Source organism: Lynx rufus, unplaced genomic scaffold (genome assembly GCF_022079265.1).
Source record: "Lynx rufus isolate CCGP_SWC_20201006 ecotype Redwood Valley unplaced genomic scaffold, mLynRuf1.p SCAF_24, whole genome shotgun sequence".
NCBI classification, from domain to species: Eukaryota; Metazoa; Chordata; class Mammalia; order Carnivora; family Felidae; genus Lynx; species Lynx rufus.
Genome location: NW_025814839.1, coordinates 15,811,470 through 15,934,754, shown reverse-complemented (window position 1 = coordinate 15,934,754; position 123,285 = coordinate 15,811,470). Strand labels below are relative to the sequence as shown.

At 40.2% G+C, this 123,285-nt stretch overlaps 2 protein-coding genes across 4 annotated transcripts; both read left to right on the top strand.

Annotated features, from left to right (window-relative positions):
• The first annotated feature begins 32,013 nt into the window (after positions 1–32,013).
• On the top strand, positions 32,014–105,168 carry SLC5A1 (solute carrier family 5 member 1). Of its 3 annotated transcripts, XM_047088198.1 has the most exons (16): positions 32,014–32,145; positions 39,531–39,602; positions 57,896–58,000; positions 59,005–59,064; positions 59,684–59,788; positions 69,750–69,855; positions 72,150–72,230; positions 73,623–73,843; positions 74,085–74,220; positions 75,607–75,714; positions 80,761–80,911; positions 83,156–83,324; positions 89,639–89,854; positions 91,548–91,653; positions 92,606–92,611; positions 104,951–105,168. In XM_047088198.1, the coding sequence occupies exons 1-16, from the start codon at positions 32,014–32,016 to the stop codon at positions 105,166–105,168; spliced, it is 1,992 nt and encodes a 663-aa protein (XP_046944154.1). The 3 variants fall into 3 exon arrangements, with proteins under 3 accessions (XP_046944154.1, XP_046944153.1, XP_046944152.1); XM_047088197.1 differs by lacking the exon at positions 92,606–92,611 and having other exon boundaries at positions 91,548–91,651; positions 104,943–105,168; XM_047088196.1 differs by lacking the exon at positions 92,606–92,611.
• LOC124518285 (non-histone chromosomal protein HMG-14-like) lies at positions 70,676–71,018 on the top strand. The gene has a single exon (XM_047088199.1). The coding sequence runs from the start codon at positions 70,676–70,678 to the stop codon at positions 70,967–70,969; it is 294 nt and encodes a 97-aa protein (XP_046944155.1). The 3' UTR covers positions 70,970–71,018.
• Positions 105,169–123,285: the final 18,117 nt, after the last annotated feature.

The window sequence follows — 123,285 nt, the reverse complement described above, 5'->3', positions numbered from 1 at the left end:
TAATAAATCTCAGCTTATAGGATTTTCGTGAAAATTAAACTAACCAATATATTGAAAAATGCCTAGCTCAGTGTCTAGCACATAGTAGCCATCATAATAGTAGCATGGTAGTGTTAGTATTATCATTATTATTTTTTAAATTTTTATTTATTTATTTAATTTATTTATATATATATATATTTTTTTTTCAACGTGTATTTATTTTTTGGGACAGAGAGAGACAGAGCATGAACGGGGGAGGGGCAGAGAGAGAGGGAGACACAGTATCAGAAACAGGCTCCAGGCTCTGAGCCATCAGCCCAGAGCCCGACGCGGGGCTCGAACTCACGGACCGCGAGATCGTGACCTGGCTAAAGTCTGACGCTTAACCGACTGCGCCACCCAGGCGCCCCAATTTATTTTTATATTTTATTTAACACACAGTGCAATATTGGTTTCAGAAGTAGAATTCAGTGACTCATCATTTACATACAACACCCACTGCTCATCACAAGTGCCCTCGTTAATACCCATTACCCATCTAGCCCATCTTCCACACTCTTCCCTCCATCAACCCTCAGTTTGTTCTCTATCGTTAAGAGTCTTGTGTGATTTGTTTCCCTTTTTTCTCTTCCTCCCTCCCTGTTCATCTGTTTTCTTTCTTAAACTCTACATATGAGTGAAATCATAAGATAGTTGTTTTTATCTGCCTGACTTATTTCACTTAGCATATAATACATTCTAGCTGTATCCACATCATTGCAAATGGCATGATTTCATGTTTTGATGGCTGAATGATATTCCATTGTATGTATATACCACTCTTCTTTTATGGAAATTATTTTTATTATTAATTATTTATTTATTTAAAAATTTAAACTCAAGTTAGTTAACATACAGTGTAGTATTGGTTTCAGGAGGAGAACCCAGTGATTCATCACTTACATATAACATCCAGTGCTCATCCCAACAAGTGCCTTCCTTAATGCCCATTACCCATTTAGCCCATCCCCCCACCCACCTTCCCTCTAGCAACCCACGGTTTGTTCTCTGTATTTAAGAGTCTCTTATGGTTTGCCTCCTCTCTGCTTTTATCTTATTTTTCCTTTCCTTCCCCTATATTCATCTGTTGTGTTTCTTAAATTCCACATATGGGTGACATCATATGACATTTGTCTTTGTCTTATTTCACTTAGCATAATACACTCTAGTTGCATCCATGTTGTTGCAAATGGCAAGGTTTCATTCTTTTTGGTCTCTGAGTACTATTCCATTGTGTGTGTGTGTGTGTGTATGCCACATCTTCTCTATCCATTCATCAGTGGATGGACATTTGGGCTCTCTTCATAGTTTGGCTATGACTGATAATATTGTTGATAACACTGCTATGAACTTTGGGGTGCATGTACCCCTTCGATTTTGTATTTTTGCATCCTTTGGGTAAATACCTAATAGTGCAATTGCTGGCTTGTAGGGTAGTTCTATTTTTAATTTTTTGAGGAACCTCTATACTGTTCTCTAGAGTGGCTGCACCAGTTTGCATTCCCACCAGCAGTGCAAGAGGGTTACCCTTTCTCTACATCCTTGCCAACACCTGTTGGTTCTTGTGTTGTTAATTTTAGCTTTTCTTACAGGTGTGAGGTGGTATCTCATTGTGGTTTTGATTTGTATTTCCCTGATGATAAGTGATGTTGAGCATCTTTTCATGTGTCTGTTAGCCATCTGGATGTCTTCTTTGGAAAAGTGTCTATTCATGTCTTCTGCCCATTTCCTAACTGGGTTGTTTGTTTTTTGTTTTCTAGAATGCAGTTCTAGAAGCCAGGAAAGGCAAGCAGACAGATTCTCTTTAAGTTCTTCATAGATTTTGGATACTAACCCTTTATCAGATATATTGTTTGCAAATATCTTCTCCCATTCTGTTGGTTGCCTTTTAGTTTTGTTGATTGTTTTTACCACTGGGCAGAAGCTTTTTTATCTTGATGAAGTCCCAACAGTTCATGTTTGCTTTATTGAAGAGGACACAAAGAAGTGGAAAACATTCCATGTTCATGGATTGGAAGAACAAACATTGTAAAAATGTTGGGGTGTTTGGGTGGCTTAGTCAGTTAAGCATCTGATTTCAGCTCAGGTCATGATCTCACGGCTTGAGAGTTCGAACCCTGCATCAGGCTCTGTGCTGACAGCTCGGAGCCTGGAGCCTGCTTCAGATTCTGTGTCTCCCTCTCTCTCTGGCTCTTCCCCTCTCGAGCTCTGTCTCTCTCTCTCTCTCTCTCAAAAATAAATAAACATTAAAAAATTGTAAAAATGTTTATACTCCTCATATTATTATTATTATTAATTATTATTATTATTATTTAATTGTATTTTTAATTTTTTAAAAATTTACATCCAAATTAGTTAGCATATAGTGCAACAATGATTTCAGGAGTAGATTCCTTAGTGCCCCTTACCCATTTACCCAATCCCCCCTCCCACAACCCCTCGAGTAACCCTCTGTTTGTTTTCCATATTTATGAGTCTCTTCTGTTTTGTCCCCCTCCCTGTTTTTATATTATTTTTGTTTCCCTTCCCTTATGTTCATCTGTTTTGTCTCTTAAAGTCCTCATATGAGTGAAGTCATATGATTTTTGTCTTTTTCTGACTCAGTAATTTCACTTAGCATAATAGCCTCCAGTTCCATCCACGTAGTTGCAAATGGCAAGATTTCATTCTTTTTGATTGCCGAGTAATACTCCATTGTATACATATACCACATCTTCTTTATCCGTTCATCCATTGATGGACATTTGGGCTCTTTCCATACTTCGGCTATTGTTGATAGTGCTGCTGTAAACGTGGGGGTGAATGTATCCCTTCAAAACAGCACACCTGTATCCCTTGGATAAATGCCTAGTAGTGCAATTGCTGGGTTGTAGGGTAGTTCTATTTTTAGTTTTTTGAGGAACTTCCATACTGTTTTCCAAAGTGGCTGCACCAGCTTGTATTCCCATCCTCATATTATTATTAAAGGGCAGGGCATTCTGAGCAGGAGTCAAGCTTTTGAGGAAGGAACAGTAAGTTATGTAAGGGACATTTCTCCAGTGAGTTTGAGGACCATATCTGACTCATCTTTGGCTTACCCAGTGCTGAGCTATGTGCCAACAACTTTTGTTCAGGACAGGCTGGTGAGAGTCAGAAATGGGGTAGTCAAGGGAAGAGTGTTCTACCAGATGAGTAGTATCTAAAATCATGAAGAGTGGGCTTCATGGGTAGTGTTCAGCTGGTGCTATGAGGAGGCCTAGGAGGAAAATGGAACCTTTGTTAGGGCTGAGGGCACAGCAAAGTGTACCAGACTCTGAGACTCCCCTTGGTGTGTTTCTGTTTTAAATACATACTGGGAGGCTTTGCTGGGGGGAAGTTTATTTAAATACTAAGCCACAAGATTATATGGTGGCTAAGGGTTTCCTTTTCAACTCATGATTTTCCACAAGACTGTGGAGTCTGGTCCAGCATCTGGTTTGGCTGCCTCCTTCTGGCTATGCCTGTGTGAGACAGTTCTCCTACTATCATCTGCTGGTAGCTTCTCTGCCATAGGAGGCTGAACAATGGCCCCCAAATATATTAACATTTGAATCCCCAAAATATGTGAATATTACCTTATATGGGACTTTGAAGATGTGATTAAGGATTTTGAGATGGGGAGATTATCCTGGATTATCCAAATGGGCCCAGTGTAAGAAAGAGACAGAGGGAGATTTGACCCAGAAGAAGGCAATGTGATCACTGAAGCAAGATACTTCAAAATTGTTGGCTTTGAAGTTGGGAAAAGGGGCCATGAGCTTCAAGGAATGCAGTTCTAGAAGCCAGAAAAGGCAGGCAAACAGATTCTCTTCTAGAGCCACTAGAGGAAGTGCAGTCCTGTTGATAGCTTGATTTCACCCCAGTGAAAATGATTTTAGACTCACTGTAAGAGAACAGATGTGTGTGTGTGTTTCATTTACAGATATAATTTAATAACAAGAAAGCTTTTCTTTTAAAAAAATTTTAATGTTTATTTTTGAGAGAGAGAGAGACAAAAAGCATGAGTGGGGGAGGGACAGAGAGAGAGGGGAGACACAGAATCTGAAGCAGGCTCCCGGCTCTGAGCTGTCAGCCCAGAGCCCAATGGGGAACTCGAACCCATGAACTATGAGAGCTCATGACCTGAGCTGAAGTTGGCCACTTAACCTACTCAGCCTTACAGGTACCCCAGACAAATTTCATTAAAAAATTCTGAGTAACAAAAGCAGGCTATGAAATTATATGTACACAGTTTGATCCCCAAATAATTATGATTATGTATGCCTGTGTGTGTGTGTGTGTGTATGTGTGTGTGTGTGTGTGTGTATGTATGTTGCAAGGGGTGTTATATGTGCATATAATAACATAAATAAAACCTGTAAGGAAAATGGTTAGAGAGTTTGTCTCTGGATGCTGGATGACTTAAAAATACTTTTCAATAGCAATCATGTTCCATACCATATGGAAATGCTCAGTTACAGTTTGATAGTCAACATAGAACAAAAAAAGATAAGATACACAGTTAGAACAAGGAATTTTTTTTTTTAAGAAGAAAGGAATCTTGATATCATTTGGGTTTCTGTATCCAGTCATATATAAATCTAACTCCCCATTTGGCCCTTCCCGTGATTATGTTGAATATACAAATATGTTACTCTCACGTTGTTTTCTGCTTGTTTTGTTTTGCCTTATATAGGATTTTAAAAATTATTTATTTATTTATTAAAACAATTTTTTCATGTTTATCTATTTATTTTGAGAGAGAGAGAGACAGAGAGACAGAGCCTGAGCAGGGGAGGGCAGACAGAGAGGGAGAGAGAGAATCCCAAGCAGGCTCTGTACTGCCAGTGCAGAGCTTGATGTGGGGCTTGAGCCATGAGATCATGACCTGAGTTGAAATCTGGAGGTGGACATTTAACTGACTGAGCCACCCAGGTGCCCCTGCCTTGTTTAGGTTTAACCTGGGTTTTATCACTTGAATCAAATTTGTGTGTTGTTTTAGTTTACCAAGTTTGTGGTAATTTGTTACAGCAGCTATAGGAAACTATACAGGTGCCCACCCCTACTTTCACCCCTCTTCCTTCTTGGGGCAGTTGGATATTCAAGATGCTACTCTTGCATTTGTCAAGCATAAGGTGAGCTGTGGTTGAGATCTGATCTATCACTCCTTCTCTAGGACTACATGTAATACTGAACCGGTTAATAAATGGAAAGAATAAACCAGATTTTTTGGGTTATATGATGCAAATAATTCAGATGGAGTTTTTCACCAAACACAAAGGCCTTTTTTTCTAAGTAGCTAATTTAATACTGAATAGAACTATAGTTAACAATACTGTATTATATACTTGAGAGTTGCTAAGAGAGTAGATCTTAAATCTACTTTTGTTCTCTGCACAGTACAAATGGTAATTATGAGTGATGGAGGTGTTAACCAACCTTATTATGGTTATCATTTTGCAATATATACATGTATCAAACCATCATGTTGTATATCTTAAACTTATGCAATGTTATATGTCAATTATATCTCAATAAACTGGAAAAAATACTGAATTGATAAAGTTGACTAGTTTATATAAATTAATACTTTTCCTTCAAAATTATTGTATTAAAATATAATTTATTTACTTCTCACCAGCTTAATCAAATTTACACTCACTGAAGTTGTTTATTTTTTGCCTTGAATTCAATGATTGACCCTGTTCCACTTCTGGTGTTCTGTGGATAGACTCTGAGGCCAAGTAGCTCCCTAAAATATCTGGGCTCCCCCCCACCCCCAGCTGTGAAAAGGAAAATTTCCCAGAAAGAGGGTGTGACAGTGCTCATAAGGTGATTAGTGTTTGTTGTTTCAGAGACAGGTGTGGCCTGAAGAGGGTGGTGCCAGCCTCTTAGGTCAAACTCTTCCTGAATTGAGCAGGTTAAAAACATGCCCCTGCCTGACTCAGCTGGAGGAATGAAAGAGTACCATCCCAAAACATAGTGTTTCTTTCCAAATCTCAGCATCTTGGAACTGGGGCTGCCTTATGGATCATGTGACAACAGTGAGCTCAGGGCAGAAGCGAGACTTACCCAAGTTCATATGCCATGACAAGGGCAGAGAATCCCAGGGCTCTGCCCTTGATCCCAGGCTGCCTCTTATTTGGTAAATTCTTATTGAGCACCAGCTGTGTGCAGGATGCAGTGGTGCTCCAACTTGCCTCTATGCTCCTAGTCTCATTCTGTGTCTTCTTTCTGTCTAGCCCAGTTAGCTCCTTTCCCCTGGATCATTATCACTGATCTTTTGTGACATTGCTCACATCTTGGGGAGTTTTCTCTGACCCCCTGCCTCTGAGGACACAGCCTTCATTCAATGCCTTATCTGAAATCTCTAGAGCACCACGTGGGTGTTTTTGTCATAGCACTTATGACTTATCAAACTGGCTGAAGGATAAAATGAAGGCAAGTATCAAGGTAGCAGGATGGGGGCAGAAGGCTTGAGTTCTGGTTTCAGCTGAGCCAGGAGGCCTCACTGGGCCTCAGTGTTCCATCTGTGAAAGGTGGAGAATGGATTATGCCATCTCTAGTGAACTTTTCAGGGCCCACATTCAAGCTATCTAATTTCCAGGTCTTCCAAAGGAGCTTAGCAAGTTGCAGCTGAGGAGAGCAGATTTAGAAATGCAGACCAGTTGGCTTTCTGGGTGCAGTGAGCTGGCTTCACCAAGTCTTTAGCTCTGGTCTCCTTAGTGAGGTAGCTGAGGAGCCATGATGGCTTTGTTATATGTGATATAACACATATAAATACTGTGATAACAGTATTTGAGACTCTGCTCCTGTTAAACATTTTTGCAGTAGAGGTATGTTGGCATGACTTAGGTTATCGTGTAAATTGTGTACCTTCTGAGGGGGAGTGTGTGGTTTATTGGCCTCCGAAAGTACTAGCCTCATTATGCGATAAGGCTCAAGTTATGAGCCTTGCTAAAGGATGCAGGGAAAGAGCCAAGGGTCCTGAGCTGAGCAGAGCTCCCTGGAGTCTCCTCTCCAATGCTCAACCCATAGGCCATCAAGACTTTGGACCTCTGTCAGAACCTGAGTCTGGCACAGCTGGAAATGTGGGAAAAGGCATGCTAGCATGATGTTGGGATCTCTGAGAAGATGAAGGAGGCCAAAGGGCCCAGGAGGCAGGAAGATGCTGGTGGAACTGGGTTGCTGAGAATCTCATGGTTTCACAGAGGACCTGTAGGTCAGAGAGGAGAAGAGATTTGTTGGGATGATGTGGTGAATGAGGAGTGGAGCAGGGACTGGAAGCTGACATTCTGAGTTCCTGCTGAGGTTTTTTTTTTTTTCCTTCTTCCCAGGACACCCTCTCTGGGCACCTTTTAATTTTCCTTTTATATAGGTATATTATATAGGTATAATTGACAAATACAATTATATGTATATATATTTTAATTTATTTTTTACAATGGCATATATTAAAGGGTACATTGCAATGATTTGATATATGTGTGCTTTGTGAGCACATTTTTAATGTGTGGTTAAGAGTAATGGATTTAAATTCTAGTTCTGTCCTTCATGAGTTACTTAATCTAATTTTCGGTGTTCTTATCTACAAATTGAGGATGATAGCACCTATCATATAGGAGTGTTGTAAGGATTAAAGAGGAAGATAATGTTTGTAAAGCACTTGTTATAGTAGTCAATAAATGATAGCAAGCCATTGCTAAATGACACTTCTTTTGTTATTATTCTAACAATGGTCTCCAGAGAATCATTACCTGGGTCTACGAGAGTGGGGGTTTGGTGCAAGGCTTTGAACTTCACCCTTTTTTCCGGTCATGTTCCCTGGCCTGAACACTTTATTTCCTTTCTCCTACAGATTAGGACTTGTCCTGGCTGTGATGATCCCCTAACATGCACACATATGATGTCAGAAATCTTGAGGGCTTCAGGCCACCTCAGGTCATGTAAGCATTGTTTGTAGGTAGTTTCCAAAGATGGTCTCTCTCATACTCTCTGAGTCCTGCACTCTGGCCTTGAGGAGGGCCTCCAAAGTGAGGCATATCCATGTTACCTCTTCCTTCCAACTTTTAGGGCAATGGACTTCCTCATTTAATACCTTTTAAAAAGGTATTAAATTAATTAAATTTAAGGGGTCCCACTTCTGCCTTCCTTTGAGCCTCCCCTGAAGATGGGATGTAATGCCTGTGGAAACTGAATCCCAGAGAGTTGAAGTCACTAGCTCAAGGTCAAAAAGCAAATTAGAAGCAGACTCAGTACTTGAATCTAGGAATCTTGATTCCTAGTCCAGTGCTCTTGCCTTATGTTAAATTCCTGGAAGAATTCCTGCTACTGGATTAAGTGGCATCCAAGGCCTTTAATAACATAGTCCTGAGTCTGTCTCTCAAACTTTCATTCTTATTCTCTTCATGCTCACCTTTCAGGGGCCTTGCATTTTCTCTTTACCTGGGAGGGCCTTCTCCCAGGCATCACATGGCTTAGTCCCTCATTCCTTCTATGTGGTTGGTAAGGGGTCCTACTTGATCACCCTGCCTTTTTCTGACCATCTTTATCTCCATATTCTGCTTTATTTTCCTTTGCAGCACTTATCATTGCCTGATATATTATATGCACTATTTGCTTGTTTTTTTTTAAAATTTATCTTCCACAACTAGAATGTGAATAAGGATAGTGGTACCTCCAATGCCCAGAGCAGTGTGTGTGGCACATAGAAAGTATTCAATAACAAATTTATTAATTTATATGAACAGATACAGAAAGTTTCCCTCCAAACTGGCTATTCCTGTTCCCTAGCTTTTGCCCATGCAGTTCCCTGTAATGCTGGACAAGATTTATACATTAAATAGGTATTTTTACATTAGATAAGTTTCTTTCTTTCTTCCTTTTTTACTGAGGTATAAGTGGCATATAACATTATGCTAGTTTCAGGTGTATAATGTAATAATTTTATATATGTATATATTACAAAATGATCATCACAATAAGTCTAGTTAACATATATCACCATATATACTTAGAATTTTTTTCCTTGTGATGAGAACTTTTAAGAAATACTCTCTTAGCAACTTTCAACTATATAATACAGTATTATTAACTATAGTCCCAAGGTTGTTTATTACATCCCCAGGACTTATTAATTTTATAACTGGAATTTTGTATCTTTTGACCACCCTTACTCATTTTGACCACCCCCCTCACTCCTGCCTCTTGCAACTACCAGTCTGTTCTCTGTATCTATAGAGTCTTCTTTTTACATTCCACATATAAATGAGATCATATGGTATTTGTCTTTCTCTGTCTGACTTTTAAATAGGTATTTTTATGTTGCCTTCTCTGTAAAGCCTTTCTTGATTCCTCAAAGATACTAATAGATCTGTGTTAAACATAGAATTGAAAATCACCTGCTAGGATCATCTTTTGCCACACCTGTACTTATGTAGACATACTTATGTTAAACCTTTCTCTATATAAGGCATTATAAAAAAGAGGTGAGAAAGTGCTCTGTAAATAGGAAAGAGTGATATACATATACATATAAGGGCTTGTTTTTCCCTTTTTTAATTAATTAACTCTTTTAAGGTACAATTTACATACAATGAAATACACAGATTTTAAGTATACAAATTTGATGAATTTAGAAAATATATAATTTTTATCTAAATATAATTAACACAATGTTATATTAGTTTCAGGTGTATAATACATTGAGTCAACAATTCTATACATTACTTAATGCTTACCATGCTAAGTGTAGTCATCATCTGTAACCATAGTTTGGTGAATTTTGACAAATGTTTATACCCATGTAACTACCATCTCAATCAAGTTATGGAACATTGACAGTACCCCCAAAAGTTCTCTCATACCCCTCTGCAGCCGTTCATCCCTTTCCTGTCCCAGACAGCTATGTACTATTTTCTTTTTTTTTAATGATTAGCTTTAAAATGTTTTATTTATTTTTGAGAGAGAGAGAGAGAGAGAGAGAGAGAAGAGATGAAGTAGTCTCCAGGCTCCTGCTCAAGCCCGACGCAGGGCTTGAACTCATGAACTGTGAGAACGTGACCTGAGCTGAAGTCAGTTGCTTAACTGACTGAGCCACCCAAGTGCCCCTGTTCTATTTTCTATCACCGTAAAGCATGTTCTAGAACTATGTACAAATGGAATAATACAATAGGTAATTTTATGTTCGCCCTCTTTTCTCAATTCATTGTCTATGAGATTCATCTATGATGCTCTCTGGATTGGTAGTTTGTTTCTTTTTATTGATGAGTAGCATTTCATTGAATAAATATACCACAAATTGTTTATCCGTTTACCTCTTTTTTAAAGTTAAAAGATTTTTTTTAATGTTTATTTTTTTTTGAGAGAGACAGCAGAGTGCAAGCAGGGGAGGGGAAGAGAGAGAGGGAGACAGAATCTGAAGCAGACTCCAGGCTCTGAGTTGTCAGCACAGAGCCTGATGCGGGGCTCAAACTCACAAACCATGATATCACGACCTGAGCCAAGGTCAGTTGCTCAACTAACTGAGCCACCCAGGCACCCCTCTGTTTTAAAGTTTTTTTTTAAAGTTTATTTATTTGTTTTGAGAGAGACAGAGATAGCACAAATGGGGGAGGGGCAGAGAAAGAGAGAGAGAGAGACAGAGACAGAGACAGAGACAGAGAGAAAGAGAAAAAGAGAAAGAGAAACAGAAAGAGAAAGAGAAAAAGAATCCCAAGCAGGCTCCACACTGCCAACGCAGAGCCTGGTGCTGGGCTCAAATTCATGAAACTGCGAGATCATGACCTGAGCTGAAATCAAGAGTCAGACGCTTAACTGACTGAGCCACCCAGGTGCTGCCATTTACCTTTTAATGGATTTTTGGGTTGTTTCTACTTTCTGGCTATTATAGATAAAGCTGCTGTGAACATTCATATACTAGACTTCTTGTGGATATATGTTGCCTTAGTTGGACCAGGCTGCTATAACACAACACCACTGATGTTGTAGCTTATAAACAGCAGAAATTTATTTCTCATGGTTTCAGAGATGAGAATGTTCAACATCAAAGAGCCAGCATGGTCAAGTTTTGGCGAGTGCCCTCATCTGGGTTCATAGCTCATGACTTCTCACTGTGTCTTCACCTGGTAGAAGGGGCTAGAGAGCTCTTTGGGGCCTCTTTTTTAGGGCAATAATCTCATTTGTGAGGCTCCACCCTCATGACCTAATCACCTCCCAAAGACTCCACTTTCAATACTATTGCCTTTGGGTTTTAGGAGTCAACATATGAACTTTGGTGGGGACACATTCAGAGCATAGCATATGCTTTCACTTCTCTTGAATAAATATTTAAAAGTGAAATTACAAGGTATGGCTTTAACTTTATAAGAAATTATACGTTTGTTTTGAACAATGTTTCTGGAGAAGACAGAGCATTGGATTAGGAATTCAGAGACCATGCTGTGGCTTTGGACAAGTAACCTTCCTCTTTGGGTCTCAATTTCCACTATAGAATGAGGGGGTCAGTTGAATGCTCTTAACTCTTTTCAGTCAAAGAGTCTATCATTTAAATTGAAAACCTGACACATGACTGATTAAGGCATTAAAAAACTGGCTCTTCAGGCTACTCACCAGCAGCATCCTATGCTCCAGAAGGCACAAAGAGTCTTCCCATATCAGGGTTATGTGGGTGTAATCATGTTAATGACAGTTGTATTCAAAGAGGTCTTTGTCCCAAAGAGCTCACAGCTCTTCCACATGGGGCCATGACTTTGGTGAATACTTAAGGAAGCCCTCCCAGCCCAGGTGCTTTCCCAAGGAGTGGAAGTGGGAAACAAGTAGGGTGTGACTCAGAATGAGTCAAAGTAAGACACTGACACTGGGACCTGGAATGACAACTACTTGCCAGAGAGCAGCGCAAATGGACTTTATAGTGGCTCTCCATTAAAAATGAGGCCCCGTGCTTGGGTCCACAGCCTACATTAGGATATTCAGTGATCCTAGTGTAGTATTTATTCTCCTCCTCTCTCTCGTCTTCCTTCCCTCCCTTCCTTCCTCCTGCTATCTATTGATTTAGTAAACAATACATTTCCATGGTTCATAAAGTACATAAGTGTATATAGAGAAAGCTTCCCTGCCATTGAAATTTTCTTCCTGAAGCCAACCAATTTTGCCAGTTTCCTGTGTATACAAGAGATTTTTTTTTAAAAAGTTTGTTTGTTTGTTTGTTTGTTTGTTTTCGAGGGGGGCAGAGAGCCAGAGGGAGAGAGAGAAAAACCAAAGCAGGCTCCACATTGTCAGTGCAGGGCCTTCCTTGGGGCTCAAACTCATGAACTGTGAGATCATGACCTGAGCCAAAGTCAAACACTCAACTGACTGAACCACCTAGGCACCCCCAAGAGATTTTTAATGTACACATAAGCAGACCTGTGTGTATATTCTTTTCCTACCCCCCATTTTACACTAATGGTAGCATACTATATATTGTTCTGCACATTTTGATTTTTTTCACAGTTTATTTATTTTTTTTTCAACGTTTTTTTTTTTTTTTAATTTATTTTTGGGACAGAGAGAGACAGAGCATGAACGGGGGAGGGGCAGAGAGAGAGGGAGACACAGAATCGGAAACAGGCTCCAGGCTCTGAGCCGTCAGCCCAGAGCCTGACGCGGGGCTCGAACTCCCGGACCGCGAGATCGTGACCTGGCTGAAGTCGGACGCTTAACCGACTGCGCCACCCAGGCGCCCCACAGTTTATTTATTTTTGAAAAAGAGAGTGAAGGAGGGGCAGAGAGAGAGGGAGAGGAAGAGAATCTCAAGCAGGCTCTGCACTATCAGTGCGGAGCCCAATGCAGGGCTCATACTCTCGAACTGTGAGATCATGACCTGAGCCAAAACCAAGAGTCTGATGCTTAAATTGAGCCACCCAGGTGTCCCACTTTGATTTTTTAACCTAACAAAATCACCTTGAGATCAACCCATATTTATACTCAAGAGTTTTCTTTTCTTTTTTTTTTAATGGCTGCATTAAGTGGATAAAACATAATATATTTAACCAGTTGTTTATGAATGGGCTTTTAGGTTGCTTCTAGTCTTTTTCTATTATAAATAGTGCTGCAGTAAATAACTTTGAACATAGATCATTTACCTTTATGTAAGTCTATCTGTAGCATAAATCCTTAGAAGTAAAATTATTGGGTCAAAAGTTATAATGTGTATAACTTTATATATATATTATATATTTATGTGTATTTGGACTGTTTATATTTTTTGTTCATTTTTCTGTTGGGGTTGGCTCCTACAGTGGTTATTAATGGTGAGATTATGGATGAGCAAATCCTGTAGGCCAGTTCAGAGCAGTGTTAGGTTACAGAAAAACTGAATAGATTTCCCATATTACCACCCACTACCCCTATTCTCATCCTCTGTCACCATCAATATCCTCCACCAGAGTGGTACGTTTGTTATAATTGATGGATATACCTCATTATCATCCAAAGTCTATAATTTACATTAGGGTTCACTCTTGGTGTTGTACGTTCTATGAGTTTTGACCAATGTATAATGGACACAAATATATCCATCATTATAATATCATACAGAATAATTTCACTACTCTAAACATTCTCTGTGTTCATGTATTCATCTCCTTTTCCTCTCTAACTCCTGGCAACCATGAATCATTTTACTGCTTCCATAGTTTTGCCTTTTATGAAATGTCATATAGTTAGAACTATACAGTATATAGCTTTTTCAGATTGGCTTTTTTCACTTACTAATGTCCCTTTAACGTTCCTCCATGTCTTTTCATGACTTGATAGCTTACTTCCTTTCATCATCAAATAATATTCCATTTTCTGCATGTACACAGTTTATTTATTCATTCACCTACCGGTGGATATCTTGGTTGCTTCCAAGTTTTGGCAATTATGAATAAAGCTGCTATAGACATCTGTATGCATGTTTTTGTGCAAACATGCTTTCAACTCCTTTGAGTAAATACTATAGAACACAACTGCTGGATCATATGGTAGGAAGGAATATGTTTAGTTTCATAAGAAACTGCCTGTCTTCCAAAGTGGCTGTACTTTTTGTTTGCATCGGCAATGAATGGGAGTCCCTATTGTTCCACATCCTTGCCAGCATTTGGTGTTGTCAGTGCTTTGGATTTTGGTTATTCTAATAGGTATGTAGTGACATCTTGTTGTTGTTTTAATTTGTAATTCTCTAATGGCATATGATGTGGAATATCTTTTCATATGCTTATTTGCATATCTTTTGCATATCAAAAGATATCTGTATGTCTTTGATGAGGTGTCCAGATCTTGTGCCTACTTTTTAGTTGGATTACTCATTTTCTTATTGTTGAGTTTTAAGAGTTCTTTGATAGTTTGGTTAACAGTCCTTTATCAGATTTGTCTTTTGTAAGTATTTTCTCTCATTCTGCAGCTTGTCTTCTCATTCTCTTGATATAAATTTGATGGATGTTCTCAAATTACTCTCTTAGAGGTGGTACCAATTTATGCTTCCACCAGTAATGTGTGAGTACTTGTTTTCTCTTATAACATGATATATTATCAATTTGTGATCTTTTCCAGTCTGATAGGTAAAAAAATAGTATCTCACTGTAGTTTTGCGTTTGCCATATTAGAGAGAGATTGGACATCTTTTAATATGTTTATATGTCATTAGTATTTCCTTTTATATAGACTGTTTATAATAATTATACTTATATATATTTGGACTATCTATATATTTTTTGTTCACTTTTTTCTTGGGGTTGTTTCTTACAGTTGCCATGGATGGTGAGATCATGGATGAGCAAATCCTGTGGGCCAGTTCAGAGCAGAGCTCAATATCTTCAAAATCTCCTCTCTCTGTACCTTTCATTTATACACATTTCTTTGGCATTTGAATCTGTTTGCTGCCAGTATCTTTTGGCTCAAGGTCCTGAATTTTTGGTGACTCTGATTTTGCTGTTTTGACTCATGTTATGCTTGTTTCATATTTGATACTAAATGTGATTTTTTACCCAGCTGGAATCACTACCTTTCTTCTCAGGGTTACCACTCTGGGAAACCCCATTCTTCATAGTCAGTAACACCTTTAAATCTAGTACATAATCCTTTTACTGACGCATTACAACTGTGATCATGAATTAGCACAGAGTTACTCATCTTTATGAATATTTTGAAATTCCCGTTAATACTGCTGCCATTGTTACAATGGGCATAAGTGTTACTTCATAGTATCCCTGATGTCTGGTGTGTCATGTAGATGGGAAATGTCATAGTTAGGACAGTAAACAGATCTCCTGACTCTCAGTTCAGGTGTTCTAATGTATCTATCTATCCATCCACCCATCCATCCATCCATCATTATCCATTCATCCACTCACCCATCCTGTGACTACTCTTATTTCAAAAAGGACTAAGAAAATACGTACACATCATGTTCATAACAGCATTATTCACAATGGCTAAAAGGTGGAAGCAATCTAAGTGTCCATCACTGAGTGAATGAATGAACAAAATATGATATACAAAGTGGAATTGTTTAGCCTTAAAAAGGAAATTATAAGACATGTTACAACATGGATGAACTTTGAGGACATTATGCTAAGTGAAATAAGCCAGTCACAAAAGGACACCGATTCTATGATTCCACTTATATTAGGTACCTGGAGTAGTCAATGTCATAGGGACAGAAAGTAGAATGATGGTTGCCAGGGGCTGAGGAGTTATTATTTAATGGGTATAAAGAGTTTTAGTTTTGCAAGGTGAAAGGAATTCTGTGGATGGATGGGGGTGATGGCTGTACCACAATGTGAATGTATTTAATGCCACTAAACCACACACTTAAAAATAGTTAAGATGGTAAATTTTATATTATGTTTATATTATATATTATATATTGTTTTACCACAGTTAAAAAAACACCTACAGTTAGATTTACTTAGTCAACAGATATTTATTGAGCTATCTATGTTCCAGGCCATGTATGATAGGCACTGGAGATAGAACCTTGAACAAGACAAACTCCCTGCTCTGTCAGAGGAGAAATAGGCAGTAAGCAAGTAGCAAAGAAATTAACAAGATACTTACATTTTGTTATAACTACTATGAAAGTCAGTAAACTGGGGTGGGGGTACGGGGGCTGTTTTAGTTAGGGTGGTCAGGGAAGGTGGTGGTTCTTAAACTTTTTTGGAGTCATGGATCTTTCCGAGAATCTGATGAAAACTGAAATCACAAATCTGACCACAATTGTACATACAATTTTAGAATCCTTGGATGTTCAAAACCCACCTCTGAGGGGCCTATGAGTCTAAGGTCAGGAACCCCTGTTTACTGGCTTTCCAGTGTTCTATGGGATGAATTCCAGGATGCTTAGTATGTCACACAAGATCTCCTGTGGGCTAATTTCTGCCCACATCTCTGGTCTTATCTCCTGCTGTTCCGTCCAGTCATGCAGACCACAACCACTGTCTCTGAATATGCATACTGTGTGCTCTCATATCTCAAAAGCTCATCTCAGCTGTGTTACCTCAGGAACTTGTATTATCCCTAAAGATTCAGTGCAAATATCCCCTCTTAATGATTATTTCTTTTGCCCCTCTCTCTATATTCCTCAGAGAGACGAAGTAAGGCATGTTTTGTCTCATCTTCCCTCACTGTTAGAGCATCTATCACATCATAATTGTTTGTGTTCATTATTTAAATTTTTTAAAATGTATATTTTAGAGAGAGAGAGAGAGAGAGACAGAGCATGAACAGGGGAGGGGTAGAAAGAGAGACACACACAAAATCCGAAACAGACTCCAGGCTCTGAGCTGTCAGCATGGGGCCTGAACTCACGAACCACGAGATCATTACCTGAGCTGAAGTCGGATGCTTAACGAACTGAGCCACCCACGCGTCCCTGTGTTCATTATTTTGATTCATTTATGCACCCATATAATATTTATTGAGCATCTACTATATGCCAGCCACAGTACTAGGCATAGTGATGGCCAAGAGACACTGGCACTTCTCTCATGATGCTTATAGTCCAGTGGGGTCCATAGGCATTAAATATAACTATGCAACTAAATGTGAATTAAAAAACGAGACAGGAAAGATGAGAATAGGGCTTGTCTAGGAGTAGGGTGCAGTTCAGAAATCTTCTTGGAAAAAATTAAGTTGACAGGATTATGATAGTTATCCAGGCAAAGAGCAGGGGAGAAAGTGTCCTTGCATAGGGAACAGCACGTGCATATCAGATGTAAACTTGCCTCGATGAACTGGAAGGGCCCCAAGGCAGAGAATGTGTCTTTTTTTTTGGCTAGTGTGTATTTTATTCTTTCCTCCCCTTTTGCTTTATTGATATGTAATTGACAAAATTACATGTATTTAAGGTATATAATGTGATGATTATATATATATATTTAATATATATGATATATATTAAAATGACTACTACAGTCAAGTTAATACATTCATCAATTCACATAGTTACCATTTTTTAATATCCAAAAAATATAAGGAACTCATACAATATATGAAAAGTCAACAGATACACAAAGAGTGATTGACATCACTAATCATTGTGGAAATCAAAAGAACACAATGAAATATCATCTCATGCTTTTTAAAATGGCTATTATCACAAAGACAAGAGATAAGTGTTGGTGAGGATATGAAAAAAAAGGAACCTTGGGAACTGTTGGTGGGAATGTAAATTGGTGCAACCACTATGAAAGACATGGAGTTTCCTCAAAAAATTAAGAATAGATTACACACACACACACACACACACACACACACAGGAAGAATAGATTCCACACATGAGTGAAATAATATAGTATTTATCCTTCTCAGTTTGACTTATTTCACTTAGCATAATACTCTCTAGGTCCATCCATGTTGCAAATGGCAAGATCTCATCCTTTTTTATGGCTGTGTAATATTCCTCTCTCTCTCTCTCTCTCTCTCTCTCTCTCTCTGTCTCAGTGTGTGTGTGTGTGTGTGTGTGCGCGCGTGCGTGTACGTGCGTACCACATATTCCTTATCTATTTGTCTATCTATGGGCATTTAGGTTGTTTCCATATCTAAGAAACAAAACAAATGAATAAATAAACAAACAAAAAGCAGAATCAGATCTATAAATACAGAGAACAAACTGATGGTTGCCAGGGGGAAGGAGGGTGGGAAGGTGGCAAAATGAGTGATGAAGAGTTGGAGGTACAGGCTTCCAGTTATGGAACGAGTAAGTCACAAGAATAAAAATCACAGCATAGGGTATACAGTCAATAATATTGTAACATATCAGGACAGATGATAGCTACACTGTGGTAAGCATAGCATAAGGAATAGAGATACTGAATCACTATGTTGTACACCTGAAACTGTGTTAACTATACCCAAATGGAAGTATTTTTAAAAAGATAAAAAATAATAAAAGTAGAACTATATGATCTGGCAATCCCACTTTTGAGTATATATACCAGGGAATTGAAATCTTGAAGTATCTTGAAGAGATAGCTGCACTTTTATATTCATTGCAAAGATTGTGTCTTATTCAAGTTTGTAACCCCAGTACCTGGTGTAGAATGGATACTCTAAATGAATGAACGAGTGACATTTCTTAATATAGAATTATCAGGACCAGCCATTACATGGGAGAAGATATTCTTTTGATGGTGAAACAAATTCACCTTTTCATTCTCTTCAAATGATTAGTTGAACAAATGAATGAAACTCATGAAATTTTAAGATCAGTCAACAAGTTGGGAAGAAATCATCTGGGTGAGAATTAAATTTTTATTGTCTCCAGGCCTGATGCCTTATGCATGGTTATGGTTTTTATTTTTTATTTTTTTAATTGAGGTGAAATTCACATAATATAAATTAATCATTTTAAAGTGAACAATTTCGTGGGATTAAGTGCATGCAACTGTTACTTCTATTTAGTTCCAAAACATTGTCATCATCCCAAAAGGAAACCCCATACCCATTAAGCACATGCATGAGTTTTAGCTTCCTCAAAGAAAGGGGCTACATTTATCTTGTTCACTTTGTACCCCTAAAGCCTTGACAGATGCACAACTGATATTTGTTGAATATATGAATGACTTGCCATTCCCACTGTTACCTTCATGGGTTTTTCAGTTGCCCAAGGATTTTTGAGCTTGGTTTTCTCAGTGTGGGTTGATGGATTGGTGGCATTGGCTGTGTGGGGTTAAGATTCACAGGTGAGAGCTCTGATGAGTTCCTTAGCCAATCCCAGCAGGCCTCTGGCTACTTCCTGTCAGGAGCTGCTTCTCTGTCTCATCTCACAGAGGGAGTTAGAACACATGGGGTGACAGTTACAATGTCAGGACTTGAGTGACAGTTAACTCTGCTACTTCACCTACTCTAATCCTGAGCTGTGGGTTATCAAAAAACCAGGGTGTTGGGCAGAAGATAGTAATGCTGCTGACTCTTGCCTGCATCTGTTATAATTAGTGACTCAGTGAAATGTCTCACACCTACAGGTAGCTGGGGCCAAATGCCAACCCAGGGATGAGGCAGGGGAGGAATACAGGGATGCTGGCTGGGGAGTAGGCTTAGAATCAGGGCTAGAGCTTCACTCTTCCTTCATCTCACCTTCTCTCCATACCCTCTTTTCCAGTAGTTAAAATACAGGCTTTGGTATTATACATGCATGACTTTGAGTGCCAGCATGGCCATTTACCAGTTTGGACAAGTTACTTAACCACTGTTTCAGTGATCCATCCATAAAATGGAAAAACAATAGGACCATTGTGAAGATTAAAGTTGTACCATTTGTCTCAACACACAGTATAGGTTTTCTTTTTCATATCTGTCTTCTGCTCTTTGAGGGCAGGGCCCCAGGCCCCATGACTTTGAGTCTAGATAGGAGATGAAGATGAAGATTAAAGTTAACATTTTATTGAAAACTGAATATGTGCTTGGCAGTGTGCTGAAGTGTTTTACATATGAGGCACAATTCCAACCAGGTCTGCTTCCCACACTGCTTTAGAGCTGCCGAGCTCATTGGGTGAGGACTGTGTAGGGAGGGTCATAGTCACCCTTTCTAATTTTAGAAATGGTGGTGAGCAGTAGAAAATGTGAGCCCTGGGGCCAGCAGACATAGTGAGGGGTGAGATTTAGGATGAAGTGGAATTGACATGCTTGTGACATGCAACTGTCCAGGGCTTAATGTCCCCAGTTTATAAATGAGAGATAGAGGATCAGGGAAATTCAGGGACCTGATTAGAGTCATAGAATTGGTACCAGCATCTTTCTTAAGGGACCAGTTGGTCAAATTCTGCCAATTTGGTAGGTGAGAAAACAGTATTAAAAGGGAAAAGTGACTTATCTAAGGCCACTTGGCAGAGTAACCAGTACCTTAACTCAGGTCTCTTGATTCTGGGCCATCCATCATTCATGTGTTATTCCTATTGCCCCAGCCTAAGGCCTGGGGCTGAGGCAATACCCTGTGAAGAGCTCTAGGGGAGGTAGGCTAAGACATCTTGCAGCATCTCACCCTGCAGCTTCTTCCTGAAGCCTGTCTGGGATTTGGAATGTAGAGGAAAGAGCTACAGCCTACCATTAAGCAACCTGGGTTTTGGTCCCAGCCCAAAACTGATATGCATGGTGGGTACTCAGCAAGCCTTTGTTAGTTCAAATTCAATCCCCACTGTAGAGGTGGTTCTCAGTGAACATAAGGGGCTTGCCCAAGGTGACCCAGCATGACAGAGGCCTAGCTAGGGTTCAGATGATTGCATAGAGACCACCAAGGGTCAACTACTATTGACTTCAGCTTTAGAGGGAGGGCCAGGAGCATTTTGTTCTTCTTAGCTTTCTGTCCTTTCCTTTACTCCTTTCATGCCCAGATACCAGCTTTGGGCTTGGGGAGGAAGGGCAGGCAGCCTGGGGCCAACTCATTGTTTCCCTCTCCTGGCCCTTCTCACTTATTGTCACTTCCTCTTTGCCTGGAAACTTTTGGGCGTTTACCCCTCTGGGCCTAGACTCACCCCATCCAGCAGTGTCTTCTTCCCCACTCCACCTTTCCCAAAGCGGCTCCAATCCTGATTCTTCCAACAAATCCTTCCATATTCGGACTCCTTCACCATCACTGCAGTAGCTGAATAATGGCCATCTGATATCAGGTCCTAATTGTTGGAACCTGTAAGTGCTACCTTATTTAGAAGAAGGGTCTTTGCACATGTTATTAAGTTAAGGATCTTAAGACGAGGATAGATGATCCTGGATTCTCCTGGTGGACCCTAAATACCATCACAAATGTCCTTAGTGACAGAGGAAGATTTGACAGACAGAAGAGAAAGCATTGTGAAGACAGAGTAGATTGTATGATTCCTCTTGGCTAAAGGTACCTAGAATAGTCAAATTCATAGAGATGGAAAGCTGAATGATGGTTTCCAGGGGAACATAAGAAGTTAGGATTTTTCTTGTTTCTTGAGATAGGCCTGGATTGCAATGTATTTTCCTCTCAGGACTGCCTTCGCTGCGTCCCAAAGCGTTTGGATTGTTGTATTTTCATTTTCGTTTGTTTCCATATATTTCTTTAATTTCTTCTCTAATTGCCTGGTTGACCCACTCATTCGTTAGTAGGGTGTTCTTTAACCTCCATGCTTTTGGAGGTTTTCCAGACTTTTCCCTGTGGTTGATTTCAAGCTTCATAGCATTGTGGTCTGAAAGTATGCATGGTATAATTTCAATTCTTGTAAACTTATGAAGGGCTGTTTTGTGACCCAGTATATGATCTATCTTGGAGAATGTTCCATGTGCACTCGAGAAGAAAGTATATTCTGTTGCTTTGGGATGCAGAGTTCTAAATATATCTGTCAAGTCCATCTGATCCAATGTCTCATTCAGGGCCCTTGTTTCTTTATTGACCGTGTGTCTAGATGATCTATCCATTTCTGTAAGTGGGGTGTTAAAGTCCCCTGCAATGACCACATTCTTATCAATAAGGTTGCTTCTGTTTATGAGTAATTGTTTTATATACTTGGGGGCTCCGGTATTCGGTGCATAGACATTTATAATTGTTAGCTCTTCCTGATGGATAGACCCTGTAACTATTATATAATGTCCTTCTTCATCTCTTGTTACAGCCTTTAATTTAAAGTCTAGTTTGTCTGATATAAGTATGGCTACTCCAGCTTTCTTTTGGCTTCCAGTAGCATGATAAATAGTTCTCCATCCCCTCACTCTCAATCTAAAGGTGTCCTCAGGTCTAAAATGAGTCTCTTGTAGACAGCAAATAGATGGGTCTTGTTTTTTTATCCATTCTGATACCCTATGTCTTTTGGTTGGCGCATTTAATCCATTTGCATTCAGTGTTATTATAGAAAGATACGGGTTTAGAGTCATTGTGATGTCTGTATGTTTTATGCTTGTAGTGATGTCTCTGGTACTTTGTCTCACAGGGTCCCCCTTAGGATCTCTTGTAGGGCTGGTTTAGTGGTGACAAATTCCTTCAGTTTTTGTTTGTTTGGGAAGACCTTTATCTCTCCTTCTATTCTAAATGACAGACTTGCTGGATAAAGGATTCTCGGCTGCATATTTTTTCTGTCTAGCACACTGAAAATCTCGTGCCAATTCTTTCTGGCCTGCCAAGTTTCAAAAGAGAGATCAGTCACGAGTCTTATAGGTCTCCCTTTATATGTGAGGGCACGTTTACCCCTTGCTGCTTTCAGAATTTTCTCTTTATCCTTGTATTTTGCCAGTTTCACTATGATATGCCGTGCAGAAGATCGATTCAAGTTACGTCTGAAGGGAGTTCTCTGTGCCTCTTGGATTTCAATGCCTTTTTCCTTCCCCAGTTCAGGGAAGTTCTCAGCTATTATTTCTTCAAGTACCCCTTCAGCACCTTTCCCTTTCTCTTCCTCCTCTGGGATACCAATTATGCGTATATTATTTCTTTTTAGTGTATCACTTAGTTCTCTAATTTTCCCCTCATACTCCTGGATTTTTTTTATCTCTCTTTTTCTCAGCTTCCTCTTTTTCCATAACTTTATATTCTAGTTCACCTATTCTCTCCTCTGCAAATACAAAATCTAACAGCACACCTAAAGGAAATAGAAGCAGAACAGCAAAGGCAGCCTAAACCCAGCAGAAGAAGAGAAATAATAAAGATCAGAGCAGAAATAAACAATATAGAATCTAAAAAAACTGTAGAGCAGATCAACGAAACCAAGAGTTGGTTTTTTGAAAAAATAAACAAAATTGACAAACCTCTAGCCAGGCTTCTCAAAAAGAAAAGGGAGATGACCCAAATAGATAAAATCATGAATGAAAATGGAATTATTACAACCAATCCCTCAGAGATACAAACAATTATCAGGGAATACTATGAAAAATTATATGCCAACAAATTGGACAACCTGGAAGAAATGGACAAATTCCTGAACACCCACACTCTTCCAAAACTCAATCAGGAGGAAATAGAAAGCTTGAACAGACCCATAACCAGCGAAGAAATTGAATCAGTTATCAAAAATCTCCCAACAAATAAGAGTCCAGGACCAGATGGCTTCCCAGGGGAGTTCTACCAGACGTTTAAAGCAGAGATAATACCTATCCTTCTCAAGCTATTCCAAGAAATAGAAAGGGAAGGAAAACTTCCAGACTCATTCTATGAAGCCAGTATTACTTTGATTCCTAAACCAGACAGAGACCCAGTAAAAAAAGAGAACTACAGGCCAATATCCCTGATGAATATGGATGCAAAAATTCTCAATAAGATACTAGCAAATCGAATTCAACAGCATATAAAAAGAATTATTCACCATGATCAAGTGGGATTCATTCCTGGGATGCAGGGCTGGTTCAACATTCGCAAATCAATCAACGTGATACATTCACATTAACAAAAAAAAAGAGAAGAACCATATGATCCTGTCAATCGATGCAGAAAAGGCCTTTGACAAAATCCAGCACCCTTTCTTAATAAAAACCCTTGAGAAAGTCGGGATAGAAGGAACATACTTAAAGATCATAAAAGCCATTTATGAAAAGCCCACAGCTAACATCATCCTCAACGGGGAAAAACTGAGAGCTTTGTCCCTGAGATCAGGAACACGACAGGGATGCCCACTCTCACCGTTGTTGTTTAACATAGTGCTGGAAGTTCTAGCATCAGCAATCAGACAACAAAAGGAAATCAAAGGCATCAAAATTGGCAAAGATGAAGTCAAGCTTTCGCTTTTTGCAGATGACATGATATTATACATGGAAAATCCGATAGACTCCACCAAAAGTCTGCTAGAACTGATACATGAATTCAGCAAAGTTGCAGGATACAAAATCAATGTACAGAAATCAGTTGCATTCTTATACACTAACAACGAAGCAACAGAAAGACAAATAAAGAAACTGATCCCATTCACAATTGCACCAAGAAGCATAAAATACCTAGGAATCAATCTAACCAAAGATGTAAAGGATCTGTATGCTGAAAACTATAGAAAGCTTATGAAGGTAATTGAAGAAGATTTAAAGAAATGGAAAGACATTCCCTGCTCATGGATTGGAAAAATAAATATTGTCAAAATGTCAATACTACCCAAAGCTATCTACACATTCAATGCAATCCCAATCAAAATTGCACCAGCATTCTTCTCAAAACTAGAACAAGCAATCCTAAAATTCATATGGACTCACAAAAGGCCCCGAATAACCAAAGGAATTTTGAAGAAGAAGACCAAAGCAGGAGGCATCACAATCCCAGACTTTAGCCTCTACTACAAAGCTGTCATCATCAAGACAGCATGGTATTGGCACAAAAACAGACACACAGACCAATGGAATAGAATAGAAACCCCAGAACTAGACCCACAAACATATGGCCAACTCATCTTTGACAAAGCAGGAAAGAACATCCAATGGAAAAAAGACAGCCTCTTTAACAAATGGTGCTGGGAGAACTGGACAGCAACATGCAGAAGGTTGAAACTAGACCACTTTCTCACACCATTTACAAAAATAAACTCAAAATGGATAAAGGACCTAAATGTGAGACAGGAAACCATCAGAACCTTAGAGGAGAAAGCAGGAAAAGACCTCTCTGACCTCAGCCGTAGCAATCTCTTACTCGACACATCCCCAAAGGCAAGGGAATTAAAAGCAAAAGTGAATTACTGGGACCTTATGAAGATAAAAAGCTTCTGCACAGCAAAGGAAACAACCAACAAAACTAAAAGGCAACCAACGGAATGGGAAAAGATATTTGCAAATGACATATCGGACAAAGGGCTAGTATCTAAAATCTATAAAGAGCTCACCAAACTCCACACACGAAAAACAAATAACCCAGTGAAGAAATGGGCAGAAAACATGAATAGACACTTCTCTAAAGAAGACATCCAGATGGCCAACAGGCACATGAAAAGATGTTCAGCGTCGCTCCTTATCAGGGAAATACAAATCAAAACCACACTCAGGTATCACCTCACGCCAGTCAGAGTGGCCAAAATGAACACATCAGGAGACTATAGATGCTGGAGAGGATGTGGAGAAACGGGAACCCTCTTGCACTGTTGGTGGGAATGCAAATTGGTGCAGCCGCTCTGGAAAGCAGTGTGGAGGTTCCTCAGAAAATTAAAAATAGACCTACCCTATGACCCAGCAATAGCACTGCTAGGAATCTACCCAAGGGATACAGGAGTACTGATGCATAGGGGCACTTGTACCCCAATGTTCATAGCAGCACTCTCAACAATAGCCAAATTATGGAAAGAGCCTAAATGTCCATCAACTGATGAATGGATAAAGAAATTGTGGTTTATATACACAATGGAATACTACGTGGCAATGAGAAAAAATGAAATATGGCCTTTTGTAGCAACGTGGATGGAACTGGAGAGTGTGATGCTAAGTGAAATAAGCCATACAGAGAAAGACAGATACCATATGGTTTCACTCTTATGTGGATCCTGAGAAACTTAACAGGAACCCATGGGGGAGGGGAAGGAAAAAAAAAAAAAAAAAAGGACGTTAGAGTGGGAGAGAGCCAAAGCATAAGAGACTGTTAAAAACTGAGAACAAACTGAGGGTTGATGGGGGGTGGGAGGGAGGGGCGGGTGGGTGATGGGTATTGAGGAGGGCACCTTTTGGGATGAGCACTGGGTGTTGTATGGAAACCAATTTGTCAATAAACTTCATATAAAAAAAAAAAAGAAAAAAAAAGGACGTTAGAGTGGGAGGGAGCCAAAGCATAAGAGACTGTTAAAAACTGAGAACAAACTGAGGGTTGATGGGGGGTGGGAGGGAGGGGCGGGTGGGTGATGGGTATTGAGGAGGGCACCTTTTGGGATGAGCACTGGGTGTTGTATGGAAACCAATTTGTCAATAAACTTCATATAAAAAAAAAACCGAGAACAAACTGAGGGTTGATGGGGGGTGGGAGGGAGGGGAGGGTAGGTGATGGGTATTGAGGAGGGCACCTTTTGGGATGAGCACTGGGTGTTGTATGGAAACCAATTTGTCAATAAATTTCATATATATAAAAAAAAAGAAGTTAGTGTTTCAGGGATAGAGAGTGTGTGGGATGATGAAAAAGTCTTGGGATATAGATAGTAGTGATGGTAGCACAATATTGTGAATATATTAATGCCACTGAATTGTGCACTTAAAAATAATTAAGATGGGAAGTTTTATGTTATGTATATTTTACCACACACACACACAAAGATTGAGGCAGAGATTGGAGTGATGTGACCACAAGCCAAGGACTGTTGGCACCACCAGAAGCTGGAAGAGGCAGGGAAGGATCCTGCTTAAAACTGGAGCAATGCAGCCCTGCTGAAACCTGGATTTCAGCCCATTGAAACCAATTTTGGACTTCTGCCTTCCAGAACCACGAGAGGATACATTTATGTTCTTTTGAGTTGTCAAATTTGTGATAATTTGTTAACAGCACCCTCAGGAAACAAATACACTGATCAACAGTCTGCTTCCCACAACTGAGCTTGCAACAAGGGAAAGGAAAAAAGAGAAAATCATAGCAGTACCTCACCTTTGCCTTTTTTATTGTCAGTGAGGCTCCTTTGCATTTTCATCTCATTTGGACCTCACAGGTTCACAAGACAGTCTATGCCATTTTACAGATGTTCAAGTGGAGGATCACGGATGTCAAATGAACTATCCACGGTTTGCTGCTGGATGATGGCTGTGCTATGATTCAAACTAGTTATGTGGTTTCCCCTCCCCAGGCAACTTCCCAAACTCACAGCCTCTGCACCTAGGCTGTTTATTTCACGGTGTGACAAGAGTTTAGGAGCACAGTTTGGCCAGTAAGAGGTGGACACTGCACATTCGAGGCCTGCTGGGGAAGAGCTCCTGGGCTGGTAGAAGCAGGTAGGACTCCTGTGGGACCTAGACACCTGAGTAGTGTGGAAGGAAGGCAGAGAAGAGGCAACAGGAGAATTCCCACATAGTGGTGAGGCATTACACTCCAAATCTGGGTTCCTCCCCTGCCATCTGTAGATATTAGCTTAGTGGCTTCAGAGTTATTTGAATAGTATTCTCTCAACAGTCAGGTTTAGCTGTGAATCTGTGGGCATCTGGTTTTTCAAACTTAGGACCCCAATCTGACCTGAGATTGTGAACTCAGATGGGGTCTGCTTCTTGCTTTTATGTCTGTCTTTCCTCATCAGCCCCATCTTCCCCCTGGTCTGGCTGTTTGGGCAGCTTTTTTATTTCCCTTGGGGTTCTGGTAAGAAGGTTCTTTTTTGTGACCAGAGCCTGATTTTGGTTGGCACCAGGGAGGGCAGGAGAGAGGCCAACAGGATCTTTACCAATGAGCAGTGGTCCAGCAGCTCTGGCCAGCTGTGGGGGGCAGGTGGTGTATCATACTGTGTTTCCTGGAAGCATCTGTGTAGAGAAAATAATTCTTTTTTTAAAAAACCTGGGTTGTACAGCATGATTTTTTAAAAGGTGTACAATGTGATGATTTAATTAATATATGCATACAGTGGGATAGAATTACCACAATTGAGTTAACTAACACGTCCAGCACCCAGCACCTTACATAGTTACCATTGTGTGTGTGTTTGTGTGTTTGTGGTGAGAACACTTAAAATCTAATCTCTTAGCAACTTTCAAGTATAAATACAATGTTGTTTACTATAGTCATTATACACTGCATTAGATCTAGTCATCATACACTGCATCTTATAACTTGAAGTTTGTAACCTTTGCCCAACATCTCCCCATTTCTCCCACCCCCTCCCTAGCCCTTGGCAATCATCATTCTGTTTTCTGGTTCTATGAGTTTGGCTTTTTTATTTTTTTATTTTTAATTTTCTAAAATTTACATCCAAATTAGTTAGCATATAGTGCAACAATGATTTCAGGAATATATTTTTTAGTGCCCCTTACCCATTAGCCCATCCTCCCTCCCACAACCCCTCCAGCAACCCTCAGTTTGTTCTCCATATTTATGTGTCTCTTATGTTTTGTCCCCCTCCCTGTTTTTATATTATTTTTGTTTCCCTTCCCTTATGTTCATCTGTTTTGTCTCTTAAAGTCCTCATATGAGTGAGGTCATATGATTTTTCTCTTTCTCTGACTCACTAATTTCACTTAGCATAATAGCCTCCAGTTCCATCCACATAATTGCAAATGGCAAGATTTCATTCTTTTTGATTGCCAACTAATACTCCATTGTATATATATATACCACATCTTCTTTATCCATTCATCCATTGATGGACATTTGGGCTCCTTCCATACTTTGGCTATTGTTGATAGTGCTGCTATAAACATGGGGGTGCATATGTCCCTTCGAAATAGCACCCCTGTATCCCATGGACAAATGCCTAGTAGTTCAATTGCTGGGTCGTAGGGTAGTTCTATTTTTAGTTTTTTGAGGAACCTCCATACTGTTTTCCAGAGTGGCTGCACCAGCTTGCATTCCCACCAACAATGCAAAAGTGTTCCTCTTTCTCCACATCCTCACCAACATCTGTTGTTGCCTGAGTTGTTAATGTTAGCCATTCTGACTGGTGTGAGGTGGTATCTCATTGTGGTTTTGATTTGTATTTCCCTGATGATGAGTAAAGTTGAGAATTTTTTCATGTGTCAGTTGGCCATCTGGATGTCTTCTTTGGAGAAGTGTCTATTCATGTCTTTTGCTCATTTCTTCACTGGATTATTTGTTTTTCGGGTGTTGAGTTTGATAAGTTCTTTATAGATTTTGGATACTAACCCTTTATCTGATATGTCATTTGCAAATATCTTCTCCCATTCTGTTGGTTGTCTTTTAGTTTTGCTGATTGTTTCCTTCACTGTGCAGAAGATTTTTATTTTGATGAGGTCCCAGTAATTCATTTTGAGTTTGACTTTTTTAGACTGTGCATATAGATGAGATCAAACAGTATTTGTCTTTATCTGTCTGCATAATGTCCTTTAGATTCATCCATGGTGGTGCAAAGGGCAGGATTTCCTTTTTTTATGGCTGAATAATACTCCATCACATAGACATATACATAAATGTGGTATGTATATATATATACCACATTTCCTTTATCCATTCATCTGCTCATGGACACTTTAAACTGTTTCCAACTTGGATATTGTGAATAATGCTTTAATGAGCATGGGAGTGCTGATATCTCTTCAAGATACTGATTTCATTGTCTTTGGATATATAATCCAGAAATGGGATTCTTGGATCACAGAGTAATTCTATTTTTAATTTTTTGAGGAATCTCTGTGCTGTTTTCTTGGGTATAAATTGTCCTTTTAGAGGAGACCAGTGAGGAACAGAAATTGCAAAAGGGCCTCAGGTATCCTGGACTCCCCCTGCCACCCTGCCATGGTAGGGGGATACTTGGTACTGACATGTTTTTTAATTTATTTTTTATTTTTAGCCCCAGCTTGCCCTCTCCTGCTACATCCCTCACTCCCATCTTACCTTGCTCGTTCTTCTTTTAAGGTCCTGTTCAAACCGGACCTTCCGAGGCCTTCCCCCAGCTTTACCTCATCTCCATGTTAAAATCCTTGCTACACATTTGGAGCATTACTATGTCTCTTTCAAAGCACATATCACAATGCTAATTTTATAGGTATTTGTCTTATTTTTGATGATGGTCTATCTCTCCCACTGGGCTGGAAGCCTTGTGAGGGCAAGAACCCTGTGAATCTCGTGTACAGCTATATCCCCAGGGTTGGCACACATGACCTGGCACATAGAAGTAGTTCTTGTGTTGCAAGAACGAATGAATGTATAATGAATGAATGAATGAATGAATGAATGCATTTTCTGGTCTCTTCCAGGCTGCCATCCTTTCCTTCTCTAGCCATCCATGTTTTGCTATCTGAGAAAGATCAAAGAATGGTTTATTCCCTCCCTTGAGGTCCTATAGTACTTCAGGTCCTTCCTCCTGCTCACTTTTCGGATTTGCTCATTGCCAGACTTCACTTTTGGAAATTGGCACAGGCTGGATGCCTGCAGCTGGGGGTTCAGGGCTGAACTTTTGCTGTGGATGAGCTCATTTCCAGATCAGACTGGAAGTTTCCTGAGGGCAGGGGCTCTGCTTGGGCGGAGCCAGGTGAAAATGCTCTGCTGAATTCGGGAACAGATGGATATAGATGAAAGGTCAATTGCTCCAAGCTGTGGCTGATGGCTCAGCTTGAAATTTTGGAGGACATCCATGTTGAAGATCCCCTGCTTCTGGGTTCCCCAGAAGAGGAATTCCTGTTCCTGGTGGCCAGGCATTATGTTGGGCCCTGGGTATAACCTTACTCAGTTTAGGGGAGTGGGTGGGGGGGGAATGGGGAAGACCTACATGGATGCAGTCCAAATAATGATTCTTTGACTGCAGCCTCAGTAGGAAGAGCAAGTGCTGATGAGGGAGGATGGGAGTGGACCTCAGAGACAGTGAGGTGCAAAGAAATCAGTTGTTGGCATTTAGGCAGTGGATGGTTGTCTGGTGGTGGGCAGGGAGGACCTGAGGCAGAACAGAGTCCGGGCAGGGTTTATGTGGTCCTTCCCCCTCCCTGTACCTCATCACTCCAGCAAAGCTCCCTAGTGCTAGCACCTGAGAGCGTCTCCAACCTTCCTCTGAACTAGGCCTACCCTGGTCTAGGTTGTAGGACCAGCTCTGTCACTAGCTCACTGTGTGACCTTGGGTGAGTCATGCCTCTTTTCTCAATCATCTCTGTGCTGAGCCCTGACTTTCAACTTAGACATGTGTCTCCAGATGGGCAGGCTGAATCCCCAGGAAGGGTCAACATATGATGAGCTCCATGGAAGGGATTCTCTAGTATCCTCACTTCTATCTGCCCCAGAAGGGCCCCAGATCAATTACTGGGTGAGGCACAGGGCAAAGAAAAACTCCCAGTGGGATCCCTTCTCCTAGTCTCTCTTTTTTCCTCCTTACAGTGGCAGTAACAGTGCCTCTGGGGGCTGCAGGGGCGCCAGAAATGTAGGTAGGTGGGTGGCTGTCCCCATGGCCAAGAAATTGTTCTGAATTTCTTGCCAGCAATACCCAACAAGTGGTCTTCCCCAGAATTTTCTCCACAGAGACCAAGAACTTGGCTGAATCCTGGGAACAGTCTTGTACCCATTTTACACATGGAGAACCGGAGTCTGCAGAAGCCTCAGTACTGGTCCAAGGGCAGGTGGCAGGCGACCTGAAGCCTCTAGGCCCCTGGCCTCAGGCAGCCTGGTTCCTCAATGGAGCCTCACCCTCTCTGCCCCTGGCAGAGCAGGTGAGGCTACCCTGCCGGGAACACAGCCGGCCTTTGTGCCGGGCGGGCACCACCCCCTGGATGGCCCCTCCCCACTCACGGAACAGCCCTTACCTGCCAGCCTGCCACCCTTTCTGCCAACAGCTCCACCTGCTCCTCCTTCAGCGCTCTCTGCGTCCAAAGCTGCTCCCCGACGGTGCAGCGCAGGAGCCGCACCGCGCGACTTCGCGGGCGCCCTCCCTCGGGGCTGATTATTAACCCGGAGGCGGTATAAGGAGCGAGTGGCCTGGGCGGGAGGGACGCATCGCCACCGCCGCCATGGACACTACCACCTGGAGCCCCACGACCGACACTACCTCACCCCTTGCGCCACATGAGCGCATCCGCAATGCGGCCGACATCTCTGTCATCGTTGTCTACTTTGTGGTGGTGATGGCCGTCGGGCTGTGGGTATGTGAGGGCTCTGAGACGTGGGCTGAGGGGGCAAGAGCCACCAGCAGGGACAAGGGGGGCGGGGCTGCACAGGGGAGCCACTGCATCCGTGAGCTGTGAGGAGGAAAGGGTGGGTTTAAAGGTCTGTGGAGCCGAATGGAAATAACTTGGAAGCCCTTGAGAGGAATTCAGGGGGGCACAGTGTGAAGTGAGGGGGGCAAGCAAGGATGAGCAGAAGGGAGGGGGGTTCTGAGGGGAGCTGGCCAGGAAGGTCCAAGGAGAATACACCTAGCCTGTGAGCAGAGAAGGAGGCAGAGATTGGAGAGGCTGGGGGCTAGTGTGAGGGGCAGGAGAGGGACAGCTTAGGGCTTCAGGGAAGATCTCTGGGCTTGGAAGATAAGCCCCAAGGAGGCTAGAACTGTCCTGTTTCTTCTTAGTCATACAGTTTTGTATGGAAAAGAAACAATTTAGAGCAGGAAGGACACAAAGCCTCTGCCAGGTGCAGGGGCTGTGGGGCAGCCCCAAATGGAGGGGTGCTGCTGGTGTCCCCCTGGGAAAGGCTGACCTGCAAGCCCAGGGACTGGAATGAGTGAGAGTTGGCAAAGCTTGGGTGGAGGAGGAGGAGGAGGAAGCCTTGGAGGGTGGCCTGGTGCTGGGGAAATGCACGTGGCTCCCCTTGGGGACTGGGGACACACCAAACCAGAGAAACTTGTTCTTCGCAGCCTTGGAACTTGGAACTTGGAAATTTCACTATGACAGACTCTGGCACACCCAGCAACTAGAAGATGAGGTGTTTTAAATGTGCACATATTGCAGACATTCTCAAAAGCTTTGGTTGTGGGTAGGGTTGGGCCAGGAGGCTGTGATGGCAGCAGGTGGTTGAACTCTTTCTTGATTTAGAGGGGAGTGTGGGGAGGCAGGGTGGATATTAACCCTTCCATGGCCACAGTTTCTTATTTTGTTTTGTTTTGTTTTTTAGGGATAGAAGGAAGCATTTTTTTTTTTTTTTGGTTTGTTAAGTAATTATAGAAACTAGATATGACTGAAAGCTTTTCCAAGTGTCACAAGGGGTCAGTGTTACTAACTCTTCCCCAATATGCTCACCTTCCCAGAAGTGTCCAACCAGGGGCCAGGATTCTCAGGTTTACTACTGGCTTTGACATGGTTCTAGCTATGCAACCTCAGGCAACCTATCTCAGCTTCAGTTTACTCAAGTGTGCATAGGTACAATCTTACCTATTCTTATGACTCCCAAAGATTGTTGTGAGGATCTGCAGACATGAATCTGAAAATTCTTTATGGAGTCTAGGAGTCTTTTTAAATAATATCGTCATTTGCCCTCCAAGGTATGAGCCATGCCCTGAATTGTTTTTGTCCTTTTAAGTAAAATGGGCAAACGCGGTCAACTGGATAGGGCATCTTCACAAAATGCCTCAACATAAGGAGGGCAGGAATACTAATCCCTATTTTACAGAAAAGGAAACTGAAGCCCCATGTTGTTGTGGTCTACCTAAGGTTGCAGTACATGAAATTTTCCTGGAACTCAGATCTTTTGACTCTTGGTTTTCCAGAGTACCAGGGGCTTTGCCACTTTGCCTGCCTTCCTCCCCACACCCTTCCCCAGCTTCTAAGTGCCTAGCACTTGGATGTGAATTCATCATTTGCTAGCTATGCCATACTGCTTATTTCCCAGAAAATCACCGATAATCTCTGTTCCCCTAACCAATCTTATTTTAGCCCCTGCCAGTCCTGCTGATTATGGTGTTTATGCTTTTCAAATATCTGTGAATCAGTATCACTTGTCCTGTTAAATGCTACTTAATGAGCCTGCTAATATTTGTCTACATTTAATTTTCCCCATTAGTCAGTGCCTCTGGACCCTGATTATTTAACGTGCTGGATTTCTTCCAGTTTACATTCCTTTTTTTTCTACTGGAGCATCAAGAGTGGCTTGGTTTGGGGATAGGCATCCTGACTCCTGAGTGATCTCTGGGCTGCACAGACAGAGTGATCCTGGCTTACGGTGCTTCTTCATCTTAGAAAAGACACCCATAGCCAATGTCCCTCTATCACCATCCACATCTCTTCCAACATTATTTTGTTCTGTTTTACCCTCTTCCAATCATATTTGGGTTTGAGCTTATTCTTCACTGTATATTTCCATTTTTCTTTCACCACCTCTCTGTTTCTTGGGGGATTTTGTATCATTTTAGGCTAAATCTCTAACTTTATTTTTTCTGGAAGATTTCATTTAAGCTATCCTGAACCCCCTTATGCTAGGGGTTGTTAAACTATAGTTCACAGGGCAAATCTGGCCCACCGCCTGTTTTTGTATGGCCCACAAGTTACAAATGTGTTTTTACACTTTTAAGGAGTTGTAAAAAATAAAAGAGGAAGAGTGTCCAGTGGAGATCATGTGTGTTCCACAAAACCTAAATAACTTATGATCTGGACATTTTTCTTTACAGGAAAAATTTACTGCCTTATGCAATCATTTGCACTAATAGCATCATTGGATGCCTGAGTAGCAATTGCCCCTGGGGAAGCTCAGCCTTTCAATTTTACAGGTGAGGATCAGATGGTGACAAGAAGTCAGTCAGATGAATCTGTGCCAGAGCTGGGATTAGATACCAAAGGCATGTTTTTTCTACTGTCTCACCTTCCCTTCCCTAAGACAGCATCCTTTCTGGCAATACTCTCTCCATGATCCTTACCACCATTTGCATTGCTGTGACAGTGTCCTGGTGGTGTGGAATTCCTTCTTTCCTGACATATTTTCATAAAGTGAAGGCCTAAAGTTTATTCAGTTTTAACCCTCTTGATCCTGTGCTAGAGTCTATTCTTAAACCACTTGACCAAAATATCTTGAACAATTGTCCACCCTTCACTTGAATATTTCTGGCCAAGACTCTCCCCAGTGGCACCACTTCCATCTCTACACAGCTCTGATAGTGAGGAAAATCTTCCTGGTATGGAGCCCAGATCTGATGTCCTGGAGCTTCTCCATTGTATTTGGTTGTGCCTTATGCAGACCACGCTGTCTCGCTTTACCTCAGAAGATGGTAGGCCACACTGGAGTCTTCTCTACTCCAGGCCCAACATCCCCAGTTTCTTAAGCTTTAAGCAAAGGTCTGAAGCGCCTTCCTTTTGTTCAGTGATATTTTTAATCCATTAAGAAAAAAAAATATGGGTCAGTAGTTGTGTTTCTTTTGCTCCTCTGGCTTGCACTTGTGAAATCATTCTCTTCTAGTTGCAGGGTGGACAGGCAAATTTAATGCCATGTTTTACAAAGTGGTGTTGGAACCTTAGAGCTTTCCTTTGAGCATCCTTTGCTCATGGAGACAGTGTCTTTCCATTGTAGGGAATAAACAGCAGGGAAGAAGAAGGCAGGGTACACAAGTTATAGTAATAACACCTACTGGTAGCACCTACTGAATGTTGCTGGCAGTCTGCAAAATGCCTGCCTGGAAGGGCGTTGCTCATTTCCAGAAGGAGTGTTCGGGGGTGGGATATGGGGGAAGAGTGGAGGCAGAAGGCACTGCGAAACCCCTTTATCCAACATTTTATTGAATGTGTACCACGCACTAGGCATTATACTAAGCATTACAGGGGATTAAAAACTTGTAAAATGGTTACCACAATCAAGTTAATTAACATACCCATTATCTCACACAGTTACAATGCTTTTTGTGTGTGGTGAGAGCACTTAAGGTCTACTTTTTCAGCAAACAACTATACAATACAGTATTATGGACTATGGTCACCATGATGTAAATTAGATCTCCAGAAATCATCTTATAATTTTACCTTTGTACCTTTTGATCAGCATCTCTCCATTTCTCCCACCAGGCAGCCCTTGGCAATGAATATGTATTTCTTTTTTTTTTTTTCAACGTTTATTTATTTTTGGGACAGAGAGAGACAGAGCATGAACGGGGGAGGGGCAGAGAGAGAGGGAGACACAGAATGGGAAACAGGCTCCAGGCTCTGAGCCATCAGCCCAGAGCCCGACGCGGGGCTCGAACTCACGGACCGCGAGATCGTGACCTGGCTGAAGTCGGACGCTTAACCGACTGCGCCACCCAGGCGCCCCAATGAATATGTATTTCAAAATATCACATTGTATCCCTTAAATATAAACAATTTTTAATTTGTCCATATACCTCAATAAAGCTGGAAAAAATTATAATATGGCAACATAAAGGAAAAAAGTGTAAGGGCTGTGAATGAGGTATAGAAACATAGAACATCTATAGAAAATCTCTAGATGTTCACAGGAGAGAGAGATTATTTTTTGTTTGTGAAGGGGAGAGGCCATAGTAGAGGAGGAAGTTTCTGTGGTGGAGTGTCAGGTAAAGTTTCATGGGGAAAATAACATTTGAGGAGCCTTGAAGGATGGGTCTGCTGGGTCTGGGCTTGTGGAGATGAGGGGATAAACATTCCAGAGAAGAGAAGGCCTGGTGTAGATACACCTGTCCTTGCCTTTTATCCATCCCCAACATCTTTCCTGAATTACCCAGTTCCCCACTCTAGTCTTGACTGTCACATCCTTCCTCTAAGCTCTTCGTTTCTGAGACCAACTTGGAAATGTTGTATCTGGGCCCCAAACCCACTTTTTGTGTCCCTCCAATACCAACTGGAGCATATCAACCTGCTTTGACATCAGAATCACTTTCAGAATGGCCTTTCCCTGGAAAACTACTAGAATCTGAGTCCTTGGACCATATTTTTGTTCAACCCTGGCTACCTTCTTTGTCCCTTGTGTTTGTTAGTCCTCTTGCTATTCCTAGAAAAAACACCACAGAATCCCTAAGAGTATGTCCTATGGGAGGGAGGACCCTGCCACGAGTCCAGAAAGATCTGAGCTGTGCTCTCCCTGGAACTGCCTGGCACACAACAATCAATTTATGTTGATTGTTGGATGTATGAATGACGCTGATTCCTAAAGGACTGAGTCTGGTCAATCTCTGGAATCTGAGCACTTAGCAATATGCTATCAATAGTAGGCATGTTTGCTGAATAAACTGAATTTCTAAGCGTCTGAAATGTCACCATCTGAGGTTAATTCCTTTGCACCAGTGATGCTCTTAAGCCTCAGGGGTCACGATGCAACCAGCTTTAACAGGGCTCAGTCATTATCAGTTATTAGTCTTTTCAGAGACATTAGCAAGCCATCAGCTAAGGGAAGGCCATTGACATAGAGGGAGGGAGGAGGAGAACACTAGCAGAGATACTGTCCCAGTTTTGACCTGGAAAACTGGGCCTGGGCCTGAGCTGGACCAGGAATTAGCTGAAGGTTCAGAGGCAACATTCCAAGGGTTCTGTAAGAAGGAAGGTCTGGTGGGGGCGCCTGGGTGGCGCAGTCGGTTAAGCGTCCGACTTCAGCCAGGTCACGATCTCGCGGTCCGTGAGTTCGAGCTCCGCGTCGGGCTCTGGGCTGATGGCTCGGGGCTTGGAGCCTGTTTCCGATTCTGTGTCTCCCTCTCTCTCTGCCCCTCCCCCGTTCATGCTCTGTCTCTCTCTGTCCCAAAAATAAATAAACGTTGAAAAAAAAAATTAAAAAAAAAAAAAAGAAGGAGGGTCTGGTGGTCATTTACTGAAAATGCGCTCATAAACCTTCAGTGGCTCCCTACTGCCTATGGAATAAAGCCTATATTTTTTAGCTTGGCATTTGATGGTCTGCAGTCTGTTCCCACTTCTCACCATTCTCCTCATTCATATGCCTCAGCCAGGTTCTCCAGGTAATGCTATTCACCGTTCCCTTCCTCCCCACACTGTAGTTCTATCTCTGGGTTATTGCTCATGTTGTTCCCACAGTCTGAAATGTCCTTTCCTTCTTTTCTTTCACTAATAAATCCCACTCTATCTTCAAGACTTGCTGAAGTGCTGCTCCCTCTGTGAAGCCTTTCCTGACACCCCAGTCAGAAGGAATCTCCTCCTTCTGTATTCATAACAATAATCATTCTGCAGTACTCATAATATGTTGAAAAGTAATGTTTCCAGCAAGCTTCTACCTACATCTCAGAAAGTTTTGAACTGAGTTTGAATGGTCCATCTTTAACGTATTTAATAAGAACACCATGCATTCCTCTAGCATTTTTTATTTCTTTGTTTTGATAATAACATTACTGAAATATAATTCAAATACTGTATAGTGCTTATTATGTATGTATATTTGTATGTATGTTTGTATGTATATATTTACTTATTTTAATTTACATCCAAGTTAGTTAGCATATAGTGCAATAATGATTTCAGGAATAGAATCCAGTGATTCATCTCCTACATAGAACACCCAGTGCTCATCCCAACAAGTGTCCTCCTTAATGCCCCTTGTATAGTGCTTTCATTTATTTAGTAAATTTTTTTTGAGTTTATTATTTATTTATTTATTTATTTATTTATTTATAGCACAAGCAGAGGAGGGGCAGAGAGAAGGAGAGACAGAATCCGAAGTAGGCTCCGCACCATTAGCGCAGAGCCCAATGTGGGGCTCGAACTTACCAACTGCAAGGTCATGACCTGAGCTGAGATTAAGAGTCTGACTCTTGGGGCGCCTGGGTGGCTCAGTTGGTTAAGCATTCGGCTCAGGTCATGATCTCATGGTTCGTGAGTTCCAACCCTGCGTCAGGCTGTGTGCTGACAGCTCAGAGCCTGGAGCCTGCTTCTGATTCTGTGTATCCTCTCTCTCTGCCCCTCCCCAGCTTGCTCTCTCTTTCTCTCTCTCAAAAATAAGTAAATATTAAAAAAAAAAAAGAGTCTGACACTTAATAAACTGAGTCACCCAGGTGCACTACTGTATAATGCTTTTAAAAAGAATATTTCTTAAAAATTTTTTAAGTTTATTTACTTATTTGAAGAGAGAAAGAGCGAGCACGTGCGCAGGGGAGGAGCACAGAGAGAATCCTGAGCAGGCTCTGTGCTGTCAGCACACAGACTGGTGCAGGGCTTGAATTCACGAACTGTGAGATCATGACCTGAGCTGAAACCAAGAGCTAGATGCTTATCCTACTGATCCAGCCAGGCATCCCAAAAAGAATGATATTTCATTAGGCACCTTGAGTATGCTTGTAAAAATGGCATGAAAAGTTCCATTTTCCTTATTTAACAAACATTCAGGTGGAGTGACTTGCTTGAAGCCACACTGCGAACTCATTGCAGAGCTGCACCAGGGAAAGGTTTTTAAACCTGAGCTTCAGTCTTCTTGTCTGTCATATGTAGGTCCCTGCCTCCTTCATCTAAGTACAGTGGAGTTCTAGGGGAGTAAGGAATGTGGAAGTGCTTCAGAAATAAAGACAGTAAAAGAAAGTACAAGTATATGGGAGTGGGAGAGGTATGTCCTTTTGGCAGGCAAAGTTGCTCTGTTCTAGTTTTGTACTAAATTTTTGACCTTTCCTCTTCAGGCTATGTTTTCCACTAATCGTGGGACTGTTGGAGGCTTCTTCCTGGCAGGACGAAGTATGGTGTGGTGGCCGGTAAGTTTTCTCTGAAAACTATTTGCTTAACTACAAAATTCCCCATAGAAGGCCCTATTCTTCTTGGCTTTGGGTGGCAGTGATTCTTCCTTCCTGCCTTAAATCCCTGATAATGCGTCTTCTGCTCACCAGGTCTTAATCTGGATGAACTTAATCTCTTGTGGTAAGGGAATAGCCTTTAAATAAATGTGCTTGGAATCCTTTACTGTATAAGTAGAGGAAGAGACTACACGAGCAGACGGTGTGGAGAAGCAGAAAGAACACACAGACTGAAGTGATCTTGGGAAAACCTGAACTTCCACCTTTGTATCTATAAATTGGGGATGATAGTATTTATCTTCCAGGAGTGTTATGAGAAATGGGTACCTCTTATGGGGTGGAAGCTCAATAAATAATAACTCTTTTACTACCTTTTTGTTATGTTAAGTCCCATGAAAGAGAGACTTTATTTGTCTTACCTTGGGAGCTGAAAGCAATGCCTGATACACAAAGGAACCTCAATAAGTACTCATAGAACAGATGGAGAGGAGCCCCTACTGTTCCTACAGTTTTTTTCAACTCTTGGAGGATTTTGTATGTTGTATATTTGTTGTATATTTGAGAGGTATTTTTCCTGATATTCGTACATGGGTGGAACTATCCCAGTTAAAGGACACGTGTGTGGATGGAAGAGAAACTAGGAGGCCCCTTCCATCCTATCAGCACAGGGCTCTGGCTGGCTTACCAGTTAAGTCCAATGACCATCTCAACCCAGAGTTCTCACCAAAATGACTGGTTGACTAAATTAGCCAAGTTGTGCATTTTTTTTTTGGACTAAAGATATAAGCAAGACTAGCTGGTGAAAGAGGTGGCTAATGAAGCATAGAAACAATGAAAAGAAAGTGACAGCACTGAGTTGATTGGAGGAAGAGAAACAAGAAAGTAAAGATTGTCACTGTCATATGCAGAGCATAAGAGAAATTGCAAGGAAATCACATCACACCCTGAAGTTGGCCTTTGATCAGCTGTTTTGGGATGGATTTTAATAACTGGCATCTTCACAGTTGCTTGGGCTATCCCTGAAGTCATTTCTGCCTTACCCCTAAGGTGGCTAAAAATATTGGGCAGATGCTGATTTCTGTGGTGGCCCCATCATGGTGCTCCCTCCTGACATATTTTATCTTCTCGAGCATTGTACTTTCGTACTTTCCTAAAAGCGGGTGTTGAATAGGCAGCTCTGATCACAAAGTTCAAGATGAGGCTGGGTCAGTCCCTCTAGAACTGCACTGCCTAGTATGGTAGCCACTAATCATGTGGGCTATTTTTAATTTTTATTTATTTTTGTTTTTTTATTGTTTATTATCTTTGAGAGAGAGAGAGAGAGACAGAGAGCAAGCAGGGAAGGGGCAGAGAGAGAGGGAGACACAGAAACAGAAGCAGGCTCCAGGCTCTGAGCACTCAGGACAGAGCCTGACATGGGGCTCAAACTCACAGACCGCAAGATCATGACCTGAGCTGTTGTTGGCCGCCCAACTGACTGAGCCACCCAGGCACACTCACATGGGCTATTTAAATTGAAATTAAAGCTAGATAAAATTTAAAAATTAAAAATTTCTTCCCACACTAGCCATATTCCAAGTGCTTAATAGCTACATGTGGATAGTGTCTGCGATATTACATAGTATAGATCTAGAATGTTTCCCCCATTGTAGAAAGTTCTATTGGACAGTGTGCTGTACAGATTTCAGAGCCAAGGCTGGATGAAATCTTAGTGGACTTGAGATTTGTTGAGTTAGAGAGCTGAACAGGAGGTTTATTTATTTTGGAAGCAGTGCACCTTGCACCCCATCTAATGCTTCACTGCTCCCTACAGTATGCCTGCCAAGTGCTTATTTGCCTTCGGTTTGCATCCAGACCTCCTCCCCCTACTATGATAGGAAACTCTCATACCTCTTCATGTAAAATTTCTAGGGCTGCTTTATTGGGGATAAGACCTCAACTTCTAATCTCTGGGTCATGGAGAAGCCAATGAGAGTAGTGAGGGGGTGGTTTGGAGCAGAACCATTCTTAGGAGATATGCATTTTGGGCTAGGCCTGGGAACACATCACATCTTAACTAGCAATGATGTCTTTCTTCCTGATAGCACCTGGGAGTGGGTCTGGGCTGAGATTTAGTTGGTAAAAGGATTTAGCCCACCCAAAACATGTAGGGTTCAATGGTTCATGTGGAGTTTCCTGTGGGTATTGTTTACCTTACTCATGTCTCAGTGTTGGTTTATTCTAACCAGTGGAGAAGCATGGCATCATTCTTCTTTTGTGCAGAAGTCACTACTTCCTTGATGGGGCTGATATTCAACTTCTTCTCCCAACAATGGTTTCTACCTAAGACTTTGTGAGATTATATTAATGGTTTGTAAACTTGCTTCATCAGAATCACCTGGATATGCTTTCCAAACATACAGATTTCTAGGCCTCATTCAAGACCTCTTAAAGAAAAAAAACCTTGGAAGAGAGTCCCAGGAACTTGCTTTTTATTTATTTTTATTTTTATTTTTATTTTGAGAGAGAGAGAGAGAGAGAGAGAGAGAGAGAGAGAGGCAGGGAGAGGGGCGGAGGGAGAAAGAATCTCAAGCAGACTCCACACTCAGCACAGAGCCTGATGTGGGCCTTGATCCCACGACCCTGGAATCATGGCCTGAGCTGAAATCGAGAGTCAGATGCTCAACTGACTGAGCCAGTCAGGTGCTCCAGGAATTCGCATTTATAAAAAGCTTCCCAGATGCTTTTGATTATCAGGCAGGTTTGATAATTACTGGTTTGGATAGGTGCTTATCTATCTGGTCAGATATACTGAAACTATCACTATCTGTTAGGGATGCTAGAGAAGGAGATTCTTGAATGGAGGAGCAATGACTTCTAAGTCCCTTTCAACTTTGAGAATGCTTTTATGCTAGAACATTCTAGCTTTGAATCAGCATATCTGATCTGCCACATTTACTAATTGTGTGACTTTGGTCAAGTCACTGAACCTCCCAGAGCTTCAATTTCTACCTCTATAAAGTTGGAGAATAGTACCTGCTTTGGAGTGTTCTTGTCAGGATTCAATGAGATAATTCATGTACTGCACTCAGCACTTGGGAAGTACTCAGTAAATGAAAATATTAAGAAGTATAAGGAAGATAGGAATGACAAGGCAACCCCCCAGTTGACACTTGTCTGGGGCATAGGACTTAGTAGCGCCTAGTAAATGAAAACTAATATTTATGTGAAGCTAGTACTGCCACTTCACTTAAATTTAACTTTCAGATCAACCATGTGAATAAATGAACATGGCTTATATGTATATTTATTTATACTGCTATAAATCATCAATGATTTATAGGACCACAATGACCACATTTTAACAACTCTGAGATTGGCTTATGTGTTATAATCAATCAGTGGCATGCCACAGTTTAAATGCTAATGTTTTTTCTTTCTTTGTGCTACATGGTATGTCTTACAGTAGTTGGTGTCTTAGATTCAATAAAGTATGGTTATATTCTAAAATAGTGAGTTTTAAAAATTTGTTGACTGTAGGAGCACCTGGGTGGCTCAGTCAGTTAAGTGTCCAACTTCAGCTCAAGCCATGATCTTACTGCTTGTGGGTTAGAGCCCCATGTCAGGCTCTGTGCTGAGAGAATCCCAAGCAGGCTCCATACTGTCAGTGTGCAGAGCCTGATGTAGGGCTCTATCTTATGAACTGTGAGATCATGACCTGAACCGAAATCAAGAGTCGGACGCTTAACTGACTGTCACCCAGGTGCCCTTAAAATGGTTTTAAAGCACTATTGCAATACACACTTGAAAGAGTAAAGGAAAATATAGCATGTGAGAAAATGCATATCTAAGTATTTTTCCTCCAAAACTGAAAAAGAGTTTAAACTATATTAAACCTATACATCTAAATTTCTCTTTGTATTAAATTACAAAGTCAATTTAATCCTGTCTGTCGGGCCTGGAAGTTCATAATTGGAATATCAATTCTCAAATGTGCAGGCCCAAGGAGAACATCACAGGGCTACAGTCTTTCTGGAGCTCACATCTCTGTCAGAAACCCCCTAATGGGACACTTTTCCCTCTCCATCTGCCTTTAGCCCTGTCGCTTTGTGCTGTAGGAGGAGTGAGCAACAAGAGAAGCTCTGGGAAAGAGTCCTAGGGTATTTTAGGAGGAAGGACCTTGGGTCAATACATCAGAGACTTGGGGGACTTGAGTATTCACCATCAAAAAAAAAAAAAATAGGAGGAAACTGGATCTTGAAAAGTCCAAAAGGAGATTGAACTGAGAGGCCAGTTGGGAACATTCCTGGGTCTTAGGGGACTTTGAAAGGAGCAGTTATGACCTGTAACAGGTGAAAATTTAGGAGCCCTGGTAAACGACTCCATTCCTAAAAAGTTAATGAGGCTGAGAGAGAGAGAGAAATCATATGCACCTTGGCCTGGGTGTAGAAGTGAGAGATAATTAAAAAGGAAGAGCAAGGATTCCAGGGCTGGGTTACAGAGGAGACAGATTACACAGGGAGCCAGGCAGGGAGGCCCCCAGAAGTCTGAGTCATGGGTGAGCAAGCCAAGCCAACTGAGTAACATGAAACCATGATATTACCTTTTGTAACTGTGGGTTGGTTCGTGGCTCAGGATTCCCTTCTGTAGTTGGAAGCTTTAACAAACAGCTGTGTGCTACGTTGTAATGGTTATGTGGGTATGTGGGAGATGGGAAAGCAGGAATGTGAGCATTGAAGGGGAAATTCCCCACTCCTTGTCTATTGGTAGCAGAAATTACTCAGATAGGCTGGGCCCCAGATACACAGCCCAGTGGAGAATTCTTTTTTGGAGGAGAGTTTGGTCATACTTATCGGAGTCAGCTCCAAGGAAATGGGTGGGGTACAATGGGGTTGAGTCAACCCTTTGAAAACCCCCTTAAATGAAGAAGTAAACATTCCAGAGGGAATAGGAACCTCACAAAGAACCAAAGGACTTGGGTTGTCCCAGCTTTGTGACATTGGGCAAATCGTTAACTTCTCTGGCTTTCAGTCTCCTCTGTAATGAGGAACAGTCAGACTGAGCATCTCAAAGGTCTCCCAGGACTAAAATTTCTTCCACAGAGGAGGAAACAAGAATGGGTGTGGGCATGCTAGCCAGTCTATTGCCAACGAGGGTCTTGAAAATTGAATGGCTGTGTGTCTCTCAATAGCCACAGTTCCTTTCCTTCTTTTATTATTAGAGAATCATCAGAGAGGTGTATGTCACAGTGACTTAGGGCAAGGGTTGACAAACTTTCTCTTTACAGGGCAAGATAGCAAATATTTTTGCTTTGTAGGCTATATGATCTCTGTCACAACTACTCAACTCTGCTGTTGTATCATGAAATCAGCCATGGGCAGTACATAAATGGATGGGCCTGGCTGTATTCCAATAAAACTTTATTTACTAAAAGAGGCTGAGGACCAGATTTGGTTTATAGGTCCTAGTTCGTTGACACCTTGTTCAGGTCTAGGCTCTAGAGTCAGGCTGCTTGGGTTCAAATCCAGCTTCTGCCCATTACTAGCTGTGTGAGTTACTAAACATCTCTGTGTCTTACATTTGTTATCTCTATAATGGGGATAACAGTACTTCCTTGAGATTGTTGTGTGGACATATGCACAGTCTCAGAACAGTGCCTGGCACTCAGCAAATTCTCAGGTTTAGCTCTTGTTTTTCTTTTTTCAGCTGAAAACTTTTGAAGGACTATTATATCCTGTATTTGATTGAATCCTTAGTGATTCAGCAAGAATGGAGATTAACCCCATGGGTTGCCCAACCAAGTTCACACAAGATAATGACAGAGTTAGGACTCTATTTTTCTGTTATTCAGGTCTCTTTCTTCTTATCTTTTGAGATGGAAATTTGTGAGATCAATAGATGTAGTCTAGAGGGTTACCTGAAAACCAAGAAATTCTTTCAGTTAGGGCTAACCAGAGACCCCTCTGAATATTTTCCCCAAGGAAAGAAGATAGCTCTTCATACTTACTAAACTTTGTTGAGTAAAATATATCTGATTTGATATTTAAGTCTGTAAATCCCAATGATCAAATCAAAGTTCATCCACTTAGGATACTACTGGGGTGCATCCTGGAAGAGTCTGGTAGATCTAAGACCTGGGAACATAAGACCTGAGAGAGAAAGAGCATGAACTAGGGGAATGGACACAGGAGAGGTAGAAAGGTCACCAAGGGAACAAAGCTCAGGAAAATGTGAGATGAAGGACCAACAAGTACTTGACTTTCATAAGGTTGAGTGGAAGTGACTGCCAAGTCCAGTTGACACTTTCTTCCTGCTGGTTGTCTTCTACTTGCATATGGCTATGTGTGCTTTCATTTATCCCAGGGCAGAGCTTATGTTTTTCTTAATCTTTTTTTTTCTTCCAATACCTAGTCCAGGACCTTGCATCTACTGGGCATTTGAGAAATACATGCTAAATTAAAGAAAAGGGAGGGAGGAAAGGGACATGTCCTCAGACTCTCATGCTGGATCCCCTTGTTGATGTCACCTAAGACCTCAGCCTGCATTCTGCTCTCTGGAGCAGTGGCCACAGAGTGTAGGCAGTGGTAAGAATTCAGGAGGTTAGGAAGGTACTGGGTCCAAGTCAAAGCCTTTCTCTAGCAGTGTTCCACATTTCTGTTTCTATGTACAGAGAACTTTTTTTTCCTTTAAACTTCTTTTTTTTAAGGTTCATGGTAGCAAAACTGGAAAAGCAATCCTGGCCCCAATCAGAGTGCCTGATTTTAGCCCTCATTGGATCCCTTGGGGAAAAAAAGGCTGGTGTGACTATGCTTCCTTACTATCTAAAACATTTTTTTTTAAGGCTGAGACAAGATTTTGCAAAACTTGGCTATTCCCATAGATATGTATCTCTTTTGTGGTGAGAGTTTTTTGCTTAACATGCCAGTTGCTGCCTTGCTCTTGAATGGCCTCTCCTCTCTCTTCTCCTTTTCCTCTTCCTCTATCACCACCTCCTCCTTCCCCTATTTCTTCTCTTCCTTCCCTCACCCTCTCTCCCTTGTCCTTCTTGCCCTCTCTCTTTTTGTCAGGGCTATTTCCCTGCCACTCTTCATGGCTTAGTCTCCTCTGAAGAGTTTCACTGATTAATGCACAGCCACTCACCACCCCATGTATTCTTTGTGTTCTTAGGCATCAGTTGATGGGTGTGTAGCCAATTTCCTGTCATATACTTGGTGTATAAGCTCCTGCTTTCTTCTTTCACTCTGGATACCTTCCCAATATTTTCTAACATGTTAGCGCTTCCCCAGACAGAGAAAGGAAAAAGTACACTATAATCAACATTTCTAGTTGGTTGAAGTCAGAAGAATGCTGAAACTATCAGCTAGGATGAAGTCTTTGGATTATTCATGTTAGAAATGTATCTGGGTTGGGGCACCTGGGTGGCATCTGACTTCGGCTCAGGTCATGATCTCACGGTATGTGGGTTCGAGCTCTGCATTGGGCTCTGTGCTGACAGCTCAGAGCCTGGAATCTGCTTCAGATTCTGTGTCATCTTCTCTCTCTGTCCCTCCCCAACTTGCACTCTGTCTGTCTCTCTCTCAAAAATAAATAAGCATTACCAAAAAAACTCTAAAAAAATAAATGTGTCTGGGCTTTTCCTTTGTACCATTTGCGTGGCACATTTTGAGTCACTGAGACCTATATGTTTTACTCTGGGTAAATTTTATATTAGGGAGGTGATTTAGAGTTAGGGTTAAGACCAGAGACTCTGAAGTCACTCTGCCTTGTTTAGAACCCCAGGTCCCCCTTCCTAGCTTTGTGGCCTTGGGTGAGTTATTCAACCTTTCTGTGTTTCAGTTTCCTCAACTGAAAAATAGAGATCATAGCCCCTATCTTTTTTAAATTTTGTTTTATTTATTTTTGACAGAGACAGAGTGCGAGCATGAGCTGGGAAGGGGCAGAGAGAGAGGGAGACACAGAATCCGAAGCAGGCTCCAGGCTCCAAGCTGTCAGCACAGAGCCTGACATGGGGCTCAAACTCACAAACCATGAGATCATGACCTGGGCGGAAGTTGGCCGCTTAACTGACTGAGCCACCCAGGCGTCCCCATAGCACCTATCTTAGAGAGTTGTTTTGAGGATTCAATTAGATAAATATGTAAATCATTTACAATAGTATGTAATTAGTCCTACCCAAACTGGCTATTCTTAATATCATTATCTTCATCATCATCACTTTTTTATTAAAGTAATCTCTACACTCAATGTAGGGCTCAAACTCATGACCCTGTGGTCAAGAGTCTTATGCTCTACTGAGTCAGCCAGGTGCTCCCATCATCATCATTATTATTGTACCTCATCTTTAGCTCCTCCTTCTTAAACTGTGAATTCAATCATTTATCCATTGATGCATTACTATTACTTTATTCTACATTTACATGTTGATTACTTATTATATGCCACATTCTGTGTTAGGTGCTGGCATATATTAGTGTGTGTGTATGTGTGTGAGAGAGAGAGACACACACACATTCTTACAAAATTATATAATCCAAAATTATATATATATCCAAAATTACAAGTAGTGGTCTTAAGAAAGTGTATTTGAGTCAAGGGTGGGAGGGAAGAAAAGGGGTGTTTCTCAAAATACATAAGAGAATCAGGAAAGATCTTTCTGAGAATTGAGCATTTAGGCTGAGATGTGAGGAATCAGAAGGAGGCAGCCATTTGAAGATTGGGGGAAGAGCAATCCAAGCAGAAGGGACAGAATAGTCAAAGGCCTGAGGAGGGAAGGATCTTGGGATATTTGAGGAACTGAAAGGAGGCCAGTGTAGGGGTAGATAATGCATTTCAGTCAGGCCCGCTGAGTGAGGGACTGCAAGTTGATGATCCCAAGGATGAACCTATCTGAATTGGTGAGAGGGTTGGTTGGTCTCTAGCCTCCTTGACCTATAAATGCCAAGAGAAGACCTCACCTGTGTTTTGTGCCAACAACCTGTGGGAAAATGCCAGCCTTGGCAGTGGTTTCCTGATTTCCTGCCCTTTTGGCTCTTAGAACAAGGAGAGAGATTTGTGAAGATAATGAGTGAAAGGCCACCATTGTTTATGGAGTGCATGAGTTAATGTAAACAGAGATTATGATGGCTCTGGAGCAAGACCTGTGTCTAAACATTTACCAGAATCTCAGAAATAAAATGGTCTGAATATATGAGTCCCACCTTCTCTTCTGTCCCAGTCCAGGAATTGTGATCTTCAAGAGATGGCAAAAGTCAAAGGTTAAATCTCTCCAAATCTCCCCTATGAAAAGATATCTTACGAATGAAATCAAAATAGTAATTCAGGTTAAAGACCAGTTCCTCAGAGGATGAGGGAAGAATCTGAAATACAAGCATGATGCAGATATATACATGCTGTTCCTAAATTTACAATGAAATGGGTAGGGAGGCCTGACCCGACTGTGCCCCTTCAGGGAAGTTGAGAAAGAAATGTCTGGGGAAGGAGGAAGAAAGTCAGAGTGGCACTGTGGCCTCCCTTTCTGTCCCTTGGACATTGGTCATGTTAGACTGTAGGACTGTGGGCAAATCACTGCTCTGGTCTTCAGTCTTCTTACCTGTAAAATGAATATGAGAATAATCCCTACCTCACAGACTGTAGTAAGCACGATGTAAGATGAAGTGAATGAAGTGCCTGTCCCGACACTTGGCCAACAGGAGGCATTGTAAAAGTCATCCCCTCTCCCTTTCTTATTTTCCCAGGACAGGCCTCTCAAAGTGTACCCACCCCAGCAGCACCAGCAAGACCTGGGCTCTAGTTAGAAAGGCAAAATTTCCAGCCTCAACCCAAACATATTGAATCAGAAAGTTGAAGGAATGCGGTTCAAACATCTGTGGTTTAACAAATCTAGGTGATTGTAATTAGTGTTGCCAGATTCAGCAAATAAAAATAAAGGATGGCCAGTTAAATCTGAATTTCAGACAAACAATGAATACTTTTGTAGTGTTTGTATGTTTCATGCAATATTTGAACATAATTTTATTAAAACTGAATGTGTTTATCATTCAGATTTTGCTGGTTTTTGTGTATTTTTACTGTAGATTCTGATGCATGCTATAGTTTGAGAACCATTGTCTGAGGAAGACATACACAGGTAGTTGTCCACTGCCTTAGGCAATTCTTGACTCTTGGGTTAATGGTTCAGAGTGTACGCATACTATTTTACTTTCCTAAGGGTGTGGAAGTAAAGATAGAATTAATGCATAAATTTGAATCACTTTCTTCCTTTGGGCTATAATTTTGTTTTCATTTGAAAATGACAAGGTCAACCTTAATCATTTCCAAGTTAATTCTAGCTCCAATATGAGATGACTGGATATTGGTAAATAAACAGGCTGTACCATACATTTCCTATTTCCTTTTTCCTGTCACACAAAACATAATTTTTAGGTAGCATTCAATGACATTTCATGTCTTTTTCTATATTGCCCCCAACAAACACATGACTTCCTTACATACTTTGTTCTTAGGTTCTGCAAGTGAATCTGAGACAGCTCTGGAATGATTTCCCTTTATTGTTAAAGGTTTTGATGAATTGTGTTCTGCTTATAAAGTTACACAAATTCATTGTGGGAATATTGGAAAAGTATGAAAACATGCTCATTGTTTTCTCTTTCAAAGATAACCACTGTTAAATTTGCAGATATAACTCTATGTCTCTGTCTCTGTCTCTGTCTCTGTCTATGTCTATGACTATGTCTATGTCTATAAAAAACTGTATATTCTTTTTTTATTTGGGATTTTATCACTATCACCTTCCCACCATAACATATTCTTCAAAGCTATGATTTTAATGGCTGCATAATATTCGATCACAAATATGTACCTTAATTTATCCAGTTGTCTTCCTGTGGTTGGGCATTTATGTTGATTCCAACTTTCCTGTATTGTAAATAACATGACAATGAACATACTAATGAAACTCATGTATAAGACTTTCTCTGCATTTCTTTAAAAAAATTTTTTTAACGTTTATTTATTTTTGAGACAGAGAGAGACAGAACATGAACGGGGGAGGGTCAGAGAGAGAGGGAGACACAGAATGTGAAACAGGCTCCAGGCTCTGAGCAGTCAGCACAGAGCCCGACGCAGGGCTTGAACTCACAGACCGCAAGATCATGACCTGAGCTGAAGTCGGACGCTTAACCGACTGAGTCACTCAGGCGCCCCGTCTGCATTTCTGATAATTTTCTTAAGGTACTAAAAAGTAGGATCATATGGTGGAAGGAGATGAGATTTTGATATGTACCAACAACTGCTTTCCAGAATTGCATTTCTATCAGAAATACATGGGAGAACGTGTTTACTTGCCTGATGGACTAACCCAGGAGGTCAGATTCCACTTGAGGTCTTGTTCTTACTAACACTGATCTTATAGGTCACCATATTAACATCTCAGAGTAGTGCATAATCCTAGCACACCCCATTATTCTTCTGGGCCCCATCTAGGCCTAGCAGGCCAAGTTTATTGCCTCTTCCTCAAGAGAGAGCCATCCTTGACATGTCCCTGGGAAGAGTCTTAACTCTATGTAACCAGTGGAAATAAGTATAGCTCTAAGGCATTCAGTTGCTGCCATCCAAGGATTTGATACACCAGTCCACTCACTCACTCAGCAGACTTTTACTGCATGCTTGTCATGTGCAAGAAAGGTCCTATGCTCAGCAGAAGCAGAAATCCTCTTTGAGGGCTAGAAGGTTTGTGGGGAATAATACTTGGACAGAAGCAGTGTCATGCCCCTGGAGAGTACAACAGATGAGGATTGGAGGTGAGAGACCAGAGGGGTAAGAGATCAGCTCTGAATGGTGTCAGTGGAGAGATGAGACTGGGATTCCTTTTGAAGACTGGGTCAGTGTTTTAGGGGCATAAGAGTTGATGGAGAGGAGGTTGAAGCAGAGGGAAATGGCATAAATAAATTCAGAAGGCAGGAATGCCCAGAGCATATCTAGGAGACTGAGTTAGTATAATTTAGCTGGAGTGCAGGGGATGTGAAAGGGTATGGAGAGGCTGCTGGGAGTGGAGAAAGAGGAGGGGGCTGTATTGCAGAAAGTCTTGAAAGCCTGTAATTCCTCTTCCCAGTGTCATATCATGGCAGAGGAGTCTTCCAATCAGCAATGTTTGTTGCTTCTGGTGGTGGAGATTACCCTCTGGGAATTCTTATAACCCAATCTCTTGAGGAGAAAAATTGTAGGATTTCCCACAAAGCCTTTGAGTGGTATCTGTGGATTTCCATTTGAAATGTCTTGATAATTTTGCTGCAGTGTGAGGATATTCTGGAAGTCTTTATTTGACTGAACCAGCCAGTTCTGAAGTTTTACCTGTGAGATTGGTCAAAAATTCTTTCAGTCCACATGCTTGTGTTGGCATGTGGTTGAAGAGACAGTGTCTCCCACTGGGAAGCATGAGTACCATGGTAACAGACCTTTGAAACTCTGGAGGTTAAGTAGAGAATTTTGGAGAAAGTCCCTTTCACCCCAAAGTTTTTGTCCTTCACACCTTAGCATCCTAATTTTGTAGTTAGTCCCTGTGCTCTTGTTCCTGAAGAGAGGTCAAACAAGTTTGTGGAGATAACAGTGACATTTAGTACAGTGTAGGTAGGTTTCTCAAACTTTATTGTACATGAGAAACACTTGAAGAGCTTACTACTCTGATTCAATAGGTCTGGAGTGGGGGCAGAGGATTTGTCGTTCTCTTAAGCTCACAGGTGAAGCTGATGCTCCCGGCCTGTGGAACATTCTGTGAGTAGCATGGGTTCAGGAAGTCCATTTGTAGGGCTGTGATAAGAACTGAAGAAGTGATCATTGAAGAGACTAATGTCTGCCTTTTTTCGAGGAATAGATGCAATCCCTGCTAGCTTCCAACTTCTGACATTAATAGTTGGTAGGGAGAAATTAATTTGGCTAGATTATTTTCCTTTGTAGTTTAAGTGGTTTTCTCTTTAGGTAAGGCTTATGGGAGAGTATCATATTTGTGCCAAACCCTGGAAGAATCGAAGTGAAAAAATTTTAAGTGTTAGAGCCACTGTATTGTTGAGGTAAACCAAATTGGTATTATCAGGAATCTAAACTGCAATGAGAGGGAATCTGTTCTTGTTAAATGGTCCAAATAATTTAGAGGCAGATTTTCTGACAGTGATGAGAATTAGAGGGACTGGCTTAGTCCTTACTGCCACCAGGCACTCATGGCTGAGTGACAGATTTAAAAGAGGATTTGAAGCCATATAATGTTAAAACTGTATGGGAAGTCAGGAAGGGCAGCCTGTTTCACTCTGGATGGCCCATGTCTAAAGTGGTTCATTTGGGCCTGAGGCCCATCTGTGGACACTGTTAAAACTGAGGGCAGCAGATAGTAACACAGATGGTGAGATTCAATTCCATGGCCAGTGAGGAGCAGACACATGAGAAGAGGAAGCTTAGCCTGGAGAAGATTTGAGGGTGGGCACAATCCCTTTCCTTAGACCTTGGAAGAGCTAGCTTGTGGGAGAGAGATTTGACTTGTTCTGTATCACTCCAGAAGGCAGAAGTAGACAAATGGGTAGATTTCAGCTCAAGGTAAAGAAGGACTTTTTAACTATTAGAATTGTTCCTCTATGGATTCAGCTGCCTTGTAAATTGGGCAAGTTCTCTGTCACTAGAAGCATGGCATCCAGAAACCAACCATCACTTGGGGGGGGGGGGTATTGCAGAAGGGATTCAAACTGTGACATTTGTGGGTCCATATAACTCTTTAAGACTCTGTGATTCTATAATTTCTTCAAGTATTTCCCATCCTGCCAACTTTCTAGGGTAAGAAGTTTAGGTAGTAAAGTGTGATTATGAATTCCTCCAAATTCAAAGGAAAATGTAGTGGTTTTTTTTTCCCATTTGTGATGTCACATTATGTTATTTCCCTGATTACCATGCTATCAAACCTGTTGGGTGTTGTCTGACCCAGCTCATCTTGCACAGTTACAGTAAAGCCATCTAAATACTTATAATAGCTTCCTGAGCCCCATCAGGGGATGAGGAAGGCTTGGAAAGAAGTTAGTCAAAAGCAAGGTCAAGCTGGGGAAATTTTAGATGAAGTCTAAAACCCTGAACTCAGAGGCAATGTGGGAGGAGATTACAGAGAAGGACATGATGATTCATGTCACTGGATCACTCCCTGGATGGGGCATGATTCCCAAATGGGCATGAATGTGGGTGAGGGGTAGACAGAGGGAGTTTTTGGGAAATTAGAATGATGAAAGCGTTGTTAATGAGCTTCAGTGAGAGGAAGGGCAGAATGAAAACCTGGCAGGGGAATGGAGGTGATAAAGCAATGGTGTCTGTATTAGCTTGCTTGGGCTTCCATAACACAATACCATAGACTGGGAGCCTTAAACAAGAGAGATTTATTTTTTCACAGCTCTGGAGGCTGGAAGCTCAAGATTAAGGTGCTGTCAGGGTTGGTTTCTGGTGAGACCTCTCTTTCTGGATTGTAGATGACTGCCTTTTGTCTGTGCATTCACATGGTCTCTTTTCTGAGTAAAAAATGAGAGTGAGAGAGAGAGAATGAGAGAGAATGAGAGAGACGATGTCTTTTTCTTTTTCTTATAAGGACCAGTCCTATCAAATAGATTAGGGCCCCACCCTTATGACCTAATTTAACCTTAATTACCTCCCTAAATACCCTATCTCCAAATAAGGTCACATTAGGAAGTTAGGACTACCACACATGAATTTTGGGGGAACACAATTCAGACTCCAACTGTGTCCATTGTAGCTCTTGTGAATTGTCTTTGAGGATGAAGTGATTATCCTCTTGGAGGAGAGAAAGGACTCTGTTTGAGGGTCAGTAAAATGTCAGTCATTACTGATTCATAATCTCATTTGACTTCTGAACAACTGTCATGAGAGAAGATTGAGGCTCACAGATGTTATGATCACCCAGATAGTAAGAGGTTAAGAAAGTATTCAAACTCTAATTTTTATTTTCATACTTCCTTCTCACTGGAGGGGACTCTAACCTGAAATCTTTCTGAATTCTTAGGACTATGTCTTTAAACCTGGAACTTCCAGGAAGACTACTTGGCAGGCCCATTTGGATGTTGAGGAGGTTCTCTGAATAGGGAAGTGGCTTGATCAGAGTTGTGCTTTGGGGAACTGGCCATGTGTGTAGGGGGAGACTGGAAATTATCTAGAAGCCTGTTGAGAGATAATCACAGCCTGTACAAGGGCAGTATAAGAAGTGCTAGATGCCTTTGACATTGTGGAGGCAGAGTCAGGGTTTTGGTAAATGATTGAGTGAAGGCCATGGGGTGAAGGGAGGGAGTCCAGAATGAGGCCAAGGCAAATGACTTGGAGAAGAGTAGTGACTATGACAGAAATTAAGTAAATCTGTGCAAGGCAAAGCTCTCCTGGCCCCTATTCCATCATACAGTAAGGGGGTACCTCAGGAAAGCCACCAACTTCTAAAAGTTCAAGTTTCCCTTTGGAGGGATGTTGGAGAGGACTTCTTGAACTTAAGGTTAATCTAATGCAGTTAATCATTACTGGTAATTATGCCCTTAATAGTACAACATTAGGCTTAATAATTTATCAAGTGAGAGATGATAAATGAAAAGATAATGGATCATGGAAGGCAGGCTACATGACAAAGGTAATTCTGATTAAAAGTGGACTGTTATCTCCATCCAACTTTGAGGAGAAAGAGGTGAATATCTCTGAACAGCCTGCTTTCCTCCAAATTTCCCCTTCTTTTTTTAAAATTTAAGTATAATTAACATACAATGTTATATTAATTTTAGGTGTACAATATGATTCAACAATTATGTACAATTCTCAGTGCTCATCAGGATAAGTGTACTCTTAATCCCTTTTATCTATTTCACACCCCCCTGCAACCTCCCCTCTGGTGATCACCAGTTTATTCTCTGCATTTAAGAGATTTTTTTTATCTCTTTTTTCTTTGTTTTGTTTTGTTACTTAAATTCCACATATGAGTGATATTATATGGTATTTGTCTTTCTCTGATTGACCTACTTCACTTAGCATCATACCCTCTAGGTCTATTGTTGTTGCAAATGGCAAGATTTCATTCTTTTGTATGGCTAAGTAATATATGCCATTGTATATATATTACTGCATCTTCTTTATCCACCCATCTTTGGATCCATTTTCCCCTTTTTAATAAATGGAATCCACCTACTCAAGTCCTGAGTCTAGGAGTTACCCTTGATTACTCTTTCTCTCATTTCCCACACCTGATCCTTCAAGGGTAACTCTTAGATTCAGGACTCCTGTCAACTTGCTTCTAAAACACACTCCAATCTCTACACTTGCCCTTGTCTTGACTGCTACCACCAGAGACCGAGCCACTGTCTTCTTATGTAGATACAGCAATAGCCTCCTCTACATTTTTATGTTTTCTCCCTTGCCCCCAACACTATCTTCTCCATGTACTTGAGAACAATCTTTAAAAAGCAAATTAAGTCCTTTCTCTCCACTGATTAACTGCCCCCCACTCCCACCAGTGTTTTCCCACACTTAGAATAAAATTCAAACCTCCTATCCTCCTTGCCTGCTAGGACCTTCCTGATATATCCCTGTCCAGCTTCCCAGCCTCATCTCATACCACCTTCCTCCTTGCCTACAACACTCCAGCCAGTCTGCCCTTCTTTTTGCTTCTTAACTACAACTACTTTTCTTCTGATTTGACACATTGGACTTCTTTTATCACTTCAATCTTAACGTAGAGGGCATCTACACAGAGGGAACTTTCTTGACTCTCCAATTGGAACTAGTCACTCTATCACACCCTCTCTGTTCTCTTTACAGCACTGACCATTCTCTGATCTCTCTTTAAAAAAATTTTATTTATGTTTATTTATGTTGGTTAGAATATAAGATTCTGGAGAGTAGGGATTTTGTCTGTGCTATTCACATTGGAGTCCCCAGGGTCTAGAATAGTGCATGTTACATTGAGTTGATGCTAAATTAATATTCACTGAGTGAATGAATGAGTGTACTTTTATATCATTATTGCATCATTCCAGAGACTTTCTGACCTGGCCTTCAGGGAACGCCCTCCTCTCTGACTTAACTATTTGGTACTAAGCAACCATTACCTTATATTGGAGGTAGGGACTGATGTAGCTAGGACAGTTTCTTGGAGTAATTTGTCTTTTGTGAAATACTGCTCTTTGTTTTGTTCCAGATCTGGACCATCTTAGGGATAATAGACAAATAACTACCAGCTTTCCCCCATTGCTAAGCAATAATGGGGATAATTATACTAGTTTGATAATTATCAAATGGTTCTATGCCTCTCCTCCTGGGTACAGAAGGACTCTAAAACTTCCTGGGGTTCTCTTGGAGCTTAGATGCAATTGAGTTGACGGCACAGTATTATGATTAGTTAGTGCAAGATCCTTCTCTTGTTTTATCTGATGTTTTTTCTTCCATCTCCCATTCACAATCTCATTCTCCTTTTTCCTTCCAGGCTTTCAATCTTGGATTTTTAATATATATCCTTCCAATCTGTCTTCTACCTATGTATTTAGACATATGTATGTCCTTGAAAAATACATGTGTTTTGTGTATGTGTCCATGGGGTCTATGAGACCTTTGTAAAAAATAAAAAATAAAAATACTATATTGATTTAGGGAGTTATTATTAGTAGCATCTCATGTTTCTTGGGAGCACATGGGATCATAGAATTTAATAGTTAAGAATCATTGGGAAGTATAGGCTCTACCCCCTGACTTCTCTGGTAAGTGAGAGGGCTGATGCCCAGAGGCTTCCTTTAAATGATTTCTTTTATCAAAACTGCATTTACTGAGAGCCAGTATTGGTCAAGGTCCTTGGTCAAGGTATTGGTCAACTCTTGGAAGACACAGGGATGAATGGCACAGGCCCTGCTTTTCAGCTGACAGCCTTTTGGACGACTTATAAGGGAGGCTCAGTGAACTGTGGGGTTGCCCATATTTTCTTCATTCTTTGGCATTGGGCTGACAAAAAACCCCACAGGTTTGTATCAGATTTGATCTGATTTGGGGATACACATTGCCTTTTCTTCCATCCTCTCCTTTTCATCTTCACTATTACCCAAGACCCCACATCCATCTTGTGAACCTGTGGTCCCAACGAACACACAGTCAAGTTCCCAGCCTGCCTCTTCTATTTCTTGTCCTTCTCTTGGGTGACATGTCTCTTCTCTCTTTGGTCTACCTCTGAGTGTCCTGGACCATAGAGTCCTTACCAGATTTTCTCTTTGTGTTTCCAGGTTGGAGCATCTCTCTTTGCCAGTAACATTGGAAGTGGCCACTTTGTGGGGCTGGCGGGGACAGGAGCTGCAGCAGGCATCGCCACTGGGGGCTTTGAATGGAATGTGAGTAACATCAGAGACACTGTCCTGGAGCTGGAAGGAGTTTTAGCAGTCAGCCAGTCAGCCACTTCAGTCTATGTTTAGAGATGCTCTGAGTGTTAGGGAACCAACCAGGGACACCCTTGGATGCAGATAGAAGAGGGGCACAGCTTCAGGAGCCCCAGGGTCCTGCTGCTCTTCTACCAGAGTAACATGAGAAAACTACAGATATGATGGCAATAGTGTTTTTTTCTTTAAAAATCCAAGCCCTCCTATTAGGCTAAGCAAAATTAGTCAGAGAAAGGCAAATATCATATGACTTCACTCATATGAGGAATTTAAGATACTAAACAGATGAACATAAGGAAAGGGAAGCAAAAAGAATATAAAAACAGGGAGGGGGACAAAACAAAAGAGACTCTTAAATATAGAGAACAAAGAGAGGGTTGCTGGAGGGGTTGTAGGAGGGGGGATGGGCTAAAGGGGTAAGAGGCATTAAGGAATCTACTCCTGAAATCATTGTTGTACTATATGCTAACTAACTTGGATGTAAATTAAACAATAAATAAATTTAAAAAAATTGTTTAAAAATTAAAAAAAAATCCAAGCCCTCCTGTACCCTTTTGGCCATATTGGAGGTTTGGAAATTCTTACCACCAGATTCCCATTATTTATTATTATTATTATTATTATTATTAATTATTACTTAAAAGTTCTCTAAATGGTATTTTACTCCTTGTAATCAGAGAAGAGGCAAGAGGAGCTGGGATGTCTGTGGGCAGCCCCCTGGTGTCTCCTCCACTAATGCCCTACTGCTGTTCCCATGGGCCAACTGAGCAGCAAAAGCCTCTTTCAGTTTCTGATGGCCACTTAAGGGAGTTGTCCCCAGAACCCCAGGAGAAAATGCTTGCTGATTGTCCTATAGTAGTTGAGGGCCCTGCAGGCAGCAGGGTGAGCTAAGGTTCCTCCTGGTTTGACTTTACGTGCTTTTTTTTTTTTTTTTTTTTTTTTTTTTTTGTCTGTTTCAGGCCCTGATTTGGGTGGTTGTCTTAGGCTGGGTGTTTGTTCCCATTTACATTAAGGCTGGGGTAAGTATCTGCTCTGTTATTCCATGTCTTGCTGATAATGTATATTTATATATGTTTACATATGTATATACATATATGCACACACACACATATATAATATGAGCTCCATCCTCCTGAAAGCAGAGGAGGCTTTATGGAATAAGTGGCAGAGAATGACTTGTGTTTTGGCTTTCTTTTCCAGGTTATAAACTTTTGACTACTTTTTAAAAAAAATTTTGACTACCTAAAAGCAATTTTTTTAATGTTTATTTATTTTGTTATAGTGTCTTGTTCATAGTAGGCATGTTGTATAGGGATATATATCTATCACTTCCTCTTCCAGGGCAAAGATCTGCTTTCTTGGTTATGTACAGTCACGTGTTCATTTAAAAAAGTATTTATTGGGCACCTTAAATGTTCTGGGACAATACCCAGCTACCCCTGCAGTGGTAGGGCATGTGGGAAAGAGATGAGCAAATGGCTGGAGAATAGGGGCCATCTGGCTACATCACAGACCTCTCTTACCCACGAGGGTTAACTTTTGAGCATATATCTGATGCCATGTGGATGCCACTGCTCTGCTTGCTCTGGATCTTCTGGTCACTCTGACTGATGGCGACCTCCATTACATCCCATGCAGGTGGTGACGATGCCAGAGTACCTGAGGAAGCGATTTGGAGGCAAGAGGATCCAGATCTACCTCTCTATTCTGTCCCTGTTACTCTACATTTTCACCAAGATCTCGGTGAGTCTACTGCCCCGGGGACGGGCATTGGCTATCTTAGAACCTGCCCGCTCCCTCTTCTTAGTACATCCTGGCCCACCAAGGAACAACAATATTTGTTTCTATTAACTTGGTCCCTTAGTCTTCTTATTCTAAGGAGTAAAGTCCTATTTCATGCATCAAAGAGCCAACACATGAAATTCCTTACCCTTCACCATGTGGAAGGTTAAAAACATAAACAGATTCAAGAAGTTTCAGTGAAAACTGTTCTTAATAGAAGACTGAAAGGAACTTCAGAATATCTAAGGGCTAGTTCTAACCTTAGAGTTAGCTGTGAGTCTTTGTGCCTGGAGGGATCAGAATTTGGCTCTAGGTGATGTTTCTAATACACTTAAACATGGGCAGTCAGTGGCAACTCTTGAAGTGACCTCAGAAATTCTCCCTCTTCTTTTATGGACAGGGAAGTGAAAACTGGGATTAGAGAAAACTTGCTCAGGATCCTGAATCAAAAGTAGAACCCAGACCTCTGGCTCCATCTCACTGTTCTTTTCATTGCATGAGGCTTCTTGTCTGTTTTTTTAGATCTGTTTTTTCTTATGTTGCTCATATTTTTGTGTCATTTCTAAGAATCCATTGCTAAATCCGGAGGTAGAGAGAGAAGTGGCATTTTCTGAGACCACATAGGGAGTGGCTGTAGCTTTTCCTGTTGGTCAGCAGTTACAAAGTGCTCACTGCTCTATCAGAGGAGTTTTCTCATTGGGTATGATCAGTTTTCCTCCTTTTTCTTGTCCTTCCCTATCCAGCACCAAAGGTAAGATTAGACCAATCTCAGCATCTTGCAAAAGATTTGTTGAAATTTGAGTCAGGTTGCATCTGAAATAAGCCTTCTGCTCTAGCTAGGTGGGGTGCTAAAAAAATAGCTGCTAGAGCTTTTATTTTCCTGGTTTCTTAAAGCCAAGATGACTACAATATTAAATCACATTTGTAATTTTTTTTTTATTTTGGAAAATTTCAAACATACATACCCAGAGAAAGAATAGTACAATGAGCATTTGTGGAACTAAATCTCATCACTGTGCTTTAACAATGATAATAATTTTGCCATTCTTGTTCACCTATCTCTTCTAACTTTTTTTTCCAGAAGTATTTTAAGTCAAATCCTAGATATTATGTCATTTAACTGTGAATTCTTCAGAATATACCTTTGACTGGGGCGCCTGGGTGGCGCAGTCGGTTGAGCGTCGGACTTCAGCCAGGTCACGATCTCGCGGTCCGGGAGTTCGAGCCCCGCGTCGGGCTCTGGGCTGATGGCTCAGAGCCTGAGGCCTGTTTCCGATTCTGTGTCTCCCTCTCTCTGCCCCTCCCCCGTTCATGCTCTGTCTCTCTCTGTCCCAAAAATAAATAAACGTTTAAAAAAAAAAAAAGAATATACCTTTGACTTTAAAAAATGTATTTATTTATTTATTTGTTTTTGAGACACGCACAGAGAAACAGAGAGAGAGAGGGAGGAGAGAGAGAGAGAGAGAGAGAGAGAGAGAGAATCCCAAGCAGGCTCTATTCTGTCAGCGTAGAGCCTGACTCAGGGCTTAAATTTACGAACTGTGAGATCATGACCTGAACTGAAATCAAGAGTGGGAGGCTTAACTGATTGAGCAACCCAGGTGGCTCATCTTTGACTTAAAACAGACAAACAAACAAACAAAAACATAACCCTTGTGCTATTATCACACAAAAAATCCATAGGAATTTCTTAATTTAGGTAGTTTAATACCTGTCCATATTCAGATTTTCCTGATTATATAAAAATTTTCTTCTTACAGTTGATTTGTTTGAATCAGAATCCAAATGAAGTCTATACATTGTATTTGACTATACTTTCTTTAAAGGAAATACCTATATCTATATCTTCAGCTTACTGTAATTATTTTTCAGTTTTATATCATTACCCTCCAGCCCTAGTCCTGGCCTACATGAACACACTTTTTTAAAAAAATTGGATTGTTTGTCTTTTTCTTTTGTTGAGTTGAAAGAGTTCTTTAGAGGTTCTAGACCTTTATCAGATATAGGATTTGCAAATATCCCCCTTTCTGTAGGTTGTCTTTTCCTTTTCTTGATAATGTCCTTTGAGGCACAAAAGTTTTAAATCTTGATGAAGTTCAGTTTATCTATTTTTAGTTTATTTATTTGCTTATGCTTTTGCTGTAATTTCTAAGAATCCATTGTCAAATCCAAGATCATGAAGATTGATCCCTATGTTTTCTCTGAAGGATTTTATATTTTTAGCTCTTACATTAAGGTTTTTGATCCATTTTGAGTTATTTTTTTGTATATGATGTGAGGTGGGGGTTCAGCTTCACTCTTCTGCATGTGTATGTCCAAATCTTTCAGCACCATTTGTTGTAGAGACTATTATTTCCTAATTGAATGGTCTTGCACATACATTTTTATACAACTCAATGAAAACATGCTGTTGCCTATAGGGCTGATAGGGCTTTGTCTTGGAGTTAAGACTGATGCCCAGAACACTGTTCTTTCCCTGCCCAGCTTCCTGGCTCAAACTGCTATTGCCTTTGACTGGTCTCTTTGTGTTTTGCCACCATTGTGATGATTTCACCACCTTCACATTCTCCTCCTCTCCTCAGGGTTAGTTTTTAGTTATAAGATGAAGACCCTGGGCTTTTCAATCCTACATCATTAGATATCAGTGCAGAGCCTAGACTGGAAATGCTGGGAGGGGTGGAGAAATCAGGCTTCCTGAGGGAGGGAAGAGCAGATATAGGAGGAGAAAAAGGAATGTAAGCAGGGAGGGAAAGGAGGTCACCCTGGAGCTGGGGGCGGGGTTGACAAAGGAACTGCTCCTTAGTTTAGCTTGTGAGGTGGCACCTGTCTAATGAGCATTGAGAGGAGGGCACTGGGATTCTCCGTCTTGGAACCAAACCTTCAAGTCCACAGTTCAAGTGGGTAAAAGTCTGTTGACTGTAGTTGCCATGGAAAGGGTACTCTTTGCCCTTGGAGCTGGTGTGGGGTAGTCATATAAATAAACTAGATGCCCAACCTCTCTCCTTGCCTTCCAAACACTTACTGTTCAGGTTACTGATTAAACTCTTTTGACTTGGGAGCCCCCAGGTAGCTGAGGGGCAGTCTAACCCAGCTCAAGTCCTGATGGAACCTATTCCCCAGCAGTCAGCTTTTTCTGATTTTTGCTTTTGAATAGTACTTGGTATAGGCTGCTCCCTCTCTGTATGATTTCTGGGGCTTCTTGCTGGAGGCCTTGCCCAACATCCTACCTGCTCCTCCTGCTGCCCAGAGGCAGTAATTCCTTGAATAATATGTAGGAAGGATGAGGGTTGCCCTTTATTTAGTGTCAGTCTCTTGCTTAGATTCCAATAGGGGCTTTACTTATTCCATCTCCAGTTCACATAACAGTGCTGCATGGGTAAGGATTTCTGTTTTATTTTCCACTTTGTAGGAGTGATAACCGAGTTTCAGAGAAGTTAGGTAATTTATCCCAAATCACATAGGAAGTGTATGGCAAAACCAAGATTGGCACCCAGGTCTCTCTAGTTTCAGAGTCTGTGTTCTCACAGTTCTACTCTGTGCTGGGATGGAATGAAAGCATAGTGTGATGGAATGGGATAGATCATCTAGTTCTATGTCCTATGCTCTCATTTTATAGATGGGGAAACAGTTCTCAAGAAGGGAAGGGACTCTGTGGAGTTAAAAAGTAGCAGAATTTTAGGATGAGCAGTAGGATCCCTGTTATTGAATCCAAACCTTTGGCATTATGTAGTCCCTGCCTTTTTTTGTTTTTTAAGTTTATTTATTTATTTTGAGAGAGAGAGAGAGAGAGAGACAGAATCCCAAGCAGACTCTGCTGACAGTGCAGAGCCCAATGTAGGGCTCTGTCTCACGACTGTGAGCCAAAATCAAGAGTTGGATGCTTAACTGACTGAGCCACCCAGGCACCCCTGGTCCCTGCCTTCTAAGTCTTTCATTTCTTCTGTACAGAGTCAGTTAAAATTCAAAACCTTGGGAAAAATTAAGATAGCCTGTTAAATAACTATGAACAAGTTTCCAAGAGTAGGATTTCAGAGGACTATGAGGAGAGAACATTGACTACACACTGGTATGAAGGGTCTGAAGGAAGGACATTTAGGCAGAGTGGAGGGGCGGGGAAGGGTCAGACAGATGAGACTTTGTCTCTATACATTTGGCTGACTTCAGGTTCACCATGAATCATAGAACATGAAATCATTAAAATAATTATGCTGATGTTGAATGTACCTTCTAGGAGTTCACATTAAGATACACATGAGTTTCAAGTTCATGGACAAAAGAAAAGAATTGTTAGTTAATAAAGTAAGATAGGTGTTTATTTACATTACACACAAAGATTAATCAATGTTGTTGTGTGTGTGTAGAGGCATTGTGTGTGATGGGTGAGAAGAGAAGGGGTCTTGTGAGATCCAAGTCCACATAGAGAACAACTAGGGACATGCCAGGAAGGCTTGGGGAGGACATAGGGATCCAGTGAGTATGTAATTGATAGGAGAGAAAAAGCATTTCAGGTGCAGGGTCCAGTTGTGATCCAGGCCACTGAGTAGCAGTAGTGTGAAATCTTGACTATGGCTACTGTCTTGTGGCCAGATTTTGGGCTTTGAGACCCGGATTTGATTATTCCTCCATGCACTCCACTGAATTGTATTGGCTCTCCGCTGTCCCCCTCCCGAGCACCCTGACTTATCAAGTTCTGAGAAGTGTTCTGCTCTGTAAAATTTCCTAGTATCACATACCTTATTCACGTGTGCGCAATCATTTGAGATAAGCCTCAGACTTTATGCATTACATATGATGACTGAATGTCCCTATTTATGTTTCCTGGGGCTATTAACATGACTGCAGTAAACTTTTACAGCAACTCCACTGGCCATTTTGGATCCTTGAGTGAAAATAAGAGCTTTGGCTTTTGCTTAAAGTTTGAATACTTATTACCTGAGCCATTCACTTTCACAAATGAAAAGAGAAATTTGAGCAATGGGGCTTTTGATCTCAAATGTCGTTGCCAGGCAGGATTTATTGGGGGCTCAGATACAACTCGGACCAGAATGGGCAGCAAAAGCACACATATAGAATCACAGGATCTCAAAGCATCTGAGCTGAGATGAAGTAATCTGCCCAAGGCTCATGGTCAGAGACTCATAGGTTTTCCTATGAAAAAACTCCTATGAAAAAAACTCAAGAGGTTTTCCCAACTGAATCTGTAATTTTATTATTCCCCATGAATCCCATGGACGTGGTTCAGTCAAATTTTCAAAGCGACAGGAACAAAGCTTTTGAGCTGAATCTAACTCCTTGTTTTTGTAACTATAGTTTTATTGGATCATGGCCAATATTGTGTTGTCCATAGCTGCTTTCATGCTTTGACTGCAGAGTTGAGCAGGTTAGACAGATACTGTATGGCCTACAAAACATGAAACACTTATTACCTGATCCTTTACAGAGAAAGTTTGCTGACCCCTGGTCTAGAGTGTGATAGTTTTTTATTTTACTTCAATTTGGTTTTGCTTAGCAGCATTGGGGAAATTTGCTTTTTTCCTTCCTTTCTTCTATTTTCTCCCCCCCTTTATTAAGGGCTAAGAGTAGTTTAGAGAAGGAGCAATCTGGGAATAGCTGAGAAACAAATGATCCCATAGGATTACAGGAGAGTTCTTTTCTATTAGTGCTGGTGGTATATTTACCTATTCATTCCCCTACTTTTATAAATTAAAAAAGTATGTTTGAAATACTTCAAACATACAAAAAAGTAAAAAGAATAATATAGCAAAGACCACCACTCAGATTCTATAGATCTCAAAAAATCAGTCATTTTTACAGAAAAGAAATAAAACACAGATATTATGGAAGTCTTATCTCTATCTTTCTTGACCCTGTTTTCTTCCTTCTGAAAAGTTGTACATGTTTTAAACTTGGTATGTTTTCTTCTGGTCTGTTTTAATATTTTTACCACATATATATGTACATTTATATATCCCATAAAGAATATAATGTGTTTTTAAATTTCTGCTCCCCCTACTTTTGAACTGTAAGAAAAATGAAACAATGGTATTTAAGAAAATCTGGAGGAGAAAGCACCCATAATCCCATGGCTGTAATACAGATATTTCATATTGTGGCCTCACCCATATGTGTGCTATCCTTTACAGAATTGCAGTTGGAATGTGCATAGCATTTTGTCATCTTTCTTCTCCATCTTATTATCAAACTGTATACATTTTTCATGTTTCAATCCTCATAATTATTATTAAAATTTTTTAACGTTTATTTATTTTTGAGACAGAGAGAGACAGAGCATGAACGGGGGAGGGTCAGAGAGAGGGAGACACAGAATCTGAAACAGGCTCCAAGCTCTGAGCTGTCAGCACAGAGCCCCACGCAGGGCTTGAACTCACGGACCATGAAATCATGATCCGAGCCGAAGCCGGCCACCTAACCGACTGAGCCACCCAGGTGCCCCATTCATAATTATTATTTTGGGGACTGTGGAACATAACTGTTGACATATAGTTTTCAGCAAGCTATTTGGAAATCCTCTGGTGGACTAAAAGTTCTTGACAGTGGTCACCTTTGGTCCAAATCATGGAAGTAGGGACATTTTTACTTTTTCAGTGTATAGCTTTCTGTGCTGTTTTTTCCCAACCATACCCATAAATTATTTTACCTTAAAAGTAGGTAAAACAATTTTTTTAAATGATAAAATATCTTGCTCTCTGCAGAAAATAATCTAGAAAAAAGAGCTCTTACCTTTTTTTTTTAAATTTTTTTTTCAACGTTTATTTATTTTTGGGACAGAGAGAGACAGAGCATGAACGGGGGAGGGGCAGAGAGAGAGGGAGACACAGAATCGGAAACAGGCTCCAGGCTCTGAGCCATCAGCCCAGAGCCCGACGCGGGGCTCGAACTCACGGACCGCGAGATCGTGACCTGGCTGAAGTCGGACGCTTAACCGACTGCGCCACCCAGGCGCCCCAAGAGCTCTTACCTTTTAATGTGTGGCAAAGTCACTGAACTTGGAGACAGAAAACTGGATTTTAGCTCTTGAGCATGTCATAAATTTGGTCTCTCTTATCTATAAAGTGGAGCCAATATATTGTCCTATTACCTTGTTTTGGAGATTAAAACAATGAATCTATCTGAAAGCACTTGGTAAACTATAAAATTCCCTAGATATGGAGAAAAAAAAAACCCTAGTAAAGCACATAAAATTTGGGTACCTAGGATTCAAAGACTAATGTCAGAGTGCCTGGACTAACGTGAGCTCAGGTATGGCATGACATCTGGAGGCACTCCTGCTGGCTTTCAGGGTTCAAAGGGCAGAATTCATTTCTGAAATTAGGAGTGACTCATGGGAGATAGAATTTGTCTTAGGTTTCTTCAATTCATGAGGAATGTGTTCTTGGAATTCTTTATCTGCCCTGTTAGCTGGAAATAGAGTATCATAAAGACAAGATTTCCATTAGCCTAACACTTCCCATAAGTCTTTGTAGACTTTAGTTATAGCATTATCTTAGGAGTTGTGTGTTACTTATTTGTGACTGAAGATAGGAAGGCACATATTAATGAGGGTAACACAGTCTTCTATGGCATGTTGTCATAAAGCATTACAAATGAACTACTCTGAAAAACAAACCAACCAAAGGCATTTTTAAGGCAGTAACAGCCTTGGAATCTTTTTATTGCTCACGTATGCTTATTAGCTAATCCACCAAACAAAAATATATGCACTTACTAGCACTCTTATGTAATCAATGAATGGGGCCCCTTCAACTGGTATAACTTTGTGTAATGATATAGAGGCATGGGAGGGGAGGGTCCAGCATTATGAATACTCATCATAATTCCAGTGGGTTAATGTGCAGTGTCAGGAAGAAGTGGCCGTTTCACCTTTAGCTAGGCTGACGTGCAGCCAGGGGCTCTTTCTTCCTCTTTGGCATTAGAGGACCGGGTGGAACAGGTCCAGGACCTGGGAGGGGAATGCTTTCTTTGGTTGCAGGACTTTCCCACTTCCAGCCACTGTGAATCATAAACCTTCAGAGTCAGAGCTTACTTTAAAAATGAGAACGCAGAGACATGGAGAGGTGAAATGTTTTATCCAAAGTCACTCAGGCCTACAATGGCAGCACTGGTGTTAAAACCCAGGTCCTCTGACCACCAGCCTTTGTTTATGTGGGATTTCTGACTCTACTTCTCCTCATCCACCAGGAATGACAATGATATTAGGTCCCCTGGGGCTAGAGAATCTGCAGGGGAGCTAAGGCACCAGTACTCAGGAGACCCATCTTGGGAGGGAGAGTTGCACATAAGCTTGGAGTTGGTGTGAGACAAGCTCTCTGCCAAGTAATAGAGGCAGGGACTAGGAGATTTGCTTGGCAGGGAGATGAACCGCTGGAGCTGTAAGGAGGTGGAAGTGGGGAAACCAAGAATGGAGAGGAGACGCAAGGGCACCATTTCCAGGGTTGTGACTGGGTGGCCCTTTACACACCCTGAAATACATTAGGTTTTATGCAATGAAACAGCTCATGCATTGCTTCTAAGGGAGGTCTAATTTCATTCACACCGAGGGATTTGAAAAAAAGGTTCACTAAGAAATCCCTTAATCCTACCCTTCCTGGTAGTATTTTGGAGCTGCCATGAAAAATTCATTTTGGGTGACTCCAGTGCTCTCTGTTGGTTAAAATTAGGAATTGCACCATACAGCCAGGTAGAAGATTCTTTATGGGGCTAAATGAGGCAGGGAGGAGAAAGAGAACAGCATCAAGAACATAACTGGTGGATTTGGGGGTGAAGAGGGAACACTTTTCCCTAAAGCTACATGAGATAATCTAGATAAAACCACCTAGAAACAAGCCTGCCATGCAAGAGATTCTTGGTGATGTTCTGGTTGTGTTTGAGTCAAGATGGACTCCATCTGGGCTGAGAAGATAAAATTATGATATTGCTAAAGTTTCTCTCTGCTCCAGAGTGTGGGTGGGGTTTCCCTTTCATGGACTCTCTAGCACTCAAACTTGCTTTTGGGAATAGATTTGATAAGCCTTTGCACACTGAGGTGTAAATGATGGATAATAGCTTAGAGCAGCAGTCCACAGGTGGGTTGGGCGAACCTCAAGGTGTTAATAGTTATTCCTTGGCAAACAGAGTTCCATAGTTAATTAAGTTTGTGAAGGGTCATTTCCCATGGTCCTCTCCTGGCGATTCACAGTACATGCTGTATTTTAAAGGCTTAGAGAAATTGTGTAGTAAAGAAACCGCCTTAATTTGTTTAATCCAGCATTTCATAGACTTTTTTGACCAGGGAATCTTTTCTTCCCATGGGATATCTACTATCATCTTGAATAAAGCTTGTCGAGAAACCTAGAAATATAGTATGATCCTGAAGTGTTAATATTTTTTTATTTTTTATTTTGTTGTGTTAAGAACACTTAACATGCCATCTATCTTTTTGACAAATTTTAAGTGTAAAATACATTATTGTTGACTATAGGGACAATGTTGTATGGCAGATCTCTAGAACTTATTCATCTTACTTAACTGAAACTTTGTGCCCGTTGATTAATAACTCCCCATTTCCCTGTCCCCCAACCTCCCTTCGTGGTAATCACTATTCTAGTCTTTGATTTTATAAATTTGCATATTTTAGATATCATATATATGTGGAAATGTGCAGTACTTGTCTTTTATATTCTGAACCAGGGATAAAAACATGAACCTCTAATTGGGGGATTTTAGCCAAAGGGCAAGGGATGTCTGGTCTAACATTGGGCTGCAGAAATCACAAGCATTGACATTACTAAGGAAACACTTTCTGCTACCCCTTTCAAGTTTGCCTCTCCGTCCCTGCAGCTGAAGTGCCTCAGTCAGACCCTGGGTGCAACTTGCGGCCAGCTGGCTTCCCTCATTCCTAACTCTGTCTCTCCTCTCCTTCCAGGCAGACATCTTCTCTGGGGCCATATTCATCAACATGGCCTTGGGTCTGGATCTGTATTTGGCCATCTTTCTTTTATTGGCAATCACTGGTCTTTATACGATCACAGGTGAGTCCTACAAATGACTCAACTGAAGCCCAGGAAAGGAGGAGGACCTGGGAGACATAGCTTCTTCTCTCAATAAAGAGAGATACACCCAGGAAACAGTTTTAGGATGGAGTGTTTGCTTAGTCCCCACTCTCAGGCCCTAACAAGTTATACGGGGCCCCCAGAAAACTCCAGTGTTGGGTGGAATAGTCAGGACAGCTTCTTCTAGGAAGTGGGGCAGGGCCTGGCCTTCCAGGTTGTGGATAGAAGTTGGGAGAATTAGAGAGGGAGTGCCAGGTGCAGGGATAGGGGAGAGCAGGGAATGGAGTCAAGAATGGGCATGGCATGGGTTTGGGCCAGTGTGAGCAAGTAGATGTGTTTGGCTGGAGATGGGTGGTCAATGGGAGGTACCTGGGGTATGTGTGTGGGTGATAAGTCCTGATAGTTCAAATGAGGCCACAGTGCAAGGGTCCTGGAAGCCAGAAGGAGGCTTTGGGTTTGATGTGACAGCCACTGGGAGGCACTGTAGGCAGGAAGGGAGGGAGTGACACATACAGAGATTTTAGAAGAAGACTCAAGAGATGAATGGAGAAGCTAGTGACAGGAAGAGCAATTGGGGACACATTTTCGGAAGTGTTACTCTGTTCTAGGTTGGGGAGGGGGCTGGGTCAGTAATGAAGTTTGCTGTGTAGCTGGAGTCCCACAGCTTTTGGGACAAGAAATTACTTAGAGCAGCTCGGGCGTCGGGAGGAGTGGTAGCAGCCAGGCAGCCCAGCTTCGCGAAGGCTCTCGGTGCGCGGCGGCCCCCAGGCAGCCGGCACGTGCCCGCCCCGCCGCTATGATGCCCAAGAGGAAGGTCAGCTCCGCCGAGGGGGCGGCGAAGAAGGAGCCCAAGAGGAGGTCAGCTAAACCTGCTCTTGCAAAAGTGGAAACGAAGCCAAAAAAGGCGGCGGGAAAGGAGGAATCTTCAGACAAAAGAGTGCAAACAAAGGGGAAAAGGGGAGCAAAGGGAAAACAGGCTGAAGTGGCTAACCAAGAAACAAAAGAAGACTTACCTGCAAAAAACAGAGAAACTAAAAACGAGGAGAGTCCAGCTTCTGATGAAGTAGGAGAGAAAGAAGCCAAGTCTGATTAGTATCATATCCCATGTCTTACCAGTGGTCCCTGTCTCCCTTCTTGTACAATCCAGACATTTTAAATTACTTCTATTCCCACGTTGTTTATGCTAGAATTGTTTCCTAAAGAAAACCACTCCTTGATCTTGCTTGGCTCTCCCTGTCAGAATTTTGTGCATTCTGTAACATGTTGGTTGTGGTAGTCCAGTTTCCTAGTAACCTTGTTAATGTCTTGTGCAAGATTGAAAATTTGAGTATGTAGTGTATATGACATTAAATTGTGAATTAATGGGACTTAACAGTGTAACAGCATATCAACATTTGAAGATACCAGTACTTGATATACTGTTAAGGGAAATTTGCCTCCAATTTTAAGCTGGAAGTTCACTGTAATAACTTTGAGAAAAGAACCACAGCTACATGGTTTTTTTTAGGTTTTCAGTACGTACGTTAAGAATTGTGTACAAATTGAATTGTCTGTACTGATCCTCAGAACAACAAATAAAAACTCAATTATGAAAGAAAAAAAAAAGTTACTTAGATGGTCTGAGTAAAGAGAGAGCAGACATGCTAGTGGCCCTTTGAAATGTGTTGATTCAGTAAAGTCCCCAGACACCTTGTAGAGATGTCTACTCCTTGCTCTTCCCTGTCTTCGTTTGTGGAAGACATGTTTTTTTAATGTTTATTTATTTTTGAGAGACAGAGAGAGCACGAGGGGGGGATGGGCAGAGAGAGAGGGAGACACAGAATCCAAAGCAGGCTCCAGGCTCTGAGCTGTCACCACAGAGCCCGATACAGGGTCTGAACTCAGGAGTGGTGAGATCATGACCTGAGCTGAAGTCAGACACTTAATGGACTGAGCCACCCAGGCGCCCCTGTGGAAGACGCTTCTTACCATAACCATCTCCTTTGAGCCATCTCCTACCTTCAAATGGTTGCATCAAACTCTTCCTCCTCAAGCAGGGAGAAATATTCAATTTCCAAGGCCTTCCCAGCGTTGTGAAAAGTGGAGGTGTGGGAACATGCTGGGTAGCAGACTACTGTAAAAGAACAAGAGAGGGAAGGAAATTTAGGCAGGTGACTGAGGGGTGTGCTCAGAGGGTGTGCAGAGGGAGAGGGGCAGGCAGTGGGCAAAGGAGGTAGGCTGACAGGTTGTCCTCCTATATGAGGTCAGACATATTGTCTCCTTTGCCTGCTTAGGGGGCCTGGCAGCTGTGATTTACACGGACACCTTGCAGACAGTGATCATGCTGGTGGGGTCTTTTATCTTGACCGGGTTTGGTAAGTGGGGCTGGGGCAGACTGGGGAGGTGGGGTGGCAGGGTAAGAGGCCCAGGGAAAGAAAAGCAAGCCTAGCCTCCCTGCCTGTTGCTGGTCTGGGAAGTAAGCCCAGTACCCTCTGCCCTCTCTAGGGGAGTGGTCCAGCCTAGATTGGCCATCACTGTGGGTGTACAGAGGGCACCTTCCTCAGCCCTGGAGATCTCAGACTAGGCCTGGCCCAGACAATACCTGGATTCCCTACTGCTCTCTCTAGATGGACTGAGCCAGTGGTTCCCAATGTGGGCCTCTGATGTCATGGTCTGCTCTCCACAGAAAAACTGGACAAAAAAAAAAAAAAAAGGATAAGGCTAAATATCCAGCAGGCTAAATATATTCAAATGTTAAATATCCTTTCTTTTATGAATTAATGACAATAAGTGATCATTTTCTTGTTTATGTCCTTATTTGATAAAATTTTAAAAATTAGCCATTGTGTGTTGTCCCCTGACTCCAATTTTGAAATTTTATTTGTCTGTGAAATCCTAAAGACAAAACTGGAGACCCTAGATATAGAGGTACTTGTTATGGGAGAATATAAATGCATTTTGTTTTTAAGAGGGCCTGTACTCTCTGTGTGTCCTGTGAAGCCTCTTATCCACTCTCTGTTCTCTTCTTTCCAAGAGCTTCTATTTGGTTTCCCCCCCAGTGGTCCATGGGGTTCAGCAGGGCAGAGGCTGGAATACCTTATTCAAGGACACACAGCCAAGAGGTGGTAGGGCTCCTTACCCTTTCTCCTTACTCCTTACCCTTTCTCTGTCTGTCTTACCACATTGCTGTGACCAGGAGTGATATGATTGAGTCTGTGTGTCTCTAGGTCTCTGTGCAGGATTTTAAAGGCTGCTGCTGACAGCAAAAGGGAGGGGAAAAGAGGCCTTGAATCTTCAAAACCAAGGTCTTTCTTTTAATAATTCAAGTATTTCCCTTTTTTAATTAAAAATTTTTAATATTTATTTATTTATATTTGAGAGACAGAGAGAGAGAGAGGCAGAGAAAGAGGTAGACAGAGAATTCCAGGCAGGCTCTGCACTAGCAAAACTCATGAGCCATGAGATCATGACCTGAGCCGAAATTAAGAGTCAGACGTTCAACCCAGGTGCCCCAAATCCTTTCTCTTTTTAAAAAGGTTTATGGTTGAAATACTTTTACAGGTTATTGTTTTGGACCCTCAGAGTAGCCCCGCAAGGAGGTTGGGCAGGGTTAATAATCCCATTCTGTGGATGAGAAGGTTGAGGCCCAGGTTGGGAAAATGACTTGCCCAAGACCACACTGCGAGGGTGATTTCTCAGGCATTCACAGGAAGAAGCTTGAATTAAGAGTTGAGAGTTTCAGGATGTTTGTTGCTGATGTTTTCCAGCTTTTCACGAAGTGGGAGGGTATGATACCTTCATGATAAAGTACATGAAAGCCATTCCAACTGTGATTTCTGATGGAAACATCACCATCAAGAAAGAATGTTATACACCGAGAGCTGACTCTTTCCACATCTTCCGAGACCCCCTCACTGGAGACCTGCCATGGCCTGGGCTCACCTTTGGGTTGTCCATCCTTGCCCTGTGGTACTGGTGCACAGATCAGGTACCTATGCTGGATGTGTGGAGTGGACAGGGTGTTCCCAGGTCTCTACAGGGACTTCTGTCTGTGGCTTGTGGTAGTGGGTAAGGTAGAACAGGGCTCATGTGGTCTGGGGTCACTGAGCCTTACTGACAAGGAGGTGCCAGGCCAAGGGCCGATGACATGTAGGAGTGTTGCTAGGAGTAGCCAGAGGGCATTGAGGGGTCTCTGGCCTGCACCCCACTCTCACTGCTTTCTCTGTCAGGTCATTGTGCAACGCTGCCTCTCAGCCAAAAACATGTCTCACGTGAAGGCCGGCTGTGTCATGTGTGGGTACCTGAAGCTGCTGCCTATGTTCCTCATGGTGATGCCGGGAATGATCAGCCGCATCCTGTACACAGGTGATGCCTTTTGCTAGACTCAGCAGCCACTCTCTTCCATTTTCCAGGCTCTGTGTAACTTCTAAAGCCCTGTAGCTCTCTGCTCTTTCTTTTCTGCCATCTTCTGTTTTTTCTTGCCACAATTACCAGGTATTATTATTCCCCCTTTAGATAGCAAACAACTTAAGGTCACAGAGCCTGTGGGGTTGTCTTTCTGGTTCCTTACATTGACAATTACTTTCTTCCCTTTTCCAAATTCTCTGAAGTCATGATACACCTCTAGCTGTAGCTTCTTCCAGCTAATGTTTGCTAACTTTTTGCTCAGTCTTACTCAGGCCATGGTGGTGTGTCTTTATTGGCAAAGAACCCTGCCCAGTCTCTAATTGCTTGGTGCTCAGAGCCCTGTTTCTTGGACCATTTCCTTGAAGAGCCCCGAGTCTTGTACTTTGCTATCTAGGGTGATAGAGTCTTTCTTGGCCCTTTTGAGGCTTCTCCAGATTTCCATTTGCTTTTTTGGGTCAGCCATAATAGGTCAAAACTGTTTCCTGGAATATGAAATAATGGCAAAAAAGAGAGCACCATGGAGCGAAACTTTGGTAAGCTCTCTCCAAAATGAAGACAGGACAGTCTGGGGGTACTTGCTGCCATTGGCTGTTAATCATGCTCCTAATAGTGATCTCATACTCCTATACTAGCTCACCTGTCATGAGAGTAATATTCTTAACTGAATAATTTATGATATAATAGATATAACACACTTAATATTTGAGGCAGTGCTATAATGAATCAGTGCTCTACGGAACAGCACTAAAGGATATACCTATAGTAGGTACATAATAAATGTTTGTTGTTTTAATTCTAAAGAAGTTACTAAAATTTTCCCCAAGCCTCTAAATCATGTCCCCTTCCCTTTCCAGACTACCTCCTGTCTCTCTCCACTCCAGATTTTTCACATCTTAGAAGTACTACCCAACAGCATTCCTAGTGGGGAATTCCCTCAGTCATCTGGTGTTCAATCCTACTTGTAAAAGCTACTTCAAATAAACTTCAAAATTAGGAGCCACAGTTTCATTGTGATTTTCAGGAGAAACAAGACAATAGTTACTGCTAAGCTGTAGAGAGTTCCAAGCTAAAGATTGTGCCCCCTCCCTTCCTACTCTGAGCATTGCTTTGCTTCCCCCTTCCTCTGCCTAAGAACTTTTTCTCCCCAGTAAGATCTTAGAGACAGTCATACCAGCGGGGCAGGGGCATGGCATAGAAGGGCTCAATTTGGAGCTGCACTCTCTGTGGAACCAATTCAGGACCATGGGCAGGAATGTCTTGTTTGAAGCCTTGTTTTAAGAAAGCGAATCTTGGAAGTATTTCCCCAATGTCTACTTACTGACCTGGCTTTTCATCTTTCTCCAGAAAAAGTTGCCTGCACCGTCCCCTCGGAATGTAAGAAATATTGTGGCACTGAAGTTGGCTGTACCAACATGGCTTACCCGACCTTGGTGGTGGAGCTCATGCCCAATGGTGAGAGTCACCTTGCTGGCAGGGTCTTTCTTTGGAGGCTGGTTGGACTTATACTTTATGTAGATTTCTGCAGCCCTCTGGGGAAAAGCCATTTCTGAGCCTTGGGACCGAGTAGGGAAAACCTCCCTCTGGGTGTCCTCAGGTTTTGAACATGTCTTCCCTCAGTGGAAGTCAGTTTATGACTTGGTTGAGCTCTATGAGACCTGGCATGTGTCCATCAGTCAATCTTGGAAAAGAGGTGACCTGAAAATGGGCTAGCGAAAATCACGACTTTTCCATGCTATCTAGAAGGTCTTTCTAGCTCTCCAACAGACATTAACATGAAAGCTTGAACTAAGTGGAGTTTTTCCTGTGGAATGAATTGATGTTCTAAGAAAAAACCTGGAAAGAAATGCAGAGTGATTTTTAGCTTTAAATGAGGAAGTTGGAGGCAGTAGATGGATGGGCCACCAGGGGGCTTCTCACTACAGAGAAATGTGTTATACTAAAAGATTGAGTACTTGGAGTCCAGAATAGTTAGAGTTTTGGTGTAGACCTGTAGGACTACTGTTCATGTTTCATGTTAAGAAAAATATATTTCTGGCTCAAGGGGTGCAAATCTTGTTAGGTTAGCGGGTTTCAGGAGACCAGAAATTCAAACGTATTGATCAGGTTTTAGAAGAAACTTAAAAATTTTGTTACTGAGAGGAAACCTAGAGACTATTTAGTCAAACCTTTTCATTTTATAGTTGAGGAAACTGAGGCCTACAGAAGGAAAATGATTTTTTCCAAGGCCACACAGCAACTTAGTGTCTGGCTTGCTTAACTCTGCTCAAGGCTGGAATTGAATAATTTTTTTAAATCACATACTGGATGTATGATTGGGTAAACCATTTGCATTAAAATTATAAAAAAATGGGGGTAATCATTAACTATTCAACTGAGCCAGGCTGCTTATTAATTAAGGTTGCAATTAGAAGAGTCACACGGCTGGCTCTTTTAGAGTTCTGATTTGGATTACATTGGCCTATGTGGGGGGTGTTTATGTTATTTCTTTTCTTTTTTTTAAGGCTAAAAAACTTTTTTTTAAAAGTAATCTCTACACCCAATGTGCTTGAACTCCCAACCCTGAGATCAAGAGTCACATGTTCCACCAACAGAGACAGCCAGGCACCCGTGTTTATGTTATTTCTTTAGATTGGCAGATCCTTGGTGAGGACTGTAGGTATTTCTGAACACTGTGTTCGAGTGAATTGTACATGACAGAAAGATGCATGGCATGCAAGACAACAAAATGCTGTGTTTACATGTATCATTGCCATTCCTTCACCTTCAGCTGGAATCTGGCTTCTGTAAACACCGAAATCGACAATGACCTCCCTGTACTAGATTAAACAGATATTTTTCATTCTTTATCTTATTTGACCCCTCAGTAGCATTCAGCATTATTGATCACTCATCTTTCTTATGTTATTCTCTTCTCTTGGATGCCATAATACTATGTTCTCCTATTTGTCTTTTTACCCCTATCCTTTAGGCTGCAACTTTTTGTCTCATTTGAAGATTCAGTCTCCTCCACTTGGCCAGTAAATGTTGTCCCACCAGTCTGTCACTAAATTCTGTCCATTTTGCTGCCTAAATATCTCTTATATTCATCTATCTCTTTCCAGTGTAGTATCACCCTACACTGATATGCCATTATTTCATGCCCGGACCACTGTAAAATTATGTTCAACAAATATTTATTGAGTGAAAAAGAGTTTGATAAGAGTACAAAGGGGAGAGCTCTATCCCAGCTTAACAATTAACTGGTGAAGAAACCCTGAACAAATGGCAGAACTAGGCTTGAAGCCCTACCTACTAACTCCTTGAAAGGGACCTTTGTTTAAACGTTTTTACTTATGTCTTTTGAGAGACACTGAGAGAGAACACGTGTGTGCACATGTGCATGCAAACGGGGGAAGAGCAGAGAGAGAGGGAGAGAGAATCCCAAGCAGACTTCACGCTGTCAGCATGGAGCCTGATGTGAGGCTCCATCCCACAAACTGTAAAATCATGACCTGAGCTGAAATTAAGCATCAGATGCTTAACTGACTAGGCCACCCAGGTGCCCCTAAATGCACTTTTGTTTTACCAACTGAAAAGTGAGGGAATTAGACTAGAGGATCTTTATAACTCCTTCTATAGCTCCAGTAGTCTGTGGTCTATGTGGTACAAACTCAGGAAGGACGATTAAAAAATTCCCAACAAATGACAAAATAATTGAAGGAGACAGCCTTTATTTTTCTTCTTGCAAGGCTGTTGATAAAAACAACTATAAAATTATTTATAGATGTAAGTCTAGAGGAATGATAGAATCATTTCCAAAAAGATCTCAAGAGGCAGGGATGTTGACTCAAATGTAATAAGCTAAAGTTTAATAGAGGTAATATGTCAAGTTCTGTATATTTGGGTCCCCCAAAACCAATTATAAAGAGTATTAGAAGAAACTGAGGATCTTTAGTGTGGAGAAGAGAGAGTTTAAGAAAACACGAGTTATCTTTGAATATATGAAAGATGGTGAAGTGGATGAAAGATAAGACCTCTCTGGTTGGGTAGCATAAGGACTGTGTCTAAGGCCACAAAGAGGCAGATAACAGCCTGGTTAGGACTGCCCAAGAGGGAGCAGACTCCCTGTGGGGTAGTAGATCTCCTAATGCTAGAGAGTTTGGGCAGATAGAATGTAGAAGGGATTCTACCAATGGATGATAGGCCTAGGTGACCTCTAAGGTTACTTTTACTTCTAAGACTGTAGTCTCTATGATGGGCTCTCAGCATGACCTGGCCTTCCAACCTAGCAGGGACAACTTTATGCTCTCCTTGGTATGGAAGTAGTAATAGAGATTATAGCCAACCATGCTTGCCATGACTGGGAAAAATTTAAGAACAATATCTTATTCTGATTTGGGCAAGTGTAGTATTATCCCCATTTAACATATTAGGAGATGAGGCCTAGAGGTTGGCATAACTTGCTTGGGGTCAGAGTTGGAAACACACCCTTGTCTTTTTTTTTTTGATGACAGTTTTACTGAATTATAATTCACATACCACATAATTAACCACTTAAGGTATACAATTCAGTGGTTTTTTTAGTATATTCACAGAGTTGTACAACCATCACCACAATTACAGACAATTTTTATCATCTCCAAAAGAAATCCTGTACCTATTAGCAATCATCCCATATTTCACCCCAAACTCCTTAGCCCTAGGCAATCACTGGTATACTCCCTGTCTCTATGAATTTGCTTACTCTGAGCATTTCATATAAGTGGGATTATACAATAGTTGTCCTTTTTGTCTTGCTTCTGTCACTTAGCATAATGTTTTCAAGGTTCATTCATGTCATAGCATGTGTAAATACTTCATTCCTTTTTATTGATAAATAATATTCCATTGCATGGACATATCACATTTTGTTTATCCATTTATCAGTTGATGGACATTGTATTGTTTCTACTTGGCTATTATAAATAATACCACTATGAACATTCATGTTCAAGTTTTTATGTGGACATATGTTTTTATTTCTTTTGGGCAGACACCTAGGAGTGAAATTAATGAGTCATATGGTAACTGCATGTTTATTTTGAGAAACTGCAAGATTATTTGCACAGTGGCTATGCCCTTTTATCTTACTGCCAACAATGTATGAGGCTCCTATTTCTTCACATCTCCACCCATACTTGTTATTATCTGTCCTTTTTAAAAATTATTATTACAGCCACCCTAGTGGATACAGAGTAGTATCTTATTGTGGTTTTGATTTGAACTTCCCTGATGTTGAGCATCTTTTCATGTGATTATTAGCTACTTGTTTATCTTCTTTGGAGAAATTTCTTTCTTTTTTTAAAATATCATTTATTGTCAAATTGGCTAACATACAGTGTATACAGTGTGCTCTTGGTTTGGGGGGTAGATTCCCATGATTCATCGCTTACATACAACACCCAGTGTTCATCCCAACAAGTGCCCTCCTCAATGCCCATCACCCATTTCCCCCCTCTTTCCCACCCCCCTCCCCATCAACCCTCTGTTTGTTCTCTGTATTTAGGAGTCTCTTATGGTTTGCCTCCCTCTCTGTTTGAAACTATTTTTTCCCCTTCCCTTCTCCCATGGTCTTCTGTTAAGTTTCTCAAGTTCCACATATGAGTGAAAACATATGATATCTGTCTTTCTCTGACTGACTTATTTCACTTTGCATAATACCCTTCAGTTCCATCCACATTGCTGCAAATGGCCAGATTTCATTCTTTCTTGTTGCCAAGTAGTATTCCATTGTATATATAAACCACATCTTCTTTATCCATTCAGCAGTTGGTGGACATTTAGGCTCTTTCCGTAATTTGGCTATTGTTGAAAGTGCTGTTATAAACATTGGGGTACATGTGTCCCTATGAATCAGCACTCCTGTATCCTTTGGATAAATTCCTAGTAGTGCTATTGCTGGTCATAAGATAGTTCTATTTTTAATTTTTTGAGAAACTCTTTGGAGAAATTTCTATTCAAGTCCTTTGCCCATTTTAATTGTATTTTTTGTCTTTTTATTATTCAGTTACACATTTTATGCATATATTCTGCATACTAGACCCTTATTAGATATATGAATTGCAATATTTCCTTCTATTCTACATGCTTTTCACTTTCTCAAAAACCTCATTTTTGGAATCCTAGTTTGAATCTTTCTGCCATGCCATGAATTTTTTGAGTAAAAGACCTTATAAAAGTCCTCTTAGATGGAAACACACACACATACCATCATCATCATCACCATTAACCACTATCATCATCATTCATTTGCAAACTACCTCATATATATTTTGCCCCTATCTCTTTGTTGATTGCTTTGGGCTAACAATATAATTTAAAGCCATTGTCCATTCCTTAAAATGTCTAGCCTTTCTGGAGAGATAAATCAAAGAATATGGCATGGTTTCAGAAGGCAAACAAATCTTGAGTCCTCACAATTTCCAAGTACAAAAGAGCTGAGGTACTGTGTGTACCACTCAGAACCTCCTTCTCTTCCAGGACTGCGAGGCCTGATGCTGTCAGTCATGTTGGCTTCTCTCATGAGCTCCCTAACTTCCATCTTCAATAGTGCCAGCACCCTCTTTACCATGGACATCTACACCAAGATCCGAAAACGAGCGTCTGAAAAAGAACTCATGATTGCAGGAAGGTAAGTGTAGCTTCTTCTTGTCACCCACCATGAAAGCTTGAATGTATCCGCCTCCCGCCTCCCATGCTAGGGAAGATTGGTAGATATCTGGGTAGAATGAGAGTAACCTCTGTAGCTAGTTATATTTGCATGTCAGTGGGATTTAATTTTAAATTGAAGATCATCAAACAATGCCTGTTTTGAGTAAGATGTGGCATCACAAATCATCTAGTCTAACCCTCAGTTTATCAACAAAAAAAACGAGGCTCATCTTGCCTAAATCCAGGCAGTCTGGACAGTGGCAGAGCCAGGATTGGAACTCAGACCAACTGAGTCCTTGTCCAAGGCTCATTATCCGTTCCCATGTGACCCCCCTCAGTCCTACACTATAGCTTTTCATATGGGCCATCTCTGAGGCCCAGATGCCTCTGATGCCTTGACCCTTTGCTGCAACATTTTGCTAGACCATTATGAAGGTCAAGTGATAGTATGCTTGAGAACATGCTCTGTAAAGTCTAAAGCACAATACTCTGTGTACATTTGTTATTGCCAAATGGGATAATGGACACAATAGGATACTGAAAGCCAGGAGAGTTGGTATATGGGTCGGAGGTGCTCATAATTCATAGAGTGGATGCTCTGGATAGAGTACTAACCAAAGCTCTGCAATGCCTCTTTGTGGGGCTATGGCAGGTCAACTTCTTCAGATCAGGAGGATCAAGTCTGTGTGATATCAATCAAGGGAAAGTTTCACAGTGAGTGCAGAAGGGGTATGGGCTGCCACCTCATAGGTCTCATCAGTAAGATTAGGGCAAAGGAAGGAAAGGAAAAATGACAGGCCACTCTCAGGTGATGAAATACCTGGCACCCAGGGGAGATCTGACCAGGCCAGAGTCTACTACTTTGCTTCACAGAAGGCAGCACCATCACCCTGAATGGTTTTTCCCTTAGAAACGACTTCATAATTTTTTTCCTGTTATCTATAAGGCTCAAGATGAACATGGAAAGAGAACCTTTTTTTTTTTTTGTTTTGTTTTGGGTTTGCTCAGGGCTGGCCTGCTTGGCTCTGAGATTGTTGGAGCTCACATTTTTGTGTATTCTATGACTGCTGCCCTGGGGCTTATCCTTGCCCTAGACTGGCTTACAGGAAACAATCCCAAACTTTGCTATGGGGACTGTAAAAGCAATCAAGAGCTCAGAGAAGCGAGAGGTAAGCATGGCATGCAGTACTTGAGGAAATCTCCTGGAGGAGGGAGACCTGAACTAAGTCCAAAATGGTGGGTAGTGGGTAAATGGGGGGCAGTGGAAGGACATTCCAGAGGGAGAAATATATGAGTGAAAACACTGCTTTACGAAGGTTAGTTTAAGACTCTTGCCTTAAATTCATATAAGTAAGGGAAGGGAATCATAGCCCTCTTTCTAATTAAATCAAGAGCACAAGTAAGAGGAGCTTTTAAGGGAATCCTCCAATCTCTTCAAGACTTGAAGTGAAACTCAAGGAGAGGAGAATCGGAAATACTTGGTAGTGTCCATTCCTTTATAAACTCTTTTTGGCTTGTGGTTTTCACTTTATTACAAAGAAGAGGAGGAAAAGGAGAAGGAGGAGAAGAAGAAAATAAAAATTATAGTCTTTACTATTTATTGAGTGGTTACTGTTTGCTAGGTGTTTTACTATAGTTGATCCTTATTCCAAAATAGCAAGGTCAGTCATATTATTCCAAATTCACAAATGGAGAAATTGAGACTCAGAGAGGTTAAGCAAGGTGTCCTTTGTTGCAGAGAGAAAAACATGTGACTCCAGGATTGTCTGGCTCCAAAATCCATACATTTATTCCTATACACTACTACTTGTCGAAGTGTGATTCTTTTATGTCAGTGACTGGTTTAGGTTACTATTGAAAGTCAAGTGCATTTCAGTTATTCATAGGCACAGATGACTTTCCCAAGGAGGCAGCATACAGAGGAAAAAAGCCTCAAGAATGAATTTGCTAATTATTTTTCCTTGCCATGGTCATGTTACACACACACACACACACACACACACACACACACACACACCATGTATATATGATATATAATAAATGAAATTACATATACACATATATAAATATATACATTTATCTATCTATCTATCTATCTATCTCCCTATATATCTGTGTATACACACACACACACACACACACACACACACCTGATACATAGAGATATATATTTATTCACACAGAGCCATTTATTGACATTCTGTTGTGGGGGCTTTGATTTCAGGTTGTTCATCTTGGTGCTGACTGGCATCAGCATTGCCTGGGTGCCCATTGTGCAGTCAGCGCAAAGTGGGCAGCTCTTTGATTACATCCAGTCCATTACCAGTTACTTGGGACCGCCCATTGCAGCTGTCTTCCTGCTTGCTATTTTCTGCAAGAGAGTTAATGAACAGGTAGGTATCATTTATGCATGCCCCAAAAAACCACTCTGACACAGAAATTCCCACCCAGATCGATATATTCTCTGTTAGAGGGATTCTATTTCCCACAGATCTCAAGCAGGAAGATGTGCTGCTGAGGGTTTGTATGGGAAAGGCTTCAGGGACTCTCCTAGGTTCACATTCTTTTGGACTCCCACTCCTCCTTGCTGCAGCTTCCAAACTCATTCCCAACTAATGATGTACATTTTCCATGTAATCTTGGTGATTTTGACCTGACAACATGACACTCCGTAGGAAGTTTGTAGCCCCTGGGTAAGCAGCTCAGGAGCAAGTCTTAACATAGGCTACCTTCAGTGGTTCTTCAGTGAGCTTGGCTTTCCAGCTGGTAATTCTCAGGGCCCAGTGAAGGATGAAGTCCTGGTGCTCAAGCAGTTTATATGCAAAATAGCATAAGGTAGATAGTAATTGAGGGATAAAATATGGCATAGAACATAAGAAAGGATTCTCAGGCTATATCAACATGAACTGAAACTGAGAGGGAAGAGAGGGCATTCAAAGCAGAGAGAACAGCACCTTCCTGAGGCTCAGAGGTGGAAGTGCAAAGGTAAGGGGGAGGGTCAGGGGCTTGAAAGGAATCTCACCTGGCTTGAGAGAAAGTTTGTGTGTATGGATAATGGAAGACATGCTAGAAAGACAGGTTAGAGTTAAATTAGGAATGGCTCCTTTGAGGACCCAAATAAATTCACAAATGAAAGAGGAGAGATCACAACCAACACCATAGAAATACAAGCAGTTATAAGAGAATATTATGAAAAATTATATGCCAGCAAACTGGGCAATCTGGAAAAAATGGACAAATTCCTAGAAACATACAAACTACCAAAACTGAAACAGGAAGAAATAGAAAATTGAACAGACCCATAACCAGCAAAGAAATGAATCAGTAATTAAAAGTCTCCAACAAACAAAAGTCCAGGGTCAGATGGCTTCCTAAGGGAATTTGACCAGACATTTAAGGAAGAGTTAATACCTATTCTTCTCAAACTGTTCCAAAAAAAATAGAAACGGAAGGAAAACCTCCAGACTTATTCTATGAGGCCAACATCACCTTGATTCCAAAGCCAGGCAAAGTCCCACTAAAATGGAAAATTATAAGCCAATATCCCTGATGAACATGGATGCAAAAATTCTTAACAGGATACTAGCAAATCGAATCCAAAAGTACATTATTCACCATGATCAAGTGGGATTTATTCTTGGGCTGCAGGGGTGGTTCAATATTTGCAAATCAGTCAACATGATATACCACATTAATAAAACAAAGGGTAAGAACCATATGATCCTCTCAATAGATGCAGAAAAGGATTTGACAAAAATTAAAATTATTGATAAAACCCTCAACAAAGTAGGGATAGATGGAACATACCTCAACATCATTAGGGCCATATATGAAAGACCCACAGCTAATATAATCCTCAATGGGGGAAAACTGAGAGCTTTTCCTTTATGATCAGGAACCAGACAGGGATGCCCACTCTCACTATTACTATTTAACAGTGTTGGAAGTCCTAGCTTCAGCAATCAGACAACAAAAAGAAATAAAAGATATCCAAATTGGTAAGGAAGAAGTCAAACTTTCATTATTTGCAAATGACATGATACTCTATGTAGAAAATTGTAAAGACCCCCACCAAAAAATTGCTAGAACTAATACATGAATTCAGAAAAATCACAAGATATAGCATCAATGTACAGAAATCTGTTGAATTTCTATACACCAATAATGAAGCAGCAGAAAATAGAAATCAATAAATCAATCCCACTTACAATTGCACCACAAACAGTAAGATACCTAGGAATAAACCTAACCAAAGAGGTAAAAGATCTGTACTCTGAAAACTATAGAACACTTATGAAAGAAATTGAAGAAGACACACACAAAAAAATGGGAAAAAATTCCATGCTCATGCACTGGAAGAACAAATGTTAAAATGTTTAAACTACCCAAATAAATCTACATATTCAATACAATACCTATCAAAATGCCACCAGCATTTTTCACAGAGCTAGAACAAACAATCCTAAAATTTGTATGGAACCACAATAGCCAAAGTAATGTTGAAAAAGTTCAATGCTAGAGGCGTCACAATTCTGGACTTCAAGCTATATTACAGATCTGTAGTCATCAAGACAGTATGGTACTGGCACAAAAACAGACACACAGATCAATGGAACAAAACAGAAAACCCATAAATGGACCCACAACTATATGGTAAACTAATCTCTGAAAAGCAGGAAAGAATATGCAATGGGAAAAAGACAGTCCTTTCAACAAATGGTTTTGGGAAAACTGGACAGCAACATGGAGAATGAACATGGACCACTTTCTTGCACCATACACAAAAATAAATTCAAAATGGATGAAAGATCTAAATGTGAAACAGGAAACCATCAAAATCCTACAGGAGAAAAAAGCAGCAACCTCTTTGACCTCGGCTGCAGCAACTTCTTACTAGACATGTTGCCAGAGACAAGGGAAATGAAAGCAAAAATGAACTTCTGGGACTTCATCAAGATAAAAAGCTTATGCACAAAACTGAAGGTAGCCTGTGGAATGGGAGAAGATATTTGCAAATGACATATCTGATAAAGAGTTAGTATCCAAAATCTACAAATAACTTATCAGACTCAACACTCAAAAACCAAACAACCCAGTTAAGAAAAGGGGCAAAAGACATGAATAGTCACTTTTCCAAAGAAGACATCCAGATAGCTAACAGACACATGAAAAGATGCTCAACATCATACATCATTAGGAAATACAAATAAAAACCATGATGAGATTCTACTGCATACCTGTCAGAATGGCTAAAATTAACAACACAAGAAACAACAGTTGTTGGTGAGGATGTGGAGAAATGGGAACCTTCCTACACTGTTGATGGGAATGAAACTAGTTGCAAACACTCTAGAAAACAGTATGGAGGTTCCTCAAAAAGCCCAACATAGAAATTCCCTGTGCAATTCCCTCAGCAATTACATTACTAGGTATTTACCCAAAGGATACAAAAATACAGATATGAAGGAGTACATGTAACCAAATGTTTATAACAGCATTATCAACAATATCCAAACTATAAAAAGAGCAGAGCCCAGGTGTCCATTGACTGATGAATATATATATATATAGTATATATACACACACAATGAAATATTAGTTAGCTATAAAAAATAATGAAATCTTGCCATTTGTAACAATGTGGATGGAGCTAGAGTGTATTATGCTAAATGAAATAAGTCAATCAGATAAAGACAAATACCATATAATTTCACTCATGTGGAATTTAGGAAACAAAACAGATGAACATATGGGAAGGAAAAAAAGAGGGAAGCAAACCATAACAGATGCTTAATGATAGAGAACAAACTGAGGGTTGATGGAGGCAGGTGAGTGGGGATGGGCTAGGTGATGAGTATTAAGGAGGGCACTTGTTATGAGCACTGGGTGTTGTATGTAAGTGATGAATCACTGAATTCTATTCCTGAAACCAATATTATACTATATGTTAACTAACTAGAATTTAAATAAAAATTTGGGGGGTGCCTGGGTGGCTCAGTTGGTTAAACATTCAATTCTTGGTTTCAGTTCAGGTCATGATCTCATAATTTGAGCCCTGTGTCAGGCTCTGTGCTGGACAGCATGGAGCCTGCTTGGGATTCGCTCTCTCTCTCTCTCTCTCTCTGCCCCTTCCCTGCTCAAACACGCACGCGCACACACACACACACACACACACTCTCTCTCTCTCTCTCTCTCTCTCTCTCTCTCTCTCAAAAAAAAAAAAAAAGAACAACCTTTAAATAAAAGTTTTTGGGGAAAAAAGGAATGGCTCCTTTGAAAGCCAGGCTAGAGTTTGGATTTTCAGTGGAGTGCTGTCACAGGTATTGAACCATGAAAAGGATGTCTTTGGATATGCCTTCTGACTGAAGTGTTGCTCAGCTCTCTCTGTATCAAACCACCTACATGTCTGAGGAAGGCTGGGATGGAATGGGGTGTTGACTGTGTAGCTTATTGTCTGAAGCAGTATAAATGATAATATATTTTTGGTTAGAGATAAGTTCTTTCTCCCAATAGGACAGAAACAAGTACCTCACTGGAGTGACCCAGATTTGAAGTATAAAATTACCACATGTGCCTCTCTTCCCTCAACATTTGCTATTAGGAACATAGTCCAGATTTGCTGGTATCACAAAACTGCATGCACAGATAAACACCCTTGAAAAATAAGAAAAAAACCCTGCAAGTTATGGCAGGTTAGAAAAATGGGTACAATCTTAGGATATATTTCAATAGATATTGGCAGAAGCTGAGAGATTTCTAAAATGTAAGTTAGTAAAGTATGGCTAAAAGCCCAGTTGGGTATTGCCACGAACCAAAAACAGATTCAATTCAACAAAGGACTGGGGCATTCAAAAAATAAGGCTAAGAATTGGGATACAGTGTAATGGTTCTCAACTGGGGGTGATTTTGCCCTTTCCCCAGGGGATATTTGGCGATGTCTGGTAACAGTTTTGATTGCTATGATTTGGGTTGCTGTTTAGTGAGTGGAGGCCAGGGATGCCACTAAACTTTCTACAGTGCACAAGACAGCTTCTCCCATGCTCACCTCCCACCCCCAAAAGAATTTTCAAGCCCAAATGTCACAGTGCTGAGGGTGAAAAACCCTTGCCTAGAGTCTCTGGAGAGTAACATGTAGAGACTGCAAAGTGATTCTCAGGACAGGTCAGAGATTGTGTTTGATGAGGGTGACTCTAAATCTTGAGGAAAATGTCAAAGATTTCCCAGATTTTTCAAGGGCCTCTTGCAAATAAGACTAAAAGAACAGGAACAGGCTAACTGCCAAGAGAGAAGGAAAGTTCTAGAGCAGATTTTATCAATATTATTTATACAAACTAAAGTAAAAACATATTTTTTGAATGAATAAGTGTATGGGGGTTAATGGGGAATGTCTTTTTCTTTTTCCTTATCATCTATCTATCATCTATTTATCATCTATCTATCTATCTATCTATCTATCAGATACTTCCAGATGCCAGACATAGAAATAGGCACTAGCAACACAAAGGGAATAAGGAATAAGTTCTGTTTCCTTCTCTGGGCAACTTCCCAGTTCAGATGGGGAGCAAGAGAAGTAAGTGAATGAATGATTCCATAGCAGTGGGATCAGCGTTGGCATGGAGGTGTGCCTACAGTGCAGTCACAGCAAGGAGGATGGGCCTGCCCAATTCTGTCGTGGGAGGGCGAGAGGGGACATTTAAGTGAGAACAAGGTTACTAGGAAGGGAAGAGCCTGTGCTTTCCCAGATATAATGACCTGTGCAAAGACCCAGGACATAAATACTCATGACATGATAATGCAGAACATCTGGGATATAAAGTGCAGGGGTACCTGTGGCTAGCAGAGTTCAAGAATCAACATTTGACATGAAGGCTCTTTCTTCCCACCCTTCTATGAATTCACTCTACTTTGTCACTGCTCCTTTTAAAATGTGGGACTCTAGATTCAGACCTGGTTCTCTAGGTGAGGACTGACCAAAAAAAGGGGGAGAGGGTAGAGGGAAGGAAGGAAGATAAGAGAGAAGGAAGGAAGGAAGGGTGGAAAGGGTTAAAAAAAACCCTGAGAAATTGTCCCCCAATAATTCTAGTCTCTTAAAGCTTTCCATATTTCTAATATGAAAACCCAAAGCTTAATGTAAAAACACATAGTATAGTTTTATGTTCTCAAATTAAAAACAGTGACTTTGGATCTTAAAAGAGGTTAATGAAGAAAGTAGTATTTATATCTTGATGGAAACATTCCTTTCTCTTCCATCTCCAAAAGACCCAATTTTTTTTTCAGTTTGTTCAAGGAATACATATTACTTCACAAGTAATTACATTGCATCTGAACATGGCTAAATCTGGAAGCTGATGGTGGTAGTAGCTACAGGGAGAGAGATTCAAATTACTTTTAAAATTAAAGGGAATTTTTGGAATTAAATCTTTGGATTGACATTCAACACCAGTTATTAGACACTGTACCCCATTATATTATGAATCCTCATTTTAAGACCCAGGTAAAATCACATCACTGAAACATGATAAACACACCTGCTGAAGGCTTAGGCCTGACATCACACTCCTAGCCGTATTCTGAACTCCAGTGTTCTGGCTTCAGATGGCCTGAAGATATCATTTGTTTCATTTTTGTTCCTTTGCCTCTGTCCCCCTAGGAATGCCCAGCTGTTTTGTGTGTTCGGTATTGGCTAACCCAGGGTTTTCTTTCACAGGGAGCCTTTTGGGGACTGATCATAGGATTTCTGATTGGGGTGTCCCGTATGGTGGCTGAATTTTCCTATGGAACTGGGAGCTGCATGAAGCCCAGCAACTGTCCCAAAATTATCTGTGGTGTGCACTACTTGTATTTTGCCATCATCCTTTTTGTCATTTCTATCATCATCATTGTGGTTGTGTCTCTCTTCACCAAGCCCATTCCAGATGTGCATGTGAGTATCCATTTTGGGGAGGTGTCCTGCCCTTGTTTCATGTTCATGCTGCAACACCCACCTTGGTTGCCCTTTTCTCAATTAGACATTTGCACTCATATGACTAAAATAGCCCATGCTTGCAATTTGTTTTACGTAGAAAGACACAGAACAGAAAACATGGTGTGCCAGCAAAGCAGTATCAAGCATGTGTCTTTGGCAGAAGTTTTCATAGTAGTTCAAATTTCAGTTGAAAGGGTATTCTCTGGATCCTTCACCCTGAGTGACAGCACAACACAAGGGCATGAGATCACATGGGTGAGCACAGGGGCTACCCTGGCTGAGATGCTCATATCTCAAATAGGAACTTAGATTTTTTCTAATAGTCCCATGGCATGACTTCCAGGGGTCCCAGCAAGGGATATACTTAGTTACAAAAATCACCACACTCAGGGAAATTTGAAGTATGATATTCCCTTAATTTTTGTCCAATTAAGCTTCCAAACAATTACCCGTATAGTTTGAGAAATTTCAAACAATATCAAAGTCCAATTGATTCAAGACTCCAAAAATAGTAAATACTCTCCTTTAACTCTAGATGTCACCCTTGGTTTAAGATTTATTCACAGCCCTCCCAATGCAGATGAAGATTTCCCATTATGGGTCATTTTTACCATAAGCAGTATAGTCTGGTGGCTCAGTACAGCTGACATTTTACCTTTTTAAGGTTTCTTAGGAACAGAGCTAGAGAGTTAGCCAAGGTCATTTTTGCCCATAGAGAAAGAGAAAGTGACTTTTTAGTCACAGGGACTTATGGAATCCCTAAGAGACCTTCAACCTCATTATGAATTTTTCAAAGCTGTGACCAATCTTGATGTAAAACAAAGACTGCTTTTATAGCAGAAGAACCGCCATTATGTTTTTTTGCTGAATCTGTCAACTGGCTTTCTTTGTGTTGTTTTTAATGCTTCCTGATGTCTCAGTGTTTGCAAATATTGCAGCCCCAAGCACATTTAGCTCCATGATTCCTCTTGAAGTAGAGAAAGGAAGGTAGTCACCAAAAGAGGTCATGGGTAGAATGAACACATTAAATTGATTTTCAGACTTCTACGAGTTTCTGGTTTCATGTCCATAGAAGCTGTGTCTCCAGCTCTACTCTATTCTAATATGGCTCATAATTCTACAGATTATGTCCTTATAAGGTAACAAACACATAGTATAAAACTCTACTCTTATACTGTTGGTCTAGACAAATAAGTGTAAAGGAACAAATTTGGTTATCATATGTGAGAAGAGTTCATTCATTCAACAAAAATTTCTTTATTCAAGGCAGTCTCTTAGTCTCTGAATATAATATCACACAATGTGAATTCATGTGTATAATTCACATTGAAGTATCCATATTTAGAAATAATGTTGTAGATGGAACTGTTAATCTATGTTTTTGTTGGTACTGAGAGACTACGATACCTCTTTTTTTGTTGTTGTTTTCATTTTTTATTGAGTTTCATTGAGCAAACACTGGCAAAGTGAATGTCTCACTGGGAGTGCCTCCAATGCCCACTGTATTCTAGAGCAATGGCTAGCTATCTACTGACACCTTTCAGGAAGTGATGTACCTTTTCCTTTCTTGAGCACATATCTTTGTTCTCCAACTTCTTGACCCAAGACACTATTTGGATCTTTCTGCTAACCTGTTTTGCTTTCTCCATAGCTCTATCGTCTGTGTTGGAGCCTGCGCAACAGCAAAGAGGAACGTATTGACTTGGATGCAGGAGAGGAGGACATCCAAGAAACCCCAGAGGAGACCATTGAAATAGGTGATTTGTGATTCAGAACCTAGTTCCAAGCCCTAAAAAGTTACTCCTCCAATAGCAAGGCCACTGTACTGAAGCATTTATGAAATGTCTTCATCAAAGCTCAGATCTCTCTTCTGGAAGGGAGTAGGGAGTGAGGTGGGGAATGAGATGGAATGGATGGGAAATTCACTCTGAGGCCTGGTCAAGGGGAAGAGAGAGGTGCAGAACAATCCTAGCCTCATTATGTCTCATAGTTCACAGTGTGAACTATGTAAGTATGAGTTGGGTATTTGCCACCCTGACTTGATTTGAGGCATGGCCAAGGACAAGGGAAGAATCAGAGCTTGTGAACTGAAAGCAGTTGGAACCTAAGCTATGGTTAGTTCTAGTGACATCAGGAAGATGGGTGAGAGGCTCTTGGGGTCTTATGTCTCATCAGCTTACCACATCAGATTTAGAAAATCAAATTTCCCTGAAGTCCAGTAAGATAATGCATAGTCAGTGTTTAGAGACTTATCCTGATCATGGGGAAATGCTTTCCTCAGCTTTTATATTGGAGCTTTTTCTCCCTACTTGGGAGTGGTGCACACATTTAGGATGGTTGTGGAGATGTATTGTATGTAGAGGTGTGGGAGTGCAAGATCATATGTGCTTTATCTGGTGCTGGACTGGAAGTCACATCACTCCATCTGAAGGGGAGCACAGATGCAGCAGAATAAGTTCTGAATATGCATCAGAAATATATAACCCTAGTTCTGGAAAGGGCTCTAGATATCATTTGGTCTTATGGCCTTATTTTATGGACATGTGAATTGAGAGTCAGGAAGGAAGTGGCTTTACCTATTATCCCAGCTCTGATACAATCTTCTCTTGGTCTCTAAAGACCTTTTAGTTTTCTTAACAGAAACCCATGGGGGAGGGGAAGGAAAAAAGAAAAAAAAGAGGTTAGAGTGGGAGAGAGCCAAAGCATAAGAGACTGGTAAAAACTGAGAACAAACTGAGGGTTGATGGGGGGTGGGAGGGAGGGGAGGGTGGGTGATGGGTATTGAGGAGGGCACCTTTTGGGATGAGCACTGGGTGTTGTATGGAAACCAATTTGACAATAAATTTCATATATTGGAAAATTAAATTAAATTAAATTAAATTAAATTAAATTAAATTAAAAAAAAAGAAAAAAAAAGACCTTTTAGTTTTGAAACCTGTGATTCTGCATGTACTGGAAAGAATCTAGAGCCACAAGCAGTTGACCATGTTGTTGAAAAAGGTAGACATTTTCTGCTTCCTTGGAGCAGGGAGACATGGACATGCTACCTGCTTCTCCCACTTCCAAAAATGTCTCCACACTGAGTGAGAATATCATAGATTTAAAAGGGACATGGATGAGAAGTCTTTTGCATGTTTTAATGTAGAAGAAGAGGTTAGTTATGTACCAGAGGGCAAATTTAAGACTGATGAGTGGAATCTTATTTTATTTTATTTTTATTTTTATTTTTTATATGATTATCCAGTTGCCCTAGCACCATTTTATTTTTATTTTTTATTTTAATCCCAGTGTGGTTAGCATACAGTGTTACATTAGTTTCATGTGTATAATATAGTGATTTAACAATTCTATACTTTATTCAGTGCTCCTTAAGGTAAGTGTGATCTTAATCCCCTTCACCTGATTTATTATCACCCCACCTCTCCTCTGGTAACCATCAGTGTATTCTATATAGTTAAGAGTCTTTTTTTGTCTGTTTGTTTTGTTGCTTAAATTCCACATATGAGTGAAATCATACGGTATTTGTCTTTCTCTGACCGACTTATTCACTTAGAAGTACCTCTAGGTCCATCCCTGTTGTTGCAAATGGCAAGATTTCATTCTTTTTTATGGCTAAGTAATATTCTATTGTATCTATATACCACATCTTCTTTTTTTTTTTTTTTTTTTTTGGAGGATCGAGAAGTATTTATTTATTTATTTATTTATTTTTTGATTTCAACTGCATTCTATTTTTTTTTTATATGAAGTTTATTGACAAATTGGTTTCCATACAACACCCAGTGCTCATCCCAAAAGGTGCCCTCCTCAGTACCCATCACCCACCCGCCCCTCCCTCCCACCCCCCATCAACCCTCAGTTTGTTCTCAGTTTTTAACAGTCTCTTATGCTTTGGCTCTCTCCCACTCTAACGTCCTTTTTTTTTTTTTTTTTTTTTTTTTTTTTCCTTTCCCTCCCCCATGGGTTCCTGCTAAGTTTCTCAGGATCCACATAAGAGTGAAACCATATGGTATCTGTCTTTCTCTGTATGGCTTATTTCACTTAGCATCACACTCTCCAGTTCCATCCACGTTGCTACAAAAGGCCATATTTCATTTTTTCTCATTGCCACGTAGTATTCCATTGTGTATATAAACCACAATTTCTTTATCCATTCATCAGTTGATGGACATTTAGGCTCTTTCCATAATTTGGCTATTGTTGAGAGTGCTGCTATGAACATTGGGGTACAAGTGCCCCTATGCATCAGTACTCCTGTATCCCTTGGGTAGATTCCTAGCAGTGCTATTGCTGGGTCGTAGGGTAGGTCTATTTTTAATTTTCTGAGGAACCTCCACACTGCTTTCCAGAGCGGCTGCACCAATTTGCATTCCCACCAACAGTGCAAGAGGGTTCCCGTTTCTCCACATCCTCTCCAGCATCTATAGTCTCCTGATGTGTTCATTTTGGCCACTCTGACTGGCGTGAGGTGATACCTGAGTGTGGTTTTGATTTGTATTTCCCTGATAAGGAGCGACGCTGAACATCTTTTCATGTGCCTGTTGGCCATCTGGATGTCTTCTTTAGAGAAGTGTCTATTCATGTTTTCTGCCCATTTCTTCACTGGGTTATTTGTTTTTCGGGTGTGGAGTTTGGTGAGCTCTTTATAGATTTTAGATACTAGCCCTTTGTCCGATATGTCATTTGCAAATATCTTTTCCCATTCCGTTGGTTGCCTTTTAGTTTTGTTGGTTGTTTCCTTTGCTGTGCAGAAGCTTTTTATCTTCATAAGGTCCCAGTAATTCACTTTTGCTTTTAATTCCCTTGCCTTTGGGGATGTGTCGAGTAAGAGATTGCTACGGCTGAGGTCAGAGAGGTCTTTTCCTGCTTTCTCCTCTAAGGTTCTGATGGTTTCCTGTCTCACATTTAGGTCCTTTATCCATTTTGAGTTTATTTTTGTACATGGTGTGAGAAAGTGGTCTAGTTTCAACCTTCTGCATGTTGCTGTCCAGTTCTCCCAGCACCATTTGTTAAAGAGGCTGTCTTTTTTCCATTGGATGTTCTTTCCTGCTTTGTCAAAGATGAGTTGGCCATATGTTTGTGGGTCTAGTTCTGGGGTTTCTATTCTATTCCATTGGTCTGTGTGTCTGTTTTTGTGCCAATACCATGCTGTCTTGATGATGACAGCTTTGTAGTAGAGGCTGAAGTCTGGGATTGTGATGCCTCCTGCTTTGGTCTTCTTCTTCAAAATTCCTTTGGCTATTCGGGGCCTTTTGTGGTTCCATATGAATTTTAGGATTGCTTGTTCTAGTTTCGAGAAGAATGCTGGTGCAATTTTGATTGGGATTGCATTGAATGTGTAGATAGCTTTGGGTAGTATTGACATTTTGACAATATTTATTTTTCCAATCCATGAGCAGGGAATGTCTTTCCATTTCTTTAAATCTTCTTCAATTACCTTCATAAGCTTTCTATAGTTTTCAGCATACAGATCCTTTACATCTTTGGTTAGATTTATTCCTAGGTATTTTATGCTTCTTGGTGCAATTGTGAATGGGATCAGTTTCTTTATTTGTCTTTCTGTTGCTTCATTGTTAGTGTATAAGAATGCAACTGATTTCTGTACATTGATTTTGTATCCTGCAACTTTGCTGAATTCATGTATCAGTTCTAGCAGACTTTTGGTGGAGTCTATCGGATTTTCCATGTATAATATCATGTCATCTGCAAAAAGCGAAAGCTTGACTTCATCTTTGCCAATTTTGATGCCTTTGATTTCCTTTTGTTGTCTGATTGCTGATGCTAGCACTTCCAGCACTATGTTAAACAACAACGGTGAGAGTGGGCATCCCTGTCGTGTTCCTGATCTCAGGGAAAAAGCTCTCAGTTTTTCCCCGTTGAGGATGATGTTAGCTGTATACCACATCTTCTTTATCCATTCATCTATTGATGGACACTTGGGCTACTTCAATAAATTGGCTATTGTAAGTAATGCTGCAATAAACATAAGGGTCATATATCTTTATGAATGTGTTTTCTTTCTTAAAATTTTTAAATGTTTATTTATTTTTGAGAGATAGAGACAGAGTGTGTGCAGGGGAGGGGCAGAGAAAGAGGGAGACACAGAATCCAAAGCAGGCTCCAGGCTCTGAGCTGTCAGCACAGAGCCTAATGTGAGGCCTGAGCCCATGACACATGAGATCATGACATGAGCTGAAGTCGGATGCCTAGCTGACTGAGCTACCCAGGTACCCCTATGAATTAGTGTTTTCATATTTTGGGGTAGATACCCAGTAGTGTGATTACTGTATCATATGTAATTTGATTTTTAATTTTTTGAGGAGCCTCTGTACTGTTTTTCACAGTGGCTGCACCAGGTTGCATTCCCACCAACAGTGCACAAGAGTTCCTTTTTTTTCCACATCCTCACCAATGCTATTTGTTTCTTGTGTTTTTGATTTTAGCCACTGTTACAAGTGTTAAGTAGTCATTGTAGTTTTGATATGCATTTCCCTGACGACGAATGATATTGAACATCTTCTCATGTCTGTTGGCCATCTGGATGTCTTCTTTGGAGAAATGTCTGTTCATGTCTTCTGTTTTTAAACTGGATTATTTGGGTTTTTTTTTGTGTGTGTTCAGTTGTATAAATTTTTAATATATTCTGGATACTAACCCTTTATCAGATATGTCATTTGCAAATATCTTCTCCCATTCCATAGGTTGCCTTTTAGTTTCATTGATTGTTTCCTTTGCTGTGCAGAAGTTTTTATTTTGATGAAGTCCCAATAGTTTATTTTTGCTTTTGTTTTCCTTGTCTCAGGAGACGTAATCTAGAAAAATATTGGTATGGCTGATGTCAGAGAAATGACTGCCTGTACTTTCCTAGGATTTTTATAGGTCTCACAGTTAGGTCCTTAATCCGTTTTGAGTTTATTTTTGTGTATGGTGTAAGAAAGTAATCTAGTTTCATTCTTTTGCTCAGTTTTCCCAACACCATTTTTTGAAAAGACTCTTTCCCATTGCATATTCTTGTATTTTTGTGTCAATACCATGTTTTGATTACGACAGCTTTGTAGTATATCTTAAAATATGGGGTTGTGATGCCTTCAGTTTTATTCTTTTTCAAAATTGCTTTGGCTATTTGAGGTCTTTTGTGGTTCCATACAAATTTTATGATTATTTTTTCTAGTTCTGTGAAACATGCTGTTGGTATTTTTGATAGGGATTGCATTAAATCTGTGGATTGCTTTAGGTAGTATGGATGAGTTTAGACTATCTTTACATTTCTTTGTGTTGTCTTCAATTTCTTTCATCAATGTTTTATAGTTTTCAGAGTACAGGTCTTCCACCTCCTTGGTTAGGTTTATTCCTAGGTATTTTATTATTTTTGGTGAAATTGAAATGTTTTCTTGATTTCTCTTTTTGCTACTTCATTATTAGTGTATAGAAATGCAATGGATTTCTGTATATTGATTTTACATCCCACAACTTTACTGAATTCATTTATCAGTTCTAGTAGTTTTTTGGTGGAGTCTTTTAGGGTTTTCTGTATATAGTACCATGTAATCTGTGAATAGTAAAAGTTTTACTTCTTCCTTACCAATTTGGATGCCTTTTAAATCTTTTCATGATCTAATTTCTGTGACTAGGACTTCCTGTACCATGTTGAATAAAAGTGGTGAGAGTGGACATCCTGTCTTGTTCCTGACCTTAGGGGGAAAGGTCTCAGTTTTTCCCCACTGAGTGTGATGTCCACTGTGGGGGTTTTTCATATATGGCTTTTATTCTGTTGAGGTATGTTCCCTCTAAACCTACTTTATTGAGGTTTTTTTGTTGTTGTTTTTTGTTTTTTTTTAATTCAAGAATGGATGCTGTACTTTGTCAAATGCTTTTTCTGTATCTATTGATATATTGAAATGATCATATGGTTTTTGTGTTTTCTCTTATTGATATGATGTATTATGTTGATTGATTTGTGAATAATGAACCACCCTTGCACCCCAGGAATAAATCCCACTTGATTGTGTTGAATGCTTTTTTTCATGTATTGTTGGATTTGGTTTGCCAATATTTTGTTGAGAATTTTTGCATCTATGTTCATCAGGGATATTGCCCTGTAGTTCTCTTTTTTTTTTTTTTTGTATTTTTTTTAATGTTTTTGGTGTCAGGATGAGTGGTCTCATAGAATGAGTTTGGAAGCTTTCCTTCCTCTTTTATATATTTGGGAATAGTTTGAGAAGAATAGGTATTAACTCTTTAAATGTTTGGTAGAATTCATCTGTGAAGAAATAAGTTCCTCAACTTTTGTTTGTTGGCAGTTTTTTTCTTTTTTCTTTTTTTTAAATTTTATTTTTTCTTTTTAAATTTTACATCCAAATTAGTTAGCATATAGTGCAACAATGATTTCAGGAGTAGATTCCTTAGTGCCCCTTACCCATTTTGCCCACCCCCCCTCCCACAACCCCTCCAGTAACCTTCAGTTTGTTCTCCATATTTATGAGTCTCTTCTGTTTTGTCCCCCTCCCTGTTTTTACATTATTTTTGTTTCCCTTCCCTTAAGTTCATCTGTTTTGTCTCTTAAAGTCCTCATATGAGTGAAGTCATATGATTTTTGTCTTTCTCTGACTAATTTCACTTAGCATAATACCCTCCAGTTCCATCCACCTAGTTGCAAATGGCAAGATTTCATTCTTTTTGATTGCCAACTAATACTCCATTGTATATATATGCCACATCTTCTTTATCCATTCATTCATCATTGGACATTTGGGCTCTTTCCATACTTTGGCCATTGTTGATAGTGCTTCTATAAACATGGGGGTGCATGTGTCCCTTCGAAACAGCACCCCTGTATCCCGTGGATAAATGCCTAGTAGTGCAATTGCTGGGTTGTAGGGTAGTTCTATTTTTAGTTTTTTGAGGAACCTCCATACTGTTTTCCAGAGTGGCCACACCAGCTTGCATTCCCAGGGAGGTTTTTTTTTTTTTTTATTACTAATTCAGTTTCATTACTGGTCATTGGTCTGTTCAAATTTTCTATTTCTCCTTGATTCAGTTTTGGAAATTTATGTGTTTCTAGAAATTTATCCATTTCTTATAGGTTGTTCAATTTGCTGGCATAGATTTTTTCATAATATTCTTTTATAACTCTTTGTATTTCTGTGGTGTTGGTTGTTATTTTTCCTCTTTTATTTCTGATTTTCTTTACTTGAGTCTTCTCTCTAACTCTTTCCCTCTTTTTGATGAGTCTGGCTAAAGGTATATCAAGTTTGTTGGTCTTTTCAACAAACCTCATTTCAACAAACCTGGCTCCTGGTTTCATTGATCTGTTCCAGTGTGTGTGTGTGTGTGTGTGTGTGTGTGTGTGTGTGTGTGTTTAGTATTTATTTTGTTTGTTTCTTCTCTAATCATTATTTTTCCTTCCTTCTGCTGGTTTTGGGTTTTGTTTGTTCTTTTTCTAGTTCCTTTAGGTGCATGGTTAGGTTGTTTATTTGAGATTTTTCTTGCTTCTTGAGGTAGGACTATATTGCTATATAATTCCATCTTAGAACAACTGTTGCTACATCACAAAGCTTTTGGACCATTGTATTTTTTGTTTGTTTGTTTGTTTGTCTCCATTTATTTTTTGATTTCCTCCTTGATTTCTTGGTTGCCCCACTCATTGTTTAGTAGCATGTTATTTAACCTCCATGTATTTGTGTTTTATCTAGATTTTTTCTTATGGTTGATTTCCAGTTTCATAGCATTGTGTTTAAAAAGATGCAGAATATGACTTGGATCTTTTAGAATTTGTTGAGGCTTGTTTTGTGGCTTAATATGTGAATCTATTCTGTAGAATGTTCTATTGTACTTGAGAAGAATGTGTATTCTGCTGTTTTAGGATGAATGTTTTGAATATATCTGTTAGGTCCATTTGGTCTAATGTGTCTTCAAAGCCACTGTTTATTTGTTGATTTTTCTGTTTAAGTGATCTATACATTGATGTAAATGGGGTGTTAAAGTCCTCTACTATTATTGTATTACTATCGATTACTTCCTTTATGTTTGTTATTAGCTGCTTTATGTATTTGGGTGTCTCCAAGTTGGGGGCATAAATATAACTCTTATATCTTCTTGTTTGTGCCCTTTATGATTATATAGTGTCCTTCTTTGTCTCTTGTTACAAGTATTTATTTATTTATTTATTTATTTATTTATTTATTTATTATCTATCCATGGTCTTTGGTTTAAAGTCAGTTTTGTCTGATTGCTACCCTGGCTTTCTTTTTACTTCCATTTGCATGATAAATCTTTTCTATCCCTTTACTTTTTTTTTCTTCAAATTTTTGTTAAATTCTGGTAGTTAACATATAGTGTAATATTGGTTTCAGGAGTAGAATTTAGTGATTCATCACTTACATATAACACCCTGTGCTCAGCCCAAGTGCCCTCCTTAAAACACATCACCCATTTAGCTCATCCCCCCCATCCACTTCTCCAGCAACCTTCAGTTTGTTCTCTATAATTAAGACTCTATAATTAAGACTTTGCTTCCCTCTCTTTTTTCCCATTCCCTATGTTCATTTGTTTTGTTTCTTTTTTTTTATTAAAAAAAATTTTTTTAACGTTTATTTATTTTTGAGACAGAGAGAGACAGAGCATGAACGGGGGAGGGGCAGAGAGAGAGGGAGACACAGAATCCAAAGCAGGCTCCAGGCTCTGAGCCATCAGCCCAGAGCCCGACGCAGGGCTTGAACTCACGGCCCGCGAGATCGTGACCTGAGTTGAAGTCGGACACTTAACTGACTGAGCCACCCGGGCGCCCCTGTTTTATTTCTTAAATATCACATATGAGTGAAATCATATGGTATTTGTCTTTTTCTAATTTATTTCCATTATATATATATAATGCTTATTTCCACTATATATATATATACATATATATGTATATGTATATGTGTATGTATATGTATATGTATATATATATATTACTTAACTGGGTCGCTTATATATCTTTTTTATCCATTCATCAGTCGCCCACTTCACTTTCAATCTGCATGTGTCTTTAGGTCTGAAATGAGTCTCTTGTAGGCAGTGTATAGATGGGTCTTGCTTTTTTTGGGGGGGGGGTCTTGCCTTTTAATCCATTATGTCACCCTATGTCTTTTTATTGGAACACTTAATCCATTTACATTCAGAGTAATTATTGATAAGAATGTTCTTATTGCCATTTTGTTATTTATTTTATGGTTGTTTTTGTAGTTCTTCTGTTTCTTCTCTTGCTCTCTTGTTCCATGGTTTTCTTTAGTGATATATTTGGATTCCTTTCTCTTATTTTTTGCATATCTATTACTGGTTTTTCATTCACGGTTACCATTAGGTTTATATATAATATCTTATGCATATAGCAGTCTATATTAAGTGATGGTCACTTAAACTTGAACCCATTCCTTACTCCTCTCTCCTCTATGTTTTAGGTAAATGGTGTCATACTTTACATCCTTTTATTTTGTGACTCTCTTAACTAATATTCATAAATATATTTGTTTTTTACTGCTTTTGTGTTTCTTATTTTTCTTACTCCTACTTTCCTTTCCACTCAAGGAGTCCCCTTTAACAGCTTTAACCAGCTTGTAGGGCTGGTTTCATGGACATTAATTCCTTTAATTTTTGTTTGTCTGGGAAACTCTTTATCCCTCCTTATATTCTGAATGATGGCCTTGATGAATAGAATAGTCTTGGCTGCAGGTTTGTTTGTTTGTTTGTTTGTTTTTCCTTTCAGCACTTTGAGTATATCATGCCACTCCCTTTTGGCTTGCAAAGTTTCTGCTGAAAATCAGCTGATAGCCTTATGCAGTTTCCCTTGTATGTAACCATTTTCTTTTCTTTTTCTTTCTGCTTTAAAAATTCTTTATCACTACTTTTTGCCATTTTATAATTTTGTAAAAGGTTTATTTATTTATTTGAGAGAGACAGAGACAGTGCCAGTGGGGGAGAGGCAGAAAGAGAGGGAGAGAGAGAATCCCAAGTGAGCTCTGTGCTGCCACTGCAGAGCCTGATTCAGGGCTTGAATTCATGAAACTTCAAGATCATGAACTGAACTGAAAACAAGAGTTGGACGCTTAACCTACTGAGCCACCCAGGTGCCACTTTTTTACCATTTTAAGTACTATGTGTCTTGATGTGGACCTCCTTGGGTTGATTTTTGGGGGCTTGCTGTGTCTCCTGGATCTAAATTTCTGTTTCCTTCCCCAGATTTGGGGATTCTCAGTTATTATTTCTTTGAATATTTTTTTCTTTTTTAATATTGCAGAAATATATTTATTATTTTTTAAAATATAATTTATTGTCAAATTGGCTTACATACAACATGCAGTGCTCATACCAACAAGTGCTGAATAAATTTTCTGCCCCATTTCCTTTCTTCCCCTTCTGGGATCCTTATAATGCAAATGTTATTATGCTTGAGAGTATTGCTGAGTTTTCTAAGTCTATTTTCATTTATAATTATTATTTTTCCTCTCTCCTGTTCAGTTTGATTGCTTTCCATTACACTGTCCTCCAGGTTGCTGATCTGTTCTTCTGCTTTCTCTAGTCTACTATTTATTCCATCCAGGGTACTTTTAACTTCAGTTATTGAGTTCTCCATTTCTGATTGGCTCTTTTTCATTTTTTCTGTCTCTTTGTTAAGGGTCTTACTGAGGTCCTCCACTTTTTTCTTAAGTCCAGTGAGTATCTTTATGACCATTACCTTAAATTCTCTATCAGGCATATTACTTGTCTCTTTTGCTTAGATCTCTTGCTGTTTTTTTTTTTTTTGTCTTTTTTGGGACATATTCCTCTGTCTCCTCATTTTGTCTCTCTGTCTCAAAATGTTTTAAATGTTTATTTATTTATTTTGAGTGAGGGAGAGAGAGAGAGAGACAGAGAGAACAAGTGGGGCAGAGAGAAGGAGAGACAGAATCCCAAGCAGGCTCTGCATCATTAGTGCAGAGCCTAATGCAGGGCTCGAACACAAGAACTGCAAGATCACGACCTGAGCTGAGATCAAGAGTCGGATGTTTAACCAAATGAGCCATGCAGGCACCCCTCTGTCTGTTTCTATGTGTTAGGAAAGTCAGCTACGTCTCCTGTTCTTGAAAGTATGAAGAAGAGGTCCTGTAGTGCCCTGCAGTGCAATGTCCCCTGTTCACCAGAATAGAACTCATCCAATTTTAACTCAAAGTGAGGAGGCCGTATAGTGCAGAGACATAGTATGGGATTTGGATTCAATAAGAACTGGGGTTGAATTCTTACCTCTTTACTTACTCCTTGTGCAAGTGATTACATTTTTTCTAAAGCTTATATTCTTTATATAAAAGTATTCTAAATGATAGACTATACCTTATATCATTGTTGGAAACACTGAATGAGATAATGCTCCATTATAAGAATTGGCTATAGGTATCACCATCTTGATTTCTGCTAAGGAAGAATTTTCTAACTGAATTGGTCTAGAAAGGGGTAAGCAGAAAGTGTGCATCTATCAAGAATTCCATAGTGGAGACTCCCACACTGCCTAGAGAATTGGCTTAATGACTTCTAAGGTTCATGGCAACCTTGAATTCTGTTCTTTCTTGAAGAACTCGTGGTGAAAACACATGACCCTGACTTATTGTAATAAAATAAATTAAGATCTCTTGAGGGCTTTTATAGATAATATATGTCACTGTCACCATTCTCTGAGCAACAGCAGCATGAACCTATCTTGCCATCATCACCATTATTGTCATCATGACTGATAATATGATCATAACATATTTTAATTATGAATACCTTACTCTAGATTCATTTTAGCACCATATCATACTTTTAATAAGATAATAAAAATATAATTCTTCCAACTTTACAGATAAGGAAAATGAGATATAGAGATTTTCTCAAGGCTGCCCAACTTTTTATTGATCCAGATCACCATGAATTTCTTACTTGGGCTGGTCAGTGAGCCCAACTTTTGTTACTCCCTCTCCATTCTCCTATTTTGGTGGAGTGAACCAAAGAATGGGTTCAAGGAGACTGGAATCTTTCTTATACGCATGAGAGAAAAGAATAGAAGGAGACTATTACTTCTTGATATCAACTACACTCTGGGCATTCTCTTATAAAATCTTATAATGAAGGTGTTATTTATCCAATTTTACACGCACTTGAAGATAAGACAGGTGAATTAGCAAAACCATAAACCCGAGTTTTGGTTCCAGTTCTGAGACATGTATGTGCTTAATCACTAAGGTTATTTGCAATTCTAAAAGTTTGTAACTCTTAAAAAATAAGAGAGTGGAGAGGAGTAGTCTCTGACCGTCATGCTGAAAACACAGTGTGCTTGATTTCATATCTAGTGAGCCATGGATCTGGGATTCTAATCCAGGTCTATATATCTCCAGTGTCACACACTGGCTCAGAGGAGAGAATCAGTTCCCTTGGTGGGCATCTGCTTTGAATGACAGGGCCAGTTAGGTGGTTTGATTCAGCAGTGTTTATATGCAAGAGCAGACATTAAGCCCTGGAAGTGTTGATTGTTGCTGCCCTGTATCAGGGAGTATTCAGACCAATTATTACCACATGGCTGGATATGTTGTAAAACTTTGGAACTTTCAGGTGTAGCCAATATGCTCTTGAGTCATGCCAGTCTCACTGCTTTCCAGTGATGTGGTAAACAGATATGAGCTTATGTGTTTCAGAGGTGGGTTTCCATATTGTTCATATGTCATATTTCCAAGCCCATTGTTAACACTTTTTCTCGCAAAGTATTATTTCCTGCTTGATTATGACTTGCCTAAATCAAAATTTATTTTAATTGGCCTGATAGAGATAAAACATAATTTATTTGATCATAAAGATGTAGAATTCATCTATTACCATCATCTTATAATTAATAAGTTCACTTAAACATTTGTACCATTTCCTTTCCTGCAAACAAGAAAGTTGGGAAATGTCTGTAGAATGGTAGATGTTCCATTTCATGACATCTCACCTGAAACCTTTCCCTGTGCCTCCTGCTTCTATATCCAATCATCTCTCTCTCTCTCTCTTTTTATCTTTCCCCTGACACAGAAGTTCCTGAGGAGAAAAAAGGATGTTTCAGGCGAGCCTATGACCTGTTTTGTGGCCTGGACCAACAGAAGGGCCCCAAGATGACAAAGGAAGAGGAGGCGGCAATGAAGCTGAAGATGACAGACACCTCTGAGAAGCCTTTGTGGAGAACAATAGTTAATATCAATGGCATCATCCTGCTTGCTGTGGCTGTTTTCTGCCATGCATTTTTTGCCTGAGCCTTGCCTTCTGCTATAGGCTGTGTTTGGGAAGGCCAGACTTTTACTCTGCCTCCTTTAGTACCATTCTGTGGTATTAAAGTAAACCAGCCAGTTGTAAATTTTGCCCAAATGATAAATGTGTACAGGTGTAATTGCAGGTTAGCTGAAGAAAAATCATTAATTTGCTCTTAACTTATGTTATTTGAGGCCAGTGTGGTATTGTCAGCTGTACATATTAGAGCTGCAGAAGGAAAGTCCAACTCAGTCGTGTCCAGGAAAAGATGGACTAAGAAAGAGAAGCTCTGCAATGTCTGATGCAAATTTGTCTCAGGTAGATTCAGTGTGTCAATGTTGTGATCCTTGAATATTATTACTTTAAGAGCTGTGGTCTCCCTGGTTCATGCCACTTTCCCTATATGACCTTCCCCTCATTTTTTTTCCTTTTTTTTCCACTCATTTTTTTTTTAAGAGAAAAATTTGCCCTCTCACATCCCTGTCAAGTTTTTTCTTGGCACAAGGAAATCAATCTGATAAACTGATGAATGCATGGAAGCTGAAGCTGGGAGCTTGATCAAGTCCCTGCCCTTGGTGTTTTCTCTTTGAAGGGAAGGCTTAGGGATGGCAGGACTTACCCCAAAGGGAAGGACCCAGGAACTAGTCTCAGGCATGTGGGGAAAGTGGATAATCTTGAGTCAAGGGATTTTCTGTTTTTTTTTTTTAAGATGTCCATTGTGAGTTCCTCATGTTTGAGATTTGACTTATTTTGTCATTTCCTGTATCTGGAATGTCTTAGGCACTCAGTAATGCTTATGGATTGAATGGATGATTTGGGAATTTATTTATAAATACTTGCTTTATTTTTACATAAGCCTGGCCCTTGGTTAAACATTGTGTGTGTGTGTGTGTGTGTGTGTGTGTGTGTGTGTGTGGCTGCACAAAGTACACACTCTGATGACTTTCATCAATTGGAATACATTTTCCAGAGGCCACTCTTCCTTATGGTGCAGATGTTGACATATGAGCTTAGAAGCTGATCTATGTCACAGAATAGAGCAATTATACCTTTTGGGACATCCGTCATCTCAAATAAGCCACACTCTCTTGAAACATGTAAACAATTAACCCAATATTCTCTTCCCCATGAGTAAATGTGACCACAGCCCTTCTTTTTTGGGGTGTCTTGGTTGGTGATCATCCACTGACCAAAGTTAGGGTAGGTGGTCTCTGTCCTGAGTGGTAGCACTCAACACTTTTAGCTGACAGGAGTGTATTTCTTGTTGAACCTGTTTCCTAGGAAGAAGTGTTTAAAATGTAATTTAAATATAATTAATTAGGGGCGCCTGGGTGGCGCAGTCGGTTAAGCGTCCGACTTCAGCCAGGTCACGATCTCGCGGTCCGGGAGTTCGAGCCCCGCGTCAGGCTCTGGGCTGATGGCTCGGAGCCTGGAGCCTGTTTCCGATTCTGTGTCTCCCTCTCTCTCTGCCCCTCCCCCCGTTCATGCTCTGTCTCTCTCTGTCCCAAAAATAAATAAACGTTGAAAAAAAATTAAAAAAAAAATAAATAAATATAATTAATTAAATTTAATTCTTTTACTCCCACCTGTGAAATCTCAATTATGTTGTAGTATGTACTCTTTGAAGTTAAGAAAAATCATGATGTTAGTATTGCCTGATTTCAAACTAGCTTAGGAAAGAGCTGGGATCTGAGGTGCTGTGGAACTGAGGTGCTGTGGAACAGCTCCTAGGTGTAAAAATGGTTCAACAGGCAACGGGATATCTTGTTCTTGTGGAAGGAAGGGCACTATTTGATGCACCCTCATATTGGCTTTAAGTGAGGCAGAGAAGAGGGGAACATGGGGAATTTCACATGTCTGGCATTACCCAGCAGACTCAGTTTCATATGGAGTTTGTGGTATGATGATAAAGGGATGATAAAGGGAGAGGATTGGGATGATAAAGGGAGAGGATTGAAAGCCAGTGGATGAAGTGGGCACAACGTATCTAGTTTGTCCTAGATTCAGTTTCTGGCATTGTCAATGATTCACTGTGTATATTGTGATAAATTATTTTGTCTTAACTGTGTATTTTTCTGTTTGAAAAATGGGGACCTTGGTGCTTATAGCATCTACCTACCTCCTCTGGGTGTGACTAGGTCACTTTGTAAAGGGGATGACAGATACATACATGAAAGATACCAAGCAGATGTTATATTAAACAACATTTGTCCCATAAATTAAAATGTATTACTTTGATAATAATACAAACATAAAAAAAACTGTAACATCAGGTTTTCTGTTTTCTAGATATTCTAAAGAAATACTACGTGGAGAGCTTTAGTTGGCACAAGATGTGGATTAGGAAAAAGGAGCCAAGACAGTTGAAAATAGAATCTAGCAACTTGAATAAAAGGTAGCAAAGGAGATGATTTCAACTTCAAAACATCTAGTAAACATGAGGTAACTACTTTCAATACATAATGTCTTTTTAGGAGAGACTAAATCATGTGGGTAACCAAGGGCCAGTAAGTGATAAATTGTGCTAGAATAATTTCAGGAGTATAGACAACTATTTTTTATTTCAAATGAAAGATGAGTATTTGGGGACAGAGTGACTTCTTGTTATGGTCAGTTTATAGAACTGGAAAATCAGGTCCAACCAGGCAAAAAAAAATTCTTTAAATTTAGATCACTATTTTAAAAAGAATATACCCAAATGAAAAGACAGGCCTCCTTCCCTGCAGAGTGAATTTAGTCTGGGGGCCTTTGATTTACCTGGGAGCATTGCTTACTTTTATGTAATTGAGTCAGGCATTGGTGTTCACTTAGAGAAATTTCTACCTTTGGAAGTCACTGGAACCTACTCTTCCCTGATGTGGGAATCACCATCTCCTAAAAGATGCATTGCAGCTTGTCCTTCTTTACAAAAGAAAACCATGGGAGAGAAACATGTGCAGTTAGTTGGTGAAGAGAAGTTTCTTAACTTTCCTCCCAATCTAGCCCTAAGGAAACTCCTTCTAACCTTCGAATTGAATTTTGGTAAATGAAATTATTTGAATGAGGTACCATTGCCTTAATGTATTGGTAATATGGAATTAGAGAGCTGTGGATGAGGTTAATGGCACTATTGTTGCTTGGCTGGCACTGGGAGGTTCAGGTGAATGTTGCTTAGTTTCAGAGCTCCATATTGAATTCCTGACCAAGTCAGCTTTTGTAATCCTAAGAGCAATTCAAAGAATACGTAATTTATACAATTCATCCCCTGCTTGAAAAACTGGTGACAATTGCCCACCTGATATAAGTTCTGGCAGCATGTACATAGGCATTTAGGAATCAGATAAAGAGTTTAGAGTAGTGATTATCAAAATAGCTTATATAAGAATCCCCGGGAGGGTTCGTTAAAACATAGATTATTGGGGCTACTTCCAGAGTTTCTGATTTAGTAGGTCTGAAGTGGGGCCTGAGAATTTGCATTTCTAACAAGTTCCCAGATGATTTTGATGCTACTGGTCTGTGGACCACATTTTGAAAACAGTTTACTTAGAGTTAATTCCAACTTAGAGTTAATTTCCAAAGGGGATTCATTTCATCAGCAAGGTAGAACTGAAAAAGCCTCTTTCCCAGGCTTTATTTTGAGATTTTTATTGATGTATTAGGGCAAAAACTCTTTTCTGAAACCAAAGTTGTGTGGGTATGGCTGAGGCACATTACAATGCCAAGGTACAGAAACCACTCTTTCTTACCTTTAAGACCTACCTGCTTAATTCTTGTCTCCTCCCTAGATGCCAAGGCTTGACACTTTACCAGCTTGACTTTTATTTTATTTTATATTTCACACTCATCATGTACCATATACATGTTGTCCCTGAAACTTATTTTCACAGGTAGAATATTTTGCAGATGGTGGGGAGAGGCACGAGGGGAAAAAGCACTAACATTTATTGGGCATCTTGTATGGGCCAGACCTTGTAGGTAGTCTCAAATGACCCCACCTAATCTTTACAACAGTTCCATGAAGTAATTTGAAGGAAACTGCAGTTTAGAGACTTAGGGACTTATCCAGGGACATTCAATGGACCTTGGTGGTCACGGCCTAGGGGTTGACAGTCTCCTCTCCCTGCCACAGAATTTCCCAAGGCAACCTTCCAATGGTAATACAATGTTTCTCCTTGAATTCTGAATATCCTGGAATGGGGTGGGATGTGGACAAGTCAGGGCACCAACATCTATTGAGCACGTACTTATTTATATTAACAAATGTTATAAATTTATAACACTTGAACCTGTGAGTTAAGCATTTCTATTTCTGTTTTCAGATGAACAGTGAAGGTTCAGGGAAGTTGATTGTTTTGTTCATGATGGGTCTGTCTCTAGAAACTGTACTCCTAGTTTTGGTTTAGATGGATATCTCCTCCTGACCAAATAGTGACAGGAATATATCTTTTCTGTCAAAGTGGCTTCTGTTCTTCCATGAGGGCTCTTTCAAGACTCTCAGGATATGGATAATGATGTTTTCTAGTTGTTAGGCACCAAGTAAAGTAGAGAGTGTGTATAAAGGGATTAATAGTCAGGCTGGTTTAAGAAGCAGATCCAGAGTTCCTGTTATCTCAAAAATTCAAAATTAAGAGAAATATGGAATACTATGTCTAAAAACCCCTTATCTAAAGCTCAGCATCTTGGTTAGAAACTGAAGCTGCTTCTCTGTCAGCACATGACTCAGAGCATCCAGGGATGAGTGAGATATTTTATTCTCACTTATATAATTTCAAATAGCCAAGTTTCTCAGTCTATAATTATAAAAAAGGCATTTTCAGCACCATATCCTTGATGTGAGTTAACACAAGCTCTTTTTACAGGTTCACACTCCTTGTCTCTCATTTTCATATGCTAGCTCTGACCACTTCAGGGCCAGTGTCCTCACTCCAGAGTTCTAGTTCTTAAATACTGCACTATACTGTCTACCCAAAGATGTTGAAAAGGAAAATTTAACTTGTGGAAATAGAATACTTGGAGGATGGGCTAAATGGCAGAATGGTCAGAACTGAACTTAGTGGATAGAAATATGAAGCCCAGGAATTATCCTAAAATGTATTAAAAAGAGGCAAAGTGATAGAAACAGTGAAATAAAACTTGAAAGATATGACCTGGGCAGTCTAACATCCATCTCACCAAAGGGCCAGAAAAAGAGAAAGGTAGAACATGAAGAGAGAAAGTGATACAAAGAAAGCCAGAAATTGATAGCCAGACTATTCAAGGGATTTATGTGACTCAACAGAAAAAGACAGGAGGAAACCATTAGGAGAAAGATGGACAAAGAATATAAAAAGTCTTCAAAGAGAAATAAATCAGGATGACATCATAAAAATGGTGACACCAGCAAAATTGTGGAGTGGGTCACTCTAAGCTTTCACCTCCATTGAACAATGAACAGAAACTGTCAGAACCAATTTTTGGAGAACTCAGGAAAATAGTCAAAAGTTTATAGCAACCAAACAAGCACTGAATCAAGAAAAAGACATTACCGGGGCGCCTGGGTGGCGCAGTCGGTTAAGCGTCCGACTTCAGCCAGGTCACGATCTCGTGGTCCGTGAGTTCGAGCCCCGCATCGGGCTCTGGGCTGATGGCTCAGAGCCTGGAGCCTGCTTCCGATTCTGTGTCTCCCTCTCTCTCTGCCCCTCCCCCTCTCTCTCTGCCCCTCTCTCTGTCCCAAAAATAAATAAACGTTGAAAAAAAAATTTAAAAAAAAAAAAGAAAAAGACATTACCAAATGTTGACTATAAACAAAATAATGACTGTCGCTCTCTCTCTTGTGTGGTGACAGTCTTAAAGGAGCAGCAGTCATAAAGTGTCACTCTTAAAGTGGGGTCAGCTGTGTTCCCCGTGTAAAACCATTTCCTCGGTTCCAGGGGAGCAGAGAAGACCACATTCACAAATAATTGTGTATGCCTGTTCTAACCTGTCTGGGGGATACCTGAAGAACTGACACAATGTGCTCCCCTCTATTTCACCTAACTCTGAACTCAGACTGGAAAAGCTTGAAAACACTGCAAGCCAAATTAACAAGCTTCAGACACCTAAGATTATAGTCAAAACCTACAATAGACTGCCTTAGGCAAAATCTAGAGTAAGTGTCTTTGGGAAATCAGAACATCTGAAAGCAACTATATATACTGGGGAATTTGGAAAGCAATGTGCATGACCAGGTCAAGACACATGCTCAGAAAAGACCTGAGAAGACTCTGGGCTTTCATCTTGGTCTGATTCCCAGGCTTAGTGCAAACCTGGCTAGGTGTTAAAGGAGGGCCCCAGGACAGAGTTAGTTTGCAAAGACTGAGAGGGCTTCTGGAATTCAAGGAAATTTCTATCAAAACAGCAGCTGAACAAAAGCTAAGGATTAGAGACTCCTGTGACTACATTGACAATGTAGTCTTTCCAGTTATAGTTCAGAAAGGTCACTAATACAACATTTAACAACAAATAAATGAGCAAAGCCAGGGAAGGGGAAGAATCTGATTTCCCGAGTTACCATATTATAGTAGTCAAATGTTTAGTTTTCACAAAAGAAGCCATAAGACATACAAAAAAACCTTGGAAAGTGTGACCCATTCAAAGGAAAAAAATAAATGCCTTCCATGAGGAAGTCCAGATGTCAGAATTATATCATCTATAAGCTTTAAAACAACTGCCTTAAATATACTCAAAGAACTAAAGGAAGACATGAACAACAACAAAAAATACCTAAAGGAAATCAGGAAAACAATGTGTGAACAAAATAAGAAGATCAATTAAGGAATAGGAATTATAAAAAGAAACTAAATGGAAATTCTGAAAATCACAGTAGCCAAACCGAAATCTTTTCCAGCCTTTGGGGCACTGCGTGAAGGACCCATTTTGTTTTCATCCTATCTAAAGACCCACAAAACTGAGAGGTGTAGAGATAGCTAAGAACAAGGAAGAAAAGCAAAAGCTGCCAGTATCAGGCATGCTGTTGTAGCAACCGTGGTACCCAGTGACCTTGTCTGCATAGAACCTCAGCAGCTTTTCCCATTGCATGGCCAGCACAGCTGCCATGGACTTCCTGCAGATTTCACCAGTTTTTGCCCTGCTGGTATTCATGTTTGCTGATGCCAGCCACCTGGGTCTCTCCTGGCTCCCTCCACCCACCCACCTCACCCCCACTGGAGTCCAGGACTCACACTGGGCAGCCAGCATAGTCCTCTGTGACTCCACACAAGTGCAGGCTGTCAGTCTAGACCCTTTCAGATGATCTTTACTACCATGTGTGCACTTGGGGCTAGCTCCTCCCTTCCCCAGCTGTGTATCTGCATGCCATTGGCCTGACACCCATCACCTGCCTCCACTGCTGTGTACACATCTGTGGGAAGATCCTGGAGCCACAGAATGGCTTGCTAATAGCCAGGACTCTCTCAGCTGATCGCAGGCCTGAATCAGGTCCTGTCTTCTATCACTGGCCTGCAGCAGTGGGCTTACCTACTGCTTACCTAATGGCAGCTAACCCCTCCATCTGTGCACCTGCCCACCCCCAGTTTGACTTGACACCAGCTTTCACTTGCATGTGACCATAATAAAACCTAGCAGTCACAGTAGAATAGGTGAGTAACTAGGGCTTTCACGGCTGCCAGTGTGTTTATGCTTTTTGCTTTTAATATAAATGGATTAAATTCTCCAATCAAAAGACATAGAGTGTCTAACTGGATAAAGACCAAGACCTAAATATATTCTGTCTCTTATAAGAGACACACTTCAACTTGAAGGACACACATAGGTTCAAAGTGAAGGGAAAAACCATTCTATCAAGTGGAAACCAAAAGAAAGTAGGGGTAGCTATACTCATATCAAATAGACTTTAAGTCAAAAACTGTAATAAGAGACAAAGAAATTCATTATATAAAGATAAACAAGTCAATTTATCAAAAGAATACAACAATTGTAGATCTAAAGGGAAGATGGCGGTGGAGTAGGAGGACCCTAGGATTGTCTTGTCCCACAAACACAACTAGATAACTATCAAATCATCCTAAATACCCCATTAATCAACCTGAAGACTGACAGAACAAACTCCACAACTGAAGGGAGAGAAGAGGCCACATTGAAGAAAATAGGAAGTACAGAGACATGGTTTAGGGAGAAATAGGTCATGGGTGCTGCAGAGGTGAGGGAGCCATGGTTCATGGAGAAGGGTGAGAGAAAGTAGAGCACTCAGGGGGCTGCACAAGGAGAATATTTCTCCAAAGCCATTGGATTTGAAAATAAGAGGGGCTGAGTTTTGTAAGTTCTTGCAACCAGTGGGGCTTAAACCCTGGGGTTTTAAAGGTCAATAAGTTTGTCTAGGACAGAGAGAGGGCAGGCAAAAACCAGGGGCAAATGATGTGGAAACAGGGATTTGAAGAATGCCTAGGGCACACAGGAGTTAGATTATTTTCTCTTCTTGGAGTGCTTCCATGAGAGGCAGCATTCATGGAGGGACACCTCTCTGGGAACAAAGGAGCTGGCCAGCACCATTTCCCTCCCCTGGCCCTCGGAATAAACACAGAGCCACCTGTGGGAAGCAGCACAGCCCCAACACAGGTTGCCTAACTTGCTTAAACCAAGCCCCCCTCACCCTCCACTGCCCATGCTCTGGCTTGACTGCCCTTCTCAGTCAAGCTTGCCTCAATCTCAGTCAAACTTTCCTCAGTCTCAGTGTGGTGGCCCCTCCCCCAGAAAACCAGCACAAACCCTTGCCAACACCATGTCTTCCAACCAGAGAGTTCTGCAGGGCTTCAGTTCTAGTGGAGGTAGTAGCAGGTCTCATTTCACAAGCAGACCAGAGCACATCTAGTTAAAACTCACTACATTCAGTCCAGAGACAAAAATGCCCACAGCAGGCAAGGAGAGTCTCTTAGAAAAGTAACCCAAAGGATAAAGTAACCAAAACACAACAGCAGAGTGCACACAGCACACAGTACAGATATTTACTGAAGCACCAGGCCCTGAACACTACATGATCTCTCCTTCATAAAACCATTACCTTCAGGACCAGGAAACATAACTGGCTTTTCTAACACACAGAAGGCAGAAACTTAGAGAAGATGAAAAAACAATATATGACCATAGCCAGAGATCTAAGCAAAGCAGATATAAGTAACATACATGATGGAGAATTTAAAGCAAAAATCATAAGGATACTCACTGGGCTTGAGACAATAGAAGACATCAGGGAGGCCCTCACCACAGAGATAAAAGTGTTAAAAATAAGAATCAATCAGAGATGAAGAATGCAATAAATGAGATTGGAAGCAGGATTAATGCAATGAACATTAGACTGGAAGAAGCAGAGGAATGAATTATTTATTTAGAAGACAAAATAATAGAAAATAATAAAGCTGAACAAAAGAGAAAAAGAAGAATTATGCAAGATGAGAATAGGCTTAAGGAACTCAGTGACTCCATTGACTATGATAACATTCATATTATAGAGATCACAGAAGAGAGAAAAGGGGACAGAAAAGTTATTTGAAGAAATGATAGCTGAAAACTTCCTTATCTGGGGAAGAAAACAGACATCCAGATCCAGGAGGCGCAGAGAACTCCTATCAAAATCAACAAAAGCAAGACAACACCAAGACATTGTGATTAAATTTGCAAAAAGTAGTGATAAAGAAAAAAATCTTAAAAGTGGGAAGACAAAAGAAATCCTTCACTTACAAAAGAAGACCCATAAGTCTAGCAGGAGATTTTCAACAGAAACTTGGCAGGCCAGAGGGAGTGGCATGGTATGTTCAAAGTGCTGAATGGGGAAAATCCGCAGGCAATAATACTCTATCCAGCAAGACTATCATTCAGAATGGAAGGAAAGATAGTTTCCCCAACAAACAAAAACTAAAGGAGTTCATGACCGCTAAATCAGCCCTGCAAGAAATATTAAAGGGGACTCTGAGTAGAAAGGAAAGAGCAAAAGTGACAAAGACAAGGAAGGATCAGAGAAAATATCCAGAAACAACAATAGAATGATAATAAAATCGGTCAGAGAAAAAAATACCATATTATTTCACTCTTATGTGGAATTCAAGAAACAAACAAGTAAAGGGCAAAAAGACAGAGAGGCAAATGAATAAACAGACTCTTAACTATAGAGAAACAAACTGATGGTTACCAGAGGGGAAGTAGGTGAGGGGATGGGTTAAATAGGTGATGGGGAATAAGGAGTGCACTTTTTGTGATGAGCAACAAATGTTGTATTAAAGTGTCAAATCACTTTATTGTACACCTGACACTAATATTATACTGTATGTTAACTAACTAGAATTTAAATAAAAATTTTAAAATAAGAGAGAATATAATAACTGTAAATATACACACACCCAACGTTGGAACACATAAATATATTAAGCAAATACTAACAGATCTGAGGGAATAATCAACAAAAATACAATAATAGTAGAGGACTTCAATACCCCACTTCCAACAATGGATAGATCATCTAGACTAAAAATCAATAAGGAAACATGGGACTTGAATAACAGTTTAGACCAAATGGACTTAAGAGACATATATAGAACGCCATCCAACAGCAGCAGAATATACATTCTTCTCAAGTGCACATGAAACATTCTCTGGGATAAATCACATGTTAAGTCACAAAAATGAGTTGTAGCTATTTTAAAAAGATTGAAATTATTGAATCACTATCTTTTCCTACAAAAATGGAATGAAACTAGAAATCAGTAACAGGTGGAAAATTGGAAAATTCACAAATAGGAGGAAATGAAACAACACATTCCTGAACTACCAATGGATCAAAGATATAATCAAAGGGAAATTAAAAAAAATCTTAAATGAAAATGGAAACACAATATACCAAAACTTATGGGATGCAGCAAAAGCAGGGCAAAGAGGAAAGTTTATAAATGCCTACAATAAGAAAAAAGTAATATCTCAAATAATCAATCTAATTTTACACCCCAAAGAACCAGAAAAACACGAACAAAGTTAGTAGAAGGATGGAGGTCAGAGGAGAAATAAACGAAATAGAGAATAGAAAAACAATAGAAAAGATCAATAAAATTAAGTGTTGATTTTTTGAAGAGAAAGCAAAACTGACAAACCTTTAGCTAGACTTACAAAGAAAAAAAGAGACAACTCAAATAAAATAATAACAGAAATAGGAGATATTAAAATTTATACCACAGAAATACAAAGGATCATAAGCCGCTACTATGAACAATTATATGCCAACGAATTTGACAACCTAGAAGAAATTAATAAACTCCTAGAAATATACAACCTACTAAGTCTGAATCATAAAGAGTAATTTACTTGTTATAGGTAACAAGTAAGGAGATTGAGCAATAACAAGGAGATTTAATCAGTAACCAAAAACCTTCCAACAAAGAAAAGTTCAGAACCAGATGGCTTCCTGTGTGAATTCTACCAAATATTTAAAAAAGAATTAATGCCAATTCTTCTCAAACTCTTGCAAGAAGTCGAAGAGGAGGGAACACTCCTACATAAGACCAGCATTATCCTGATGCCAAAGCCAAATAAAGACACTACAAGAAAAGCAAACTACAGGCCAACATCACTGATGAATATAGTTTCAAAAATTCTCAGCAAAATACTAGCAAATTGAACTCAATAGTACACTAAAAAGATCATATCCTTTTAGTGGGATTTATTCCTGGATGCAAGGATGGTTCAACACACATAAGCCTATAAATGTGATACATTACATTAATAGAATGAAGACAAAAATCATATGATCATCTCAATATACGTAGAAAATGCATTTAACAAAATTCAACATTATTTCATGAAAAAAATCTCTCAGAGTATAAAGCACCATCTATGACAAGCCCATAGCTAACATTATACTGAATAGTGAAAGTTTGAAGCTTTTTCTCTAAGATCAGGGACAAAATAAGGGTTCCTCCCCTCACCACTCCTATTGAACATAGTACTGAAAGTTCTAGCGAGAGTATTTAGGTGAGAAATAGAAATAAAAGTCATGCAGATTGGAAAGGAAGAGATAAATATATTTTTGTTTGCTGATGACATTATTTTGTATATAGAAAATTTGAAAGACTCCTCCAAAATACTCTTAGGCCTAACAAAAAATCTAGTAAAAGTTTAAGGATAGAAAATCAAGATACAAAATCAGTTGTATTTGTACACAGTAACAATAAACTGTGTACAATAAACAATAAATCTGAAAAAGAAATAAAGAAAATAATATCATTTATGACAGCATCAAAACAATATAATAGGGATAAATTTAACCAAAAAGTGAAAGATCTATCCACCAAAAACTGTAAGACACTGATGAAATAAATTGAAAAAGATGCAAATAAGTGGAAAGATATCTTATGCCCATAGATCAGAAAAATTAATATTTTACTCAAAATTTTACCCAAAATATTATACTACCAAAGCAACCTATGTTTCACCGCAATCTCTATCACAGTTCCAATGGCATTTTTCTTTCTTTTTTAAATATATTTTATTTATTTTTAAATTCACATCAAAGTTAGTTAGCATATAGTATAACAATGATTTCAGGAGTAGATTCCAGTGATTTATCTCCTATGTATAATATCCAGTGCTCATCCCAACAAGTGTCTTTCTTAATGCCCCTTGCCCATTTAGCCCATCCTCCCCTCCCCAAACCCTCCAGCAACCCTCTGTTTGTTCTCTATATTTGAGTCTCTTATGTTTTGTCTCCCTCTCTGTTTTTATATTATTTTTGCTTCCCTTCCCTTATATTCATCTGTTTTGCATCTTAAATTCCTCATATGAGTGAAGTCATATATTTATCTTTCACTGACTAATTTCACGTAGCATAGAACCCTCTAGTTCCATCCATGTAGTTGCAAATGGCAAGACTTCATTCTTTTTGATTGCCAAGTAATACTCCATTGTGCATGTGTGTGTACACACACACACACATACATACATACCACATCTTCTTTATCCATTCATCTATCAATGGAGATTTAGGCTCTTTCCATACTTTGGCTATTGTTGATAGCACTACTATAAACATTGAGGTGCATGTGCCCCTTTGAAACAGCACGCCTGTATCCCTTGGATAAATACCTAGTAGTGCAATTGCTGGGTCATAGGGAGTTCTATTTTTAATTTTTTGAGGAACCTCCATACTGTTTTCCGGAGTGGCTGCACCACTTGGCATTTCCACTAGCAGTGCAAAAGAGATCCTCTTTCTTTGCATCCTCACCAACATCTGTTGTTCCCTGAGTTGTTAATTGTAGCCATTCTGACTGGTGTGAAGTGGTATCTCATTGTGGTTTTAATTTGTATTTCCCTGATGATGAGTGATTGAGCATTTTTCATGTGTCTGTTCATCATCTGGGTGTATTTTTTGAAGAAGTGTCTATTCATGTCTTTTGCCCATTTCTTCACTGGATTATTTGTTTTTTGGGTGTTGAGTTTGTAAGTTCTCTGTAGATTTTGGATACTAACCCTTTATCTGATATGTCATTTGCAAATATCTTCTCCCATTCAGTTGGTTGTCTTTTAGTTTTGCTGATTGTTTCCTTCACTGTGCAGTTTTGTTTTTTTTTATCTTGATGAGGTCTCAGTAGTTCATTTTTGCTTTTGTTTCCCTTGCCTCCTGAGACATATGAGTAAGAAGTTGCTGCGGCTGAAGTCAAAGAGGTTTTTGCCTGCTTTCTCCTCGAGGATTTTGATGGCTTCCTCTCTTACATTTATGTCTTTCATCCATTTTGAGTTTATTTTTGTGCATGGTGTAAGAAAGTGGTCCAGGTTCATTTTTCTGCATGTTGCTGTCCAGTTTTCCCAGCACCATTGCTGAAGAGACTGTCTTTATTCCACTGGATATTCTTTCCTGCTTTGTCAAAGATACATTTGTCGGTCAATTTCTGGGTTTTCTATTCTGTTCCATTGATCTGAGTGTCTGTTTTTTGTGCCATATTGTCTTGATGGTTACAGCTTTGTAATATAGCTTGAAGTCCAGGATTGTGATGCCTCCTGCTTTGGTTTTCTTTTTCAAGATTGCTCTGGCTATTTGGGGTTGCATACAAATTTTAGGATTGTTTGTTCTAGCTCTGTGAAGAATGCTGGTGTTATTTTGATAGGGATTGCATTGAATATGTAGATTGCTTTGGGTAGTATTGACATTTTAACAATATTTGTTCTTCCAATCCAGGAGCATGGAATCTTTTACCATTTTTTTTTTTTTGTGTCTTCTTCAATTTCTCTCACAAGCTTTCTATAGTTTTCAGTGTATGGACTTTTTACCTCTCTGGTTAGATTTATCCCTAAGTATTTTATGTTTTTTTGTTTATATGGGGTCGATTCCTTGATTTCTCTTTCTGTCGCTTCATTATTGGTGTATAGGAATGCAACAAACTTCTGTGCATTGATTTTACATCCTGTGACTTTGCTGAATTCATGGATCAGTTCTAGCAGTCTTTTGGTAGAACCTTTTGGGTTTTCCACATAGAGTATCATGTCATCTGCGAAGAGTGTAAGTTTGACTACCTCTGTGCCAATTTGGATGCCTTTTATTACTCTGCGTTGTCTGATTGCTGAGGCTGACTTCCAATACTATGTTGAATAACAGTGGTGAGAGTGGACATCCCTGTCTTGTTCCTGACCTTAGGGGGAAAGCTCTCAGTTTTTCCCCAGTTGAGGATGATATTAGCAGTGGGTCTTTCATTTATGGCTTTTATGATCTTAAGGTATATCTTTATATCCCTACTTTCTTGAGGGTTTTTATCACGAAAGGATGCTGTATTTTGTCAAATGCTTTCTCTGCATCTATTGAGAGGATCATATGGTTCTTGTCCTTTCTTTTATTGATGTGATGTATCACATTGATTATTTTGTAGATATTGAACAAGCCCTACATTCCAGGTATGAATCCCACTTGGTTGTGGTGAATAATTATTATTTTTAAATTTTTTTTAATGTTTATTTTATTTTTTGAGACAGAGAGAGAGCATGAACGGGGGAGGGTCAGAGAGAGAGGGAGACACAGAATCTGAAACAGGCTCCAGGCTCTGAGTTGTCAGCACAGAGCCCAATGCGGGGCTCAAACTCATGGACCACAGTCATGACCTGAGCCGAAGTTGGACGCTCAACCGACTGGCCACCCAGGCGCCCCAGTAATTCTTTTAATGTATTGTTGGATCCGGTTGGCTAGTGTCTTGTTGAGGATTTTTGCATCCATGTTCATCAGGGAAATTGGTTTGTATTTCTCTTTTTTTTTTTTAATTTTTTTTTTCAACGTTTATTTATTTTTGGGACAGAGAGAGACAGAGCATGAACGGGGGAGGGGCAGAGAGAGAGGGAGACACAGAATCGGAAACAGGCTCCAGGCTCTGAGCCATCAGCCCAGAGCCTGACGCGGGGCTCGAACTCACGGACCGCGAGATCGTGACCTGGCTGAAGTCGGACGCTCAACCGACTGCGCCACCCAGGCGCCCCTGTATTTCTCTTTTTTAGTGAGGTCTTTGTCTGGTTTTGGAATCAAGGTAATGCTGGCTTCATAGAATGTGCTTGGATGTTTTCCTTCCATTTCTATTTTCTGGAACAGCTTCAAAAGAATAGGTGTTAACTCTTCTTTAAATGTATTGTAGAATTCCCCTGGAATGTCATCTGGCCCTGGACTCTTGTTTTTTGGGAGACTTTTGATTACTAATTCTATTTCTTTACTGATTATGGGTCTGTTCAAATTTTCTATTTCTTCTTATTTCAGTTTTTGTAGTTTATATGTTTCTAGGAATTTGTCCATTTCTTCCATATTGCCCAATTGCATATAATTGCTAATACTGTTCTCTTATTATTATTTGTATTTCTGCTGTGTTGGTTGTGATCTCTCCTCTTTCATTCTTGATTTTATTTATTTGGGTTCTTGATTTCATTCTTGATTTTATTTATTTCCTTTTTCTTTTTTTTATCAAACTGGCTATTGGTTTATCAATTTTGTTAATTCTTTCAAAGAACCAGTTCCTGGTTTCATTGATCTATTCTACTGTTTTTGTTGTTGTTGTTTGTTTGTTTGTTTTGATAGCATTGATTTCTGCTCTAATCTTTATTATTTCCTGTTTTCAGCTGTTTTTGGGTTTTATTTGCTGTCCTTTTTCCATCTCTTTAAGGTTTAAGGTTAGGTTGTGTATCTGAGACCTTTCTTCCTTCTTTAGGAAGGCCTGGATAGCTATATACTTACCTCTTATGACTGCCTTTGTTGCTATCCTCAAATCAGTTTTCTAGGTGTGCAAGATGACAAGATGGTTTGATGTTGATCTGGCTGCATTTCAGGGATGAGAGATGCAAGAAAAACTTCCATGATGTTCCACCATCTTGGCCCCCTCCCCAATGGCATTTTTCATACAAATAGAGTAAATAATGCTAAAATTCATATGGAAACACAAAAGACCCTGAATAGCCAAAGAAACTTTGAACAAGAAGAACAAAGCTAGAAACTTCACACTTCCTGATTTCAAGCTACCATAAAGCTATAGTAATCAGAACAGTATGGTACTAGTATAAACACAGAACAGAGATAAATTAAACAGGATTGAGAGCCCAGAAATAAACCGATGCATAAATAGTCAACTAATATTTGTTGAGGGAGCCAAGAATATTCACTTGGGGAAAAATGGTCTTTTCAATAAATGGTGCTGGGAAAATTGGATATCCACATGCAAAAGAATGAAATTTGACTCTTGTTGCAGCACTCACAAAAACTAACTCAAAATGGATTAAGGACTTAAATATAAGGCCTGAAACCATAGAACTCCTAGAAGAAAACAGGAAAAACCTCCTTGACATTGATCTTGGTAATGATATTTTGGATATGATACCTAAAGAAAAAAGCCAAAACCCAGTGGGACCACATTAAACTAAAACTGTTTACTTTTGCACAGCAAGAGAAACAATAAACAAAATGAAAAAACAGCCTGTGGAATGAAAGAAAATTTTATAAATCTTTTGTCTGATTAGCGGTTAACATTCCAAAATACAAGGAACTCATACAACTCACTAGCAAAAACCCAAACAATCCAGTTAAAAAAAATAGCAGAGGACTTGAACAGACATTTTTCCAAAGAACACATACATATGGCCAACACGTACATGAAGTTACCCAACAACACTAATCATCAAGGAAACACAAGTCAAAACCACAATGAGATATTGGTCAAAACTGTTAGAATGGCTATGAAAGAGATGAGATAATAAATTCTGGCAATGATACGGGGAAAATGGAACCCTTGTGCACTGCTAGTGGGAATATAAATTGGTCCAGCCACATGGAAAATATATGGAGGTTCCTAAAAAAATTAAAAATAGAATTATCATATGACCCCAAAATCCTACTTCTGAGTATATATCTGAAGAAGATGAAATCACTATCTTGAGGGGCACTTGGGTGGCTCAGTTGGTTGAGTAGCTGATTTCAGTTCAGGTCACGATCTCATGATAACACTTTACATCTTAAACTTACACAGTATTATATATTGTTTTTATCTGAATAAAGCTGGAAAAAAGTTTTTAATTTTGTTGTAGTCTAATGTATCAGTTTTTCTCTTATGTTCAGTATTTCAATGTCCTCTCTATAAAGACATTATCTGTTCCAAGGACACAAAAATATTCTTTTATACTTTTTTAGATTTCTTATGGTTTTAGTTTTTATATTTAGGGCTGTGATTTGAATGAAATTACTTTTTGCATGTAGTGTGAAGCAGTTGTCAGTGTTCTTTATTTCAAGACAGTAATTCAATGATTCATTTAAAGAAAGAAAACCCATTATTAACTCAATACGTTTTTGTTAAAGTTCAACACCTGTTTGTGATTTTAAAACAACCTCTTAGCAAATTGGGAATTAAAAAGAACTTCCTTAATATAATAAGATAAAATTTTATAAACCTAAATAATTCTTATTGATTTCACATTAGAAGAGCTCCATTTAAATCAAGGATAAACAAACATCACTTACCAAAGGAGTAAATCTCTTGGAATAATTTGTGAAAATAGCTTCCTTGGGCATGTACTTATTGACCATTGTAGACTGCTTTCTAGACTATCAGAATTACATGACATGCAGAGAAGCCCAACTCTGTATCTTTCCTTCCAGATACAGTGCCACAATCAGGCTT

Bases quoted from the DNA above. Each gene is read 5' to 3' on its own strand.
- LOC124518285 (XM_047088199.1), top strand. From the start codon at position 70,676: ATGCCCAAGAGGAAGGTCAGCTCCGCCGAGGGGGCGGCGAAGAAGGAG.
- SLC5A1 (XM_047088197.1), top strand. From the start codon at position 32,014: ATGGACACTACCACCTGGAGCCCCACGACCGACACTACCTCACCCCTT. The intron at 72,231-73,622 runs GTAAGTGGGGCT...GATGTTTTCCAG, and splicing joins TTTTATCTTGACCGGGTTTG to CTTTTCACGAAGTGGGAGGG. The intron at 75,715-80,760 runs GTGAGAGTCACC...CTTCTCTTCCAG, and splicing joins GGTGGAGCTCATGCCCAATG to GACTGCGAGGCCTGATGCTG.